At 35.7% G+C, this 130,801-nt stretch overlaps 2 protein-coding genes across 3 annotated transcripts in view; both read right to left on the bottom strand.

The window, feature by feature from the left end:
• Positions 1-32,932: 32,932 nt before the first annotated feature.
• Positions 32,933-71,701, bottom strand: LOC129280460 (scavenger receptor cysteine-rich domain superfamily protein-like). The gene is made up of 21 exons (XM_064112151.1): positions 71,697-71,701; positions 66,701-66,862; positions 64,685-64,869; positions 63,363-63,674; positions 61,252-61,375; positions 60,291-60,517; positions 59,524-59,832; positions 58,981-59,093; positions 58,179-58,374; positions 57,497-57,626; positions 54,528-54,697; positions 52,595-52,707; positions 52,070-52,265; positions 51,408-51,571; positions 49,751-49,898; positions 47,831-47,845; positions 42,168-42,476; positions 40,799-40,975; positions 40,070-40,120; positions 39,417-39,525; positions 32,933-35,277 (listed from the first exon to the last, which is right to left on the bottom strand). Exons 1-21 carry the CDS (start codon positions 71,699-71,701, stop codon positions 35,157-35,159), a joined length of 3,336 nt encoding a protein of 1,111 aa, XP_063968221.1. The 3' UTR covers positions 32,933-35,156.
• Positions 71,702-123,739: 52,038 nt separating this feature from the next.
• The window catches only part of LOC129279940 (uncharacterized), a 9,020-nt gene continuing 1,958 nt past the window's right edge, over positions 123,740-130,801 (bottom strand). Inside the window, exons 3-7 of one of the 2 annotated variants that reach the window (XM_064112246.1) lie at positions 130,335-130,612; positions 128,811-128,898; positions 127,013-127,123; positions 126,487-126,589; positions 123,740-125,819 (exon numbers count right to left, since the gene is read on the bottom strand). In XM_064112246.1, coding sequence (XP_063968316.1) covers positions 125,282-125,819; positions 126,487-126,589; positions 127,013-127,123; positions 128,811-128,898; positions 130,335-130,612 — 1,118 coding nt within the window. In that variant the 3' untranslated portion in view covers positions 123,740-125,281. The remainder of the gene's footprint in view (positions 125,820-126,486; positions 126,590-127,012; positions 127,124-128,810; positions 128,899-130,334; positions 130,613-130,801) is intronic. The other variant, XM_064112247.1, reaches the window with a different exon arrangement.

The following is a 130,801-nucleotide window of genomic DNA, read 5'->3' as shown; positions in this document are numbered from 1 at the left end:
TCACATACTGTTAACACACTGAGAAAACACTGTGAAAAAAACTTTGTCACACACTGTGCCACACACATTTAGCATACTGTGTCGCAGACTGTGAACACGCATTCGGAAAACACTGTGAAAATACTGTGTCACACACATTGAACATACTGTGTCACACACTGGGAAAACACTGTGAAAATACTGTGTCACACACTGTGTCACACATATTGAACATACTGTGTCACACATTGTGAACACACTGGAAAAACACTGTGAAAATACTGTGAAAATACTGTGTCATACACATTGAACATACTGTGTCACACACTGAGAAAACACTGTGAAAATACTGTGAAAATACTGTGTCACACATATTGAACATACTGTGTCAAACACTGGGAAAACACTGTGAAAATACTGTGTCACACACATTGAACATACTGTGTCACATATTGTGAACACACTGGGAAAACACTGTGAAAATACTGTGCCACACAATGTAAACACGCTGTGTCACACACATTGAACATTACATGTACTGTGTCACACACTGATTTCAAATTGCGAGATTACAGACTTCTGTAATGGAAATAGTTATAATAATAATGATAATAAATAATAATAGTGATATCTTATCGAGCGCACACACCGTCCAGAGACGCTCATGGCGCTAGCGCAGCAACAGTTCCTTTGGATACAAATATTTTATACACGTATATATTATAAACAACTGTCGAGTACTGATATGTCGAGTATGTATACATACATTAGGGATAATACAAACAATGGTGATAATAAATTTGTAGTATAACTGCAAATATAATTTTCATACCCAATGTTTGACCAATCAAAGATTTAAGCTTGCTGAAGGGCAGAATTGACACCCCCCCCCCCCCCCGTTATCAATGCACTTACATCTCTATATGCCAGGGTCCCGTCCATGACATTTTGATGTTTATATTGTCATTGTTTTGGATATTGATTTTAAAATGTATCATCTAATAATAAAAAAATCAACTGTTTGATTCATTGTATTTTTCTCCTCTATTTCTCTTTCGTCAACACTTGAATATCAATAGGGGTGACCCAATTCAATTCAATTCAAGTTTATTTTGCTCTCTGCATAAAAATGAACATAATTGTGGTAAAATACATGGGAACAAAGTTTACATAACACCAAAGACATAAAAGTAATACAAAAAAGCATTGAGAGGGAAGCAGCCAAAAAGGAAAAGAGTATCCTTATAAAACGGCCGACACAACCTACTTTAAAAACAATGACAATTATTGACAATATCAAAAGTAATAAAACGAAAACAAAAAACAATTAGAAGACAATACAAAGGCATAGATACACAAAAAGGTAAGATTTAGATTATATATAAAAAATATTTACGAACAGGTTTAATTATCAAATATGAAGTTTCTGAACTTACGTTTGAAAATATTAAATGAACAAGATGTTTTCAAATTAACCGGCAAAGAATTCCAAAGTAGTGGGCCACAAAAGAAAATAGATTTATGAGAAAGGAAAGTTCTTATTTTAGGAAAGTGGAAGTTTGCAGCATTTCTAGTAGGGTATTCATGAATATTATAATTTAATGTAAAACAGTTCAATAAAAAAGAAGGTAAAAGTCCTTTAGAACATACATAAAAGTCCCATTTCATACTTGTACATATCATAAATATTTAATATTTTTAGTGAATGAAAAATAAGATAAGAATCGGCGTAAAAAGGGGAGCTGTTGATAATTCTGACTGCACGTTTTTGAAGTTTATTTAATCTGTCTAAATAAATATTCGCAGCACTTCCCCGGCAAGAATGCCATAATTTAAAAATGGTGAAATAATGGCATAATACAGCATCTTTAAAATATTTGGTGGGAAATTATGCAATTTGTACATTATGCCTATGTTCTTAGATATCTTATTGCAGATGGCATCAATATGATTTAACCACTTTAATTTATTGTCGATTATGACACCAAGAAATTTTAAAGATGAAACTTCTTTTATTATTGAACCACACAATTTTATATCAATTTCATTAAAATTTATTTTCTTATTTGTAAATATCATAAAGTTAGTTTTAGAAACATTGAGGGATAATTTATTCAAGTATAACCAATCGGTAACCTTCTGTAATTCCTCATTAAATTATGTTTGTAACGTCTGTAATCTTTGTGGGACATGAATATACTGGTGTCATCTGCGAATAAGATATATTTAAGTTTACTGGATACATTGCACATGTCATTAATATATAAAAGGAATAAAAGAGGTCCAAGTATCGAACCCCTGCCCCCTATGGCGTCGCCCCCTTTAAGAGTCAAAGACACCCCTCCTGAATTAGTGTAGTATGTCCATATTCATTCTGAAAATAAGTGGACCTGATTATTTAAGGTTATAGTAAGCAAAAAAGTGTCATAGCAGGCAAAACAAAAAACAAAATAAAAACAAATAGGGCTACACGTTTGATACGCCATGCATTATAAACCGTAAAAACGCTGTTAAAATTATTGAGCTTGTTGTTAAAGTCCCTCACTCTAACAACTATTTTAAAAACTTTTAACCAAGTTGTCTAAACTTTAAACCATCTAAACTTTTAGTTGTTTCAAAAGTTTAAAAGTATAAGCAATTGCTTATTATGTTAAATCTTACAAAAGCGTTTTTACAGCTTGTTACTTTTGATCATCCAAACTTACTCCCCTTTAAGATCCCTTAGCGAACGGAAGTTGAGGTTTAGGGGGCAATTAGAGGGGGTGGACACATATGATTCAGTTCTCATATCCTTTCACCCATCCACTACAAGTTTGTTCATCTCCAGACGTTTCGGATCCTCTCCACTGATTCGCTTCCTCAAATCGGCCACGCTTGAAAAAAAGGTCTCGTCGAAAACGCACCAAAAATAGGCCTCATCAATTTTCAACGAGGAGATTTCGTAGAAATATACAAAAATGTTATCGGTATTATTATTTTTTCTTTCCGGGACGCTCTTTCGATATAGCTACTTATCACAACAGTCATGTAATTTGAAACAGTCTAATAAACGACTCGAAGAAGGATTGAATAAAGACTGTTTGACACCGAATGTCATGTTCGATTCTGTTTCGACGGTCCGTCGCACGAGCAATTAGAATAACAATTAAAATGTTATTATTTGCTTTATACAATGGCGTATGGGACATTTTTAACACCTTTTCAATTATTTTGTGATATATTTGGTTTGATATGCCATCCCTTTTCCTCTCCCTTTCTTTTTTCCCTTTTCTCTCTCTCTCTCTCTCTCTCTCTTTTTTTTTGGGGGGGGAACAAATGCCCCCTCAAGCCCCCATCTGTACCCCATTGGCAGTAGCTTGATGAGCTATAATGGTGTATGGGGCAACATTTACAAAAAAGCTGCGAGCGAGCAAAAATTTAGAAGTTTTTGATTAAAAAAAAAGTGATAGAATTTGACGTAATTTTTATTAAAATACTACTGTATTTCACCCACTTTCCCGTTCCTTCTCTTTCCTTTTCCTTTCCTTTTTTTTGGGTCGTGAAAATTTTTGGCGGGCTCATGACCCCCCCCCCCCCCCCATTCTGTACGCCAGCGTCTGTATGGACCTATCATATTCGGTCCAACCGCTCAAGGACAATAAAATCTTTGATATTTGATCGCTCTTTAGTGAAATGATATTTTCCTGCCATTGGACAGCTTTATAACTTCCTCGCCTCAATGAGTCGACTAAATATGATCTATATGTATATCATTTCAAGATAACCGATATCTTAAAAAGCGGTGTCACTGGTTCCGATAACGTTTAAAGGCCATTTCGTCTGCTCTGAAAGAAACATGCCATTTTCTTGCATTGACATGATTGGAGGACAGTTAAAAAATAATTAACATTTATTTCATGATTACAATTGTGGAATACAAAAGGATAATCAATTTATTGATTATAACAAGTTTCCCAAATATAGCATGTTTCAAATGTCCCCCAAAATGGTATGTTTTCGGAAATGAAAATAAACAAATTTGAATGTTGAAATGACGGAAAATTGCTACACCTCATTCACATCCAGTATTATAAAACACATTTATGACATTGTGATGTCATTATGGTCATTGTTACCATTTGGAATATGTTGGTCCATGATCTGTAACAATACGTCAAAGTTGGTCAAATCATTACCTCGAAGGCAGTCACATGATGATAAGGTCGTTTTAAAAGCCAAAGTCCTGATGTATACCCTCTCGTAAACTTTTAGGAAGGAAATTCAAGGAACAATTTCAGGGACATCCTTTTTTTATATTGTGTTTGTTAAATTAGCATGATAACGACAAAATAACATATATTGCCATACAAGAAAATTGCATGACATACAACATCTCACTCTCATCTTCGGAAACTACGGGAAAGAATAAAAAAATCATGTAAAAAATAATCGAATGCTACGACAAGACTATTTTTCACGAACCCATCAACATGAGAAAGAAACGCCCCTTTATCACACAATAAAAGAACACATTGCATTCAAAAAGTTTAATAATACAATAAATTTGTCATTTGCTCGACATCCAAGAAAGCTTGATTCAAATATATTTTAAAAAACTTAGGGGAATATTAAAGTGTTTATATCTGTCAAGAAAATCTGGAATCAAATATAATTTTTTTTTCTACTACAAGTCTAGTAATTTTTTTTTATATAGATTTATAGTCAGTATCACAATGGGTCAGGGGCGGATCCAGGATTTTCTGGGGGGGCCGGGGGGTACATTTTCCCGATGAAAATTTGACAAGCAAAACAAAACTGTTCACCTCAAATTTAAGGTAATTTCGTCCGCGAAAAATTTGACAAAAAAAAAAAACGTTCAGGCTTTCAAGGGGAGGACACTTGGTTAAATCGGTATTTTTACATTACAAATTTGATTAAGGCATTTAAAAGGGGGCACAGGCCGGCTGTGCTTTAAATCCATTCAATTGTGATAATTTTTTCGTTTACTAAAACTACGACGAATGTGTAAGAAATTAATACGATACAAAATACTGAAATACTTACAGCCCTGAAGCAGTTCATTCTAATGTCAGTGTTAATGCGATGATGCGAATTAAAAAACACCTCAAGCTGTAAATAGCGATAAAATATTAAGTTTAAAAAAAACAGGAACGTTTAAAAAGCTAACATCACTGTTTTAAACATGTAGTGAAGCGATCGCTAATTGTCGGCAGAAGGCATCACTTTTACAACGACGGAGTTTTACAAAATGAAATCGGTCAAAGACGTTCCTCTAAGTTTTATACTTCACAAAGTTCACAAAGTTGTTTTTCGCATTTGATTAAAATAGGGGAAATCATGTTTCGAAATATTGCAAACTAAATATTGACAATAGGTATTCATCACACGAAGTAGGCCTACGTTTTATTAGATGTCATTAGGTGTTGAAGATAAACATTGCAGTGGGGTTGTAAGGTGTTCACACATACCATGCTATAAAGAGTTATGACAGGCTGGGCCTATGAAATAATTTGGGTAGTTCCCATTATGAGGAAGATAAAATGACGTAATGTTAATATATTTCGCAATATGGGAATAACGTTGTCTACCACTACTACTACTACTGCTACTACTACTACTACTACTACTACTACTATACTACTACTACTACTACTACTACTACTACTACTACTACTACTACTACTACTACTACTACTACTACTACTGCTACTACTGCTACTACTGCTACTACTGCTACTACTGCTACTACTGCTACTACTGCTACTACTACTACTACTACTTCTACTACTACTACTACTACTACTTCTACTACTACTACTACTACTAGGCCTACTACTACTAATACGACACGTCTAGCGGCACTCTGCTACTGCTGGCAAACCACTCTACTGTTCAATTCAGATTACTCTTTGATTCAGCTACTTCTTATTTTTATAATTCTGTGTGTGTGTGCGTGGGCATGTGTGTGTGGTGGCGGGGGATGCTTTGTTACACAATCCACAGTAGATTAGACTAGATCATTAGTAGCATCCGTAGTACAATTATGTTCAGTGTTTGTTGGGTATGCGAGTAATATGACAGGGATTGGTAATGTGTGTTTCCTTTCTTATAACATGTCATTTATGAAGCGTTAATTACAGACAACTGCAGCAGCTACATTACCAAGTGGGACCAAATCCTGTTATACTTAGCATTTTGCTTTAATTTGCGTAGACAAAGGTTTGGGGCTGATGAAATAAAAGAACACAGATTTGCGACTTCATTCCAATTCAATTCAATTCTTTTATTTCATTTCCATTCAAAATATAATACAAAGTAATATAAAGTAATACAAATCAAGTACAATTCTACAGAAGGGCATTCTTACTTCGTAAAAAAAAACAGAAAAACAGTATTCCCTATACTGGCTCGTAACATTTCCAATTCAATATTGATAATTTGCCGAAGTATTGAATTGCAAATTGGTATTCATTCATTCTTGTTTCAAATCTATAATTTTGAAGATTTATATTGCATGCATTGGCTGGTTTTATTATTTATGTTTATGTTATTTGTGCTGATCTTGTACAGTTTTCTGTAAGAAATGAAAAAAAATAATGTTGAAATTAAAACAAAGCTTAGTGACTAGTTGAATTGTTTATTTCTGTCCATGCATTGGTCATAATGTTCAAAGCAATCAATGGAATAAATCAAGTTGACTCTACTTAATTTTCTATACAAAAAATGAAAGTTCAATACGATTCATAAAATACTGTCACTTTGTTGTTTCTAAAGAAAACAACTGTTGCTATTATTTTGAAAATTGATGAAATGAAATTATACCATTTAATTAAATTAAAAGGTTCCTCAATGCTAATGCTTGTATAAAAATTCGGTCGAATGATCTAACATATTTCCAACGTACATAAAAAATAAATAACATGATAAAGGATTGTATTTATCTATAGATCTGCGACAACCCTCAATATTTTTTTGCAGAATACATTTCTTCATTTTTGTTTTCATTCGTGGGATAAATTTTATTTGAATCTCCAATGAACCCCAACAACGCCATTAAACATGGTATCCTCAATGGTTTATTTTCAATTCGTCCAATGCCAATTCTTCCAATTACCAACTCGTCTACTATCATTTGGTCTACCATCAGTTCATCCTCTATCCACATGGTCTAATTGCCATTTCGTCCACTCACCATTTCGTCTAATAACCAGTTGGTCAAATAGCTATTATGTCCATATATCATTTGATCCAATTGGGCGAAATTAAAATAAAATGGATATTAGACCAACTGGTTATGAGACGAAATGGTCATAGACGAACTGGGGCCCGTAACACAAAGGTTAGCAATGAACATTTATTGATTTTTCTACAATTGATTGCATAGATTCCAATGTACAATCAATCGTGAAAATCAAGCGTACGATCAGGGACCTGGGAACGATTTTTTCAATGGGGGTGCTGAAATCTCTCCTCAAAGGTGGGGGGGAGGGACACAATTGAGTTTTCCATAATTACACACACACATACACCTCTAAGGGCGCCACATACACACCCACCAACCCACGCACACACACACACACCCTCTCACACACACACACACATATATATATATATATATAATATATACATATATGACAGTTACTTCTTAGCTTTCTTCTTATAAAAAAACAAAGATATACTGTATAATTAGATAACTCGATAACTGAAGCGCGAGCTATTTTTTGGGGGGAAATTTTATGTATTTTGTCCTGAAAATGAACATTTTGAGCAATGTTTGTGGTCCTGAACAAGATAAGTATGTAACAAATAATAACTGCGAACGCGATCAGATATTTTTTTTAGATACGCTCTGGTCTGATCGAAAGTGAACTGTTATAAGGACTGTTTGCAGTAACCCATTAAGACGATACACATATCAACAATCAAATAATGCGAGTGCGAAGCGCGAGCGGAAATAAAAATGAGATTCAGACCTAAAAACTGGACATCTTAAGCACTTTTCTAATCATGAACAGGATAGGTTTATATTACTATACAATTGATGCGAGCGGGAAGCGCGAGCGGAAATAAAAATGAGATTTCAGACCTAAAAACAGGACATCTTAAGCACTTTTCTAATCATGAACAGGTTAGGTATATAACTATTCAATTGATGCGAGCGCCAAGCGCGACCGGAAACAAAATTGAGATTTCATACCAAAAAACGAGACATTCTAAGCACTTTTCTAATCATGAACAGGATAGGTATAATTGTAACTATACAATTGATGCGAGCGCCAAGCGCGAGCGGAAACAAAATTATTATTTCAGACCTATAATCGGGACATTCTATTCATGTTTTGTAAATCAAGAAAATGATGGGTAATTGGATATATTCGTACATTAATAATGTGAGCGCGAAGCGCGAGCAGAAAATTTTTGATATTCTGATCTGAAACTCCACACTGAATTTAATAAGGTTTGAACAGATAAAGAAAAAATCCGACAAGGAATATCAAAGTTATTGCATTTTAAAGATTAGTATTATTCCGGTGAAACAATTTTAAGCATGTCTTCATTAATATTCAATGAGCAAACTGATGATGTCATATCCCCACTTTTTCTTTTGTATTTTATTATATAAAATTAGATTTATTCAATATTTTCCCTTCAAGAACCAAAAACAGTTGAATTGACAACTGATTTAGTCTATGAGATATTCTTTGCTGCAACTTATTTCATTATAAGGGAGACATATCTTTCACACTGGTATGAAAAATGAAAAAATTTGATTCCATGTAATAACACAAGAAACAGGATAGTGAGGATGTGACATCTTCAACCCACATGGGCGGAAATCCGAGAGGGGACAGGGGGACGTGTCCTCCCTACCAAAATAGTAGGGGGACACAATATCAAATGTCCCCCTTACTAGTTTTGGTCCTTCATGGAGAAAAATACATCACTTCACAATCGAAATAATACCTTTTGGACTAAATGACCTTACATTTTTGGTAAAAACCTTTTTTTTTTTTTTTGGGGGGGGGGGAGGGGGGGCTTGTCAAATTTTGTTAGGGTTAAAATGACCTTACATTTAGGGTGATCCCTTTTTTTTTGCTCGTCAAATTTTCCAGTCCCTGGTCCCCCTACCTTTGGGGACAGATTTCCGCCCATGTCAACCCACTTATTAAATATTCATGACGACATGCATATCACCATTTTCATTAAATATTGCTAAACTTTAGAATTAAATAACTTAACTATTTGTTATCAGATTTTCATAAAATTGAATTTGATATAAATATTTTCAGCCCGGAGTAGCCCCAAAACAAGCTGCGTATCTGAATAAACATGCGTGCGCGTGTTTATAGTAAGACCTAGTATCTGGGCATTCACATTTTTTATTATAAAAATCAATAATGCGAGCGCGAAGCGCGAGCAGAAAATATTTGATATTCCGATCTGAAAAAGGGTGAATTTAAACACTATTTTAAGTACTGTGTCGGAAAATTCTGAAGTGGGGGGGGGGGGGGGGTTACAAAACGTCGTTCATTTTCATTACATTTCTGTCATTTATCAACTTATACCACTAGATTTCCAGGAGGTGCTGTCTATGGAAAATAACACATGCAGCACCCCCAGCACCCGCGCTTCCCAGGGCCATGGGGCAGGGCGAAAAAGACTGTGAAATTTTATTTCTGTTGTCTGACTTGTAATCGTTTATACAAAACACGGCGCGCGCACACTTGATTCGACATAAAACATGGAAGTTCCAAGTCCAACCACACCCTTATCCCATATGTCCCTCCCTGCTATGCTATCAAGTAGTGTGTAAAAAACTATGATTATCACGTATCGCGCGCGACCACGTATGTATCGGAGTGCCGGAGCTTGATTGAGTCGCGTTATATGAGGGATGTTATTGGATATGTGAAAGACTACTGTATGTAAATGATTTGCGATTGTCGGATGTGATAATAATGTACATTATAACATATATACAAAATACAAACTGAAAGGGAACCTGATTTCGTGGGGGTGCTGCCTATGGAAAATAATACACGCAGCACCCCCAGCACCCCCGCTTCCCAGGTCCCTGCGTACGATCAATCGCTAACCTTTGTGATACGGGACCCTGGTGTTTAGACGGAGAGAGGATTTGACCAAATGGTTATTGGACCAAATGTTGATGGACGGAATGGCATTATACTAACTGAAGGTATAGACCATGTGATGAGTGGACGAGTTGGCAATACATGGCAATTTACATCCTCAATAACATGTTTTTGCTAGATGTCCTTGTCGTCCAGAATATCAATTTTCCTTGATAACTTATCTATCGGGGAATATTCTTTGTGAAAAGTTGGAAAGTTGAAAAGTTGAACAATTGGAATATCACAATTCGTTACTTCGAAGAAATTATATTGATTACGATCAGAAGAAGAAAACAAAACTGAATAGTTTAGAAAGTAAAGGTCCATGCTTTAGTTAATCAAGATAGTGTTCGATTGCTTTGCAAGATATATCTTGTTTAGTTGAGACTTTAAGATTGTGTTTTACGTTTATGAGTATATCATAACAAGGATGAGATGTGTTTAATCATCTTACAAAAAGTGATATTAATGACCTGGAGAGAAGAAATTTTATATAAAACCATCAAGAATATTTGGATGATAACTGACTAGCAACTTGGGGAAACACTGATTTTACCATATTAGTAGTATAGAAGAGTGATCAATATTATCAGTTCTGCATGATTTTTTTTTGTCGGGGGTAGGGGGAGTGAATAGGTATGATCTTTGTGATACTTAAGAACGGATATAAGTGGAAAAGCGAATCGACCGAGCTGATAACGAAGGAATTGTTTTAATGATATAATTTCAATGTAGCATTGAAGAAAGGATGAAAGTGACGGAAGTTATCCTCTGCATGTTGAAGTATGAGAAAAAAAAATGCAAGTAATATGTTGGTTTAAAAACTTTCGTGTCCCCCGCCATCACTGATGACGTGCTGCATAATAGGAAATTGTTAAATATATGGCTAACCCGTTGTTTATATATCCTGGCCAGGAATTATACACCATAAACTTTTATGCTGTAACCGTAAATGAAACTAATCTATTAATCACAATATCCAGTTTTATATATGAGATTGAAGAATACTGCCAACTGCTATGACATTGTTCACTCACTGCTATTCGATACCACAAATGTAAATAAAAATTATTCAATATTATTGGATGTGTATGCTGTCAATAATCATTATGAATCTATATTTTGTAATATTTTTTGTGAGTTCTACATTATAAGCTTAAGTTCAGAAATATACTAATTATATGCATTTTTTTTTGGGGGGGTCTAGTCTTCAAAATTAACAGCGAAGGGATCTCTCCAGACTTCGCTGGGGGGGGGGGTCCCATGCCCCCCCCCCCATCATCGCCCTTGATTAGGACTCCGCCTTAACCCATAGATTAGGCTTTTAATCCAGATAAACACGTCTAGGATTAAATTACACGATTACAGAAAATCAAAGCAGAAGCGTTCCACACAATATTAATTACTTGAAAGGTCTGTTCGGGATTTTCAACAAATCCGTGAACTAACACAAATAACTAAATGAAAAAGATTAATCATATAGGCTATCATATAGTAGGCCTCATGCCATTCCGTAATTATCGAAAGTGTATTTGCGTAGTTATGCAGAATTTGTCGAGTCGTTTTCTAAATATATAATAAAACAGATCTATATCGAAATGTTGATTGTATTCTTTGCATATAATCACGATAACGATTCAGCTCAATATCAGATTAGTACGGATGAGACGGAATATCCTTTGTATGTTGTGTATGTTATCGCTTAAACGGATATGAAAATTATTATCTTGTCGCTATTAATAACAAATAGACATTAGTAAAGATTTAATTTGTATCAAATTCATATGTCCATATTTTTGTGAGGTACAAGATGGAAATTCCTGAACAGCAGATGCATATTACATTAAACATTGTGATTTTAAAATCGAGTGAGAACTGAAATGCCTACCCCCCCCCCAAAAAAAAAAAAAATTGAAATAAAGGGGAGGAGTGTCATGTGATAACCTAAAGGAATATTGGTGATTTGAACTCATACCTTACCATGAATTGACTAGAAGTGGACTGGTCTCGTTGGGATCCGTTAACCTTGTTGAAAGTAGCCTAATTCGGTCTGGATACAGTGGCGGTCCTAGCCTTTTGATAAGAGGGGGAGTGGATTGACAGGCTTGAAAAAGAGCCATCACTCAAAAATGAAGGCATTTTTGTTTCTTCTGAGTACCCCCCCCCCCGTAGATCCACCTTCGTCTTGCGCGTCCCTCGTGAGGAGGGAAGGGTGTTGGAGTTTGATTCCCCTCCCTCTTTTTTTTTTGGGGGGGGGGCGGGGTAATCCCAATACCCCCCTTCCGCCCCTAGATCCACCACTGTTTCCCTTGCTAATGTCTAACAAGGGGCTTCAAGTATTGCCATGCAAAAACACTGACAGTTCGGAACACCTGACTCACTGAATAATTTGATGAATCATATCTTACTCTTCTTTTGTCAGTACCCCCCCCCCCCTTCCTCCCATGTTTCCCATCGAGCTGCGGCCAACATTGAATCCTCAATTCCAAGGATTTGAAAGCAATCATTTTCCGGTAGTGATTAGCGACCAGTTACACTCTGTATTAAGATTTAAATCATTTCTTAGTCATTGTAATCATGTTGTGCATGTTGTATTATTTCGTCATGTGAAAAACATTTTCAATTTAATATGTAAAAAAGTTTATCTCTCGACAAGGAATCCTTTACATATGCTTATGATTTAGACGCATAATTTCTTATTCGTTTTATTTTCATGTAGAAATTTACTGATAAGCAGTAATTTTAGATCGATTGGATTCTCAGTGGCTGCTGGTCAATACTTCACTTTTACTGTAAGCCTTCAGACCTCTCGGTGTTAATACAAAACAGTTCGTAAAGTTACAGTAGACCTATATGTTCTGTATGTGGCTATATAGAAACGTTACTGTACGCAAAGTAGGCTACTCAACACTTTTTATTTGGAATGGGCTAATAGTCTATATTCCATTGGAATGTGCATTCAATTCTGTTATATTCACCATACAAATCTGCCAAGTTCGTTAACACGTACAGATGGGGGGGGGGGGGGGGTATATATTATGACATTCTATACTTGTACATTAAGTTGTGTTAACTCTATATACGAACATCTTTATGAAACAGTTTTCAGCTTATATTCTAAGGGGTGACAATAAAAATAAAATGCATGAACTAATTGAATTAGTTTCTGTTAAAGTAATATGGAAGCATAAATATGGATGATGTACGACTATCTATACTTACGGCCCGTGGTATCATTATGACCATTCTTTATATGATTCGGGTCTTCTGTTACTTTGATATCCACAAATATATACTACCATTTCATTTTCTCTTTTAACGGATTATAGGTCTATGATTTATAATAATCAGTACAATCATTCCCACATTCCTTGAATCGTGCTTCAGTTAAAAATGAACTGTTATAAGGACTCCGATCATTATGGCAAGGCAAATTAATGAACCGTATATAGGAAAGGATTAAAATAAGTTTATAGAATCATTTAAAGCGTCTTACCTTGCAGAGAGTGCCGATAGTAAATACTATATCCCGTTCCGCTCCTGATGACGAACAATGGCCTGGGTATCCGATTCGAATTTTTCCAATTTTCTTAAAGAAGTGTTTACAGGATGACAGTTTACAGTATTAATAACATCCATTCAATGTAAATCTACGCAGCACAAACAAATAGCACAAATCGCAGTTTAGTGCGAATTATCCGATGACGCGAGCTCGACTCTCGGAATAGGGTGCGTGTTTAAGAGGGAATCGATCGTTGGATATAAAGTCACCGATGCATCGTTGATTCGATCTTTACCCCTTTCAAATAATGTTACGGGAGAGCCTGTAGGGTGTGGAGCTATATCCTAAATAATGATCCAACTTAACTTCCTTAGCTCTCCAGCTATGTTTCTCAAACAAAATGACCCGATGATTCCTTCGATTCCGATTAGCTTAACTAACCACGTTATTCAGTTCTTTAACCTGATAAAAACTAATCATTCAAACATGATATCGCCCTGTGGATGTGAAGAGAATTTCGGGCTCAAGTATGGTGACAATGCCCCTCCAAGAGTGAGAAAATGTTAAGAGTTAATTGCTCAAAGTAAATCACGCAACAATCCTGTAGGCTTATAGGGCCTAGGGCTCCACAGAACTGCTATCATTTTCATTGTAACTACATGGAGTTAGAGGCAAATCTATCTGTAGGCTCTACACGCCCTCTCCGTTTCCCTAGTCAGACGTTGAATTGGGGAAATTCACAACTTCCTGAGGAGCAATACTGTGACGTATGAGGTCTTAGCTCTACAACTACAAAACAGTCGTAGTTAGTTTTATATGGGTAGTCCTAAGCACAATAGTGCTTGCTAATGGGAAACGTCTATCGGTCCGCATTCTCATTTTGTAAAAATATACGTATGGGTCCTGCTACAAAAAATGCTATGCCTAGAAGATCATCATGATTATTTACTAATAATACTATTGGTTATTTGTTAAGTGCCATGTCCACTAAATAAAAAGTGCTCATGGTGTTGGAAAAAATGTAAATTTAAGTCATAGAAAAATAATTGGACATTGCAAATTCACCATTGTACTTGTTGCAAATACGTATATATGAAAAAATGTTTCATAAATCAAAAATGTATATGGCAAGGGCGGATCTAGCTTTTTTTTCCAAGGACGGGGTTTGATCAAGAAATTTGACAAGCAAAGAAAGAAAAAAAGGGCTTCACTGCCAAATGAAGTTTATTTTGGTACTGAGACATTTACAACCAAAAAAGGAGGGGGCGGGCTCAATATACGGCCATGAGACCATTTAAACTTTTTTTAAAAGATGTATATTAGCAAAAGGTTACACCAAGTTAAAGGTGGTACGTGTTCCCTACCAAGTGTGATCGTGCGATTCAAGTTTGTTGCAGAATAATTATCTTTATTCAAGATCAATCCCTATAAAACAATACAAGAAGGCTGTGGTGTAAGTTCATTTTGCCAGGGCTTTATTTTTTTAATGTATCATTTCTCTCAATCGGCGAGCGACGGAAGCAATGGATTAAGAAAATTTGATAGAATTAGCAAACATTCGATTAAATCTAAATGAAATATTGGTATTTAATGCTCTACAGTGGTGTTAAAAAGTTAGTGAACCACAACAGGATATGCAATCCTTCATTGCTGAGTGATGAATGTAGACAACAACACTACAAACTTGATCGAATGTCACATTTTATCACCTGACTATACAATCAAATGAATTAAACATGAAAGAACTTGAACACTTGAAATATGTTTATTTTCTGGTGGGGTTTACTAACCTTTTAGCACCGCTGTATATTCATATGAAACACTGTCTAGTATATAAGCAAATACCAAAGCAGAACGTAGATGTAAAAAATGCTACACATTGCAAATTAGTCTCCAAATGACTATAATCTCGGCGCCGCATCTCTTCTACATTTTTTTTAATTCTTGAATTAAAAGGGGACCCCTTTTTTACATGAAACCTTATGATTTCATTCTTCGTGTAGAACATGTAGAAAATGTAGATGAGAACGTAATATTTTGTCATCAATAACAATTTTATGAGTTTTTTTTTCTTCATCCATTAAAACGAAAATGCTTCTTGAACGTAAATACTTTCCCCCGTCTCAAAAATACATATTCCCTCTCTCTTCTTTCTCTCTCTCACACACATCTCCATTAGGCACCCAATTACTTCACATACAAAAGCACCCTCCCACGCACACCCATTCCTCACACAACTATTACACACCTTTTAATGTGTTTTTATCAAAGATTTCATCCAAAATCAATTACATAAACTCATGGTAAATGATTACAGCAAAACAACATAACAAATTTTCTCTTTAGATTAACCGCATAAGTCTACAAAAATATTAACCAACAACTAAATCAATAATAATGTCATGAAATGCTTGTACTAAGAAAACTAAACTAAGCCCGCCCCGACCCCACCCCATCCGTATAGACTTCACAATATATGATCATTAGTATTCATGAATGATTTGCCGAAAACACGCCCTCGCATACCCACCCTCACACACACACGTAAACACACCCCCTCTTTTGCTTTTATTTTTAGCGTTAAATTACTTGTACAGAACAAGGAGAATAATTAAGTATAGATGAATGATTTTAAAATGAACATCAAACAGCAAGTGCTCTTATTAATAAGTGAAAAATAGCTTTTGATTACAATCCGTGATAGCTTTATAATTAAATTTATAATTACGAATGAAGAAGCGCACATGTAGGAATGAGTTAAAGTCTATGCGCAATATCTTTTTCAAGTATACACCCACTTTGAACATGTTGAATTCGTATTTCCTCCTCTAAAAATCTCCTTATTAGTATGTCACTTAAGTAATTCACTTTCTTTTAGAGTATTTGAAATAATGCTAGTGCAAAATAAATAATGCCGGGCTTTGTCTAAAGCCATTAGTGATATTGCCATTATCATAATCATCATCATCATTATCATCAGAATCATCATCATTATCATTATAGGGCGGATCTAATAATTTAATTTAACTGTAGATCAACATTGAAACACTGCAAAAAAATGCTAATTCTTAATAACCCCCTCCCCCACTCGAACACGTTCAAATTGTCTGAGTCTTATTAAATGAAATTATACAACATATTCTATGATCAACATAATTAAGAAATATCAAGTAATTTGAATTTGTCAAAAATTAAGCAAATTTAACTGTAAAAAAATGAAGAAATTATACAAATCATACTTATCATTAAAAACATTTATATTAGAAAATTACTTATCATGCTTTTTATGCCAGATAACCTTTAAATCAAGTATGCTAACACATGAATTCCCATTATCTGGCATAAACAGGAATTTAAAGGTCAAGTCCACCCCAGTAAAATGCTGACTTGAATAAAGAAAGAAAAATCAAACTAGCATAGTGCTGAAAATTTCATCAAAATCGGATGTAAAATAAGAAAGTTATGACATTTTAAAGTTTCGCTTATTTTTCACAAAACAGTGATATGCACAACTAGGTGAGTCAGTCGATGATGTCCATCTCTCACTATTTCTTTTGTTTTTTATTGTTTGAATTATAAAATATTTCATTTTTTATAGATTTGACAATAAGGACCAACTTGAAAGAACCAGATAGTATTAAACAATGCTAATTCCACATGTTCAGGGAGGGATTAATCGTTGTATCACTTGACAATGAGGAGAAAATGAGAATATTTTACATTTCATATAACAAAATGCAAAATAAATAGTGAGTGGATGACGTCATAGTCTCCTCATTTGCATACCAGCCGGGATGTGCATATAACTGTTTGTGAAATTAAGCGAAACTTTAAAATGTCATAACTTTCTTATTTTACGTCCGATTGTGATTAAATTTTCAGTGTTATGCTTGTTGGATTTTTCTCTTTTTATTCAAATCAACTTTTTGTTGGGGTGGACTTGTCCTTTAAGTTTAAAGATTTTTGTAATATGAATGAGTAAAATAGTTCAATTTGTTAATATAAATAAGGGCAACATTGAACAACCACTAATTAAAAAACTAAATCAGTTTCAGGAAAAGTTCACTTTTAGGATGCAGCAATCAAGTTCATAAACTGTCAATATTTTTGTCTTTAAAAAGAAGTACAATTGACAAAGAGATTTCGGTTCGAACATAACTATCTAAGTTGAAATGAAGTCAATGATAACGAGAATTGGACTTTTATGCTTAAAGTGCTTAAAAGGGGAATGAAACCTTTGGAATAAGTAGGCTTGTGTCGAAACAGAAAAATCAAAGTATAAGAACAAAGAAAGTTTGAGAAAAATCGGACAAATAATGAGAAAGTTATGAGCATTTGAATATTGCAATCACTAATGCTATGGAGATCCTCCCATTGGCAATGCGACAAGGATTGGTGATGTCACATGTGAACAACTTTCCCTTTGATGGACTATAAAATACCCTCAAAATGTCTCTTTCTGCTTTTTCTTGTGGTGATACAAACTCTTTATCCACGATGTATTCTTTAAAAATCTGTATTACATGCCCTCCTATAGAGAGAACACATGATCTACTGATAGATGTGATAAAAGAGGCAATTTAAGTGAAATATATACTAAAGTAATGGGGAGAGTTGTTCACAAGGGACATCACACATCTTTGTTGCATTGCCAATTTGAGGATCTCCACAGCATTAGTGATCGCAATATTCAAATGCTCATAACTTTCTCATTATTTGTCTGATTTTTCTCAAACTTTCGTTGATCCGTTTCTTTGATTTTTCTGTTTTCACACTATCTATCTTGTTCCAAAAGTTTCATTCTCCTTTAAGAGCTACTCCCTTTATTACCCCCTCCCCAACCCCCCCCCCCCACAAAAAACACTGCAGTGATGATTGTGCACTAAAATGTATTAAATTGATTAACAGAGATGTAGAAAGAAAAAGTAGGCCCTACATTTGTTTTTATAAATGCAAAGGTTACTAATACTTGAATATAAAAAACACACAAATTTCATCAAAACATATACTAATCTTATAATTTTTACAGAGCAATATCATATAGATTTAGCAAACCATGAGTACGATTAACTACTTCTATTTATATCTTCTATATAATCATCGCGGGCAGAGTATACTCATGTTTCACTCTTTTATCCCGAGTTGTTACAGGAAATAAAATATCAATTACATCGATCGAATTGGCAACTTAATGCACTTCAAGACTGAAGATCATGAATACGGATTGATAGCTAATTGGAAATATTACTATTCTTTTTGTTGTATTAACAAAATATTTTATTTCCACTTAAATGTGCTTCATTTTATATTACTTTTCTTTAATGTCAGTCATTAAATTTGCAACTAATTTACTTTCTATTACGTTTGAATGAAAATAAGATAAAGAATTGAATTGAAGTAAAACATTAAAATTTTCAATTCAATTCTTTTTATTCTCATGTCATTCTAATTAAAAAAAAAACACAATTTTTTCGTCAGACTCCATAAAAAGCGAATGGGAAAGGAATATGTCACAGTCACAAATAATAAATAAATAAAAATAATACATACATGTAAATAAAAATATACAAACATACCCTGTTTGCATGCATGAGCACCCACAGCATATCACTAAATACACTGCATGAAAAAAAAATTGCCACTTCAGTCAGTGGAACCATGCAATCTTAAAATAGGTACTCAGTACAAACTTTCTGCCGTTCATCGGGCCTTCATCAGGCCAGTAAGGAGGCTAGCTTGGGTGCGGAGGGGGGAGGGTCTGGTCATCGGGATATTCCTTGATAAAGAACCCTTTTTAGGAACTCTTTTTCTCGGGGGTTACAAATACGAGATAATCGGGTCCCGTTTTGCACTTTTTTTTCTAAGAGTGAAGAACACAATTTCATAATAGGAGCAGACAATAATAAATATTGATGTATCTTTCTCTCTTCTGTCCCAATATTTTTCTTCAAAGTCCTGATGAAAATGACAGTACATATAATCTCCACGCACATGCCGTTTAGACAAGACTTTATGTTGCCATCAATAATTAACATAGACATGAACGATGAAAGTGAATAAATGCAGCATGGTCACAGGTACATACAAGCATGGATTAAGGATTTTCTGAAAGGGGTGCATCACCAAAAAAATGAAGGGAGTTTGATCTCCATAACAAAATGACAATCAGAGAAAAAAAAGTCATCTTTTTTAAGTGAAGGCATTTTTTAGTCTTCTTATTTCTTTCTTTTACGTTGTTGCAATTTTAAAGGGTATATACAAACACATTTCGGTCCACATTTATTTATCTATTTTAATGTGTTCCAAGTGTGTTGGTATCAATTAACAAATTTTTTGTGTGACGGTCCTACTGTGAGTTTGGGGCTGCAGCCATCACATACCCCTATTTGTTCACACTACAAATGATATTTTTCTTTCATCATAATTATTGCCATAAAGACAGCGGTGGCGTGTTTTCAAAAAAGCATGTTGATTATGCGCGAAATAAAAGTGGAATGCGTCTAGATTTTTCTCTTTCTAATTGTGCCAAAAATTATTATTTTAATATTAAAAAAAAGGTACCGAAAAAAAAAATCATCCCAATTGCGACAATTAGTATGCGATCCCGGCAAGAGATAATTTGGATGATTTTTCAATCATAGCTATTTTGAAAGTTTCTGCACGAGTTTGATTTTATTTTTAAGGTTTCTTCCAGAATGTTTTTTGTTGTCGTGGACTATTCTCCTCATTCACCTTCCTCTGTTCCCATTCATTGTTTTATTAATCTTGTCATTATTCATCGCATTCATCCTGACCATTTGAAAAATATCATTCAATTTCATTTTATTTTCTGACAATCTCGACCCCGCATCATTTTGAATTAGACTATATAGTTTTACCGGGAAATCTAGTACAGACTCTGGGAGCGACTGGAATTCCAAGCTTGCTCTCTTTCTATCTTCGGTCAACCCAAATCAGATGGAACTGGAATGAGCTTTGGGATGATATGTACTAAGCTCCCATCAAAATGAGCTTTCTCACATTCTTCAATTATTGGAATGACGTAGGCCATACATAACCCACCAGAAGAGTCCATCGCAGACACGTGGGTTGATTTTGATGCAAGGACTGTTGGAAAAAAGAAGGTAAAGACAAACATGACCTAAACGCACCCCGGATCATCACTGTCATACATAACCACCACCACCACCACCACCACCACCATAACTACCAAATATCATCACCATCACCACTAACACTACCACCGCCACCATCACTACCATACATTACCACCAACCACCACCATAACTACGCACCACCATCACCACAACACTACCATACATCACCACCACCATAACTACCATAAATCACCACCACCGCCACCACCATAATAACCATATATCATCCCCATCACCACCAAAACCACCACTACCACCACCACCAACAACAACAACATCACCACCACCACCACCATCATCACTATCACCACTGCCACCACCATAAATCACCACCACCATAATCATAGGCGGATCCAGGGGGGCCGAGGGGCCCGGCCCTCCCCCCTATTAGCGGAGCAAAAAAATGAAAGGGGGGGGGGGGAGAAAAAAAGAAAGGGAAAGAAAGTAGAAAAAAAGAAGAGGAAAATAAGAGGAGGGAGACTAAATTAAGGTCAGGGAAAGACTTGGACTATATATTTCACGTCACTATATTAAATTTTCGCTCGCGCTTAGCCTGTTCGATGAGATACATATCTTGCTCAATAGGCTGATATGTAGCTTAAAATATATCAATATACAAAGTCAATATACAAAGCATATTTCAGCTCGGACATCGAGCTTTCATTATTTTGTTTGATTTACAAATTTATTTTTAAGTGCTCTTTTAATGTCCGTTTCATCGTGTGAATATCATTTGCAGCTTTTTACGCTGTGCGCTCGCATTATTTGATTTGCCAAGTAGGCCTACATACTGTCTTTTTTATTCCATAAGATTCTTTATATTTTAATTCTTTAGCAAACTACTTAAAATCCCCCTTTTATGACAGTTAATCAAAAATTTCGTCTCGCGATTTGCTCTCGCATTATTGTTAAAATATATCACTCATAAATCCTATTCATGATTAAAAAAGTGCTTTAAATATCGAGTTTTAGGCCTCAATGTCAACAATTTTCACTCACTCATTAGGCTTATACATTAATAAATATGATAATAAAATTTTTATGAATTCCTAATAACTAAATTGTCCCTTTTTCAGAAAGGAATATCGACAAGTTTTATATCGCGCTTAGGAAGATGAATTGGAAGATAGTCATCATTTTCATATGACAAAATGTCCTTAGACCTAAAATGTCCAGGTCCTGGGTCAAAATAACAATAAAAATATCAGCTCGCGCTTCGCATCATTTATTAAGTGCTATCCACATCTGCTTCACAAATTTTCTACACAGTGCTTTAGATAGTGCTTAAATTCACCCTTTTCATACCGGAATATCAAATATTTTCCGCTCGCGCTTCGCGCTCGCATTATTGATTTTCATGACAAAAAATGCAATGTATTTAGAATGCCCAGATTCTGTCTAACTCTAAAACACGCGCACACATGTTTATTGAAATACACAGCTTGATCTTTATTCAAAACGTGCTAAAGTTATCCAATTCCAGATCAGAATATCAAAAATTTTCTGCTCGCGCTTTGCGCTAGCTAATGTCGAAGAAACCAAATTACCCATCCTTTTTCATGATTTACAAAACATGAATAGAGTATCCAATTTTTAAGTCTGAAATCTCACTTTTTCCCCCGCTCGCATCAATTGTTTGGTTTTATACCTATACCGTTAATGTTTACAAAAAGTGCTTAGAAAGTCAATTTTTCAGGGCGGAATAGCAAAACATTTTCAGCTTCGCGCTCGCATTATTTATTAGTTGAAATATGTATCTTCTTATTAATAATGGCTAACTGCAAAACATCCTTAACAGGTTCGTTTCCGATCAAGCCAGAACCCATATCAAAAATTTCTGCAATTATCTAGTTACACACGGATCTTGTTCAAGTTCACAAACATTGCCCAGATAAATATTCAATTTTCAGGACAAAACAGGGTTGTAATAAAATAAGTTTTTTATTTAAAAAAACAAATAAAACGTTTTTTATTGTTTTAAAACGTTTTAAATCGTTTTAAAACGTTTTTTCCCCCAACGAACGATGAAATTTTCTGTAAATAAATTAAACTATACATTTAATACTGTATTATTTAAGCTCTTGATGTTTTAAATACATTTTTGGAGTAAGTAAGAGATAACTACAATTTTTCTCACTGAATTTCCAAAAGAAAGGTTCATATTTTCCCAAAAATTACTAAATCATTGAAATTGAATGCAAAAAAGTACATTGACATTTTATAAGTTTATTCCTCATACATGTACCTACATTTGAGTCTTGTCAATCTAGGGGGGTGAGAAGAATTTGCACAATGTAAGAAAATGACATAATCTAAAGACTATGGGCTTTCAAAGCTTGATTTCATTTAATCAATATTCTTCATTTCATTTTAATAAATTAAACCAATTTTAGTGCATGAAATACAAGTTTGGGTTTAAATCTATAAATAAAGCCCTTATTTCTTTAATTGAAGATTTCTAATCAAAATGTTTTTTAGTGTTTGTTTTAACTTTTTTTTAATATTTCTTATGAACAGTTTTTTTGGTTAGGTTTTTTTTTAATGGAAATTATTGGCGATAATTTTCCAATCATGTACAAATATTGGTACAGGTACGAATGTTGGCAAAAAATTCACATTGGCTTTATACATGAAATCACGTTATTGAGCAATTCGGGGTCTGATATGCACTTGTGTAATATCATAATCACATACCCATGCATGCATCCCCAAAATAGTCCTGAACAATATGGCGTGGCCCTGTCGTGCTCATGGATTCATCATAGAAAATTTTTAGGGGGCCATTACGGTCCCCTGGGATTGTTAGGGTTAAAGGTCAAGTCCACCCCAGAAAAATGTTGATTTCAATCAGTAGAGAAAATTCAAACAAGCATAATGCTGAAAATTTCATCAAAATCAAATGTGAAATAAGTTACATGTATGACACTTTAAAGTTTCGCTTATTTTTCACAAAACAGTAATACCAACCATCTCAGTGATATGCAAATGAAAGAGTCGATGATGTTCCTCACTATTTATTTTGTTTTTTATTGTTTGAACAATACAATTTCAATTTTTACAGATTTGATAATAATGACCTACTTGACTGACCCAAAAATTGTTTAAAACAATGGTAGTTCCACATGTTCAGGAGGAATAAAACTTTATTTCACATGACAATGAGAAAATAACGAAATACAAAATAAATAGTGAGTGAGTGATGTCATTAGTCCCCTCATTTGCATACCGACCAAGATATCTAATTGTTTTGCATAATTAAGCAAAACTTTAAAATGTCATAACTTCATAATTTTACATCCGATTTTGAAGAAATTTTCAGCATATACATGTATTTTTCTTGGGGTGGATTTGTCCTTTAAGGTTTGCTAGCTGACAATCTTATACTGAATTAAACTACTTTTCTTCATCTTTACGAAGCACAAAGTTTCACCTGCTTTCGTATGTACCTCAAGAATACAATGTCAATTTTTTCAGTCTATTTGTAAAGTATTTTATGCTTTTGCAACTCCTCCATTCATTCAAGTACTACTATTACACATTTGAGCTTATTTTAAATAGTGTTTCTTTCCCTGTCTAAAAAGTGAGCACAACACTCAGATGTTTGTTATAATGAGAATATTCTATAGATTGATGTGCACAATTGAACAAGAGGATTTCAAGGAACATGACAAAGTGATGGAGAAAGGGGGATTAAGAAGGAAAGAGTGGTGTTGAAAAAGAGATTTAGTTAGAAGAAAATAATATACCACTTAAGAAATAAAAGAATTAAAAAAAATATTCATCTAAAATCACATCCATGACCATGCATATTTATAACACACAAGTCTATGAGGCATTTTAAAACACGTTTTTTTTGGTTAAAAAAACGGGTGTTTTAAAACGCGTTTTAAAACATGTTTTAAAACACACCGTTTAAAACGTGCCAACCCTGGGACAAAATACATGCAATTCCAAAATTTTCAGCTCGCGCTTCGCGCTCGCACTATGTAAATCGGGCTTATGAGATTATTACACTTTTTTGCGTTGTGTTTTAAGAATAAAGCGAAGAAATGACTGATATAGGACATCGGCGTTTTGCTCCCCCCAAATTTTTTTTCACGACCAAGAAAAAAAAAAGAAAAGGATAAGGGTGAAATATAGGCCTATTATTTTCCAAATGTCAAAATCTATCACAAACTTTGATTTTTGTAATAAAAATGTCCAAAATTTTTGCTCGATCGCTTCGCTCGCAACTTCTTATTAATTTATAGCGATACGCCGTATCGAGTTCCCTCAAGAACTTTTGACTCATTACGCCACTGGGACAACAACCCCTTCAAAGAAACAAACAAAAATCAACTTTCAGCGGCCGATCGGGGAAAATATGGGTGAAAAAAAATTTGGGCCCCCCTATTGGCGGGAGCTGGATCCGCCCCTGACCATAATAACCATATATCACCCCCATCACCACCACTACCACCATCACAACCATATATCACCACCATCACCACCACCACTACCACCAACACCACCACAATAACTACCATATATCACCACAAAAACCATCACCATCACTACCATATATCAACACCACCACCACCATAACTACCATTAATCACCACCACCACCATCACTTCCACATCACCACCACCACCTTTAGGCTACTACCATATATCACCACTACCACCACAACTACCTTATATCACCCCTACCACCACCACCACCATAACTACCATATATCACCACCACTACCACCACCACCACCTACCATATATCACCACCATAAAAATCACCACCACCACGAATATGCATCAACTAACACCGCCGTAACATTCAATTACATCCTGATCATCATATCATCACCACCAATAACATCATCCGATAATTAAAGGGAAAAAAAAAAAGGTTTGGGTTTTATGTAATTCTAAATTATAGATAAAATAATATCACATTTAGATCTTCTTGTCAACTTATTACTGAAGTAGCAGCCCCTAAGCAGAGATCATTTCATATTTTATGGAGAGCGACGTCTTCACAAGTTGAAAGGGGTGCGATATCTCTTCCATCTTGTTTTTGGAATAGAGGAGGCGTTAAGAAAATAAAATAAATTAATTAAATAAATAAATGAAAAGTAGCTTTTAGATCATATACATGTACATACCAATCAGCACACGGACAAATATGTGGGCTGCAATATGATCCAAGTTAACATTAGTTTTTTGCTTACAGATTCAGTGACATTTAGTTGAATATCATTGGAACAAAACATTGATAGGGTAACGAGAAGCTTTGGACGAGAATTTTCAAACCAGTCAGTTATTTCTCTTATCAACGTTTCCCTTCTAATGCCTTCTGAGTAGCAAACCATCGGCAGTACTGTCGTTATGGAATGTAACAAGGACTTTCAATACAACATGGTTTTCTCGACGAAATACAATAAATAATAATTATCAACATATTTGCATAGCGCAGCTTTTATTTTAAAATATTCAGCTGCGCTTGTTCAGAGCTCTTTTTAATATTATACAAAGAGATGTTTTTCAATTTTATTTTGAAGATAATAGGTGATGGAGAGCTTCTGTCAATTATACAAATTTAAAAAGAAATAACAGAAATTGTATTTATTGTCAATGTATGCACTAATTTGTAAAGAGATTTAATTGGCTATTTCATTTTCTTAAATGTCAAAGGGTTGAAGTTATTAACATATAACAAACACTAAATACAAAATGAAAAGTTCTACATACAGTACGGTTGTGCTCAAAAGTTAGTGAACCCCACCACAAAATGCACTCCTTCATGCTGAGAGTTGAATGTAAACAACAACACTACAATATTCAGCATGCGAGCCAAGAGAAACAAACTATATTGAATGCAATATTTCATCCTCTGGCTCCACAATTAAATATCTAAAACATGGCAGAACTTGAACACTTTAAATAATTATGGTCTTTTTCTGTTGGGGTTCACTAACTTTTGAGCATCACTGTAGGTGTCTATTGAACATATTTTCAATCATTTCAACTCTTATTCAACTAAAGTTGAATAGATATATCTTTTTACATTGAGATTTATGTTCTGAACAAGTATCTCAATGCATATATATATATATATAACTTTACACATTTATATATAAATATATGTGTGTGAAATTATACATGTACAACAGCTTTGGCAACTCTTTTATTTTAACCTTGATTTAAGCTACGCCTACCATTGTTCTCTTCATCCATTTCTTTCACTATATATATATATATATATATATATATATATTTGTCAAAATGCTGTTACGGTTATAGGAAATTCAGTTTTCCACTTATGCAAACCACCAAGGAAATTAAAGTAGAAGTTCATCCTGACAAAAAATTTACTGTAAAAATAGCAGAATAAAATATTGAAGGTTAGAGGAAAATCCATCAATGATATAAAAGTTTATTATATTATTTGATTTTTTAAAATTTGATTTGTGACATCATATGCGTGCAGCCTCCCCATATATGGTGTAGTAGAAAAAATTACAATGAAATGTCATTAACTCAAAAATGAGAAAAATCGTTTTTACTGTACCTATAGTGTATCAACAGACAAATCATTAACCCCCCCCTGAAAGAGCAAAAACCCTCCCAAAACTAGTCACCATGAACCATTAAGAAATTTATGCACTTAATGGGGCAGCTGCTCGTTTGTGACGTCACAAATGAAAAAAAATAAAATTCTAAAGACTTTCTTAATCTTTGATCAATTTTCCTCAAAGCTTCGCCAATATTTTTCATTATTTTGTCTGGTATTTTTACAACAAATATTTTTGTCAGAGTGAACTTCCCCTTTAATGACCTCGTAATTTGTCAACTCATAGGTAACTTCATGTTTGGTGGAACAGTCCCGTAGATCGTTAAATACACGGATTCAATGCAATTTTGGTCCCAATTCACATTTTCAAAAGAAAAAGAGGTCTTTCATTACCATTCCCCCTCCCTTTGATTACTCATTTTAACTAATAATCACTTTTTGTTTAATGGCGCATAATTTTTGTCAACACTTTTATTTATTTTGAGGGGACAAAACATGTCGTATACGAGGCAAATAATCTAAAAATTCAAGCATTTGATCACACTGTACAGTAAAAATATGACTTTATTATCTCCTTTAAAAATACATCAACGATTTTGGAAAAGTAACAAACTTGATGTTTTATTAACACACCCATCATGTGAGCATCGTTATGGTTTGATTTACCTAGCTAAAGCATGTACTTAAAACTAAGTGATGTATGCATAATAGACCATAAGCATACATGTTTTCCCTTCCTATAAATAATCTTAAGGCCTCTAAAAATAATTGTTTAAAAGTCACTGACTCTTTGGTAGCATAGGTTGATCGTAGTATTTCACAATTCACACTTAAACTAGTCATGATATTGGTTAATGACATCAATTTGGAATAATAATGACCACTGCTATGGATTCGAATTTAAATTTCATATATTTTAAACAAATAAATTACTACCACTACTATGCTAAATGAAAATAACAAAGTTACAGGCATACAGGTGATGATCATGCAATTATTTAATTGATTCATCATTTCATTGGTAGTCAAATATTGCATTCTTTGAAAAATGTGTGACAAAAATAGCTCCCTAAAAATTGAATTTTTAATTGAAATGAAAATGTATACAATCCTATATTCACAAAAAAAACATGATCTTAGCTTGATTTATAAAAGCAAATATTTTGTACAAATCCATAGAACACAATCAAAATTTTGAGGCATCACAATAAACTCATAGGAAAGGACCTGCACATGCTCAAAATGTAGTGAAAAAAAACCATTGACTTTGTATCACTTCCGAGTGTATTTATATACAAAAATAATACTGAAAAGAACGATAAACATAATTATGGCGATGCCAATTGTAGTTACACACATGAATTATAGAAGAAATACACCTACCATTTTTTATCAAACATAAAACAAGACTAGGTATATGTATATCAATTATTAGTGTAGGCACTGTTATTGGAAAGAAGTGAGAGGAGATAGACAGACAAATGAAATTAATATCTTAAAATACATATGAACAATAATATAACAGAAAGAAATCAAATAACATTTTGAAAATGATATTCACCAGTCAGTCTAGAATATGACAATTTTGGAAAAAAAAATGGGAAAAATATACACATAAATGCAATTTGAAAAGAAATAAATATGGGTTGAAATGAAATTTATCCACAAATTAAACATTGAAATCTTTCATTAAACTCCGGCTTTATAAGCTGAAAGACGTAGACAACAATGAAAGGCATGATATACAATAATCAATAAGTCACCTTTGCTTTTAAAAACAACAGTTTGAAAATTCCTTCTGAACATTAGAGTTAAGAATGTTCCTCTAGGAATAGAATCTTGACAATCATTCAGCAAAGACCTGTGTGACATTCATTTCTAAGTATTTATGCAATATAATCTGTGTTAACCAACCTTCAATATATTGAATAAATGCCTAAGTAGGAGCAATTCTTCAGACCGTTTTATGCAAAAAAAATTAAAACCTCTTCTTGGGCAATATTCTCCGAGGTTGTCTAATTTATTTGGTTCAAATAAGCGATTCAAGTTAGGTAGTTGCTGAAGGAAAACACACCACCGTTGGAAATTAAACCAATGTCCCTCAGATTGAAAGACAGGAGTCGTAACCACTAGACCCAGAAATGCCCCCATATTACATGTACATGTATATTAAGGCGCGATAGCTCAGTCGGTAGAGCGGGGGACTCGTATTCCGGTGACCCGGGTTCGATTCCCACTTGGTGCGCTAGTGCCCTTTGGTAAGGCATTAATCCTCAGTACCAGGTCCTTCGGAGAGGACCTTAAGCCGTCGGTCCTCTGGTTGCTTGCTTACAAGCATTCATGCTTTCTTAGCAATCAGGTAAAAAATCACCACATTCAATATTGGGTTTACAGCCTCTGTTTATTCTTTAAATGAGTTCTCTTAATAATCTAAATGGATGAGCTACAACTAACATGTCCTAATCGCTACTGATTTCAGGTAGATTGAAATAGTTGAATTTAACAATAAAAAAGGCAGTTATTATTCATTTAACATGTGATGCAACAATTTATAGGCAGACTTTTTTTAAGTGTAGGAATACTTGGTTAAGTGACCAGCGACCCCCCCAAACCAACAATATGTTGCCAAAAAGAAATTTTGAGAATTTTATCAACCTGGGAAAAGCGAATTTAAAAAAACTTTGAAATTGATATACAACTTGTGAAAACTGATCAACAATAACCCAAACAAGTACTTGATTGAATGCAAAAGAAATTCAGAGGGAGCATTATAGAATAGGAGAAAACTAGGCTTGAAGTATGGAGTTCTCTCAAGCATGAGATGTGCACACTGTAGAATCTAAGGAAAACTTCCAAGTAGACCGATTAATATGGTGTTAAAGAAAGTCTTGTATCTTTTCACTTATTTCACTTTAAATTTTGACTGTAAGATAAAGAACTTCTCTTTCACATGGGCTAATTTTCCATTTTTGTTTGAGACCAAATTACTATTTAGGCTTTTTACAGATAACTTTCTCTGGCATTATTGTTGGTTTCAAGGTAGCTGGTCACATATGATTTCTTTGTGCTCTGAGCAGTGATTACATATTACCCTGCAAATTCTTTCATGGTGACTTAAACAAAAATATTCCTCAACCTGACCCTGATCCCGCCTCCCCAACAAAAACAGAAAATGTTGCGTTCTCGTTCCGGCAGGACAGCAAGCCATATTTGAGCTACTTTTCAGAAACTGGATCTCGGGAATACTTCCAAACTTGAATGACTGATCAGAAACTAATGGACATATTCATCATAGTGTCACTCAACCTAACATCAATTCAAAAGTGTATATTTCTCTCACAAAATTTGACATGGATCGAGCAACAATACAAGCAAAACTATTGTTTTTAAGTACACATAAATCATCAACTCAAACAACAAGCTTGTGTAGTAAATATAACTGGATATACCCTGGAATATTAAGGATTTTCATCATTGATGGAAATATTATCTTCTTAGTATTAACGGAACTCTTTGTTTTGTTTTTTATTGCACTTTGGTCAGTTGATGTATGATGTGATTTTGTTTTCCTTCACTAATCTCATGTTTACAACTACATTTATTTATTTATCATTATCTTTTCAACATCCTTTGAACTGTCATACTTACACATGTACTAAATTGTTATAAAGCTGGAGGATGTGTCTCATTATGTAACAATTACATTCCACATACAAAGCCATGCTGTCCAGGGGCCTGTTTCATGAAAGCTGTCAGCACTGACAAATTGTCGTTCTCCGACAATTACCGTAACAGTCAGAGGCCCGAGCTTCTGAGCCAATCAAAACCTAGGATTTCATTGACATTGTCAATTTAGACAGTGCTGACGCCTTACATGAAACACCCCCAGCAAGTAATAGGTGAATCACACAGCGAAGATTCACCTGTCAAAACAACCTGTGACGTGTTCCGTTTCACTGACCTCTCATCTTTTAAATCTTATAGGTACAACTCGTGAAAAATGTAAGGGATTATGGGTGAAATAAATTATGTTGCACTGCGTATTATCTTTGGTATAAAGTGCGCTGCATTGTGTATCATCTGCAGTAAAAATTGATTGCATGGTTTACTGTACTACTCACAAGTGCACTATAATAAGCTAAAATAAGAATCAATAAGGGATGCACACTGTACATGCATATAATCCATGATGCCCGATTTACGCATGTGAGTACTAAAACACATTTTATTTCAAGTGAATTTGCTCACTCAGGAGGGATTGGAAAGATAATCTTTCGAGAATTTCGCCATACAATTAAGATCAAAAGTGTGCATGCACCCAGGTAATAATTCTACACAACAATCATTTTCCAAAATTACAATCTACACATCTTCAGAAATAGAAGTCCTATCACAATAAGTGCTAGAAAATACAATATTTAATTTGAATTTATCTTTGATTTAGATTTGAAAAATCCCCCTAAAGGGAATTTCAGTATTTGAATTCATTCCTACATTATATGACTATGCGTGCCCTGAGATAGGCAGGGTGTTAGGAGTATGAAAAAAGACAGGTCTGTTAATGGATAATTTTGGCAATTTGACATGAAAATTTATTTTGATCGGGTGTCAGATTGAAATAAAATATTCATCTCTTCTATTTGATACCAGCCCATTCCTTAACCCTCTTGTCATTCCCGGGGGGGGGGGGGGGGGGGGGGCATTATAGCCCCCCCTTAACCCTAAACTGACCGGGGGGGGGGGGGGGTTGATTCAACCCCCCCCTCAACATTTTCTGCGATCATTTCGCCGCACGAATTTTTTTTACCGCGCCACTCACAGAGTATATACTATCAAGTCTCGCGCATCTTTTGAGACCAAATTTGCGACGCCCGGGTACGAGGATCCGAAATTACGCAACATTTCGTAAGTGCATGTCAGACCAAAAATTGTTCCAAAACGTGATTTTGTGTACAAAGTCAATGCAAATTAAGTTTTCTCATCTTATTCATAAAGATATGATTATTTTTGCTTTAAACAGCTGAAATCAATTGATTTTAGCATAATTATGCTTCAAAAAGGTTGTGCAATAAATCTGGTTAAAAAAACAAAGAAAAAAAAAAGGTTGAAAAACAAAGAAATACATTGTAAGAAATTCATAAAACAATAAAATACATAAGAAATTGATTTTCAAACTGAAGTTTTTTTCAATTGTGATTGTTAAAAATGCTACAAAGAATATTTTTACCAAAAATTAGCATTCTAGGAGCTTTATTTAGTGAATTAGAGCAAAAAGTATGATTTATGCATAAATTAGCATAATTAATTCATATAAAATAAAATCTCATTATTTTGGAAAATTTTACCATACAGCCTTGTAGATTACATCGCACTCTACCAGCGTACAAATTTTTGCGGCGCTAGCGCGATCGGCGGCCGAGATCTCAGGGGGGGGGGGTTGAATCAACCCCCCCCCCCCGGCCACAGAACAGCCAAAAAAGCCCGGTTTAGTTAGGGTTAAGATCTCAGCCGTGGATTGCGCGATCACAACGAAAATTTGCATGATGGTAGAGAATGACGTAATCTACGCAGTTGCATTGGTAAATTTCACTGAATTCATATATTTTTATTTTATATGAATTAATTATGCTAATTTATTCATGAAATCATACTTTTTGCTCTGATTCACTAAATAAAGCTCTTTGAATGCTATTTTTTGGTGAAAATATTCTTTATAGCATTCCTAACAATTGTGAATGAAAAAAATTCTGGTACCAAGACCGATTTCTTATGTATTTTATTGTTTTTTACATTTCTTATGTATTTCTCTGTTTTTTTACTTTTTGTTTTTATTGTTTTTTCAATGGAAATCGTTCCAGACTTAATTCTAATCATAAACAAGGCAAAATTAATTAAGTTTGATCATTAAAAGTAGAAATAATGATACATTTATGAATTTTGGCCAAATACACAATTTGCATTGGATTTGTACATGAAATCACGTTTATGAGCAATTTTGGGTCTGACATGCACTTACATAATGTTGCGTAATGTCGTAACCGCGTACCCGGGCGTCACAAATTTGGTCTCAAAATTTGCGCGAGACTTGAAAGTAAAAAGTTAGTGAGCGGCGAGGTCAAAAAATTTTGCGCAGCAGATATATCCCAAAAATTGTCGAGGGGGTGGGGGGCCATAATGGCCCCCCCCCCCCCCCCCCGGGAGAATTAGGGTTAAGCATGGAACAATCTAACATTAACAATTTTAGGATAATAATAATATTCCGCATTTATATAGCACTTAATACATCGGAACGACGTCTAAAAGCACTTTACAGATATATTACCCCTCGGTCATTGGATCCTTGCATGCCCGCATACAATGTTTGCACCTTCTCAACTCCCTGGGGAGCATTCCAACAAGAGTTCCAAGACTCAATGGTAGCCAATTCGTACGATTGCTATGTCTCTATGCTTTGTCTCAAGCTTTCTGATATCAAATCAAACATTTGTAGGATAAATATATATAAGTGCATAAAGGGCCATTTTTAAAGAAAATACAGAAATAATTACAAAGAGAGGGCATTAGATATATCATACCAAATCAATCAAAATTGAAATAAAAAACATAAGTTGGAAAAAGATCACTGCACAATTGTTAAATTGGAATGTTAGATGAATATAACTCACATCATAACGCCAACGCAGACATTACGGCTGGTCTGCAACCCGATTTTGGAATAAAACGACATAGAATTTGGTGCTAACATTGAGACATGGAATATCTTACTGTGTAATGTTCTATATCTTCGTACCAAAATCTATGTTCAAATCTGTGACTATGCTATCATCCTTATTGGAATAAAGGCAAATTTAATATCTAGTCGTAATGAAGTCATAGCAATCGTACGATTGGCTACGATTTGAAACTTATTTGGCCTTTACTCCAAAATAAAAGCTTGTAATCATCCAAAATCTGATCATAGACCAATGATGTGCAATGCCTTTAGACCGTTTACCAAAAGCTTGAGACAGGCTTTAGAGCAAACTAAGTACTTGCTACATTTAGAAAATATGCATATATGAAAATTCAAAATAATTGTCTCACATTTCTCCTTGAATTACAGAAATAATAGGAATCCTCAGGATATTGTTTCAAGACATCACCAAATATTTTGACTATTTAATTTGTCTTTGGTAGAGTGACTGTGACTAACCACTTATGTCTAGTCACTCTCATGACTGGACACTCGACTCAATGACTGCCTTTGGCCATGTGTCACTGACTAACCAATGAGTCACTCATATGAGTAACCATGTTTGACTGTGACTCACTTCTGTCTAGTCATTCTCATGACTAGACATTGGTGACTAAGTGATTGTCTTTGGTTAATTGGGTGAGACCAACTTTTTTCTGGTCATTCTCATTGCATGGTATATTTTGCAGAGTTACAGAGACAAACCACTAGTTACTCTCTGTAGTCATTATGTGGATTGACCGAGGTTGAGTGACTACATGTGACCACTTTCAGGTAGTCATGCCATGTTCTACATATACTATCAATATAATACCTCCTTTAGGAATATTAGTCACCAAACCATTTTCAAAATTCAAAAAATGTACAAAAGCAAAATCAAATTTGCAAAATGCAGCTCTCCTATAGTGCAACCCTGTCTCTTCACCTATCACCTTTTTCTTCTGAGAAAGAAAAATCATGAAGAAAAATCCATTGCTGCGTAAACGGTGCATAATAATCTGTGAGGTCCAATCGTTCTGAGAGTCAATATTCCAGTCAATAGTCTATTCTTTGACTCTGTCTTTTCATGATAACTACATGTATGTAACCATGACTATGTGGTATCAGATAGCATCCCCGTTTTCTTCATTATCCATATTCATTGCCTGGAAGCTTAGAACCGGCTCCTCCATCTCATCAAGCTGTTTGCGAGGTCTGAATATATTTCCTGCTCTGCTTGGAGATCTGCCACAGATATGGGAGAACATGAACAAATATATCACATACTCAATTCTAATATCAATACATTTCAATGCAAAGAAACATGTTTACTGAATGAAACATGGGTCACAGCCAAAAGCTGAATGATAACTGGCTAAATGGAAAATGAAATTTCACAATTGGATATTTAAAAATATAGTTACCCATCATAAGTGGGGAAAAAATACTTCATAAATGATGCTGGTACATGTATATGATTTCTAGTAATCTTAATAATTCATAAATTTACATTAAAAAAAATAATCCAATAAAACAAAGATTAAAAAAACCCAATGCAGGGTGGAAGTTTATAAATAGATTCGACAAGTTTCGAGCCCACGAGTGCATTTTCCGAATGGTGACACTAAAGGTCTGTCCAAAAAATATTTCTAAAAATTAGAGAAATTAATGACTTAATAGTATCCCGTAATTAGTAACCAACTGGAATAAAATTATTGGAAATGATTTTTTGACTGTTTTGAGTAGGTATGGGTCTCAACATTTACCAAAAAAAAGTTAGGAGGAATACGGGTTGGGGAAAGTGCTTTTTGTCAAGGTCAAAGTTCAATGACCTTTTTAAATATACTGTATCATGGTATCTCCCAAATAAAATATTACAGGTTGGTGATCATGGTATAAAAATGCACAGATTCTTACAAGAAGATCAAATAAATTTAAATCAAGTCCCTACAATGCTTATTCACCCACGAAATTCAAGGTCAAAGCCTTTCAAAGGTCAATGATCTTTTTTACATTATATACCATATATGGTATAATGGTATCTCTGAGATGAAAAGGTGCAGGTTGGTGATCTTGGTGTCAAAATGCAGAGTTTCTTACAGGAAGATCAAATAAAATAGAATTAAGTACCCAGAATGCACATTAAACAATTACATTCAAGGTAAAAGCCTTTCAAAGGTCAATGGCCTTTTTTACATTATGTATCATACTGTATAATAGTATTTCTGAGATGAAACGGCACAGGTTGGTGATCGTTGTATCAAAATGCACAGATTCTTACAGGAAGGTCTAACAAGATAAAGTTAATCACCTAGAATGCATATTAATCCATAAAGTTCAAGTTCAAAGGTCAATGACCTTTTTACATAGGCTATACATCGTATAAAGGTATCTCTGAGATAAAACGCTGGTTGATTTCGATGTCAGAAAGCAATTTTTGCAAGAAGATAAAAAGGCTCAAAATAATCATACAGAATAATCCAATATCCAAAGTCAAGGTCAAAAGTTGATAAATATTTATATATCTATGCATGATTCCCCCCCCCCCCCAAAAAAAAAAAAAATTAATCCATTATATTAACATTTTATTTGTGAATAATAGAAAGAAAGACAACTATTTGTAATGAAAACTTGGAAGTTTAATAATTTCACTCTGAAATAAGGATAAAAATGGCCATGAAAAATATATTTAGGAATTAAAGGTCAATCAACTATGTCAATAACGTCAGGGAATTTAAGTAAATAGGTCGATATAACGTGATTGTGGCATATATATAGGTATAGTGATTATGATGGGAAAAAGACTGACCTGCGTGGAAAATGATCACAAATTTAATATTTGAATCCTTGACCAATGATGATGTCAAAATACAAGTTCGAGGTGAAATTGGATCAAATAGCACTTTTTCTTATGATATATTGTAATGCATTGACAAAAGTGTAAAAAAAATCATGTGTAATATAATTTGAAATGGTGACAATGGTGAAGTTACCTAAAGTAGCAGCATTTAGATCTGCATTTTATAGATCTAAATCAAGGTACTAATTTCTCTGTAGCAATAGGTCACTAACCTCAAATGCTACAATCAATACTATAAAACTATAACTTAATCTGTAAATGGAAAGGATAGGCCTAACTCTTATGGCAAGCATCATCCTAGAACATTTTTCATATAGCCAGGGACAATGATGAAGAATTAAAATAAGACAATCATTAGAGCTGCAGCTTTTGTCATAGTAAATGAATTTAAGTGTCTCAACTTCAGCAAAGAGTAATTGAACTTTTGAAAACCTTCTGACATTTTTAAGACTTTCATATTGCCCATTCAATAAAAACCTTACGTTCTGTCAAGGGATATCAGACCAGGATCTATATTATTACTGATATGTTGCACAGCTTGATTCTCAAGAACTGGAAGTGGTGCTGTAGGAGTTTTGTTAGGCCGATGTATGTGTACTTGTAAGCTATTATCTCCTTTTGAATTTTATTGTTATATGCCTTATTTGTGCATGATAACAATCAGTTGTTCTGGACCAAATACATGATCCTTGTACAAACTAATACCTAGTAGAAATAGCATCATGGGTGACGTACGGCAGACAGCAGATATGAAGTTTTGTCCTGCAGCATAAGCATCTCAAGAGATTCTGGCAGCTCGCAATGAACTGATGAAAGGTAATTAATAATAATACGGGAATTCATCTTTGATGAAGTTGATATATATGCCATTTACTACATGTATGACAGAAGCTGCAGCTCCAATGATGGCCTTCATTTCATCTTCATCATCATCCCTCTGCTGTTTGGAAATGCTCTCAGATGATGCTAGCTGTGACATGAGAGTTACACCTATCCTATTCATTTTCAGAAGATTAAGCTAATAGTTTATAGTATTTATTATAGCATTGAGGTGAGTGGCCTATCGCTGGAGAGAAAAGACACGACAACCTTGATTTAGATATAATGATGCATTAAATGCTGCTACTTAAGATAAAAATCATTTCAAATTATATACTTGATTTCATTTATTTTTTTTATTGGTTTTGGCAATGCATCGCAGTATATGAAAAAGTGTTATTTGGTTATCAACTTTTTTTTACTTAACTTCCACTGATATTTTGGAAAGGGCTCATTGACCTCTGACCCCCAAATACATTCTCCATGGCCTTCATTATTTCAGACTGAAATTATGAAACCTCCATGTTTTCATTACAAATTAGCCATCGTTATTTACATTATTCAGAAATAAAATATGAACACAAAGGATAATTGTTTTTGTTATTTTTATGTCATACAGGTTATATATTTCCTCTGATCTTGGATTTCAAGGGTGAAAGTTTATTCTTTATACTTATTTTAGTGTTATTTAATCTTCTTGTTTGCATTTTGGCACCTAGATCACCCGACCTGCAGTGTTTTATCTCAGTGATACCATTATTATAATATAATGTTAAAAAGGACATTGACCTTTGTCCTTGAATCTTATGGGTGAATGTGCATTCTCGATGCTTAATTTTATTTTATTTTATCTTCCTGTAAGAATCTGCGTGTTTTGACACCAAGAACACCAACCTGCGCCGTTTTATATTAGAGATACAATTATATAATATGGTATATATAGTATAGAAGGTCATTGACCTTTGGCCTTAAATTTTATGCGTGAATTTGCATTCTAGGTACTTAATTTTATTTCATTTGATCTTCTGGTAAGAATCTGTGCATTTTTACACCATGATCACCAACCTGTGCTTTTTCATCTCAGAGATACCATTATACAGTATGGTATATAATGTAAAAAGGTCATTGACCTTTGAAAAACTTTGACCTTGAATTTTATTGGTGAATGTCCATTCTAGGTACTTAAATATATTTTATTTGATCTTCTTGTAAGAATCTGAACATTTTGACACCATGATCGCCAGCCTGTACCTTATCATCTCAGAAATACCATTATACGGTATGGTATATAATGTAAAAAAGGTCATTGACATTTGAAAGGCTTTGACCTTGAATTTTTTCGGTGAATGTGCATTCTAGGGAATTAATTTTATTCTATTTGATATTCTGGTAAGAATTTGTGCATTTTGACACCATTATCACCAACCTGCGCCTTTCCATCTCAGAGATACCATTATACAGTATATATGAAAAGGTCATTGACCTTTGACCTTGAAAAAAAACACTTTCCCCAACCCGTATTCCTCCTAACTTTTTTTTGGTAAATGTTGACACCCATACCTACTCAAATCAGTCAAAAAACCATTTCCAATAATTTTATTCCAGATTGGCTCTTTTGGGGTCTAATTTAGGGATACTAATGAATAAGAAAAAAAACTACATAACATAGTGTATGTTCAGTGCAACATCATTTCCAAATACTCACGCGGGTCTTGTTGGCCGTTGCCTTATATACCAAATAAATCCAAATGCAATGGCAATAACAATAACTCCTACTAAAAGACCAATGAAAAAAACACCAGCTGGGTGGATACCTGTAATAAAAAGCAGAAAAAAGCGTTACAGTAAATAATTTTAAGAAAATTTTGAAGAAATATCAATCATAATACAATAATCCCACTTGCGAGACTTATCTGAAATGATTTGTTTCTTCTCTCTGGCTCAAATGAAGAGTTGTAATTTTCTCAAATTAGCATGTAAGAATGCCCCCCAAAAAATTTGTATCAGCACTGGTAATAACAGCTATTAACTGCATTTTGAACTTGTAAGCTATGAAAAAAAAATGGTTTGAATCTCAAGTCGCAGCTAAATTGATTAAATTAATAAAGACGGAGTGGCAAGTTATTTTCACTTTCTGAATATAAAATGTACACCCACAACCTGTTCATAATAACCTCTTGCTCATAGAGATCATTTCTCTTGTCTCCCTTGCGTAGTCTTTGGTAGGCCTACATGCTTTACTTACGAGTTATACATAAATCTATATTGATATTTTGTATTAAGATTTCTGCAAATTTATAGAATCCTTTCAAAGAACAGAAAAAGATAAGTAAGGTAGAGATAAAGATTTATACTTACCACTAGCTTGTTGTGGGGGTTGGGGAATAGATGTCCCTCCAGTTTTTGAAGCTGTTTAAAAAAATGCAACAATTGAGTAAATAAACTTTCTGTCTGATGTTTATAACACTGTTCCTGTAAGAAGATTTTCCTTTATGGATTTACAAATGTACAATCATTGTAATTATTATTTGCTATATGGTGGAGATTGTCTTTATCACTAATGTTATGATTAATAGGGGGAGGGGGAGGGCATTATGGTACACTCCTTGACCATTCTTACAGTAATTCCATTTTTTTTAAGGTCTTGCACAATTTTTCATACAAAATTTGAACAATATTCTGAAGTTACACAAACATTTGAAGTGCATGTCAGACCCCTAATTGTCTGAAATGTGATTTTATTTACAAAATTCAATGGATATACTTTGAAGCAAAATGTATAAATGCATAAATTTATAAATGTTAATGTATGGATTTACTGAGTAAAACAAGTTACATGTAAGTTCATGTTATTAATGATCGGCATATAGATGTTGATGATTTCATAAAAAAGACAAGAAAAACACAAAAAATACATGCAGACATAAAAATAAAATAAAAAATATACAATAGTGTATGAACAAAATGGTACAATCTTTTTTTTTTTTTTTTTTTTTTTTGGGGGGGGGGGGGGAATGTACATTTCATCAGGAAAAGTTGTTAGGGCTTGAAATCAGGCAAAAACCTCCATATGTGAACTTCACTTACGTTTACATGTTGGTATACCAGCACTCCATTCACATACACCCAAACATTCCATGAACGAAACCCCATCTAACTCATAGCCATCGTCACACGTGAATGATATTTTACTGTGAAGGCCATACTGCTGTCTTCTCGGTGACCATGTACCGTATTGGAGGTAGTGGGGTGGGTCACACCAATCTGGAAAAGAACACACATGACAAGAGATAGTAGAATGATTGTATTGTAAATCAAAATAATTTTAATGGTTGTGATAGTTTCTTAAACCATTCATAAAAAAATTAACACATTTTCATTTTTAAGTGATTGTAGCAGTATTGTACAGTATTACCTTCCCATATACTAAAATTAACAACCCTATTTGTAATGCATTATACTTGGTTTAGTTTTCTAAACAGATAGAGGCCATGGAATTTTTCACAGGCTCTGCTGGTTGTATTGTATTCACAGATTAATGCCCATAATGGAGGTGTTGTGGATCAGTAGATAAGTCTCCGGACTTTGAACCACAAGGTCCGGGGCTCAATTCCCACTGCAGTACTCGCATCCTTTGGCAAGGCATTTATCTACATTTGCCACTCTTGACCCAGGTGTAGGAAATGGGTACCTGGTAGGAAGGAATTCCTTGAATGCTCGATGCGTCCGATCAGGGTAGCCGTGCTAAAGCCGGGATGATAGTATGCAGCGCTTAGAAACATTGTATAAAGCACTAAATGTTGCATATTATTATAATTATTTTAATACCAAAGGGAGGGAAGGGGTGGGGTAGGGGGACACAGGTGGCATGTACCCTTACCTTCTGGCCAAATAAAAACATCCAATGAGTTGTACCCTCTTTTGTTCCTTGGCTCCTTTTTTAGTAAGCATTTCCCCCTTCTCTTTGGCTTAAATTTTTTTTTTGAAGAGATATGTTAACTTTTAAGGGAGTGATAACCATCTCAATTTTTCTGCTTGGATATAAAAAAAAACCCAAATTATTGATTCCCTTTTGGCAGTGAGAAACCTTTTTATATTTTCAAAAGAATTTTGCCCCAAAAAAAGGATCTATTTTCTATGCCCCCAAAAGATGAATTCTTGGATCTGCCATTGACAAGATGTTATTAATATCAATATCGATTCCAGCTCTAATTAGTACTTGGTCTCCATGAGACTTAAGTTTCATACAATTAAGAGATTGCTTGTATCTTTTATGTCAAAATGCACACATTTTTTGTTTGCACAAGGCAGTAGAAAGTTGAAATTAATTCAAAATTGATTTTCATATAATTTCAATTCAATTTATCTTCCAATATTAAATCAATCAAATACAAAACTTATTAAACTCAACTTATTCATAGCATTAAAAAAAAGGTTTGGATTTGAAAATACCCACTTTTGCATGTGACTGCTGCTTCAAAGTTGTACGAAGCACATGGAAAAGAACCATGAGACTTTGGGCAATCTCGTAGTCTCTCCTCTTTCCCTGTGCAATTCATAGAATGCCAGTGCATCGTTGTCCTTTCCTCGATCTTAGGTTCCCAGCCTCGACGTGTGGAAATGAGGCCGCAGTAGCCCAGCTGACGGCAGGTGACCTGCCCTTCCTCCTTGCCCCAGTCATAGCCACAGATCAACCCCCAATCACCGTCTACAAGAACTTCAACAGCCCCCTCTGATGGCACAGATCCGCCAATCAGTCGGATATCTGTAATGTATCAAAAGATAAAAGAAAACACATGTATGATTCCCTCCACTACAACTGGATGATCCAGATTCAGTATGTAACAGGACCGGGGAGTCAATTTCATGGGGGCTCAGGGTGATTTCGCCTCCGAAATGCTCAAGGGAGCCCTGAAAAATTCACTATAATGCCCAAGCTTATCCAGTGCTGCAGATTTACACAGTAAGTTGTGAAATCAGCCCCCCCCCCAATAAATAAAATAAAAATATATATTTTTTTCCTGAATAGGACTATAACAAAGTCAAAGAGGTTGATGTTTCAACAAGCCATTCATAAATTCATGCACATCTTTGTGTAAAGCTGAAATATGAAAATGAAAAGCCTATGAAATGTGATGTCTGTAAATATTCCTATCTATTACTTTCAATGGTAATCTATTCAGCTTCTACTGGGGTTGATGATAATCTGCAATCTACATGTACAAGTACTTCAGATTATTGCTTTAAAGATATTGAACATCCCATTTGGCTTTCCATTATTCTAGTTCATTTATATAAAGTCATCCATAATTTTTTTAGACAGTTTTGTAAAACATGCCCAAACAAAACTATTCATGGTCAAAGAAACATTAAGGACCATGGCCAGGGGTCAGTTACACAATCACTTATGATCAAATGAAAATCCCAAATCTTTGCTTCTGATTGGTGGAAAATCAAATCAAATCAAACTTTCTAGCAAGTAGACACAAAGGCATTTGACTAAAATGAAACATGGACCCAAAGTCCTAGCGAGTTTTGCCCAATGGAAGATAAACTCATCTGATAAGTAGACTATAATAAGTGGTTATAACCCAACCTTGAATACAATCCCAGCAAATTCTAAGCATAATGTCCCAAGTATTTTTATGTCTAAAATAAGGATTCTTTTTCCTTTGGTAACATGTACATTGTACAAACCACGATGAAATAAAATGTTAATAGTAAAAAATCTTTATAAGAGCACAAAGTTTCATTATGTCCTGTACATGCATTTTATCATTATGTTGACAAAGACTGCAAACAGGTTTAATCAGCAAATTTAACTATGAATACTCCATTAAAAAAATACTTTGATTTCCACTATATTTCTTTTTCTGTAATTTACTACCTTTTTTTTTGGGGGGGGGGAGAGGGGGCCTAAGTTCTAGGAAATTCTTTGTTCTGACTTCAGTGTAGTGAAAACCTGAAGACTGTTGCTAAGCATAAGCAAGATGCACTAAAAATGATATTAGAAGTCATATCCATTGACTAAACTACAGATAGAGAAAAAAATCACTATTCAATGATGCACATGAGAAAGCATTACAAACAACATACACATAACAGGAGAAGTACATGTATTGGTCTTTCTGAAATCATAAACAAAATGTGAAAGAAGATTTTGACGAATAATTTGTACAACAATGTAATTCAGAAGAAAGATGCATGTACATGTAGCTACCAGACATCGATAGGGGGGGGGGGGTGGCTGAATATGTGGGTGCATCTGTTAAACTTGAAAATCTAATGGTGCAGCAAGTAGAATGCATTAAAATCTGCTTCCCGATAAATGAATAAACTTTTTTTTTGCTTTTCAAACTTTATAAGAACATTATTTCGCACTCCGTCAAAGTCAGACTCTGGAAGGCTTTCAAGCAATGATTAACGGAATACATGTAGGTAATGTTGCTTGTAGAGAAAATTATGAATATATACCGGTACGTGTGAAAAACAAGGTGTTTGAGAGAGAGAGAGAGGTATGAGGGGCATTAGAGCAAATGTGGTTTCATGAACAAACTGAATACACAGAGAACATCAGTGGGCTGATAAATTTCTAAAAATTTAAAAGGTTTTGAAGACAGGTCAGAAAAAGCTGTATTTCATAACTATTATTGTCTCCAATATCTGCAGAGAAATATACATAAAACAAGAGAATGTTGCCAATTATGTATTAAAAAATAAGTTTCTGAGCTGTCTTTATTTTCTTTTTAAATTTTGAGATACCTGTGCCCCTGTCTTACAAAGAGTTACGATTGATCAGATCAACAACTATGAAAAGTCAGCAACATCATCATCTAAAATGCATGTTTTTTCAACAAAAAATTCTACATGTAGATATGATGTATAATCATACATGTACATTCATTTCTTGAAAATTCAGTGTCTTTGCTCTATGTTTACAAAGGACATTGTGCAAATTTCCTGGAGGAAAAATTTTGACATTGTTGGATTTCCATATAGTTGACGTTGATTTGATCAATCACAACTCTTTGTAAAAGGGGACCCAGTTTTAACAGCCTATCCGTGACATGTATTTTACGAACTACTTTTAGGAAAGCAGAGGCACTGACACTGGCTAAACTGAAAGTAACAAATCCCAGTGGATAAAAAAAAACGTATTTAGTCCACCCCAACAAAAAATTGATTTGAATAAAAAGAGAAAAATCCAACAAACATAACACTGAAAATTTCATCAAAATCGGATGTAAAATAAGAAAGTTATGACATTTTAAAGTTTTGCTTAATCTCATAAAACAGTTATACATGTATGCACATCCTGATCGGTATGCAAATGAGTCATCGACTCACTATTTCTTTTGTATTTTATTGTATGAAATATTCTAATTTTCTCCTGATTGTCAAGTGAAACAACGATTTATTCCCCATGAACATGTGGTACAAGCATTGTTCAATACTATATGGTTCAGTCAAGTCGGTCCTTATTGTCCAATCTGTAAAAAATGAAATCTTGTATAATTCAAACAATAAAAAACAAAAGAAATAGTGAGTGAGGGACATCATCGACTGTCTCATTACCATGTCACCGAGTTGTGCATATCAATGTTTTGTGAAAAATAAATGAAACTTTAAAATGTCATCATTTTCTTATTTTACATCCGATTTTGATGAAATTTTCAGTGTTATGCTCATTTGATTTTTCTCTATTTATTCAAATGAACATTTTTCTGGGGTGGACTTGACCTTTAAAGTGTGCAAACAAGTTTCACTGCATATTAAAGGCTGTTTTTATACATGATACAAAAGAAACTGATGAGACAAAACACTGAACAGGAGTGGACAGTGACTTAGCTATAAAGTGTAGATGATATTATTCAAGAAAAATAATGTATTGCAATATGATATCTCAATCTGTTAACAGTCAAATCTATATGGAATACGGGAATTAATATATTCAGGGGCAGATCCAGGATTTTCCAAAGGGGGGAGGGCACATTTTCCCGAGGAAAAATTTGATAAGCAAAAAAAATAATAAAAAAAATAAAAATTTCCAACCAAAAATAATAACATGTCGTCCACGAATAAATTTGACAAGCAAAAAAAAAAAAAAAATTCACTGTCAAAAGGGGGGGGGGGGGCACACTTCTGTTTTAACGGCATTTTTACATAACAAATTTTAATTCAGCCCCCCCCCCAACCGGATCTGCCAGTGAATATAGACAAATATATCATATACCATTATATCACATTATAATACTTTGCAATGTCTAGAGAAAGTTTAAGAAAACTGAAACTGTTAGATAATAAACATATTTTTAGTATTATAGCTTCTACAACTTTGCAGTCATTAGCAAAATGTGGAAGCATCTATGCTTCTTTTCTTTTAACATGGTTGGGAGGTCTTGGCAATTAGTTATTACATGTACTTGTACTTCAGAATTGGATAAAGGAACATATTTTATTTAATTGAGGAACAGAAACAGATGGAGACATACTAGGAATGCAAAAGGGAACAATAGTCAATTTCAACAAAGACTAATTATATAAAATACACCAGAGACAATAAATAAAAAAAAACTAAAGGGAAAAACAGAGAGAAAAAGAAAAATACACTCAGCAAAGAAATACATGTACTGTGCAGCAAAGAAAAGAAAGAGGCATTTTTATGCCCCTAGTTCACAAATGTACATGTATTGTTTGGAGGAAAAATGTATGATGTTGCACATAATTTGGTCCACCTTTTGAGAGGAGAAAAGGCAGACACCACATCAGAAATTTTATATTTTTGGGAGTTTACTTTTAAAGGATACATGCATCACTAACATAAATTAATAATTCACATACTGCATTCAGTAAATTTGTTAAGTAAAAAAAACACCACGAACAATAAGAGGGAAGGGAATAGTACAAATGTCTTTCTCATGTACATCAAGGAATAACTAATTAAAAATTAGCTATCAAAGTTCCATTAAATTTGCATGTTGCTTACTTGCTTTACTTGAGTATCATGATGCACATTATAATTTAATAAAAATAAAATGCAATTTCTTTCTCTGTGACAGATGTTACATGTATTTTCAAATCACTAAATATTTTTGGTTCTTGAAATAAGTATCATGTCATATCTTGCGAAGGTCTTTTATCCCTGAAAGAAAAGAACAATGGGATACATAAGGCAGGATGTTAATAGGAAAAGAATAAAAGAAAAAATAAACGAGACATATTAAAGAATATCATCACATGTAGGACTGTTTCACAAAACTTGTTATCGATGACATGTTAGAAGCAAATTTGTCATTTAATACTGATAGTGAGTTTTATGAAACAGAGTCCTTCCGTGTAAGTGCAAAAATCACCGCAAGCAGTACCACTTTTCGAAAAGAAGGTGTTACAGAAATAATCAGACACTTGCCCCCCACCTCTATCATTAAATTAAAAAAGTCTACACAAAATAAATCTTTATGGATTAGAAAACAAAAATAAACCTTATTGGAAGAACTTCCTAAATCAAATGATGTGTATTTATTAATAATCCATTCCCCTCCCCCATATAAAATAGTAAATTGAATCTTTTGTGTCCTCAAATTTACAAGTGTCCTCAATATTTTCCACGACATACTAATATAAACCTCCTTGTAGAGCATCAGAATAATAGTGTTTTCATTGTCCTTTGGATGGGATGATTTTTCTTGCAGTACATGAATAAATAATTCATTTCCATAACTTTGAAGGAAGGTGAAAATACTTGATTTCCGAAACTGGAAGGGGGCAAGTGATCTAATACCAACACTTCTGTAACACCCTAGAGGAAACAAGGGGAGTTAGTACTGGATACATATACACTTCAAGGATAGTGGTGTCAACACTACACCATCAGTGTTTTACAGAGGACCACATTAAGCATTTTTCACCGATGTTGAATTTATAGTGTTCATCAACACTGTGACCAATTGGTGTTATCATAGCACATTCTGTTTGTTACATGCTTTGTAACACCATTTGGTGTCATGGCTAAACCCATGGTGTATTTGTAACACCTGGAGTGTGGTCCTCTGACTAAACACTGACTGGTGCAATTTCTTAACACCGTTTCAGCTAGCTTCATTCAGACAGATAGGTTACCTTTATCTCTATGATCTGTAAGAGAAATGATCGTGAAACACAAAGAAACAATTTCATATCAAAAGGCAGACAAGATGGCGCATATAAAAAGAACAGCCAATAACACATTTTTTACAATAAAACGAATCAGAATCAGAATTAAAACATCTCTTCTGTACTGCAATGTACAGAAATGACAAGTGACAGAAACGGACCAAATTGCTGCCATGCATTTGGGAAATATGTATGCAAGGATTTTTTTTTTATTGACACTTAAGATGAAACAGAAATTACCAATCATACCTTTGATAGTAGTTTTGTCATATTTCCCTTGATAAGAATGTACAGTGTGCACATAATTGAAGTTGAAAGATTAATAAATTTCTATTTACTTTTGAATAGTAGAATGTGCAAAATAAAGGTATTGTGGTACTTGTAAGTACATAACAAACAGAATATGAATAAACATGCATCCATGCATTGTTAGTTTCTCATATCGATAAGGAAATTCAACTGTGGTAATGAGACTTGTGAGAAAGGACAAAAAAATATTCAGAAAACACTCCTCAAGCCTTTAATATTATCCCTGAAAATTAATCCAGCATGCAAAGATTTGAAGGTTGACCCATTGATCATGTATTTTATTCAGTGCCATGTTAAGAATCACCCTGCCTTGCGAAATCAGAAGGAAGTACAAGTATCTGTGTACATGTAAATATCGTACATCACAGGAGAGGATTTATGAGATTGCTTTTTGCCTCAAGAAAGAAATTCCAAAAAGAAATATAACATGAAATGTTCTTCCATTGAAATAAATGATGATTTCATTATTCTACTCAATAAATATGGAAAAAATGCAATTCACCAGCATTCAAAATGCTAATGTTACTATACACACACGCACACAAAAACAAGCCAACAGAGGTTGAATGTAAGACCAAAGTATTCTCATTTCATTTTATCCAACATACGCCTAAATTTCTCAATTAAAATTTTCCATACCACTAGAGTTGTTAAGCGGAAAATCATGTCAAAAGTATAAAGATAGATGAAAGCACTTTCACGCGCACATTTTTCAAAAGGTGGATTCAACCCTTTTCTCTTTCAGGACCATGCAAAGCCAAAGTGAATATCTATCAGGATTGAATAGTATGTTTTATGCTGCTGAAATATGGTATACACAATGTGCTTGAAACAGGCATGAATGACCAATGTTTTATCATTTTTAAGACAAGGTTCAGGAATTGTGAAGAAAAGAGCAGCAGGAAAAGGAAAGAAGAGATATTGATTGATTGCATAAATAAAAAATTCAATTTAAAAGGTAATACATTTGGAAAGATTTTCCCCATATTTGCTGTTAATCTATTTATATGTATGCACTCAAAATGCAGGTTGATCTGCAATCAATTCCAAGAATTTCATTTTTTTTTCATTACTTTCTTATAACTTAAGTTGACTTACAGTTGATTCCAATTTCTTACAATCATTTATTGGATTAAAGGTAAATGCTAGTTTTGGTAACGATATCAAAATGAGTTCATACAGAATCCAATGAAATGACCACCAAAGTGTATGTTTGTATAAATAAAACGCATGTGCCAAAGGATTCTGGAAGAAATTGTGTAATTGCTGATAAATCAGCAAATAAGCACAGGATTCGGGTAGAGCGTCGGGCCCGACGCTCAAAGCAATAATTATACACTGTCCCACGTGCGCTTATCTGTGTTGGGGAAGTTCAGTCTGAACATTTTTCAGCGTAGATTTCAAGATTTCACAAAGTTCAGTTTATGTAACTGTACCAGATCTAGATCCTCGATGATATACTGACAATTAAGCCTGGTTTTACAGACTTTCTCATGAAATCAGTGTTTACTGCAACTACTGGAATTTCTCTTTAACGTGTTAGATTTGAAATATATATTGTGAGAAAAAGAAGCTTACTTTTGCACTGGACAGCGGCTCTGCTAGTGTAAGGACAGACGACATTTGATATTTGAGATGGGCAGTCTGTAAACATCTTCTCCGTCCCGAGGCATCGTAAGTTTGTCATTCCAGTGTCTTGGTTTGGTTTAGCTGGTACCAGTGTAGCCTGTGCGAATTAAATCATTTCAATAAAGAATATGGGAGTCAGGAGTCTGTGTCATACCATTTGCTCTCATATAGCAATAAAGGACTGAAGTGTGACGTCAGTTGCCATGTTTCTAAACAGAGTCGCAGCTGACGATCGTCTGTACACATCAGTATGACTGGCTTGTCTGAAAAATAGGTTGCAAGCGATCAAATTCTGATAGCAGCCATTTTTTCCTATGAGAAACACACACTTTCATTCGGCGGGTACATTTGTTTAGAACCAGGCCACCATGAAACCATGGCAACTGACGTCATTACTTCGGTTCTCTATATCTTGGCTGATCAATTAAAGCATTATAAGGAATCCTGTCAGAGCAGCATCTCTCCTGCAGTAATCCCACCAGTAGCTTATTAAAGGACAAGTCCACCCCAACAAAAAGTTGATTTGAATAAAAAGAGAAAAATCCAACAAGCATAACACTAAAATTTTTATCAAAATCGGATGTAAAATAAGAAAGTTATGACATTTTGAAGTTTCGCTTAATTTCACAAAACAGTTATATGCACGTCCTGGCTGGTATGCAAATGAGGAGACTATGATGTCATCCACTCACTATTTCTTTTGTATTTTATTATATGAAATATGAAATATTCTAAATTTCTCCTCATTGTCAAGTGATACAATGATTAATTCCTCCCTGAACATGTGGAGTTAGCATTGATTAATACTATATGGTTCAGTCAAGTTGGTCCTTATTGTCAAATCTATAAAAAATGAAGTATCGTATAATTCAAACAATAAAAACAAAAGAAATAGTGAGTGATGGACATCATCGACTGACACACCTAGTTGTGCATGTCACTGTTTTGTGAAAAATAAACGATACTTTAAAATGTCATAACTTTCTTATTTTACATCCGATTTTGATGAAATTTTCATCACTATGCTAGTTTGATTTTTCTCTATTTATTCAAGTCAGCATTTTCCTGGGGTGGACTTGACCTTTAATAATAATAGTAATAATACTGACTAGTGAGGAGAGCTTCATGATAGAAACTAGTTTTTCTTTTAGTCTTCCTCAGGCACTAGCCGGTGGTAATTTCTTCCTCTTGTACATTAATACTTGTTGTCTTTTGCCTGGAAATAAAATAAATAAATACATGAGATTTGTATAGCGAACTTTCCAACTTGATTAGATGCTCAAGGCGCTTCAGAGCAGAACAACAAAAACTATTTACATATAATACATATCTGAACATTAAATCAATTGCGATATATTTAGTATTTTTCTTCAGACGGTACAAAGTGCAACCATTATTAACCCTCCTGAGCTGCTACTTCTTCAGTGCTCAGTGCTACTTCCTGCTTTCAATCAATTAGTCCTACCAGGTACCTATGCACCTCAGTTGAATAGTATGCAGCACATCATGGATAGACTTCTTGCCTAAGGGAAAATGCCATGGCTTGGATCCAAATCAAACCCCTTCGCTTGTTAAGATCAGTAAAGTTACACCAAGAGGCACTTACATTTTTGGCATCAGTATCATATAGTTGGCTGCAAACAACCTGAGCTGCATTCATATCCCACCCTTTAGGGCAGATAGCTTTCCATTGACCATCCAGGAGGACCTCTACACGGCCTTCAAGGGTGTTTGTTGATTCTGTTCCATTCGGGGATGTCAGTCTGATGTCTGAAACAACCAAATATATGGTTTTTCAAATAAATTAAAAATTAGAAAAAAATATATAAGTTGAAGGATAAGGGTGAAATGGGAAAATATGACAATGATTCACCTCTTTTTTTTTTGCTGTATTCTTCCCATGTATAAGGCTGCGGAATGATGCCAAGATATTCACAAGATCTCACTAAGAATTGCATATCAGGGGCCTGTTTTTTAATAAGGCTTTTGCCATAAAAAAAAAAAACCTCTGGCAAATAAACAAAAACTCTGACAAACAAAATTATGCCACTGACATTTAAAACATAAAAAAAAACTCAGGGGAAAAAAATTAACATTTTTTTTCTTGTAGGCAAGGGGACCATAAAACCAGCATCTTCTGATACATGCATGCTTCATTCGATCGTTTGTTCGTTTGTCCGTCCGTCTATCCATCCATTTACCACTGGGATGGAACACACTACCAGTACATGCCATTTTTCGTAGGGGTCCATACATTATTATTCTCACCTGAGCAAATGGCCGAAGAATCCTCATAATGTTGACAATTATGCGACTGCCATCCTTCATGTGGGCAGCTTTCAAGGTTAGGTTCAGTTCCTTCGCAGCTGACTCCATCCATTAAGATCTGTCCTGTTCCGGGTCCGAAAGCTTGGCAACATTTAGCAGCGATGGTGGCATAGCCTCCAAGTTGTCTACACACCACCTGCAATGTACAAAAACACAGCATTTGAATGATTAATTCTCATTAACTTAGTAGATTTAGGCATGAATCTCTTTGCAGTATATTGCATAATATTAGAATATCCATCCATCCCTTTATCCATTCTTATTTTGATCCATCCTTCCATCCATCCATCTTTCCACCCACCCACCCACCCATCCATCCTTCTTACCCTTGCATCATTGATATCCCATCCATCATCACAGATAGTTCCCCATTGTCCGTCATAGAATATCTCCACTCTAACTATCTATCCATCCATCCATCCATCCATCAATCCATCCACCCACCCACCCATCCATCCATCTTACCTTTGCATCATTGATATCCCATCCATCATCACAGATAGTTCCCCATTGTCCGTCATAGAATATCTCCACCCTTCCTTCCAAAGGACTCTTTCCACCGACAAGACGTAAACCACCTTCAGGTAAAAAAAATAATGATCCCAGTCATCAACTAAATTTCTCCCCCTTCACTAAAACAATGTAACAGTGCTCTGTAAAAAAAAAAGAAGGTTTGCAATCAATTATATACCAATAATAATAATAATAATAGGCATTTATATAGCGCCATCTATCTAGAAATATTCTATTCTGAGGCGCGTTGTTATTATTATTATTATTACCCCGGCTTTAGCTCGAGCTGCCTTTCAGCGCTCATGCATTCAAGGAATTAATCCTGCCGGGTACCCATTCACCTCACCTGGGTTGAGTGCAGCACAATGTGGATAAATTTCTTGCTGAAGGAAATTACGCCATGGCTGGGATGGCTAATCAAGATCCTTGTTGCATGTACATTTTGCACAAAGCACTTGACAAGGAGCCAATTGGGATTGATTAGTTTAACTTTTTGCCCGTTACGTGCAGAAGCACTCGTGTACCACATTGATTTCAATGTGCAACCGTTAACACAGGGTTTAGCATGGACTATGCTAATTCAGCTCACAATAGATTTAGATTGGTTTATTGCAAAGAAAAGCTTTGTGTGTACACAGTACAATGCGATGCACACGTTACTATTGTGTACAGTGTATGTGTGTATAAACAATATACTTTAATGCACTCTGTATTGTGAATAAAATGTGACTTGAGTCGAACTTGGCAGCCTGCTGTATGTGACTCTAGTCAAACAAAGCGGGCAAAGAATTAAGTTCAAGTTTACTCAAACCTATCAATGAAGTGATATATTACAAAGTTTTGACAAAAGAAACATGACATGATAGTTATGGGAACCTAGAGAAACAGAGCTTGTGAAAAACCAAGGAAAATTGAGTTATGGTGACCAGGGTCCCAATTGGTTGTACGCTTCATTTTCACGATTAATTGTACATTGTAGCCAATGCAATCAATCGTAGACAAATGTTCTACGATCATTGCTAAGCTTTGTGTTACGGGCCCCAGGACATTGTTTCATGACGCTTGTTGCTACTGCATGTGAAAACATGATTTCCCTCAACAATTTCCATTTCATTTATTAGCATTTAATTTTTCACCATAGCAAAGAAGGAAATGCAGTAACTTTATTTCAGGTAGAGTATTCTTCCAACCATGTACTTCCTATTGCACTGTACTCCATTCTGATACATGCGGTTCCCTCCAATAGTAAACATTTGGCAAGAACTATTCTAGAGGAAAAAATGTTGTCTTTAGGAATAGACCAATGCGGTTTGGATGCTGTTATTATGGAAATTTCTCACTGGGGACTTCAAGTATACCTAATAATAATAACAATAATATGTAGTTCTTGTATAGCGCATACCACATTAGAAATAATGTCTCTATGCGCTTCCAAAGGACTTGGATATTATTACCCTGGCTGTAGCTTGACAGCCGTAATTACTCAGATTACAGCGCACACGCATTTCAAGGAATAAATTCCTGCCAGGTACCCATTCACCTCACCTGGGTTGAGTGCAGCACAATGTGGATGAATTACTTTTTGAAGGAAACTACGCAATGACTGGGATTTGAATCCATGACCCTCTGTTTCAAAGTCCGCAGACTAATCCACTGGGCCACAACGCTCCACTAACAAAAGATAATGCATGCATCGACATAGAAACACACTTGGCTCATTGCATAACCCATTGAAAGTATTTTTGTTCTTCTTTGGAGGAACCCATTATGGCCGACATACATTGCAGAGATCTAAAGTCGCATTCATCTACAGACAGGCAACCCTTCCCAAGTGGTTTCATTAATCAGTGTTGACTGTATTCTTTTTATTACAGGGTTTATTCACCTTTGCATATGACAGTAGCATCCGTCTGGCAATCGTTGATCTCTCTTTCTTCATGAGCACACTGGGTCAGACTAGTCTCATTGCCTCTGCATTGGAAGTTTGTCATAAACGCCACACCGGTCCCAGGCGCAAAACTTCCAACTCCATCAGCAGTGCTGTTGTACAACTGCCTGATAATGAAGAGAGAGGAAAGAAAAAAAAAAGAGTTGACCTTCTCATGACCATTCCGATAGAGACGGACTGCAAGCTTGCCCCACCTACCAATGTCACATTACTGCCATTAAAACTGTCCCCCTGAACACGGACCTCTATGATCCTATGCGTTGGTATTGCTAGTATCGGTCAAATTTGCTCGGTCAAATTTGCTCGCACTGCATTTGTCCAAACATCCCATAGGCAATAGGAAATCATTTTGGGATACATGCAATGATTTTACAGAGTTTATAATTAATATACAATAACTCCTATTGACTGAAAACCCCCTGGTAGGCCAGGGTGACACTGAAGAGCAGAATAAGGTCATGATAGGGGTCAAACATTGACAAACAGAGAAGTCAGTTGGTAGAGGTTGGTTGGAGGTTTCAGCTACAACGCTGAGGGACTTAAAGCTAAATGACGGTAGTTGCAGTAAAACACTAATTTCGTGAGAAAGTCTGTAAAACCAAGGTTAAGTATGACTATATCAGAGCTGCCAACCACACTTGACCAAAAATCCTATTATTTCACCCCAAAAATCCTATTTTTAGGCAAAAAATCCTATTCATACCCGTCGTGTACTTTCCTACTATACATCTCATTATTTTGTTGTGCTCACTGTAATTTTTACATCCGACAGGCAAGGTTCCACATTAACTTTTTTGGTGGTGGCCCGTTCGGGCCACCAAAACCTTCAAATTATTTTTGTTGGTGGCCCAATATTAAAGTTTGGTGGCCCCACCAAAACAGAACAGGAAAACAAGTAAAAAAGTAAAAAAGAAAAATTAAAGAAAAAAAAGAAACAAAAGAAAATTAATAAAAAATTAATAAAACAAATTAATAAAAATGGTGAAGGGGGAAAAAATGAGAAGCCATTACAAATATTTTTTAACAGCTGTACGTTAGCAACAGTTTAAGCCAATTGAGCAAATAATTTTCACTCACCTTTTGGGGATGACGCATTTCTATTTTTATAACCTTTATTTCGTTTGTATTATTATTTTTTTAGTAGAAACATATTCTTTAATCAGGCATATTCAATGGGAAGGGGTATATGGTTTAACCACTGTCAAAAAAAAAAAAAAATAAGAAAACTGTAAAAGTTATATCTGGAAAAAAGGTGTGAGAAAAGTCCTTTACTTTGTTTGCCAAAATGTTTGAAAAATTCACATTTCATATCAATGAAATGCCTTCCCAAAGTATTTTCTTTATGAAGAGTGATTTAAGAAGTCATTTATAAACAAAAAAGAATAGAAAAGACGCAGCTTCGAAAGAAACCAAGTATCAACATACATACAAATGCACATGTGGGACTGTGATGTACTCACCTGTGTTTTTATGTGTATTAACACATTTGGAAATCGGTCTTTTTGAGTCAAAAGAGAGGTCATAATTCCTGTTTTTAATGCTTGCAGATAATCAGTTTACACCAGATTTGAGTAATCTGGACTGTAGAAGGGCATTTCATTGGTGTAAAATGTGACTTTGACATAGATTTTCAAAGTTCTGTGGAAGATTTCTTAGCAGCAACATTTCGTATCGTAGCTCCCCGAATCTGAATAGGCTGCTAGCGCACAGATAGCTACATGTAGCTGCTGTGGTTTCATGCAAAGCTCACGCCAGCCGGCCGGCAGGATAATAGCTACTGTATGCTATAGCGGTAAGGCTATGTACTGTCATGTGTGTGTGTATTTGTGTGTAGATCAACAAAAAGGGCGCATGATGAATTGGTTGCAATTTGAACTGTATAAAGTTGATAAATGCGTGAAAAATCGGAGGAAAAATTGCGCTACTTTGAAAATTATTGGTTGCCCGATTCGGGCCACCAAAACTTAACATTTTTCATTAATGATTGCCCGAGGTGTATTTCTGTAATGTCGAGCCTTGCCATAGCTATATTTTCAAAAAATCGTATTTTATCTATAAAAATCCTAGTGTCGTATTTCAAGTGAAAAATCGTACGGAATACGACAAAATCGTACTATTTGGCAGCTCTGCTATATCATCGTGGATCTAGATCTGGTACAGTTACATAAACTGAACTTTGTGAAATCATTTAATCTAAGCTGAAATACGATCACACTGAAGATTGCCAACACAGATAGGCACACGTGGGACAGTGTATTATTATTGCTGGAATAAAGACCCAACAGAAGTGACCGAATCTGCGCTTATTTTGCTTATTTCTCTGCAATTACACACTTTCTTCCAGAATCATTTGGCACATATTGTTTATTCATACAAACAGACACTTGGGTGGTCATTATATTATATTCTGTAAAAAGTAATTTTGAGATCGTTACCAGAACTGGAATTTACCTTTAATATGGTACATGTAATGGAAACGTCCATGGACTTCACATGGAATGTTGAAACAGATATGTAGTTACAAGAATAAGACTACGCAAGAAAGGAAAAATGAGATACATTACCAAGTCAGCACCATGTCTTTTAAAAGGGGTTTTCCCTCGCATCTCTCATTATTTTTTTTCTATGATGATGTGTAAGAATAAGTGATACATTTGGTAAGAAGCCAAAGAAAACAATACTGGGTGACTGAAAAGGCTTTACATGGAATGCAGAAAAAGAGGAGAAGAGCAAAAAGGAGAAGGTGAAATAATAAAAGAAGCAGAAGCAGAAGGAAGGGAGGAATGGGAGGACGAGAGGGAGAAGAAAAAAAGGAACAGAAATATTCAATACAGAGATGTAGAAGAAAGGGGATACAGGGATGATGAAGGAACAAACAAAAAAGACATAGGAGATATTGGACGTACCTGCAGAGAACATTTGCATCTGCACTATCCCAGTTGTCTCCACACACACGTCCCCATCGACCATTGTGAACGACCTCTACACGACCTTTGGGTACGCTTGAGTTGTGATTGTCTGATATCAACCGTAAATCTAGATAGAGGAAATCCATGTTTGGAAGGAAGCAGGTAAGTGTCTAAGGTGTCTTGATAGAAAAAACAACTATAAACCACAATTAATGACCTTTTCCTGTGGCATATCTAGTAAAATCCATTAAAGCCAGTATTATATACATGTATGTGAAATCGAGAACATGTAACATGTTTCTGACCTTAAAATGGCATTTTAGCTACACTGTAAGTTGTAGCCTAATATTAACTGACAGTCCAAGAATTGCAAATGCAGTCACTATAAAAAATGTCTTCATTAATCAAATTCTTATAGAAATAATCCTTTCATTAAATATGCAATCAAATTTTGTCTTCATTCAACTCTGATCATTCCACTAAATCTTGGGATCATGAAGAGGGGGAGTGGGGAGGGAAGTTTACATTTATAAAGTGGTAGCCTGGGCAAAAGCCAGCGCAATAATAGTTTCACTTTGCATCCTCTGGCAAATGGCGTATAAATTCAGCTATCATTATTTTCATTACCATTATCATTATTATTATATCAAAGTATTCAAACAATTGCCTCTATACATACTTCTGCAAGACACTCCGGCTGCCTCACTGGTGCCACAGTTATGTGTTCCCCAATCGCTATGGTAACAATCCTCCACCCTGACCTCGTTTCCTTCGCATCCGACATCATCCAAGAGATAGGAGAAACTAGGAGGGCCGTATTTACTTCCGACAGAATGAGATTCCACCTCATAGTTTCCAAGTTGACGACATACCACCTTGGGAGTTATTCACAAATGAGTAGGAAGGACTTACGAACATATTATGAAGAATTATTTGAAATGCTGCGTATCATTATCATCATCATCGCCATCTCCATTATAATGAATATTATCATCACTAAAAACAAAATATGCCTTACATGTAGTTAAAGTTCATCTAAAGTAACAACAATTTTATCTGGTAAAAAAAATATATTGAAACATATTGCAATACTCTATTTATTTTGTTTGCTTTTGATTAAAATGACCTACATTTACACATATAATGGCTGTAAATACATGTATGATTGCAACTGTTTGCACTCCAGTGCCCGGTGTGATTATTCCCTACACCCTTTTCACATTAGAAGTGAGAATGGTCAATATACATGTAACATGACCTATACTGCTAGGAGCTTTGTCAAGACATACGTGTACAGTACATAACACCTGACGCAACTTGACTTCCACCAATGAAATGCTTGCGTCTGGAACTGCACTTATTTTCTTTGGTTTCATTTAAACGCATCTCATTCTGCAATCAGCCACTGATCAATTTGAAGATCATTAAACCAATGACCTTTGACCTGGGTCAGATTCATGCACTGACTCAAGGAATCTTACCTTTGCCTCCTCTATGCCCCAATTGTCGTCACATATATTACCCCATTGTCCTCCTCTGGAGATCTCAACGCTCCCCTCTAGGTTGTGTCCACCTCCAGAAAGACGAACGGTAACTGAAAAAAAAAAACAGATTAGAGTGTGACCCCTCCACATCAAAACCAACAATAAATCTATAAAAAAAAACTTTATGTAATCAGCCAATCAAAATCCATGAAGTTCATCAGATCTGACAACCTGACGGACGAAAATGTTGATGAATTGCTCCCCTGGTCTTGAAAATTTAGAACAAGCTACACCAAAAAAGGGATATTGCCCTTTCTTTAGCCAAAGTTGTAATTTGGGGGCAATTTGTCCTTTCTTTACTATCAAATTTCTGCAAAAAATACAGTAATTTGAGAGATTCTGAAGACGTCAACAAAAAGGGAAATAGGACAAAGAAACATGAAAAACAATATTTCTCTATAATAATATCGGCAATATTGCTCTCTTACATGTACTTGCCAAACAACAATTTGTAAACTGTCATGACTGCGAGAATCTCACCTTGACATTTAGCAGTAGCTGCTTTACAAGAGGTAGGAGCAGACGAGCCAGCAGCAATAGGACAATCCTGAAGCCGTTCCTCATTACCAGTGCACATTAGATTATACAAGGATGGGTTCTGAACAGAGTCTTGGGAAGGCTCACAGCAGGAGTCATTGGATAGAGGATACTGCCCGAGCTGACGGCAAACGACCTTGGCATCTTGGGGACCCCACTGGTCAGCGCAGACTCCACCCCACTGACCATCCATGAAGACCTCCACCTTTCCGTGTAAGAATGAGAAGTCATTGCTTACGAGACGCACAGCAGCTATGGGGAAAATATAAAGATTCATTGATTACTAACATGGTAAGGTAGCCTATAAACAAGGCAGAGGCAGTGTTGGTCTTTGCCCTTGCAAGTCTGATGCTGTTGCGCAAAACGTTAGCAGTATGGCTGATGTGACAACGAATCTTGGCTTTTTCGCAACGCCTATACACTCCTGTCCTGCATTGGGTGATGTTTTCTTTTTAATCAGTGGATGTCCGGTGACAGTTTTTCTACCTGATCGGTATCCCAGCCGATGAAGAGAAAACAAACTGTACTTCCTTCCCTCACTGGTAAAACCACTAACATCATTTGTTGCCATTTAACCTTAATTGAGGATATCACACCTAGACTGGCCCTCCCGATACATCTAAATGAGACTGAAAAATAATTTAATATTGTCAAAAATGATAAAACTAAGCCCATAAGCTATGATTTATGCAGTATCACAATCTACTCACGAGCACATCGAACTCCAGCCAAATCGCTCGTTGCATTGAGCAACGTTGGATTTTCATCCGTCGGAGTAAACCTAAAGCAGTCTGCATCACCAGTATTAGTCGACGGACACTCGTCTAATGTTCCTTCTGTTCCAGTGCAACCAACGTTGGATGCCAGGTAGCTAGCATCTGAATTTCCAAACATCATCCCATTCACAGCTTCAACAACTGCTAAATCTCCAATCTGTCTGTAAAAGAAATATCATAGTAAAATAATTAATCTGTTGACCGAGGACATCTCGTCTGTATTTCCCATAGGTTTCTCGAGGGACCTCTTGCAGGCGGTCAGACAGTCAAAATAATGATATTCCGCTCATAATACAAAACCCCTAATCCTGTCCGTACAACGTATTCAATTTTAAAATCTTGTCGATGAAAAGCAATAAGTCAGTGAAAATCACTTGAGGGATGATACTCGAGAGAGCTCCTGAATCATTCTTGATTATTAGACACATTAATACAATGTTTGAGCCAATAATTCCAGCAGATTCTACATTTCTACAGTTTCCCCATTAATCATTCAATTACAGCAATAGTCAAAACAAAGGAGGAAAGCAGTGGCGGATCTAGCCAGCCCATGCCCCCCTTTTGAGAGCCATAATCAAAATTATTTGTAGTGTAAATATACCATTTTTACCCAAGTGTGCCCCCCCCCCTTTTGAAAGTGAGGACCTTTTTTTTTTGCTTTTCCAATTTCCCACAGATGAAATGACCTTAAATTTTAGGTGAAAACCTTTATTTTTGCTTGTCAAATTTTCATCGGGAAAATGTGCCCACCCCCCCCCTTGGAAAATCCTGGACCCGCCCCTGGAGGAAAGCTGGGCAAAGCTAGTGTGAAAGAAACTGAACATGGTTGCTGCTTAAAGATGCAGTAGAGACTTTTGTTATAGCGGCTTTACAAGTATTACCATATAATACTTACTTGCATACAACTCTGGCATCATCTATGCCCCAGTTCTTGGCGCATATCGGCCCCCATCTGTAGCCATCATACACAGAAACATAACCCTCTATTGGATTACTACCACCCATTAACTTGATGGGTTCTGAAAGAATGAGACAAAAAAAATTCAGTTGAAAAATGTGCTTGCAAAATTAAATTCCCAGTTGTATAGTAGATGTGACAAGACATGGCAAACCCCACAAAAAATCACACTGTGTAATTTTCAGTTAGACATGAAGAGTGATTTTGTTCAGAATGGTCAAATTCCAGTTTTTAATGTGAATTTCTTAACAAAATACATGTATACAGTGCCATTTTCAATGCACTATAAAACAAGTGTAATGCCTATGGCAGTTTCACCTGCATTACGTGGTTCGATGTACATGTAGCAGCAGTGCTGGCTTTGAAAACAGCTTTTGAATAATTATTCAGAAAAGAAAACATTCATATGATAATAAAATACTATGTTCATTGACCCAAAATGACATTTGACCATGATCATGTGACCTAAGACGTGTGCAGAACAATCATTCATACTTATTATTTATTTATTTTCTTTTTTTTATTTATTAAAATATCTTTATACAGGATAACAGGCTCAGATTGACTGTTTTTCAGCCTGGTCCTGTTAACATAAAATAACAATATATACATAATAGATAAAAGAGTAACTTGGGTTCTGTACAGTAATGAGTGAATTCAATAACATCAATAAATCAATACTTGATTACCTTAGTGTCAATGTTTCATGAACTAGATCCATAAACTTTTTAATTTACGATGGCAATTCAACAAATACCCCCAATATGGCAAAAGTTTGTTGACCCTAAGTGACCTTTGACCTTGGTCATGTGACCTGAAACTCAGGCAGGATGTTCAGTAATACTTGATTACCCTTTATGTCCAAGTTTCATGAACTAGGTCATTACTTAACCTTGGTTAAGATTTCAATGTTGACGACGCCACCGCCGTCAAAAAAGCGGCACCTATTTGGATGTACCAAACAGACCCCAAAAGGTGTTTTGACAGTGCTAATTAAACCCACAATTTATCATTTTAGAATATATTGCAAGTTGTTCCTCTTCTTGAAAACCAAATTATTTCCCCTATTTTGAACCCTAATACATTGAAAACTGGATAATAAAGCTCTTGTATTCATGGACAGGATGTGCCAAATTAGTGTGACAACTTTGGACCTAATTTGATTACCCCTTCTATGAAAATTTGAATGAACTCTAATCCTCTTTTTGTCTTCTTTACACAATAGCATGAGGGTTGATAATTGTGACTCAAAAGTTGTTATCTTTAACCCCCCTTTTCTCAAAAGCAAAGTTTTGTAGTACTGGAAATTCTCCTCTTTGAAATGATGGTTAGGATGATCCAATGGTGGTGAGTTATGTATCTTTTTTAAAGCTGAGAATCCTCTTCATAAAGGGATATTTTAATTGAAAATTCATTTCTGGCAACTGTTGTGGGTTTTGCCATGCCTGGTCACAAATAAAATGTGTATTCATGGTCTTAATGAAACTGGGAAGGTCTGTTTTGTATAAAGTAGAGAGGGGGGAAGGAATAATGGGGTAAAAAAGAGTGACATGCACCATGTTTATATGTACACCTATATTATGTTAACAAGCCTGGGCTTGTGCATGACAATACCATAGCAACAGGAGCTAATCAAAATCAAGAATGGGGGGGGGGGTGTTGTGGTCTAGTGGTTATGACTCATGTCTCTAAATCAGAGGGATGTGGGTCCGAATCCTAGCCATGGCATGTTTACCTCAGCAAGAAATTTACCCACATTGTGCTGCACTCAACCCAGGTGAGGTAAATGGGTACCCAGAAGGATAATTCCTTGTATGCCCTGAGTGCTGGAAGGCTGCTTGAGCTAAAGCTAGGGTAATAATAACAATGTGCCTATTGATTATTTCTACATAGATGGTGCAATATAAACGCCTATTATAACTATCATTAAGAATTCCAAGGCAATAACACGTAATGAAAAAGTTGCAGTAACTTTTATGCAATTGAGACATTATTTGACTAATATTCAATATACAACTGAACCACATTATGGATGGATGACACCTTACTTTTACAAATGACGGTAGCATCATTAGTATGATTGGCGCACTCAGGTCCAGGTGTACTGTTCATCGAGCAGTTCAGGAACATATCATCTTCGGTCGTACATCCTACCTCGCTAAACAGCACCGGTCCTGTCGCAGGAGCGAGAGGCACATTGCTCGTGGTGGCGTTAGCTCCTGGAAAGCCTAGCTGTTTGCAGACCAAGTCTCCGTCGACCAAGTCCCAGCCTGTGTTGCATACACTGCCCCAGTTGGAGTTTCTATAGACCTCCACCCGGCCTTGAATAGTACTGTTGGTACCCCGTAGGCGAATATTCCCTGTAAGGCAAGAAGTATTCTTGTGTTATGAAGACTGAGATCCTGTTTTTGAAAATTCAGAGTAAAACATGGACAATTTTTCCTTTTATGGTAATCGTTAATCGGGCAAAATATATTGGTAACTGAAAAATATGAATTCCAGCCTACCAGAAAAGGTAAAGGAGCACACAGCTTTCTTTCACAACGTCATGAAACAACCAAAAAAATACAACTGTACACCAAAATGAATAGATAGGCTAGCCTACAGGTGTATTAACATTCAGCTATTTTGGTCCATTATGAATGTTGGGCATTTGGAAAGTGATTTCAGTGCGGTGATCTTTTTCTCTGAGATAATGTCCTTAATATGGAAAGGATTTTAAGCTCCCAATAATTTATATTTCCATCTTTCCCACAAATTGACAAAATTTGTCAGCAACTTTTACTGTACCACGTTCCTAGAAATTAGCTGGCGGTGCAGCTTTCTTAAATTGTCAGTCACCAAGATTGGATTACATTTTATTCAAACAAAACTTGATGACCTTACTTTTCTAATATCCATATCACTGTATGCACTGGACTTTAGAACACTACTGTCACTGCTTGGTATGGGTATACATTTTTTTATATACCCGGTATTTTATCTCCTATGTTGACCAGGGATTGTATCTTGTGGAACATGCACTACATGTATATGAACTACAGGTATTATCAATATTATTAAAGAGTTACACGTACATGTATAACCACCTTGGTCCCGTCTTACAAAGAGTTGTGATTGATCCAATCAACCTCAACTTTATGGAAATCCATCATTGTCATAATTTTTCTGACTTGAAATTTGAACATTGTCCTTTGTAAACAAAGAGAAACACACTGAATTGTCAAGACAACTATGAATGTATAAAGAGCATACCCCATATCTTGAAAACTATTTGAACAGGCATGTTAGATATTGGCGTTGCTGACTTTCCATAGTTGATCCAATTAATCGCAAATCTTTGTAAAACAGAGCACTGGTTACAACTTACCATTGCACGTGACACTGGCATCCTCAGTATGAGCGCAGTTATGTTCAGCCCATCCTCTGTTAGGACACTCACTTATCCTACTCTCTAAACCCGAGCATGCTAAATCATCCAGAAGAATTGGACCTTCTCCATGTGTAAAATGAGCACAACAATGAGACCTGTTTGCTGATGAATACCCAAGTTGTCTGAAGAAAAAAAAAGAAAAGAAATTGTTGTCAAACAAGGAAAGAGGCTTTCTTTGGCGTGAAGAAAAAGATAATACAGTGAAATCATTCTACGAAGAGACCACCCAAGGGAAAAACATAGAGCAGGGCACCGATGCATAAAAGTTACTATTATGGTAACTTTGCCATCCAATGGTATCTATGATGGGGGCGTCGTGGTCTGTGGGGGCATCGTGGTCTAGTGGTTAAGACTCTCAACTTTCAGTTTGGGGGACATGGGTTCGACTCCCAACCTTGGCGTTTTTTCCTTCAGCAAGAAATTTATCTACATTTTGCTGCACTCAACCCAGGTGAGATGAATGGGTACCCGGTAGGAAGAATGCCAGAGAGCCTGTAGGCAGCACGGCCATAGCTGGGGTAACAATAATAATAATAACATTACTGTAATGTGCAGTTGAGTATATACATATAGAAATTGCGCAATACAAACGTACAATTATTATTATTAATGTTTTCATGGAATCCTTGATTCTGATTGGCTGATGAGCATCGTTACCATAGTAGTTACCACTGGATGGCAAAGTTACCATAATAGTAACATTTAAGCACCGGGGCACAGATCGTCTTTATGGGCAGGTTCCTGTAATGTTAGTCAAGATCTATGTTTCAATTCCGGTTTCATTCCACACTATGTTGGGTGGGCTGCATGGATTCACCCATGCTCAGAGATCATCCTCACCCCTTCCCTCCACTTTACTCTATTCAGTGCATCCTCCTCCCTCAACCCAACCCTCCTACTCTCCTCCACCATTTGCTTAAAATTTTGAATGGGGAACCACAAATTACAGTTGTTATGTACAGGTGACAGTGATGAAGCAGGTTTGGGTGAAGATTACTCATACAGCAAATGTAGTTTGAGGAGTGCACAATTGTGAACATCTGTACTTTAGAGCAGACCTGCCAACCTCTGGGAATGAAAAATTGTATTCTGTGAGTAAAACAAGTGGAATGCCTCTGGCAGTCTCGCCTGCATTACGCTATTCGATATACATACATAGCAGCAGTGCTGCCTTTGAAAACAGCTAATGAATAATTATTCACAGAAGAAAACACATACATGTATGATATTAAATGTTATGTCCATTGACCCAAAATGACCTTTGACCATGATCATGTGACCTAAGACATGTGCAAAACAATCATTCATACTTGATTACCCTTATGTCGATGTTTCATGAGCTAGATCCATACATTTTCTAAGTTACATGGTATGATGCCAAACTCCCAATACGGCTAGAGTTCATTGATCTTTAAATGACCTTTGATCTTGGCCATATTCCTGAAAAGCGCACAGGGTATTCAGGGATACATGTACATTTACATGATGACAAGTCCACAAATACCCCCTTGGTCCTTGGTCATGTGACTTGAAACTCAGGCAGGACCCTTAAGGCCAAGTTTCAAGAACTAGGTACATATATTTTTTAAGTTATGGTAAATTTCAAAAACTTAAGATTAGGTTAAGATTTTGATGTTGATTCCCCCAACATGGTGTTCATTGACCCTAAATGACCTTTGACCTTGGTCATGTGACCTGAACTCAGGCAGGATGTTCAGTAATACAATGTACTTGATTAACCTTATGTCCAAGTTTAATGAACTAGCTCCACATACTTTCTAAGTTATGCTGTCATTTAAAAAACTTAACCTTTGGTTAAGATTTGGTGTTGATGCCGGCTTCGGAAAAGCGGAGCCTATAGTCTCACACTGCTATGCAGGTGTGACGAAAACGATGGAAATAATATCAAATTTTATACCAAATTTAAAATTCACAAACGTCAAAGAAACTTACCTGCAGATGACATTTGCATCAGCTAAATCGAACCCATCATCACATAGAGTACCCCATTCTCCTTGATAAAATACCTCTACCCGGCCCTCCCCTGGCTTGTGACCATCACGTAACCTCACATCACCATCTTCTGTAGAGGGAGAAACAAAGTTCATAATGCTTCTTAATTAACTCTGGACGTAAATTTAGAATTAAAAATGCACATGGTAAATTACAACAATGTAAACAAGAACAATCGACCACAATCATAACTTAGAAATATCACTGAAGGCGTGAAACATCCCGCCTCGTCACAACAGCATTTTGTACATGTACGTTGTTACGAGTGGGTTGGGAGTCATTGTCTACACGTTTAATAAATGCATTTTGCATGTCATCTTTACTCAAAGATATGCTTTAGCTCTAATGAGCATTGGGCAAACACTGAGGCAGAAACTTGCTCCACCCAATTTTTCCGATCATTGCCACAATCTGCTGTTACCATGACAATGTACACGTGGATTGTGACACATTTGAAAAAAAATGTCTTGCATACTTTACTCCAAGTGTAAGGTGGGAACAAAGTACATCATGAGAAACTGATGAAAACCAGGGCAGAATTTTGCGTGCTCTGCATGACTTTTCTGTCACACTGAGATGTTACCATGGTAAATCAGTTTATGACACTTTTAAAACAAAGATGTCTTGAATGTCTTCTGTCCAAAATCAATGGGCGATTTCAAGTTTGTTGATCCACTGGCGCTGGTGTTGGGTACATTTTACACCATTCATCATAGTACCAGACCTAAAATGAAGCTGGGGTCCATTTCATAAAACTTAATAAATTTACAATAACAGTTAAAAGATACTGAAATCCTTCAATCTGATTGGCTGATAGCAAATTTGTTGTAGAAATTGGGCATTTGTTATTATAATGAGTCTTTCTGAAACGAGACCTAGACCTTCTTTAAATCTCACTAGGAATTGAGCTACATGTACATGCATAGTGTCAATAAAGTAATTTGGATAATTTTTGAAAACTCAGATTAGGTTTTGGAGCTACATACATGTAGCAAAGCCAATCAGAATTGTGCATCCTTGACAAGCACCGACACCGAACTTCAAACCGCCCAATGTGGGAGCGTTGGACAAAAATAATCATAAAGGAGTATGAACACCTCTATTTGTAAAGGACACACGGTCCAACCCTATGCTGACTACAATATTCCCTCTGCAAATTTTGTCTGGTCGAGGTAAAATTAAGGTTTGTGTTCGAATTCTACATGATAAATCAGATGATTAACATTTCTGTAAACCTTCCAGCATGGACTAAATATCTAAAATCCTGACCATTTGGAGTAAAAACAAAAGGATGAACATCAATGAAATAACTGAAACAAGTGGAATGCCTCTTGGAGTCCTGCCTGCAGCAGAGCTGATCTTGCAAACTAAGATCATAGGGTCATTCCATGCCAATTCACCCAATGAATGTGCAATTTTGCACCCGACCCTCTCGGAATTTGTTGTAAATTGGTGCACATAAAATTCACCATGGCCCACGCACAAAACAAAAAAAATAAGTCCAATTGGTCCGTCGGTTCTCGCGCTATGGCCCGCCCTTTTCTCCTTGTTTTGACAAAAATGGGCGTGACCTTCAACTTTCAATGGCCACTGCGTCGTAACGTGTTGACCAATTTTCATGAAACTGGTACCATTTATTAGGAAATTCAGAGAGGAATCAAAAACATGCATCAAATAATGTATTGGAGTGATTTATAAGGTCGTGACCCTTGACCTTTACTTTGACCTTGACTTTGACCCCCGGACAAATAATTTTTAAACTTGATTTTCATGTATGTTAATTATTAGTATGATATTGACAAAATATGTTGAAATCAATGATGATATTTTATTTCTTCACCTTTTAAAACTCTTCCAAAGATACCATGAAATTTCACTCTAGTCCTACATACTGATATTCATGTTAGTAAAGTGTTTACCAGTTACATGATTTCTTCCAATCTGAAGTTACAGTATGCATGCACATGAAAAGAAATTAAGCTCATCAGTTCACAAATGAAACATTAAACATTTATGCTCATGAATAGGTATCTGTTTAGGCATTTTGATGTTCAGCAATATATATCATATATATATATATATATATATATATATATCTTCTTGTTAGTAAATAGGCATATACTCAACAATTTGATGATAAAAGTAAACACTTTACTAACAAGAATATATATATATATATATATATTGCTGAACATCAAAATGCCTAAACAGATACCTTTTCATGAGCATAAATGTTTAATGTTTCATTTGTGAACTGATGAGCTTAATTTCTTTTCATGTGTTTGCATACGTAACTTAAGATTGGAAGAAATCATGTAACTGGTCAACACTTTTACTAACATGAATATTAGTATGTGGGACTAGAGTGAAATTTCATGGTATCTTTGGAAGAGTTTTTAAAGGTGAAGAAATAAAATATCATCATTGGTTTTAACATATTTTGTCAATATCATACTAATAATTAACATACACGAAAATCAAGTCAAAAAATTATTTGTCCGGGGGTCAAATTCAAGGTCAAAGTAAAGGTCAAAGGTCACAACCTTATAAATCGCTCCAATACATTTTTTTTATGCATGTTTTGGATTCCTCTCTGAATTTCCTAATAAATGGTACCAGTTTCATGAAAATTGGTCAACACATTACAACGCAGTGGCCATTGAAAGTTGAAGGTCATGCCCATTTTTGTCAAAACAAGGAGAAAAGGGCGGGCCGTAGTGCGAGAACCGACGGACCAATTGGACTTATTTTTTTTGTTTTGTGCGTGGGCCATGGTGAATTTTATGTGTACCAAATTACAACGAATTCTGAGACGGTCGGGTGCAACCACTGGGTGAATCCAGATGGAATGACCCCATACCCCTAAAAATCATTTAAAAATAAAAATATACTAATTAGTATGTTGACCTCAAACAAACCCTGACCTTCACCTAAAATTTTATTCACTTATTTGCTAATACTTGATATATTTTATGCAATAGGAAGTTAGGAACTTATACTCTCAATCATCTTGACAATTCAAAATCATATCCTTTGTAAAGATTTTGATTTTGATACCACAAAATGGTCAAAGTTCATTGACCCTAAATGACTTTTCACCTTGACCATGTGACTTAAAACTCGGGCCAAAACAAATGATCAGTGATATTTGATTGCCTTTATGTCCAAATTTCGTGGAATTGGTCCTTACAATTTCAATGTTATGACAGTTAAAAACAAAGTGGTTTACGAACCACCACAAGTCTTGACTGATTTCGGATCAATAAAAGATGCAATATTATCTTTTGACCCCTAGATGACCTTTGGGCTTACCATCCTCAAGAACAGTATGGTATTAGCCAGAGATCATGTGTACCAAGTATGAACACAACTGATGCAGATATAAAGAAACGAGAGCAAGTTGATCTCATATTTGTAACCCCTAGATGACCTTTGACCCATCGTCCTCATGAACACACATGTAATATTACTCAAGGATCATTTCAAATAAGGGTAAATGTAACCATGGACCTATGATGTAATTGATGCAGAAATAACGAAATGAGAGCAATTTGAACAAAAATTTGACCTTTTGACCCTTAGATGACCTTTGCCCCTATCATCCTCGACAACACACATGTGGCATCACCGAATGATCATTTGAACCAAGTGTGACCAAAATTGATAAAGAATTCAGGAAATGAGAACAAGATGCACAAAAACTTAAAATTCGGACATACATGACCTAATATTTGACCTTTTGACCCCTAGATGACCTTTGTCCTCATTATCCTCATGGACACACTGGAGGTCGTGCCCAAGGATCATAAATGTACAAAGTGTGAACATAATTGATGCTGAAATAAAGAAATGAAACGAAGTTGAACAAAAACACAACCTTTTGACCCCATGATGACCTTTGACCCCACCTTCAACACACAACGTTAACATTTTCGAAGACCAACCGACTACATGTAGGTCTCTGCCCAACTTTGTTCAGGCGAGACAATAATTAAACTTGGTTTAGATTTCAATGGTGATACACCACACAATCATGGTCAGTCAAGTTCAATCCTGTGAAACCTGACACTCATGCAACTTGTGCAACATGATCAGTGATGCTTGAGTACCTTATATATGTCCAAGTATCATGAAGTTATGACACTTCAAACATTAAACCTTGGTTAAGATTTCAATGTTGACACCGCCGCCGTCAGGAAAGCGGTAACGACGCGATGCCTCGCTTCTGCTATCAAGTCGAGAGATAAAGGGATAACTTTATAAAGGGAAAAGGACATGCCTTTGCTATCGATTTGCCGTAAATTTTAATGAAAGATGGAGAAAACGGCCTCCGGTTTCAATAACTAAGAATCACCATAATGTAGGAACAGATGCTAGTATTGGAACAAGTAAATGAGAATAAATCCATTTTATATACAGATATAACGGACAGATGTTGGGTTTCTCGAGGGTCCATGATGGACTTCCTACAAGTAACCGCACATCCGGGCCGCACATACTGCAATTGACCATTCCTTGCGCCAACCTTCCAAATTGGGGTTTTCAGAACTATACGACCTACAGTGACGGGCGTACACTGCAACAATACTGATAATAATTTTATTTAACACCAGCTCGATATCTATATAAGACAACACCAGAGAGGTGTTGCAGCAGCATCACTTCAGCTTTAGGCTAACACCAGTTTAAAACAAAACTTATCAGTGTTAAACCGATTTTCCGATAAAGATACCGGGCTAGTGTTAAATCAACACCGGTGTATAAAAGTGTACGAAACGCACCGCATCTATATCTATATCTTTGACCGATTTCGTTGACACAACCGCGCTGCTTCTGTGAGCACAACGTCGTGATGATCGTATCATGGAAGTACATCCAACACTGATCTCAATTATAGGGTATCAAAGGGTTTCATTTATTTTTCGCCAAGGCTAACGCCATGTTTCCTATAATTCTCGAGTCATTTGCGCCTTTTATGAAAAGAGCGGAACTACAATAAATATACATAGTTCAGTGCGAATATTATTTCTTTCAGGAATTCAGAAATGTAGCATGGTCTTTGATATAGGGGCGGCGGAACGTATTTTCGTATGGGGGGGGGGGGGCAAAGCCAACAAGGGCACATGTCTAAATAGGCAATTTGGTGCAAACGGATGTTTTCACCATGAAATTATCATCTGCGTGAATTGTGTGTTTTTTAGTATATTAGTTAAGTTGAGCAAAGCCTTTTTGGAGTGATTTCTGATTGAAGATATATATACATGTATTAAGGCTTTATTCTTTCTGCGAGAAAGCGTAGCGAGCGAGCAATCTGGATAATATTCACATCGGAAGTTGGTCAATTATGGCGCTATTTACTGTTAAAAGGGCACCCTTGCGAGATATTGCGGGCGCGAATGGCGAGCTCACACTTTTGGACATTAAATGAGACATGAAAATTAAACATTCAGCGCAGCTTTTTAATCATAAAAAAGACGTGTACCTATAAACTAAAGAATTAACTCGTGCGCAAAGCGCGAGCTGATTTTTTTTTTAATATACTGAGTTACTGACCAGAAAAGGAACCTGTTAACATGGTTAAGGACTGCTTTAATGACTCATGACGAGGTTAAAGGAGAATGAAACCTTTGGAACAAATAGGCTTGTGTCGAAACAGAAAAATCAAGGAATAAGAACAAAGAAAGTTTGAGAAAAATCGGACAAATAATGAGAAAGTTATGAGCATATAGTAAAGAAATGGGGAGAGTTGTTCACAAGTGACATCACACATTTTTGTCGCATTGCCAATGTGATGATCTCCATAGCATTAGTGATCGCAATATTCAAATGCTCATAACTTTCTCATTATTTGTCCGATTTTTCTCAAACTTTCGTTGATCTGTTTCTTTGATTTTTCTGTTTTCACACAAGCTATCTTGTTCCAAAGGTTTCATTCTCCTTTAAGATTATATAGGCCTACATGTTACCAATCGAATAATGCGAGATCGAAGCACGAGTTGAACATTTGTGAAATTCCAACCTGAAAACTGGAAATTCTAAGCAATTTTTTTTTTTTTGGGGGGGGGGGGAATCAGGAACAGAATTAGCACCCTAATAAACAATAATTGATGTGAGCACGAAACGCGGGCCAAAAATGTATATTCCAACCTGAAAACTGGACATTCTAAGCACTTTTGTAACCATAAATAGGATGAGCAACTTTAATACTTAACAATAATGATGCGAGCGCTAGGCGCGCACCACAAATTCTGTGACTTTCTATTAAAAACCTGAAATGAATTAGTATGCAGTCGGGTCTAAACGATAATTTATTTTAAAATTATTAAAAATGTCTAATAAATCGGTGGTTTGGAGATAAACAATGACCGCAACACACAAAATCATAGATCTCCAAGCTAATTTAAAACAAACGACGGTTGCTCCCGATGCCAGAATCGATCGAAATATGTTGATAGTATTTCCATAGGCAGATCAAGGTGGGTCGAAGCGCCCTGTATTGTCGGCGTTAAAAGAAAATGAGGGAAAAGAAAAAAAGACCCCCCCCCCAAAAAAAAAAGGGGGGGGGGGAAGCAGATCGGAGGAAAAAAGAGTGAAGAAATAGAAGAGGAATGGGTTTCCCTTTCAAGACAGTATAAAATATTATGCCCGCGCTGCGCGCTCGCATTAATACTGGGTTACTCGGTGTGTTCTTTATTTAAAAAAGTGCTTAAAGGAGAATGAAACTCTTGGAGCAAGTTAGCTTTTGTGAAAGCAGAAAAATCAAAGAATAAGATCAACAAAAGTTTGAGTAAAATAGGACTAGCAATAGAAGAGTTATGAGCATTTGAATGTCAAGATCACTAATGCTATGGAGATCCTCCCATTGGCAATGCGACCAAGATCTATGATGTCACAGATGAACAACTCTCCCCTTTTGGACACTGAAACTATACCCCAAAACATCTCTTTTTGCTCATTCTAATCATATGACAAACGATTCATCAATGATATAATGTTGTGAAACCTCTGTACTTGTCCCTCATAAATACCTTGTGATAGACTCTATAAAAGTGAGAATATAAGTGAAATAAGTACTAAAGTAATGAGGGAGTTGTACGTGTGTGACATCACAGATCTTGGTCGCATTGCCAATGGGAGGATCTACATGGCATTAGTGATCTCAATATTCAAATGCTCATAACTTTCTTATTATTCGTTCAATCTTCCTCAAACTTTCAACAATATGTTTCTTTGATTTTTCTCTTTGATATGGATTCAGCTGGTTTCAAGGGTTTCATTCTCCTTTAAAATGTCAGTTCCTCAGATTCAAAACCAATCAACCAAAATAAAAAAAAATCGGCTCACGTTTCGTGATAGAAACAATTAATTAGGAAGATACTTAATATTGAATGTCTAAATTTCAAAATAATTTTGCTCGAGCTTCGCACTCGCAAAAAAAAGATAGATATCAAATCTGTTCATCGTTGCATAATTATAGTGCTCAGAAGAACTTCATTCTTTAGTTAGGAATACAGTAACCCCCTCAGAAATACCAACAAAAATCAGCTATTTGCGGCTAATCGGGGAAAATGAGGTTGGCAATATTTTTCACCCCCCCCCCTTATTGGCTAAAGCTGGATCCGCTCATTTCCTTTGACGAACGTAATATGGCAACACCTACTATACATGAAAGTCGTGATTTTAGCAAATCCAGTTTATTTCAGTCGTAAATTTGATAGTAGAATTACAATACAATCCAGTGTTTTTAATACTGAGCTCAAATTGAGCTCAATTGTTAACAGGTTTCTTAATTTGTATAATACCAAACATTCCATTGAAATCTTCATCTCGGAACTACAAAAAAACTCCGAGATCTCCCTGGATCACTATGTCTCTTCTTCGTTGTATTAACCGGAAAATCGTCTCTTTTATAAGTACAAAAAAGTTAAATCAGATCAAAGTAAACGTCGATACTCTTCATATCGTAATACCCTTACTACTTTACTTCGGACCGCTAAAAAGAATTATTTTTCTAGACAATTTGAAGAAAACAAATATGATGTCTCAAGTACGTGGAAGGTTATAAACAATGTTCTAAATAAAAAACCAAAATCACTATCTATTTCTACAATTATGATTAACAGCTCCGAAAATAGAAATCCAATGTTGATTGCTGAAACATTTAATGATTATTTCATAAATATTGGCCCAAATCTTGCCCGCGACATTCCCAATTCCGATGTTGATTTTCGATCGTTTTTAAAAGAACCGAACGGTCAATCTATATTTTTTACTCCTATTACTTCTCGTGAAATTATGATCATTGTTAAAGATTTGAAAACTAAAAAAAGCTCTGGGTATGATAACATCACAAATTTTCTATTGAAGAAGACTATAAATGAAATAGTACAACCGCTAACTTATTTATTCAATTTATCTTTAATAACAGGGGTAGTACCAGAAAAAATGAAAATATCAAAGGTCATACCGATACATAAGAAAGGTAATAAACATGATATTGGAAATTATCGTCCATTTCGCTCTTAAGCTCTTTTTCCAAAATTCTCGAAAAATTAATATACTCCCGCACTGTTAATTTTCTAAATAAATATAATATTTTATCGAAGGTTCAATTTGGTTTTAGAAAGAAACATTCAACAACCCATGCATTATTAATGTTTATAGATAAAATAGCTACATCTATAGACGCTTTTTCTCATACTGTTGGTTTATTTCTGGACTTCTCCAAGGCCTTTGATACAATTAATCATGATATTCTTATTTTCAAATTATCACATTATGGAATACGTGGAAAGGCCTTGGAGTGGTTCAGAAGTTATCTATCTAATCGTCAGCAGTTCGTATGTATTAAAAATCAAGAATCTCATAAAAAACTTATTACATGTGGAGTGCCACAGGGGTCTTTACTAGGCCCTTTATTATTTCTCATTTACATTAATGACTTTCAAAATTGTTCTAATATTCTTTCATTCCTTCTGTTTGCAGATGACTCCAACATATTTATCTCTCACAAAAATCCCCAATCTCTCTTACAAACACTAAATCATGAACTGATTTTTGTTCTTAACTGGATACATTCCAATAAATTGTCACTAAATATCAATAAATCAAATTATATCTTATTCAGTAATACGATCGCTAACTTACCCGGACCTGTATTTTTAAACAACACACCTCTTGTAAAGGTTGACACAACAAAATTTCTTGGCGTATATATCGACAGTAAATTAACTTGGAAAGCCCACATTAATCACATTAGTAAAATTATATCCAGAAATACTGGTGTCATCTGCAAACTTAAGTCATCTTTTCCAACCCGTGTCTTGTTATGTTTATACTCCACCCTAATTTTGCCGTATTTAAATTACGGTATCCTTTCTTGGGGGAACAGTTCAAAACTTCATATCAATAAAATTTTACTTATCCAAAAAAGACTAATAAGAATTATTAATAACGCAAGTTACCGGGCTCATTCTATGCCACTCTTTTATTCATGTAATGTTCTACAAATTTATGATCTTTATGCATTTAACCTTGGAATATTTATGTTTCAACTCTCAAGAAAAGAATTACCTATTACCGTATCTTCTCTATTTAGAAGAAATGACGAGATTCACAGTTATCCTACTCGTCAAAGTCATTATTATCATCTTCCACGTACTCGTACAGCTTTTTCACACAAAACAATTATTGTCACAGGTCCATTATGTTGGAATGAACTACTAACAGACTTCAAAGATTGCAATTCTATATATACTTTTAAACGTAAATTGAAAATTTATATTTTAAACAAATATCTAAATGACAATTCATCGGCTCCCTAGACAAATGTTCCTCTTAATTTAGTCCACCTCCCTTTGTATTTTTTTTCTTTTTGTCTCCTTCTTTTTCTCGTTTTTTATTATTTTTTTCTTCACATATTGATATTAAAACAAGTTGACAATTACTTATATTTAATTATTAGGGAAACTATAAATTACAAGCTCTGCTTTTTAAATTGTTTGCCCTTCATATTCTCATCTTCCTCCCTTTGTATTTTTTTTCTTTTTGTCTCCTTCTTTTTCTCGTTTTTTATTATTTTTTTCTTCACATATTGATATTAAAACAAGTTGACAATTACTTATATTTAATTATTAGGGAAACTATAAATTACAAGCTCTGCTTTTTAAATTGTTTGCCCTTCATATTCTCATCTTATTGATATATCTGTCTCCAATCCAAACGTTCAATTGTATAACATTTGTCTGATTTATTATGAATTATGGTGATGTATTGTATTATGTTATTATCAATGATTTACTGTCTTTCGATGGACGTTACATTGTACAATGTATTTGATATTTTATGAGATATGAAAATAAACCAAACTGAACTGAACTGAAACATGAGGACTGCATTTTTCAGTATGACACAAATAGCATGCATATAGCCTAAATACCTTGAAAATAACTCCGCTATTACTTACTCTGATCGAAACAATATGACCGATACAATAGACCGGGATTGCATCACAATTTATCCTATACATTAAAATATCGTATTGATTGCATAACCCGTTTTCCGTTGTAAAAACGAAACAAGCCAGATCGATAAAAGTGAATTGCTACAATACAAACTGTATACATTTATTTTGATTGCCCTTGTTACAATACACGCCACGTGACCTGTAAAAAGCGCGGGAAATTGTAGGTCGTCTCGTGACTCCGGAAATGGTCTCCTGACCTTTCATACCGGTGCTCTCTCCGTGTGACTTTATACTGACTTCCGAAAACGAACTTACAAGACACCGTGTAAATAAATATAAGGTATTTAAACCATATTTTTAACTTTCATGTCACAAGATTCATAGTTATAAATATAACATACGGAACACTTTGACAATGCAGCCAACATGAAACCGCCAATAAATTGTCGAGAAGGAAGCTTAATAACGAAACTGCCGTGGAAGAAATGAAGTGGAGCGCCTCTGGCTATCTCGCCTGCATTACGCAATTCAATATAGCAGGCTGCTAGCAGCAGTGCTGACTTTGAAAACTATTATTTTTTACAAAAACACAATTCGTATAAAAATATACTACGTTCATTGATCCTTAACGACTTTTGACCTCGATCATGTGACCTAAGACTTGTGCAAGATGATCAGTGATATGTCCAAATTTCATGAACTATATCCATAAACTTTCAAAGTTTTGATGGCAATTCAACAATTACCCCAAACATGGCGAAAGTTCACTGAACTTACATGACCTTTGACCTTGGTCATGTGACCTGAAACTCGCACGGGATGTTCAGTGATACTTCATTTTATTAGCTGGATCCCTAAACTTTCAAAGTTACGATGATAATTCAATACATACCCCCAAAATATCTAAAGTTCATTGACCATTTAAATGACATTTGACCTTGGTCACGAGACCTGACACTCGGGCAGGATGTTTAGTAATTCTTCAGTACCCTTATGTCCAAGTTTCATGAACTACTGTAGGTCTATACACTACGTTATGATGACATTTCAAACACTTGACCTTAGGTTAAGATTTTAATGTTGGTTTCCCCAGCATGGTCTACATGTAAGTCCATTGACCCTAAATGACCTTTGACCTTGGTCATGTGACCTGATAATCAGACAGGGTGTTCAGAAATACTTGATTACTCTTATGTCTAAGTTTCATGAACTAAGTCCATATAATTTTACGGTTTATAGTTATGATGTAATTTCAAAAACTTAACCTGAGGTTAAGATTTCGAAGTTGACGCCGCCGCCGCTGCCGTCGGGAAAGCGGCGCCTTTATAGTCTCGCTCTGCTATATGCAGGCGAGACAATATGTTGTTTAAAAGTTACCTAAAATATACATTTTCAACAAGATGAATCGACTGATGAGGAAAAAAAAAATAATTCATTCAATCCTTCAATATGATTATGAATCGATGAATGACTTTAAGGCGCAACGTTTAACAGTTGAAGTAGTTTGACCCGTTTGCAATGGATGAACCGAATGATGAACGGTCGACAACCAATCGATACGCTGGTTCACACAACAGCATGGTTAAAAAGCCTTTACTTCTAATGAAGCGAAGAAAACGATGAATAATAAAACGCTTTAGACAAAATTAAAACAGAGATTTTGAGGTACAGTACATGTATATCTCACTGGGGCGCGAACTGTTTTTATAATATAATGGTAACATGGATCCTAATCATATGATTGGCTGAAATCTATCACGTGACTAGTCACGTGATATCATTAATTCTATCGACCGGTCAAGTTTTATATATAGGGGCGGTTGGTTTATGAAACAATGATTCACGTCAATATCTTACAAAACATAATAATTACGCATAATTTTGATTGGACTTAAAGGGGGGTGCTCCAGGCTGAAGATATTTATATTTCAATATTAGAGTGAAATTTACAGAACAAAATGCTGAAAATTTGATCAAAATCAGATAGCAAATAACGAAGTTATTGAATTTAAAGATTTGCATTATTCCGGTGAAACAGTTTTAGGCATCATCCCGCATGTCTTCATGAATATTTTTTTAGGTGAGCTGATGATGTCATATCCCCACTTGATCTTTTTTATTTTACTATACGAAATCATAATTATTCAAAAATTTTCTACCAAGAACTAAAAACAATTATGGATTGACAACAAAAAGTGCATTATTATTTATTAAAGGTCAAGTCCACCCCAGAAAAATGTTGGTCTGAATAAATAGAGAAAAATCAAACTAGCATAACACTGACAATTTCATAAAAATCGGATGTAAATTAAGAAAGTTATGACATTTTAAAGTTTTGCTATTTTTCATAAAACAGTGATTTGCACAACTCAGTGACATGTAAATGAAACAGATGATGATGTCCCTCACTCACTATTTCTTTTGTTTTTTATTGTTTGAATTATACAATATTTCATTTTTTACAGATATGACCATAAGGACCAACGTGACTGAACCATGTAGTATTAAACAATGCTAATTCCACATTTACAGGGAGGAATTGATCGTTGTTTCACTTGGTAATGAGGAGAAAATTAGAATATTTCATTTTTCATATAATAAAATACAAAAGAAATAGTGAGTGGATGACATCATCAGTCTCCTCATTTGCATACCGAGCAGGATGTGCATATAACTGTTTTGTGAAAATGAAGCGAAACTTTAAGACGTCATAACTTTCTTATTTTACATCCGATTTTTATGATATTTTCAGTGTCGTGCTTGTTGGATTTTTCTCTTATTATTCAAATCAACTTTTTGTTGGGGTGGATTTGTCCTTTAATGCAACTTATTTCATCATAATGGAAACACATCATTTACAAAAGTATGAAAAATGAAACAATTATGATTTCATGTAATAGCATAAGAAAAAGGAATGTGGGAATAAGACATCATCAGCCCACCTAATGAATATTCATGAAGATGTACATTGTTTTCACAAAATATTGCTAAACTTCAATTATTCAATTAAACTTCATTATTAAACTTCATTAGTTATCCGATTTTGATGAAATTTTCAGCATTTTGCCCGGTGAATTTTACTCTATTTTATTTCGATATTAATATTCTCAACCCGGAGCATCCCTTTGAAGAATAATTACACCTATCTGTTCCATATTTGAGAGTTGAGACAGTACAAACGCCGAATGGAACTGGTTTGTGGAACTGTCCCAGGGTACCTCGTGCGTAGTCTGCTGGGCAAACCCTTCACTCGAGTTAAGGGTCTGAATGTGCAGCCTACTCATGCCTTGTGTACTGAAGGCTCGAACAGCAAGTTTTGTATGTGCTAGTCTTTGCGTGGAGGCACACTTATTGATCAAAGTTCCAATCAGGGTCTGTGCCTGCAGACTACCTCGTGCGTGCAATTCTTAAGAGTTCATGCTCTTGATTATATTCATTAATGACAACGCTGCCCTTCAAACCCATTCGCTAGCTTCCAATGAACCCTTTATTTTCATTGGCTGTAGCACAAACAACATGAACGGTAAAGATATCATAATAGTAACCTTTATACAAAGGGGCCAAGGAGAAAAAAAGTGTTAGAACAAACAAATGATATACACGTAGGTGTTGTTCACACACTGGTTCAGATTTTCGCTAACAACTATACCAGGCCTACAAATACCAAAAGTTGACACATACATTTTCATTAAAATATTCAGGTAACGTAGGTACTTTAATAAGGAAGCTAAAGCAGCCATTATAATAACCTACTATTAAAAAAAATTAAGTGATACATAATTACTACTGAACGGTATGGAAGCAATCAGGCAATGTGTCAAGCACTGTAAATCAAATTAATCATGAAATGAGAGTGGATAGAATGACCCGATTCATGCACCCATTATTTTAATAGACCCCCATATCAAAAGCCAATTATACATGTATATCATACTGTGTAATTCTCGTCACTTTGTATGGCCATGGTATGGCCAATATTGGTCTTTTGTAGTGTCCAATATTCGTTATGTTTTACAAAACGCGATGAAAATTCGGAGCAAATGTAAATATTTCCGCAAATAATTATGATAGTCCTGATAACACCGCAATATTAATGTTTATCTGAATCCTTACGTGTAGATACATATACCTACATATCAAACTATTTGTTATTTCTGGAAAATATTTGATTTTCAGCGGAGATTGCATTTTCAAGGTAGTATTGCTTGATTTAACAGAAGCTGAGAAAATAATTAACGCTGACAATTCAAAACAGAAATAAAACCCCAGACATTCACCACAAAATGAATTTCATTGATATAAAAGTATCATAAAATACACATAAGTGGAGGAGAAAAACTACCAGGGATTCAAGGTTTTGAGGTAAGCACATCATGATGGCTTGGCAGAAAAAAAATATAATAACAAAGACAATGTACATGTAGGCCTATATAACAAATTTATAAATTTTTACATTCTGATATTCGTGGTACCACATGCCTGCAGGAAGCAGCTCAGGGATACAGGTACATGTATTTCAAGTAACACGAGTTCCATAATTGCTCTTTTTGTGTCGTAAGTCGAATGACATATTGAATGCAATGGTAACATAATTTCACATTTCTGAAAAGGGTGGGGGAGGGGACTTTATAAAATTCAAATCATTTTATATGCATTTTAATCATAGAGGGTCTAATGATCAAAATATATATATCATCATCAATGGAAATAACGGACACTCTTCTTTTATCATTCTGAAAAAGTTCAACAACACAACTTAATACAAGTTTTTAGACAGCTTATAATACAAATCTAACTTTCAACTTCAGGGTGGACCTCTCCTTTAAATTCAATGCAAACATCAAATTCTTACCATTTACTGCCAAAGCTACGTGTATGATTGAAAGAAATGCAGTCAAAACTGCAATGCAACAATATCGTAGTTCCATCACTGTCTCGTCTTAATGCTAAGCTCTGCTATCTCCTCCTTCCGAAAGTCATCTGTGTTCACACTCCTGCTCCAACCGCGTTCACACGAATTCCACGTTAAATGTTTTAAAATACTCGAGTAATGACCAGTTTTGCTCGGATCGAAGTTGAATATTTTTTTTGAAGAGGAACGCTGCCCACTAATAGGGGCAAATAAGCGTTTCCTGTTGTTAATCCCGTATACTAATCCACTAATTAGTAGGATTGGTTAGCATGGATTAAGTTGGTGGAGCAATTAACAATCCTAGCGAAGAAAGCGGCATCTGAAATGACAAACCAAAGTTATGATCGTTTAAAAATTAACCGATATAATAATCATGATAATAAATAAACTTTATTCTATATGCCCTCTTCCATTTTCGGTGTTCCCGTTTTGTTTCCTGTCACGGCATTGATACAGTCCTTGATTTGTTTGGTGTTATTTTCAATAACTCTCTGATTGTCATTTTGGTTGTTTTGGGGATAATGGTTGTATTCGAAGAGACCAAAACATATTACTACGTAAGTACTTCCTTCTACCTTCCAAGGGTTATGTATGAAGTACAGCTGATTAATATAAATTTGTATAAAGTAACCGAATTCACAGATCTGGAATGCAAGATTGCGATTGAATATACAACAAAAAGTAAAGACAAGACGGTCAGAACCATGTTATTTTTTTGTCCCGACGAAGTCAAATAAAAATAATCAATGGTCTTGTTCTCTCATTGATACAGTATGAGAAGACGAGAAGACGAGATTATGATGAAAAGACAAGCAAACGAATTGGAGACTACCCGCGAAATTACACATCCATATAACTTACCATGTCATGTAGTCCACTCATTGACTGTATATTTTATCGGGAGAAAATAGTCTACTATATAGCATTTAAATGAAAAGCATGGCTTGAAATTGTAACCCCTATAGATGTATTATTTTACACATTTTGGGGGCTTTCTAACGATAAACAAGTGGAACGCCTCTGGCAGTCTCGCCTGCATTACGCAATTTAATATAGCAGCAGTGCTAACTTTGAAAACTACTATAAAATAATCATTCACAAAACCATCATTCATATAATGACATAATACCACATTCATTGACCATAAATGACATTTGAACGGAGACTTAAGACTGTCAACTACACCCATGTCCACATTTCATTCACTCTATCCATAAACTTTCAAAGTTATGATGGCACTTCAACAATTACCCCAACATGGCCTAAGTTTATTGACCTTAACTGACCTTTGACTTGGTTTTGTGACCTGAAACTCACAGGGGATGTTCAGTGATGCTTGATTACTCTTATATCCCAAGATTTATGAACTAGATACATAAACTTTCACAGTTAGGATGGTAACTCAACAAATACCCCCAACACGGCCAAAGTTCATTGACCTTTAATGACCTTTGACCATGGTCATGTGACCTGAAACTCGTACAGGATGTTCAGTGATACTTGATTACTCTTATGTCCAAGTTTTATGAACTAGATCCATAAACTTTCAGAGCTAGGATGGTAATTTAACATATACCCCCAACACGGCCAAAGTTCATTGACCTTAAATGACCATTGACCATGGTCATGTGACCTGAAACTCAGGCAGGATGTTCACTAATACTTGATTAACCTTATGTCCAAGTTTCATGGACTAGATCCATAAATTTTCAAAGTTATGATAGTAATTAAACAAATACCCCCAACTTGACCAAAGTTCATTGACCCTAAATGACCTTTGACCTTGGTCACGTGACCTGAAACTCGACCAGGATGTTCACTAATACTTGATTAACCTTATGCCCAAGTTTCATGAACTAAGTCCATATACTTTCTAAGTTATGATGTCATTTCAAAAACTTAACCCTAACTCTCCCGGGGTATTTTTATTCTTGTCCTTCCCGGGGGGGGGGGGGGGCCATTATGGCCCCCCCTTAAGATCTCGGCTGCCGATCGCGCGAGCGACGCAAAAATTTGCACGCTGGTAGTGTGCGATGTAATCTACAAGGCTGTATGGTAAAATTTTCCAAAATAATGAGATTTTATTTTATATGAATTAATTATGCTAATTTATGCATAAATCATACTTTTTGCTCTAATTCACTAAATAAAGCTCCTAGAGTGCTAATTTTTGGTAAAAATATTCTTTGTAGCATTCTTAACAATCGCATTAAAAAAAACTTCAGTTTGGAAATCAATTTCTTATGTATTTTATTGTTTTATGAATTTCTTATGTATTTCTTTGTTTTTTACTTTTTGTTTTTTATTGTTTCTTCAATGGAAATTGTTCCAGACTTAATTCTGATCATAAACAAGGCAAAATTAATTAAGTTTAATCAGTAAAAGTAGAAATAATGATACATTTATGAATTTTGGCTAAATACACCATTTGCATTGGATTTGTACATGAAATCACGTTTATGAGCAATTTTGGGTCTGACATGCACTTACATAATGTTGCGTAATGTCGTAACCGTGTACCCGGGCGTCACAAATTTGGGCTCAAAATTTGCGCGAGACTTGAAAGTAAAAAGTCAGTGAGCGGCGAGGTCAAAAAATTTTGAGCAGCAGATATATCGCGAAAATTGTCGAGGGGGGGGCCATAATGGCCCCCCCCCCCGGGAGAATTAGGGTTAACCTTCGGTTAAGATTTTGTAAATAATTTTTCCAACATGGTCTAAGTTCATTGACCCTAAATGACCTTTGACCTTGGTCATGTGACCTGAAACTCAGGCAGGATGTTTAGTAATACTTGATTAACCTTATATCCAAGTTTCATGAACTAGGTCCATATACTTTCTAAGTTATGATGTCATTTCAAAAACTTAACCTTAGGTTAAGATTTGATGTTGACGCCGCCGCCGCCGCCGTCGGAAAAGCGGCGCCTATAGTCTCGCTCTGCTATGCAGGCGAGACAAAAAAGTGTCAGCAATAAAATATGACGGATAATTGGTATCTATAATGTCTCGGCTTTATCATGTTTAAAAGAATGACGATGAATATGATGATGAGGAGGATAAATGATGATAGTGACTATGATGATGCTATTAATGAGCATTATGATCATGATGACAAAAATTCAAATAATGATAATAAAAAAAATGAAAATAGAGAAGCGTTAAAAAACTAAAAGAACCATATAGCTATACAATACAGGGATACAGTGACACGAAATTTGGCTTGCCATATATAATCACATCTTTTGTTACGTCATTCATTTATAACACCTATGAAATTAATCGCCAAAAAATCAAGGGGGTGGTCGATGTTACGTGCATAGACATAAGGCAGGTTTCGCCACAAACATCGCTGAATGTATGTCTTAAAATCGCGATAGGTGCCGAATTTTCTATTGAGCATACACTGAAATAACATGATCAACACGCTTTCGATGAATATTGTGGAAATATTCATCGCAATATTTGGGAAATCACCAAGGTTATATTAAACACAACCAAGCCTCAAAACAAAAATAAAGTTTGCAAATATAGCCTTCGTATCGCAATGATAACTATTACACTTGGCAAGCTTTTAGAGAGGCTTAAAGTGGCGACGCTGACATGCTTAACATGCACTTCAATCATGTCAATCACCTAGATTAAAGCGCTGCCAAGTGTACATGTAGGACCCCCTGCATGGGGTATACAATAATTATATTCCTTTAAAAAATATATAATTTTTTCAATATTCCAATTGTATCATTTTATAAACTACCTGTGTTTTTCGTAGCCCTTTTCAATACTTCACATTCAACTTTTAATATCGAAATGAAGTATTTCAAATTTCACTTCGTGCGATGGCTTTATTTGAAGCTATATACTTTTTTTCTGATTTGGATTGTGTTCTCGCAATTATGCTAGGCTTGAGCCCTTTGTTCGTATAATCGTGAGAATATTTTACAAATTACAGCATTTTATTGGCTTGTGTAATGTGTTTTCTGTAACTGATAACACGGTTTTGAAACAGATCTCATTCACGTGGTCTGTTATAAGAGGTTGATGTTGTTTTATACCCAATCGATAGTCCAGATAGTAGTTCAATATCCGTTTTACTAGACTGACATAACGAATGAAAAGTCGCCACAAACATCGCTATATAACTCCGGCATGTATACGATATACAGGACTTCTCTTTATAATTGATATGAAATTTAAAGCCTGTTTAAGATGATGCCATTCGTATTCCCATCTAGAACTATGCACGCGAGGTTTTAAATAAATCCATGTTTAATATGGAGTAAGCTTCACTTCAAATCACATGGAATCTCTCTCTTTGGCACGGGATTATTTAGTTTATCAATAATATCTACACTCATTATTGGAACACGAGAAGCAATGAGGCACGCGCCAAGGTATACCTCCAGGGGCGTAAAAACGCATAAGTACGAAGAAAAAATGCAACGAAGACAGGAGGTAGAAGGAGCGCAACTTCCCCCCCCCCCCCCCCCAGGAGTTATTATCACTCTAAATAAACTCAAAAAACATTTGATCCCAATCCATGGATTTTATTTGAAATCTTAAATGACTGAGATTCAAATCTTTAAACTTTCGGGCTATAAAATCTAACATGAGTACTCGGCGTGTCCCTAACCACAGCCGATCCGGATTTACTTTAAAAAACACGAAATTTCATAAACTGCTCGATCCTCTATGCAATAATAATGACACAGCGAGTCGATAAATAATTATAAGAGTCAACCACAGACAATAAACTCACCGATCAAATCCGTTGACCATCAAGAATGATGGCGTAATATAATTAACAAAGTTCAGGAAAGAAATGGGGAAAACTCGCAACTGAGCTGAATGTATCCGTTTACACCCGATAATAGACACGATCGATACAAGAAAATAGATGAAGTGATATTCTTCACTGAATTTTAGCGTGTGTGATCGCGTTAATACGGAAACGCTTTCCGAGTGGATATAGCCCTCTCTCTAAAAAAAAAAGCAAATCGGGGGAGAAATCACAAGTTCACAGCGATTTCATAAGTTGCTACGCGGCAAGGTAACGGAAGCTGGATAGTCCCCTGGTTTCAGTACTATTCTTTAAAATCCAGGAAATGCTGAGGAAATAAAGGCCAATTTGATACCCTGTGATAAAATCTGGATGCCATTGATAGTGGAAATGTAAAGTGTAAAATAACGTTTGGTATATATTATCTCATTGAGAAAAACCTTACAAGTCAGTGACGTCTGCAGTTGGACTATTGAGAAAGAAGGGTGTGTAAAAATCCATGCACCTCGTAAAAAATATCAATCTCTTTCGAATTAGTGTTCAGGTCAATTAAGAGTGATACCATTAAGCCTCAACAAGGAAAACGAAATTTATTTTGGAAAAGAAGTGGGGAAGAACGCCACCCCCCCCCCCCCCCCACTCATTGACAAAACCGGGTGAGCGTTTCATCAACAATGTCATCTGACAAGTTGCCAGATCTGACAACTTTCCTTGATTTTGATTGGCTGAGATGCACTGTTACTATGGTAACTGTCGGATAAAACAGCAGTCAGGACTTGTCGGATAAAAAAAAAAACTCCCCGATTACATTTTACTATCACTCCCTTGAACATGTTCCTCTTTCTTTCCTTATTTAAAGAAGGGGGAGGGGGCTGAACAACACCGTGCTGTCTCTCAGCATTGGCGGTGTGTTAAAAATGGCTCGTCTTAAAATATACATTTTGAGATAAATATTCCTTATACAAATGATAAATTCAACCTACATTTTTTTATGATGTAGAGAGAGGGAAAAGGTATACATCGTACAAGTTTCTGTTTTGCTATTCACATATAGCGATATTGAGTATTTAATTTTTGTTGTTATAATTCAAGTGGGCCTATATTACACTATACTGAGAATGATGCGTTATGGGTCATGAACCTAGCCAGATATGAGTAGTTGAGGATATGACAGAGGTGGGGCTATTACGGCCGCGTATTTGTATGCCCTTTAAAGAGAAAACTTCTCGTGATTTTTTTATCCAAGATGTGATACATATATGCACATGGCTTTAAATTCTGGTTGACGGAAAGTCCTTGCCCTTGAAAACGACGTTTTGACCGGAATTGGAAATGAGTATGAAGATGGGAAAGGAAAAAAAAAATTAAGGAAAAGTAAATTCCCCAAAGACTAACATATAAATGCCGACATTTTTTTCTTTTGTTTCTTGCTTAATTGTCAAATGTGAAATGTCGATTCTTTATACCCAATAAACTTTTTTTTCTTGGCCAAAGTGAACCCCTCTGAAAGTTAATTTGTTTATTGCCTACATTACTTTTGGCAAACAATGTTATCCCAATGGTAACCCACACGATCGTGCGTTACATCACGTAGTAAATGTTAGGAAGTTTAAGTTCCTTTATTTGACCTCTTGAATCAAATTTACAATCTCTGAACGGTATAAAAACAACCTAATACTTCCTTGCTTTCCTGTACAATATTGTTCTAGTTGTGCCATAAAAAAAGCCAAGCAGTGTACATGTGTATTCACACCGTATTGAAGCAATATCGGGATGTTGGCAGCCCAATTTTTTATGTCAGAGCATACAGTAGCTTGAGAAATGTAACAGTGAAATAGCCATTCATACCATAATGATTATCTAAGAAAAAACCCATAAACTTTAATGATCGAAACAAGAAAATAAGTGTGTATACTGTAAGAAGGCTTGTCTGTTTGTTGAGTTCTTAAAAGCAACAAAGAAGTAAAAAATTAAAATTGAATAAAAAAGGAGAAAAAATAACTCTCCATCAAGTATGTTAAAGGACGATTTTATGGTCAGTCGCATTTCACTTTTACGTGTCTTTTCTAATACTTGGTGCTGTCAGTTTTACAGGAGTTAGTCTTTCTGTCAAGTTTATACTGTCAATTTCTTGACATCCGATGCTTTTTAAACAATACATACAGGAAGGTTATATGAGGTATAGGCCCATTGTATTGTGGACACCATGGCGTCCCCCAAATCGGCCAATCGCATTAATACACAAATAGAACATGTAAACAAAGTGACTGATTACTGTTTAATAGTTCTTTAAAATAAAAACATACCAATTTCAATACCTGCAAAACATTACTTACATAAAGAAGTCTCAAATAAGAGATTTTGATTTGGGAACAACTTAGAGTTTTTTTGTAGATACAAAAACTCCGGTCAGTCGCCTAACGGTCAATCGCATTACACTTTGTCCGGCATCAAAATTTTAAATAAACTCTTTCCGCAACTTTTATTTGAAAATTTTCTTCAGATTATCCAACTGAAAATTTTACAAAACAAACAATTCTGCTAAATTGAAATTAAGTATATATATAATTGTATCAATAGTCCCATTTATTATATTGCATGGTTCGGATTGAAAGAAGATACGGAGAAGAAGAAAAAACAGGCTAATTATGATCACCCTTTGTATTTATGAACTTCCATACGAGTTTCAATAGTAATCAAGTATGAAATTTCCCTGACAACTTCAAAGATATTTTAATAAAGTTATACTATATTTTCAATCATCGTCTGTTCTTTTGTTGGCTAAAGAAGATTTGTAATCAGTAGATTTAATTTACGTCTTCTTTGTTTTAAAAATAGTACAAGAACAGAGGGAAATACACTGAGATAAATTACATGCCATCCCTAGTGGTCATCGGATATCAAACTATTCGAATCACTACACGGCCATCGGATATCATCCATGTTTAAAACAGGGAATGATTACCAGATATATGAAAATGATAATTTACATGAAGAAATGAAAAGTTGTTATCTGATAATCCAACCCAGCCGCTGATGTTCTCATCATGATCATCAAGAGCCTCGACCTCCAAATGGACCTTCATTTGAGGATGTTGTTTCAACAAAAATAATAATATACAAATTCAATTTCTATCTCCCATTTCCTTCACGGAAACGCAGCCAGCCCAATTTCCTTCCTATGATATTAAGAGTACACGATGGAATAATGGCTTTGCGCGGGAAACTGTTTTTAATTTCATATAGGTTTGATAATTTCATAAATTTGATAAGATCATAAAGTGGCCTTCTCTTTTAATTTGTATTTAAATCAATTTTCTATGGCCCCGATAAAGTTGGAGGTCACAACCTTTAATGCACGCGAGTGAAAAATATGCATACTAATAGTGCTGAGCTATATCTAGATATTAACGAAATTATGCGTAATTGATAAAATATATTGGATATTCGATAAAAATCATGTTTATAATCATGTTGATAACATCGCACTAACAATATGAACAAAAAAAATGTAAAATCACTTGAAATGTTAATCTATTTATTGACCGAAAATGCTGCTCGGTATTGCTTTAAACTTAATACTCAGAACTTCACACACACAAAAAAAAAAAAAAAAAAAAACGCTTTTCATGGACATCACGCACCGATAAAGGGGCCATTCCACAGTGAGCAAGACCGCTGAAAGACCTTTCAAAGACCATCAATTTTGGTCGATCTTACAGAGGTCTCTCAATGAACCTACAATGGTCTTTGAGGTCTTACACGAGTCCTGACCAATCTGTCAGCGGTCTTCGTGGTCTTCATGTGCTCCAAAACTTTTTGAAACGGTTCAAAACAGTCTTACAACGGTCTTACAAGAAAATGGTCTTTCAGTGGTCTTTCAGCGGTCTTTCAGCAGTCTTTCGATGAACTTTCAAAGGTCTTAATAGTCTTTCAATGATCTTTCGGCAGTCTCTCAAGATTTTTGCGGAGATCACTGTAAGACTCCTGAGAGATCATTTAAAGATGAAAGACCAGGCAAAGTCCATGGAAAGAATTCTGAAAGATCACTTGTTACATAAAAGATCTCTGAAAGACCGTTGAAAGATCTCTGTAAGACTACTATAAGACCAGTAAGACAAGAAATATCTATCAGTCTTTCAGAGTTCTTTGAGGGGTCTTTCTGAGCCATTCCACAGAGATGACAAATTTCAGTGATCTTGAAGACCGCTGTAAGACCTTGTCAATTCTAAGTCTTTCAGTGGTATTTCAACGGTCTCCGTTCTGATACCTCCCCTCCCCTTGCCCGTTCTCACGGAAAATGCAGCTCATAATGAACTTATGAAATGAATTTTCAGACTCGGCGATATTTTGCTAGCGATAATCGACCAACATTCCATTCAAATATCGACCAGCACTACCATCATGACCATGTATTGTAATAATATTATTTGAGACAGATTGGTTGCTCGCTTTGTTCACTTGCGAATAAATATACATGTATATACATTATATAATTTATATGAATCAGGAAACATATCAGAAGGACTTTTGTTGATCAATTATACAAGATACTAAAACAAAAACAACCTTTGACCTTCGCGAACAGAGACAAAAAAAATTCACAAGTGACCGACATTCAACTCCCCTGACGGATGCCGCTTTCCCGACAAATTTCCTGACGTTTTCTCTTTCACTTTCTGTCTGCATCCTTCCACTCATGATAAACTTTATAAAAGAAGTCCACTCCAAACAATGAAGAAAAATTGATTTAGGGAGGGTCAATATTAGCTCTAATCTCAGAAACGATTGAATTATGCTTCAGACTTGAACAAAGGCCCAGACAGGGGTATTTATTGAATCAATAAAGATCACTAAAAGTGGCATAACTGTGATGTATGGTGAAATTATATGGGCAAAGGGCAAAACAGAGGTTAAGCGGATCACTTTCACTGTTTGATATAATTTCAAAACTTTTGACCCAAGACAAACATTTACAACCAAAACATCTCTGTAGACTTTAATAGCGCTTTATCAGGAAAGCCCTGGATCCCGGGGGGGCCACTTCCATTCACGAGTGGATACCATGCGCGACCATGGGGTCTCGAAAAGCACCCTAAACACGTAATTTCCATATTCTGAAAATGCGCCCCTTAACAAGTATTGGCGTGTGAAACCCTACCCTTAACAAGTATTGGTAACAAAACGATACTCTTGGCAAATGTTCCCTGAAATGAACCCCTAAACAAGTACAGGAATGTTTTATTGTTACGGGTCCTTCGGTCGTCGGCTTTACCTTATTTGGTTTATATAGTACGACCACACCTTCTACACCTCGCGCAAATCGGACTCTAAACACGAAGTGTTGGAGCAAAAAGGACATCCTTTATAAAACATTTTAATTTTGTTTTATCATCCCCGCAAATTCGACCCTAAACACGTAATTTTCCTAGCGAAATAGATACCCTTTTTTCATTATTTTTGTGTTTTTGACACCCTTATCACGTTACGTACGTAACGTGCCCTATCGTGAAAAAGACATCCTTTTTACGTGTTTTTTTGGTCGCGCATGGTATCCACTCGTCAATGTAAGTGGCCCCCCCGGGCCTGGATCATACCTGAGACAAACAAAATGAGCACATACTTTTTTTTAAATTTGCATTATAAAAGTACAAGTGCTTTTTTTTTTTTGGGGGGGGGGTTCTCTCTCTTTAAATCTGAAAAGTTGAAATAATCGGTGCTATGGGAGGCAGGGAGAACTTTCTTTCCACTCACTCAACACCCAACTTCTCCGCCCTTAAGCGTTCTCACTGCTGTGGCAAACCATCGTGCAATCAGGTTCAACAATACAAAAGCATATGTATGTAGCCTAGGTATCGAGTTTGGGGTCCACGAACATGACAGCCCTTCTTTTAACAAGGCATATTAAAAGAGATGTGTCTCGCCCTCTTGCGAAAATGACCAGAAATATCGCGATTTGCGACGGCACGCAACAGAATTGTACCAAAAGTTCATTGTGAAATAACTGGAATGGAATAACATTTGTCATAAGACAGTCTGGCATGTAAACTTTAGAGTTGACCTTTGACCTTACCGTGTGACCTTCGACTGCACAATAACATGCAGGTCTCCTAAGTACATGTACATCTACAACCCAAGTTTGGGTGAAAAGTGACATACGGTTGCGGAGTTATGTGTCTTGCACGTAATCTTTAAGGTTGACCTGAACGTAAGCTTTGACCTCGAAATGACCTTTTACCTTCCAAGGTGACCTGCGACTGCACCATAATATGCAGGTCCCCAAGTATATATACAATCCAAGTTATGTTGAAAAGTGTTATGAGTCATAATAATTTGATGGACAGACGGACGACATTTCATCTCTGGTGGGCGAGACAAAAATAATTAAAGGGATGGTCCGGGCTGAAAATATTTATATCTAATACATAGAGTAGAATTCACTGAGCAAAATGCCGAAAATTTCATCAAAATCAGATAACAAATAATAAAGTTATTGAAGTTCAAGTTTAGCAATATTTTGTGAAAGCAGTCGTCGTGAATATTCATTAGGTGGGCTAATGATGTCACATCTCCACTTTCCGTTTTCTTATGTTATTACATAATTTTTTCATTATTTCATACTTGTGTGAATATGTCTCCCTTATAATGAAATCAGTTGCAGCAATAAATATCTAATGCACTAAATCAGTTGTCAATCCAATTTTTCTAGTTCTTCGAGGAAAAAATTTGAATAAACCTAATTTCATATAATAAGATACAAAAAACAAGTGGGGATATGACATCATCAGCCCACCTAATAAATATTCATGATGACTGTTTTCACAAAATATTGCTAAACTTTAAAATTCAATAACTTTGTTATTTGTTATCCGATTTTGATGAAATTTTCGGCATTTTGCTCAGTGAATTCTACTCTATTAATAAAAGCTATAAATACTTTCAGCCCGGACCATCCCTTTAAAATGCTACTATTCTTAGCGTGGGAATAGTTGTTCTTGCCCCATATTCATACCATGGCCCTGGGAACGATTTTTTAATAGGGGATGCTGGTTTGAAGAACATGATTTTCACTCCCAAATGAAGGTTCCTTTGGTTAGGAAAAATTTGACAAGCGCCCCCTCCCAAAAAAAAAAAAACCACACACACACACACAATATCACTAAAAAATGAAGGTGATTTTGGTTAGCATACATGCGCCAACCTGATTTCCAGGGGGTGCTGCCTATGTAGATCACACGCTGCATCCCCAGCACCCCTGCTTCACAAGGCCAAGCTTAACTGCAATAGTTGTGTGCTAGCATTGGCTATATTTCTTATTAAAAATAATTGGTTCAGTGAATTAGAGCCGTGTACCAGAAACGTATCATTCTTGCTGATAATAGCGTGAAAGAGGGGGGGGGGGATTCCTTTATTCCTACTTCCACTTGCAAGCACCACACACTAATTCACACACTTGTACATTCCCTACCTCATTGTGAATACTACACAAGTGACATATAGTTTATTGACATAATTTACATGACTATTTGTAATTCAGGATTTGCCATTCAAAAAGATTTGATTAAAATATCTGTATTCAAGAAAATTGAGAGGTCAGCTCACTCAGGAATAACTAAAAAATATAATTGAATGTGATCCTGTTACCATGGCAACATACTTTCCAATAAATGCAAAAGCGTGCCTTGCCCATCTTTATCTAAAGACTGATGTGTGTGACAAAATTCATGAGAACGGGTTAAATAATGAGAAAGGATTCAATATGCAATAATCGTATACATTGCTCTAATATGCCATTACCATGGCAATGTAGTTTGCAACATATGGGAGAAATGTTTTCCTGAAGTAAAAATTCTGAGCTACATGTATTCTTGAAAATTTATCGAGTACACTGCATAAGACTATTAAAATTGTTTGTGAGAGTAGTGAAGTCTTTCTGTTCGAGAAATATTGAAATGATGAATTATCGCCATGGCTACCAAATCAAAACACAACTCCACCCCTTCCTTTTCATTCCATGCCATATTTATCAAGTGCAAAGGATGATGTCAAAAAAAAGAAATGATCAATACATTTAATAAAAAAATGCATTGTAGATCGGCATGTGCATACCCATAGGAGGGGGATAAATGCCCCCATCACTTAACACAACATTTTTGTGATGCAATGTACACCACTTCATTACTTTGTGTCTTTCGCTTAAAAATGCAAAAGCAGATAAACAAACAGGGCGTATTCTAAATCGTTGTTTGAAATAAGAAATAATTTGGAAACAGGCAGGTTGAAAAAAACAAGTACTAGTAGTTCCTTTGCAAAAAGCTTGATCTGGACCCAAGGGTGCATAGGCCACAGGGGACATGTGAGCCCTTCAGGGGTAGAGCCAGGCTCATGGGGCGGGGCAAGGCCTAGAAGTGACAATTTTATTTTCAATTGAATATGTTGTAATACCAGTATATATTTTCAGACTCTTCTACCTTCTTTCTTCCTTTTTATCCCCCTTTCTTCCCTTTTTTCATTACTTTAAAAGGGGTGGTCCCTCCTCTAGTCCCCTCTGTGGCACCACCATCAGTCCCCTTCCCAAAACTTTAGGCGAATGAAAGTACAATGTACGTATTGTTTAACCCTGTAAATATGCTGGTGTCATTGCAAATTCAGGCCCTTTTTTTCTCTCTTTCTTGTTTGTTTGTTTGCTTGCTGGTCAGATTTTGAACCAGGCCCTCTTCATTTGCAGGGTAAATTGTCCTTGGACACAACTTTAATACATGTAAAACCTCTGCTGTTATGCGAGTGCAAACACTGTTTATCTCAAGATGGTTGTCAGAAAAATTCTGCAACAAAAATTCAATAAAGTCTCTTGTGTCCCAGATCCTCCCCCTCATTCATGAATGTTGATCAACGGTCAGACACAAATGTTGAATAATATTTTACCACAATATTTGTTCTTTGTGTCAAACAATTATAAATGTAAAACTCGAGGCTCTAATGTTGGCAATTCACATTGCAGATAAGGTCATGCATAACTTTGTAAACAGTGTAATGAATCGCAGTATAACATGATTCACTGAACAAGGAGAATTGTAAATATGTGTTGGATATACATGTAGCAGGAAGGTTGCAAGTGTAGTACAGTGTAACATGGAGAAGTGCTAATCTGTGTTAATAGTATTGGTAATCAAAAGAAGTGTGTCACTCACAGCCAACATTAAATAAGGGACACTTTAGAAAATCATGCGTTTTCTGTTTGTCCTTTTAAAAGGAACCTCAATAGATTTCAGATTTGTTCTTAATTTCAAGAAGTGGACCCATTCATCATTTCCAATTCCAACAAACTTTTACATACTGACAGAAATGAGGTACATAAAGGCCTGTAGTAAAATCCAAAATTTAACTCTATTACCTCCACCTACTTACTTTGTTATATGGGTTCAAATGCAAAACAATATTGGAATCTAGTATCTACAGTAGGATGGGGAGTCGGGTGTCCGGACAGTTTATATTCTTGAGGCCTTCTTTTTTGTCTTTGGATTGCACTAAAAATATGAATTTGATAGTTGTAATCATCTTATATTTTGTTCTCTATAATATTTCCTAACATTTTGTAATAAAAATTGATGAAACTTCATTTCTAAATTTTTCAAAATGACGTTCTAAATTGATCGTCCGGACACACAACCTGTCCGGACACACAACAACTGGGTATACTATATTTTATTCAAAGAGAGAAATACAGTTCTGTTCTGTGAAACTCTTCATCAAAGATTAAAATTAAGTTTGTTTCATTATTTTTTTTCCAGATTTTGATGAAGTTCTTGTGTTTTAGAATCACCATTTAAATCACATCAATTACAACCTTGACTACCTCTTTGCCCCTTCATAATCGCCCAAACCTTCCCAAAAGAAGGAAGGGCAAGAAGAATTTTCAAATGACTGTACATACGCTTGTTAATAAAGGGGGAAGGGACATGCACAAGATGGCCTACAATACATGTAATTATGTAAACTCAAAATAACTAATTTGAATAGTTAAATGTACCGGTACTGTTAACGAATATCGTGAAAATTGAGAAGTCATTAGTTACCATCCAACATGTAGAACTTCCGAGAGCAATGACGAGAATTGGTTTCAGTTGATCTGTAGTGAAAAGAGAGAGAGGGGGTGGGGAATCAAAAAAATAAGTTCTTACATGTACAACAAATGGAAACTCTTTCTTTTTATAACAAAATGAACATTCTACATTTTCCCCAACACTAACTAAATAGGATCCAAATTGATTCGAGTCTGTATTACTTTTTTGTGCCAGTTACATGCATTTGTATCAATTCAGCAAGGCAAATCTACATCTAAGGGTCACAAGTCAGAATCGCATAGTGTTCAACATAATAACTAGAAACTTTTTTAGCTATATACACAGATCCATGTACAGTATAGAGCTAAATTAATGATCCCCTCATAGTGGTGTGATAAATTGATACTGTACATGTATGTTTGAATTGGAAGATGGCAAAGGTTCAATTGTAATTGAAAACAGATGTTGGAGACACAAGTGCTGAGCTACATGTAGTCTGGTTACTCTCATCGGAACAGGTGACACCAGCTTTTCAGTGAACTTGACCTCAACAGAGGTCATCTGGGCTCCGTAAATTGCAATGAATTGCAAATATGAAAGAACCGCACTGATTGGTTCCCGGTCAGTATTTAAAGCAGAGCGCGCATGCAACGATGATCTTGATTGGTCATTGGTATTTAGCGATTGATTGCAAACATTTGTTATGAAGCCCTGGTCTGATAGAGGTCTGGAACATCATGTGCTACTCACAGATGGGATTTCTCACTTTTTCAGATTTCTCAATAAAATTGATGACTTATTTAAACTTGAAAGTGATATAAGCGTACATGCAGACAGGGTACCAGTACGTATTGTACAACGCCTACTTAGCTTGTTGTACGCGAGCAAATGAGAGGCTGAATGTCAAACATTCGTACCGTTGCACACAAGACATACCATCCAAAATGTACCGTCCAAAAGTACCGTTGCACGGCTTTAGGAGGTGATGTCACAATACGATTTAATTCATTGCGCTCAGTAAAATGAAGGCGCGATACCCGTATAAGCCTGCTGGCTCAATGCGCATTGCTGCCCAAGGTCATGTGCGCTTGTGGGATTTTGCTTTTCGCTTTCAATTTTTTTGCTCCCTTTTCATAGATTACTGCAGGGAAAAACTCTTGTTTTTTCATAATTATTTTCGCTAACTTCCGAGGCGTTGTACAACACAAATAGCGCCTATTCGCTATTTGTATACCATTGCACACTAAAAAAAAAAAGAATCTGTACATTATCTGTACATTTTCTTTTTGAGCCAAAAGACACATTCTACGCTCATGGTAGAGGTTCCTTGATTGAAATGAATGGTGGAGATGGGTTTTCTTCAGTTTTGAGAACAATTTTGTAAAGGGCAAAAGCACTGGAATCTATGTATTGAGGAAACTTCTGTGTAGAAATGTATTGTGTACAATAAATACTGTACAAATTAAATACTGTAGTATGAATCATAATCACTTCACTGTTTTCCTTTGCTGATTATGTTCAAAGTTCACAAAAACATTTCTGTGCATACAGAAGCCTGAACATTACAGTGATTGTACGTCTGTGCAACTGAGTGTGTTTAATATTAACCCTCACTGTGACCTCACAGTACAATGGAAGGTTCATTTCCCATTCGTCTAATGCCAATTCGTCCAATTGCCAAGTCGTTTACTATCATTTGGTCTACTCAGTTCGTCCACTATCCACATGGTCTAATAGCCAATTCGTCCACTCACCATTTCTTCTAATAACCATTTGGTCCAATAGCCAGCCTGCAATAGCTATTGACATGCCATTTTGTCTAATTGGACCGAGTGTTAATTGTGCAAAATAAATGAAATTGAAATGGATATTCTCAACTGGTCATGATATGAAATGGTCATAGCTAACTGGTGATTATCATTAGACAAAGTGAAGATTGGACCAAATGGTTATGAGAGTGAGACCAAATGGTTGTTAGATGAAATGTTGATGAATGGAATGGCATTAGACTATTAATGAAAGTAGACCATGTGGTGAGTGGACGAGTTGGCAGTAAACGAATTGGCTGCACTGTTCGAGAATACTAGTAGTCAAAATGCCTACATTGGGCCGTATGCATAAAAAGTAGCAATTGCTTGTGCTAGCCTTTTACTTGAATCCGTATGCATAAACATAAGCAATTGCTTGCAAGCAAATGCTTTTGCTAGCAAGCACAAGCAATTGCTTGATGTCCGCAAGCAATTGCTTAAAGATCAAGCAATTGCTTAAAACCGTATGCATAAAACAAACCTTTTACTTGTCTTGATAAGCAATTGCTTGCGTTTTTTCAAGCACCTCCAGACCAGCTTGAGCTCTTGCTTACTCATGGCATTCTCGTTTAAGGATTAAATTTTCATACCGTTTCAAGCTCCATATTCCAGAGGTTATGTTGTGATTTCATATCTAATCAAATTCCTGTTATTTTAGACTTTTTACGGCAATTTTTTTCCATCGATCTACACAGAAACCCCCCTGATGCTCTGCGCTGTTTTCCCCCTATTTGCGTAATAAAAAATACTTCTGCCAGGTCGGGAACGAAGCGTCGTTGTCCTACTGTGCGATGTTCGCACACAGTGGCGTAACAGGCGGGGGGGCAGGGGGGGCAAGCTGCCCCCCCTGGCGGAGCTCACCGGGAAAAAAAAAAAAAAACGGGAAAAAGAAAAAAAAGGGGGGAAGAAAGGGAAAGGGAAAGGAAAGAAAAAAGGGGGGAAGGGAAAGGAAAAGGGAAAAGAAAACTAAGAAAAAACATGAAAAAGGGAAAACGGAAAGATAACAGGAAAAGGAAGGAAAAAGAACAAGTGACAAAGAACAATTCGCCCCGATATACAAATACATTAGCATGATTAGTAAGACAGGGAAATAAATTAAAGATGACAACAAGGCAAACAAAAGCGGGAAATAAAGGCAAAATGGAATTAGCCAAAATCTAAATTGGAAAATAAAGAATAGGGACAAGATAACGTACACTACCGGGCTGCCGAGGATTGAGATAACGAGCGGGAAGAAAAAAGGATGGTATATAGCATAATGTCGTCTGAAAGTCTATCATAAACTTGCTAAATCTCCAAAGGCTCTGTCCAAGAGTCAAGACCCCGTGCAGTGGGGGCTCTTCATCTGTAATCTTCAATGAGTTATATAACGGGCCCCTATATGGACCCTTCCTGCATTAAGCTTTACGGTGAAGCACTGGCGTACCATGGGGTGGTTCCACAGCCAAGGGGAAATAAAAGAAAATAAAGGAGGCAGCGAAATGAGATGAATGAAAAAAAATACATGACATGATATTTTCTATAATGATGTAAAAATCTATCACATAATTAGAATTTCATTTTAACAGGCCTTTTTTTTCTGGCTCGCTTCGCTCGCTGGCGACTTTTTACAAATTTTCCCACATTTGCTATGGTGTGCCCCTCACAATATTTGGATGATTACGATACACAAATGCATTGAATTTATGTGTTGTGTTAAAGCTATATAAATATACACGCAATTTGATAAAGTAAGTGGCCATCTGTAAGGTTTAAAATGGCTTTGATATCAAGAGGTTCCGGGGCTCTGCCCTGGACCCCACCCATAAAGCACTGTTATATGGATGAGTTTGGACCATGGCCCCCAAAAGTTCTACAACCAAACAAACAAAATGAGGAAAGAAAGGAAAGTGTATTATATTTTTCTGAATATCACGTTAAAATCTATCTTCATGTTAGATTCTCATGAAAAGGTGATTTTTTATCTCGCTCGCTTCGCTCGCTCGGGACCTATATTAAGCCACTTCTTGCCAAAAGCGCCATACTCGGCCCCCTCAAGCATATAGAGCTTCGCCCTGATGCTCACAATCATAAGTTCACAACAAAAATCCTGTTCACCGTGGCGTATAAAAAAAGAGAGAAAAAGAGGAAAGAGAGGAGGGTGAATATGATATCATCTTTTTAACTTTATGTTAAAATCTATCACAAAATTGGATTTTTTGCAATAAAGATGTCAAAAAATTTTGCTCGCTCACTTCGCTCGCTCGCTTATATATATATATATATACATTTGCCCGATACGCCATATCGCCCCCTCAAAATTTTTGCCTTATGACGCCATTGCCTGTTCATTGATATGACCGGGAAATTTTTGGCTCTTGCCCCCCCTGGCCACCGACCCCTGTTACGCCGCTGTTCGCACAACCGTAACGATCCTTTGTCCAACACATAAGCAATTGCTTAGGCAGTGCAAGCAAAAGGTTTCAGCACAAGCAAAAGCTTGTGCATACGAATTTAAGCAATTGCTTGAACTTGCCCTTTTGCTTGACCAGCTCTTGCTTTTGCTTAAAGCATTTGCTTTAAGCAATTGCTTGTCTTTATGCATACGGCCCAGTGTATAGCAATGCCCTGGAAGGACCAGGTCCCCGTCTTACAAAAATTTGCGATTGATCCGATCAATCACAACTATGGACGGCCAGCAACAACATCTATTTATGCAAGTTTGTTCACAATATTTTCTAACTATGATACATATTCATGCATTCATAGTTTTCTTAAAATTTGCTGTGCTTCTCTTTGTTTACAAAGGACATTGTGCAAATTTCCTGCAGAAAATATTATGACATGGTTGGATTTCCATAGAGTTACGATTGACTGAATTAAATGCAACTCTTTGTAAGACGGGGCCCAGGTAAACATGTAAGCAAGGTCTAGACCAGAGTCGTCATATTCCTGCAAAAAAAACCTCGCACGATTGGCGTGGGTGCGTGCAGAACCTAGTTTTGCCTATCATCATTGACATTCCCATTAGCCTGACGCAAAGATCTACTTGTAAATGTTTAAAGGTATTGTTTAACTTTGTGAGCAGCCGATTTAAAAAATTCTCAAACCAAGATGAAACATGTGTACAAGTGCATGTATTAGAACTAATAAACCCTGAAAAGAACCATTATTGAGAAAGAAAAGCTAAAACTACAAGGCAAACCCCGATTTTGTAAATAGGCGTCTTAAAGACGCCTAAATAGTACACATAAGTGTATGGGATGAAATTAAGATGGTGTTTTCGGTCACTTTATATTTCAATTTTTGAAGCACTAAATAATTATTTTTGAACGCAATTTTTTCTGGGCTTCATTTTTGTAACATATCACAGACACAGGTGACAAGTGTGACCTTCTAGCTCAGATTTTTTAAAAGTCAAACCAATGTTAACCAATCACTTTAAACTGATAATTGGCATTTTTTGGACTGATTTTTTAAAGTGGCCTCACACAAGAAGCCTTTCTGCTGATCTGAGTTTATACTGAAAGCAAACGTCACTGTTTTGGTGCAGATTAATGTAGCTCGGACCTGAGGCTCCTCTGTTTCTTCATGCAGAGTAGAGACTGAAAAGTCAGTCCACCAGTGTACCACAAATAAGACTTTGGGATTTTACTACTCGCTGAAGACCAAATCTGCTTCAAATATTGTAGAAATTCAATATCATCTCTCTCAAAATTCAATGATATTATGCTACACATGTCTATGCCTCCTTTTCAAATACATGTACCACTTGTAAGCTGAATTTTAATTTTATTTTATTTGCACTTCCCAGGAAATTTCTAAAGAATATTGTTTTTTCTTCTCCCATCAGGAAACAAGACACCACAATCAATACTTCATAAACAGGCACTCATGTTCATGATCCTTATTCCAACAGGTTTTTTTTTAATATTATTATTTATATCCCCTCCGAATACACAATACTCATCATGTATTCCAGATCCTGAAGATGATCAATATCCTTGAAAGTATCTTATTTCAAACAACAGTTCAGCTAAAATTTGACAGAAGAAATAAGCGATTACACTCATGTAAAATTTGTAATATGCTTGCATGAAATTTATATGAATAAAAAGACAAGAGACATTTCAATCATATTCATGCATTTTTTTTCTTTGTAAACCCAACTACAGGACGTAACAAATCTTAAAATGTGTAGGTTTATCAGTGACCCCGTTCTCATTATGCTTTCTAAAACTAGTTTACTGAAAACAAGTTCAGGAAACCAGTTTTGATGATCACTTTGCTAGCGTTCCCATTTGATCACCCAAAAGTGGTTTTCAAAATCACTTCACGTGAAACAATCTTGTTGCTATGGGAATGCTCTCATTGGGGTGACACGCTTCGCGTGAAATTTGAAACCGCAGCGTTTGCATTCTCCACACAGTGTGTGGAGTAGCGCGCTCAAAATGTGCGAAGATCGCTTCCCGAAAAAGGTTGTGTCCTCACTTAAGCTAAAAGCAGTTTAATGATGCAAAACTATCTTGAAAACTACATCGCAAGGAGGTTTTATGAACCGGTTTGGAAGATTGCTTCCAAGATTGCTTCGACTGTTCGTTAAACTAGTTTCCGCTAAACTAGTTTTAGTAAGGTAGTGAGAATGGTGTCAGTGTAATACTTTTTTCTAATTACCAACCCCTCATTCAACATAAATCGTTTTCTTTGTTTTCTCTTTAATATGTTAAGTTATTATCTTTAATGCTATTTTTTCTATAGCCATGTACATGTATTTATATCTTCATCATTTTTTTTTACTTGTATGTATTTATGAAGAATGAAATAAAATCAATTCAATTCAACAGTAAATAGTAAATTAAAATGATGAACATGTACTGTACCATGTACAAATTACCAATCCGAAAGTAAAATGGAAGTCAATTTAAGTATTTTCAAAGAATTTATAATATTTTTTCCCATGATCTACCACCCTTTTTTTGGAAAGAACTAAGAACAAATCCGCCCTTACGAAAAGGTGACTTGAATGAAACCAGATAAATTGGACAAACATAAATTGTAATGCCAAAAAGTTCATCAAAATCAAATTTTTGTGTAATTGGAGGGAATTTAGGCTGCAATATATTCAGACCATTTAAACAGCAAACTACAAGGTGTCTGCAAACTACATGTATGTACAAAATAGTGAGTCATGAGTCAATTCACTACCAATAACTTTAATTCTGACTCATTCCTAAATCACTTCTAACTCCCAGGCCAGTCTCCTTTAAAGGCAAAAGCTAGTGTGTAAACTTGCATAACACTCAGAATACAGTACTATCACACAATAGCCTAGAGCTGTCACAATTAAAAAAACAGGGACGTCAAAATCAATTCAAGAGTAAAACACATGAAAATTTGCTGTTTAATAAGACAACCATTTGAGACAAGACTCAAAAGGCAGGGAAAGTAGGCAATTAAGCCTTAGTAAAAATGAAATTTGAAAGATTTATAATACACTACTCAAAAAAAGTTAAGGACCACTTTTTAAAACGTACATAAAGATTTTATACAAGGTGTTTTATTTCTGGAAATACCTCAGTACAACTGTCCTAAATGTCCTTAAACACGCTGTAATCAATTTCACGCATGGGTGGTTTCAGTTGTTGCACAATGTCTCTCGCATCACTGCACATCCTGAAAAGTGGGCCCCGAGGGGTATCAGCTACCGACATGAAGTGGTAAAAACGAATGTCTGAGTGTCTTTCAGGCAGTTCAGTAACGAGTGTGACCACCTCCTGCAGCAATAACGGCTTCACAGCGCTGTCTCATGGAGCTGATGAGGCGATTGATGTCTCTGACGTCCAGTGCATCCCATGCAGCCTCCAGAGCCACACCCAGCTGCTGCAGTCCAAGTGGATGGGCTTCGAGCTGCTCGAGACTACTCCCCATCATGTCCCAGACGTGCTCTATCGGGTTTAAGTCCGGGGACCTCGCTGGCCACTCCATACGCTCAATCCCCTGGCCCTCAAAGGAACTCGGTCACCACCCTAGCTCGGTGGGCACGGGCATTGTCATCCATGAAAATGATGTTTTGTCCCACATTTTCTGCAAATGGCACCACTATAGGTTCAAGGGTCTCATCCCTGTACCTCACTCCTGTCATTGCTCCCCCTGGGACCACGTAGAGACGAGTACGGTTGGCGTAGGTGATGCCTCCCCACACCATGACGCTGCCTCCCCCATAACGGTCATGTTCTGCAATACAGGGGTCTGCAAATCTCTCTCCTGGTCGCCTCCAGACTCTCGAACGTCCATTGTGGTCAAGGGAAAATCTGCTCTCATCTGTGAACAGAACTCTACGCCATTGCTGTCTGGTCCATCTGACATGCTCCCGGGCCCAGTTGAGACAAATTCTTCTGTGAGCAGGGGTGAGTGGGACACACTGAGCTGGCCGTCTGGCATGCATATTGGCTCTGTGAAGTCGGTTACGGATTGTTTGAGTGGAAACAATCACTCCAGTTGCTGCAGCGAAGTCATTGTTGAGGCGGCGTGCACTGTGAAAGCGGTTGCGGAGGCTGAGATTCGTCAAGTAGCGATCATCTCTAGGGGTTGTCGAAACTGGTCGGCCACTGCGGGGTCTCTCGGAGTATAGCCCTGTCTCTCGGTGTCTTTGATTTGCTCTGCTAATGACACTGTGTGACACGCCCATCATTCTGGCTACTCTTCGCTGACTGAGGCCAGCTTCCAGCATCCCTAGGGCTCTGGCTACATCTGTTTCACTTAGGTGGTGTCTTGGCATTGCTGTTGTAGGCAAGTTGTTGATTGTACAGACTAAAGACGGAAAATGCTTTGGAAGACACTTGTCTTATGGCCCACTGCAATGATGCCAGAGACATCATGAAAGAACTGCATGTGTGAAATTGATGTCATTGTGTTTGATGGCATTCTGGACAGCTGTATCTTGGCATTGCTATTGTCAGCAAGTTGTTGATTGTAGAGACTAAAGACAGAAAATGCTTTGGAAGCCACTTTTGTACGGGCACATTGCAATGATGCAAGAGACATGAAAGAACTGCATGTGTGAAATTGATTTCATTGTGTTTGATGGCATCCTGGACAGCTGTATCTTGGCATTGCTGTTGTCAGCAATTTGTTGATTGTAGAGACTAAAGACAGAAAATGCATTTGAATCCACATTTGTACCACTTCACAATGGGCCCACTTTTCAGGATATGCAATAATGCGAGAGACATCATGCAACAACTGAAACCACCCATGTGTGAAATTGTTACAGGGTGTTTGAGGAGATTCAAGACAGCCATATTCGGGTATTTCTAGAAATACAACACCCGGTTTGAAAATTGTATACACACATTAAAAAGTGGTCCTTAACTTTTTTTGAGTAGTGTATTTAGAATCACTGTGATTTAGAATTATATTTAAAAAAATAAAAGCTTTTTAATTGAAAAAAAAGAGTTCAGATCGTGACATTTTGCCATCCAAGCCATCATGCATACAACTAAGTAGGCCTATGTATTTTTTGTAGCAAACATTAAAATTTGCCCCTCCCTCCCAAATTAAGAATGTATAGTGTAAAGCAATAAAGCAGCAGTGCTGAATTTGGCTCTAAAAAAAAAGCAATTTTATAACACATTCATTTGAATAAAATCTGAAGTTTGTAATCTCACATTGGTAAAATCCAAACTCTTGTAAGTGATACTTTTATATTTAATCACAAAATATCAATTCATGAAATACATACATGTATGATGTAGGGATTCTGAAATGACCATTGTAACCAAATAAATGAAATTAGACTCCTCTAGAGCTCGAGTGATGTTCATGTACGCTCCACTCCACTTCACTACTGCTACACTACGCTACACCTACCCGAACATCAAGGTACAAAACTCGCGCTGCTAGTCCGAATGACAAAGGTGTCACTGTATGAGGGATATAATAACTCATGTGCCAACAAAATGACCTTACATGTGTATAACAACACATCTTACATGTACATTTCACAATTTTGAGACTGGTTGACAGATAAAATTAGAAGCGTGGATAGGCTAGGCAATGGCACAAGATTTGTGCTGTAGACATGCGTCCAAAAAGTCAATAGGTGAGTTGGCCTCAAATTTTCTTAAGTATATTTTGAGTGAACAATGTACAGGTTGTAGTTAAACTTGGCAACAAAATGCAAAATTGCAAAAATTGCATGGCCCTCCCGCGAATTTAAAAAGAGGTTTTATAAAATCAAGTCCTTCTACGAAACTTACCAAACAATGTGAAGTCAAATCCCCCTAATAATATGAATATCCCACAAATAGCATCATTTAAGCGCTGATATTTCTGCTCCTTGACAAAATACGGAGCTTTCTTCTATTTCCAAAATTTTACGTCTAATTAGCTAAAGTCAAGAGGGCGCACGATTTATCTTCATATCAAAGACACTACAAGGGAAAGAATAGGCACAAAAGCTATTTTACACGTAAATCGATGTAAAGCGTTACGCAAAGTCTGCAAAGTGTCCAATCTTTTTACTGTAAAGACTTTAGTGGAACGTTTGACAAACGAACGGTAGCACTGCAAGATTCGTTCCAGTTACGTAGAATTTTCTATTTTTTGTTTAATTTGTCATCGCTTTGAATGTTTTCCAAAAAAAATTACTGTCAGCAAAAATAATATAAAAGTATGTTTTTTAAGTTGTTGCATTTTTTGGTGTCTACATGTAGATCTATATTTTATCAAACAATCATGGGAATTGCGCAAACAATGAATCTAGTTAAAAAATACAGACAAACTGAATTTAAGGTTGTGAATTGTATTAGCGCCACCAACGACCTTCTCGACTTTTATTTCCGTGGAAGAGACATGCGAAGCCACTTTCCAGGCCAAGGTAAGCGATTTTGCTCTTTTTTATGTGCTTTTTACATATAAAAAATATGTAAAAAATTAAAAATTGAACGCTTTTTACCAGAAAAACCCTGGTGAGTACTTGGCGGAATGAGTTTTGGCTGACATTATTCCCTTTATGAAGCGATGTTGACTGACAACTCTAAAATCCATTGCGTAAACACGTTCGTAGTGCGAGGTAGTATAGCATACTAACCTCGCAATACGTGTGAGTGGGTCAAGACAAGTGCTGTTAGTGTTGGGACTAAAATGAATTTGTTGCATGAGTTTTCTATTTTCCCCCGTAAATTGACACCTTTGTCACTCGGACTAGTAGCAGAGCGAGTTTTGTACTGTTCGGGTACATGTAGGTGTAGCGTAGCGTAGTGTAGCAGTACTAGTAGTGAAGTGGAGTGGAGCTAGTACAGTACACGAACATCACTTGATGAGTCGAGGAAGGACCGGGTGGGCCTGGCGCCGCGTATTGTGCTACTCCGACTTCGACTCAGAGACATGGCTACCCTCGAGCTCCGGACCCAACTATGCAAGTTTTCTATTTTCCCCCATAAAGCCCTCAACTTAGGCTCTCCTACGATACAGCTCTTGCAGGAGATAGCAAAGAAGTACGATCTTCCTGATCTTCACAGCCTTCTTTCGAATCCTCCCGTATACTCATCTTGGAAGAGATTGGTCAGTTACAAAGTTACCATGCTGACCAAACACAACACACGTGAAGGAATCCTTTCCAAGCCATCTCTTAAATGGCCCAGCAACTGACAAATCATGGGGAAATTGAATCAATACAAAATTTGCATAAGGCCAATTGACTTGCATAGATAATCCATCTGTCATGAGTGCCCGTCGGACTAACGTGATAAAAGTTTGGACAGCACGAATTTGACCGAACTCGTGATGGTAATTCACTTCGTTCGGATCATCGCAGTTCCAGTTTCCAACAAATTCAATTCCTAGTCTCATAGCAGGTCTCTTGATTACTAAAACCAAAACAAGGCAAAAGCGATTTTGTGTCTCGCCCACTTATGAAAATAACCAGAAATATCATGATTTGTGAGGGCATGCAACAGAATAAGCCTGTTCACGGTTGTAAACTGCGCACGAGCAGAAAAGGGTCATTGGAGACAACCATGAAAGTGGCTTTCAAATTCACTGACATAGGCATTTGTGATTTGATGATTATTCATGTATTCCTTTCAAAATATTTATCACATCCAAGCTGAAGAGTAATAAATAGCTAGCCTTCATAATCACTGGTATTTGACAGTAGCCTAAACAATAGTCAAATGTGCCAAAGGCAGACAATAAAACAGATTTCCAAACTTTATCCCTGATGTACTTTTCTAGTCACCTGGTCTATACAATGCCTTTTGTTCTTAGAATTTGAATACTCTACTGGTAAAGATTACACAACATCTACATTTGAAAATGATAGTGCTTATCCTAATGAAAAATCACAAAGGTCATTTGAGAAAAGTTGATCATGAGCTAACCGTGAACTGGCTTATTGTATCAAAACTTCATTGTGAAATAACTGGGATGGAGGACTGGAGGTCGCATTTCATACATTGTAAGTTGGGTATGCAAAAAGGATGGCGTATGAACAAATTTCCACGCAGTGCTGTGGATAAATTGTAGCTAGATCACAGCCCCATGGCCAAATTTGTTGTGTAAGGTCTCATTTTGAAGCTAGAACTATAGGCTAAATATATTACTATAAATTAGATCAATACAATATCAGCAACAAAAACTACAGCACATTTAGTTTAAAGTTTCAGGGGTGGCGGAGCCGGTGGATGCGGCGAATGATATGTTGAAATGTGATGCTTAACTCATGATTTTTGTTCATTTAAAGCATTTGTTGAGTTAAATGTCACTACTTAAGTCTTAAACAAAATTCAAATTTACATTGACGTCAATGTATTAATTAGATATAAATTAGTCATTTTAAGAAGAAATAAAAGTATTTTAGGATAAAATCCTCCTTCCTTATTTGAAGAATGGTAATACCTATAACATATATATATTTTTTTGACAATTTTTACCGTTCACAAAATTGGACCACCTTATGACATGCGACCACTTGTCATAAGAACCTTGCACATAAACTTTAATGTTGACCTGAAAATGACCTTTGACCTTACCATGTGACCTCCGACTGCAGCATAACATGCAGGTCGCCTAAGTACATCTACCATCAGAGTTGTGTTGAAAAGTGACTTACGGTTGCGGAGTAAGGTGTCATAAGAATCTTGCATGAAAACTTTAACGTTGACCTAAAAATGACCTTTGACCTTACCATGTGACCTCCTACTGAAGTATAACATGCAGGTCCCTTAAGTCTATCTACTATCCACGTTTGGTTGAAAAGTGATTAATGGTTGCGGAGTTAGGTGTCGTAAGAGTCTTGCATGTAAACTTTAACGTTGACCTGAAAATGACCTTTGACCTTACCATGTAACCTCCAACTGCAGCCTAACATGCAGGTCCCCCAAGTCCATCCACCATCCAAGTTTGGTTGAAAGTGACTTACGGTTGCGGAGTTAGGTGTCATACATGTAAGAGAGTCTTGCATGTAAACTTTAACGTTGACCTGAAAATGACCTTTGACCTTACCGTGTCACATCCGACAGCAGCATAACATGCAGGTCCCCCAAGTCCATCTACCAACCAAGTTTGGTTGAAAAGCGACTTACGGTTGCGGAGTTAGGTGTCATAAGAGTCTTGCATGTAAACTTGAATGTTGACCTGAAAATGACCTTTGACCTTACCATGTGACCTCCGACTGCAGCATAACATGCAGGTCCCCCAAGTCCATCTACCATCCAAGTTTGGTTGAAAAGTGACTTACGGTTGCGGAGTTAGGTGTCATAAGAGAGTCTTGCATGTAAACTTTAACGTTGACCTGCATGTAAACTTTAACTTTGACCTGAAAATGACCTTTGACCTTACCATGTGACCTCCGACTGCAGCATAACATGAAGGTCCCCCAAGTCCATCTACCATCCAAGTTTGGTTGAAAAGAGACTTATGGTTGTGGAGTTACAATGTATGTGTCATTAGGTTTGTGACGGATGGACGGACGACATTTGGATCCTTAAGTCTCGCCTTCACCTCTGGTGGGCGAGACAATAAATAACCTCTGAGAAGTTATATGTTTCAAAGTGAAAACACGCAGTTTACTTCTGGTTGATTAGTCTGTTGACTACTGCTCTCCTTCAGACCTCCCAGACATGCCGGCGTCTATTATATAACACCCCATGCATGCAGCCGAGTGAAAGACTTGAATCCCTTCTCTGTTCTTACATATAAAGCCTTGATTTCCCCATGATTTGTCAATGAAAGGTCGCTTTGAGTACTGACAAGATTGTATACCTCCTGCTAAATTCCTGTATCTGAAAAGTGTACCTTCTCCTGTCATACGAAGAGCATCTGTGGTGAGAGCTCAACTCCTCACAGCCACCTACTTAACACAGTGTTGTCTTTTCACGCTGAAGAAATCATCCAGTCGCACTTGCCCTCTATGCAAATCTGCCGACGAGACTGTGGAACATTTTACTGGTCAGTGTCCCAACCTAGACCATCTCTGTCAAGTGTTTATTGGCAAAGTCAAGGAGTGCCTTGTGGACTTCCCAACATGTGTTAATCTATATGTCAATTCCAACCCACAGGATTTTACTCAGGCTACCCTTTTACTCACTTCGCAGGAGCCCAGGACTCGTCCGTGCAATATGAGACAGAGAATGCTATCCAAAATGGGGTAGAATGGGGTCGCAATAGCACCCCAAACATGCCAAATAAAAGGGGAAAAAATAATATATAAATAATAATAAGAGTACCTATGTCTGCCTAATATTACACGGACGAGTCCTGGGCTAAGACCCGCTTCGCGGGCTGGAGCTCCCTGGGTTATCCCATATCACTCTTGTCTGCCTAAGGAGATACACAATTTTAGTCTAGTTCTATTATCTCTTTTTTCTCCACAAAATTGGCGTATTCCGTTCTGATATGGTTCAAACCTCTAGCCAGAATGACATGTGCATATGGAACAAATCTGTTTTCCTTGGACCCTATTAGGAGAGGGAAAAGTTCTGTCACGTTCGTTCTCCTTTCAAAATTGAAAACAAAATGGCCGAACGATACCGAGAACGAATGCGACCTAGAGGTCTAACTTTTCCTTTTTTGAGGGTCCAGTTTGAGCCTCCATGTCAGGATTCTGTGTCACAATAGACCTTCATCCATATAAAAGCACATAATTTATTTTCCCCCAATTTATTTGGAGTGATATTGCAAACCCATTCTACCCCATTTTGGAGAAGGCATGTCTGCCTAGTATTACACGGATGAGTCCTGGGCTCCGGCCCCCTTCGCAGGCCCTGGCCCTGGGTTAGTGCAACGCTACCCCGAGCGAAGTTCGTTCAGGCTCCACTCCACTTTACTACCGCTACAGTACACTAAGCTCCACCTAGGTGGAGCGAAGTGTACCGATAGTGAAGTGAAGCCTGCACTAACTTCGCTCGAGGTACCGGGTGGTAGTGCAACCCAAATAAAAAGGGGAAAATATAAATTATGCACTTATTATAATATCATGAATATGGATGAGGTCTATCGTGAGACAAAGAATCCTGACATCGAGGCACACACTGGACCATCAAAAAAGGAAGTTATGTCTCGTTCGTTCTCCTTCTGTCAAAATTGAGAACAAAATGGCGGATTGATCATGTCGATACCTAGAAAGAACCTAGCCTTGAGGACGCAATGATGATGACTTTTAAAATAATGATATATACTTCTTCATCATTGACGTCTTGACACTCTCGGCATAGTCTCATAAGAGAAGGTCCAAAACAAAGATGGATTTCCCTAGGAAATCCATCTTTTAAAACATAAATGAATTTAAATTAATGAATTTTATTGATTTTTACACCTTCCTATGCCTAATGCGTAGGAAGGTTTTAAAACTTTACCAGACTGATGTCGCGTAGACCCCTCGATCCACATGTAAACGGTATGGGTAAACAACGCAAATACAATGGCGACGACCCTTGAACCGCTTATGTATTACGTACCATTACGTACTTCCGATACGCAATGCCGTTTTGAATAACAATTTATAGATAAAAAATATTATTTTACAAACATTAAAAAATTGTACGTAATTATAAAAAATGGACATAATACTGCTAATTATTTATAATCACGTAAAATTTTTTAATATTTGTAAAATAATATTTTTTATCTATAAATTGTTATTCAAAACGGCATTGCGTATCGGAAGTACGTAATACATAAGCGGTTCAAGGGTCGTCGCCATTGTATTTGCGTTGTTTACATGTGGATCAAGGGGTCTACGCGACATCAGTCTGGTAAAAAACCTTAATTTTTTATACTTTTCTAGTGAAATTTTTTTAAACCTTCCTACGCATTAGGCGTAGGTTGATTGATTGATAAAAATTTAACGACACTATCAACACATGCGTGTCATATAAGTGTCGGACGGTTAATCTAGAAAGGCATTAGGCGTAGGAAGGTGTAAAAATCAATAAAATTCATTAATTTAAATTCATTTATGTTTTAAAAGATGGATTTCCTAGGGAAATCCATCTTTGTTTTGGACCTTCTCTTATGAGACTATGCCGAGAGTGTCAAGACGTCAATGATGAAGAAGTATAGGGCCTATATCATTATTTTAAAAGTCATAATCATTGCGTCCTCAAGACTAGAAGTAGAAAGAACCTGACACTGTCAGTCAGAGTCAGAATTTCCTTTTGTTGATGGTCCACTTTGTGCCTCGATGTCAGGACTCTGTCTGTGTCTCACAATAGACCTTCATCAATATATAAACAAGGTAGGCCTAAGTGCATAATTTATATTTTCCCCTTTTGTTTGGAGTGCTATTTAGTATTGGCAAATGAAATACTATTGGCTATTAGTATTATATTGCGACCCCATATCATGCATATGTCCGAGTAGTACACGGACGAGTCCAGGGGCCGATTGCACGAAAGGGTCTTTCCAAGGACCGTCTTTCGTGTCGCCCATCTTTTATGATGCGCTATAAGCGGGGTGTTTCTGAAATTTATGATAAACAAATAAAATTCGTAAGCTTGCTTTTAGTTTTAAATCAAATTTTATACAATAACAATTTTATGAGAATATCATATCATTTTATAAACAAATATTTTGTTTATTTTAACGGACAAATAAAATATATTTGCAGATAATTTATTTGAAATGCGTTTCACATGGCGTATCATAAAAGATGGGCGACACGAAAGACGGTCCTTGGAAAGACCCTTTCGTGCAATCGGCCCCTGGGCTCCGGCCCGCGAAGCGTGCCGGAGCTCCCAGCCATGGTTAGTCATTTATTGCAACGCCAACGTTTCAACCATTTCCATTAAAAAATGACGTTATTTTAATTGATCGACCACAGGAATATTATGAACCTTACCTCAAAAAAAAGTCCTGTAAAGTCTTCCTGACGTGACAAAGCAGTCAACTCGAGGCAAACAGTGGTTTAAAAGACTCAAGTCTCGTTTGGTGTAGACCCCTAAATTACGAAAGCAAATAATTGACAAATGACAGGAATAAAATGGTTAAAATATAAGCAACGAACGTAGAGGGCAGCATCACACTTGACTTCAGTCAGAGTTATCAGAGTCAGAGAATTGGTTTTCGTGTTTATAATGCAGAGTTGGAAATCGAGAGTAAGCGATTACATGCACTCATGTTATGTGGCTTTTTGTATCTTGCCTAATTAAAGTCAAACATAGGTTTGGGGTCAAGTCTTTGTCCTTGGCATTTTATTACGTTTTTGTCTTGTTAAAATTGAATCTGTGATTGAAGACTAATTTTTACGCGTGCCAACTGTACGGTGGCTTCAAATAAAAGTCTCATAACGAAAAAGGCCTGCTTGCAAAAAATAATAATAATAGTAATGATACAATAAAATAGGGGAAAAGAGAAGAAGGAGAGGGGAAAAGGTATTAAAAAAAATAAGAATAGTAAATGAAACGAGGCGCTTATAATTACATGCACAAATCATTCTGCTGGCGATTTTAGTTACGAGTACCTAATTTTATATCAGTGAGATATGCACTGTTTCGCGGCCCTGTTCATGATTACAAAAGTGCTGAATATAAGAAATGAAGCCTATGTATCCCATTCCTAAAGAGTCTTTGAAATATCCACTTTTCAGGTCGGTAAAAGCCATCAATGATTTTCAACGCTTTGCATTCGCATTATATTGTTTAGTAAAATACTCATCCTATTCGTGAATAGGTACTTAGAATAACCAGATTTAGAATAATTAGATCTAAATGGGCCCTCACCAATTTTTAGCTCACGCTTCGCCCTTGCATCAGTTTATAAGCCACTAAAAATGTAATGGTCTTACATGTTAAATAATGTCTAACTTGATGAACCCGATCTTCACCCTCGCATTAATTTGTTTATTGAGATACGAAGCTCGTTCTTCATGTAAAAGCGTAGTTAAAAAGTCCGAAAAGTTGCAGATTGCAATACCAAAAATTTTCAAGACGAACATTTTTGTTCATCATGTTCATGATCCCGTTTTCATGTTTAAACCTTAAAACAGCTTGCGTTTCACATTATTGGATATACCTACCCCCCTTTTTTTAAACGTAGGCTAAGTGTCATTTTTTTCCAGATCGAAACTGATCAAGAATTTCAGCTCGCGCATCACGCATGCATCAATAATCCATTTAGATATAGGCATACCCATCCTGATCATGACAAAAAAAAATGAATATCGATCGCATCAGTTATTGTTGTTTCAGATAACATCCTGATCATTGGTACAACAAATTCTTATAGATTGTAAAGTTTTTAACTCAGATTATCAAACATATTCATTATTTTTGCCACATTTGGATGGTGAGACATGTATCTTCTCCATGATCACTATACAAGGTCCTAAACAAGTCCCATTTCCTGTTTCCAGGAAAGGCCTACTACATTATCAGCGTCGACTTCGCGCTCAACATTTAGATGCCCATCTTGATCACCATTACCAAAATTGCTCTGAGCATTCCTTTTTCGAAATACATAAAATATTTTACAAATGAAAGAAAGAAAGAATTAAAGAAATAGAGAAAGAAAGGGAAAGGAAAAAGAGGAGGAGAGAGGGAAAGGGATAGGGACAGGCGCGTAGCCAGGGGGGCGGTCGCCCCCCCAAAAAAAAACGCTCCCAAAAAGAAAAAAAAAGAAGGGGGAAAGGAAAAAAAAAAAAGCGAAAGGAGAAAAGGGAAGAAAGGTAAAGCTTCGTTGTTTTTCCCTCTTTTTTTTCAAGAGAATACAATTTTGAACGAGACGTTCTTTTCTCTTTATACAAAATTTTCTTCCGCGCTCCGCGCGGAAAAAATATAAAGATTGCTATTCCCTTTTGTTTCCCACACCTTTTTTTCTACTCCGTTTTCCCCTTCCCGGCTGGGGGAATTGTATATTCTTGCCAGAAATTATAAAGTATACATGGGCGGGTGTAAAGAGTATGCAAAGTATTTTAATTTTTTTTTGCATTGACACAAAATTTCGGCTCTTCTGTTCGGAGCGGGGAGACTTTTCCGTCACTACCCGAATCCCCAAATGCTATTTCTACGCTTTTCAGCAAGTAATATTTTGCAAAGTATCTGCTCAAAGGGGGAGGCATTAAATTCATGCCGTGGTATATGCAAAAATAATTATGTACGATATTACATTTTATTCTGTATCGCTGTACATCCATTTCCTGTCTTGTTTTGCGCCATTGATTTGGAATTTTGAATATCACTGAAGTTTATTGATCAAACAAAAGGAAGCGCTTAATATGAGCGAAATTACACAATGTTTTTTTCTTCCAAAATAAATCACAGAGGTTTCCGTGATTCGCGAGCATGGAAAAGAAAAAGTCCCTCTTCTAGCTTGCATCATCCCTTTCAAATTTTTAGCTCGTTTTTCTTCTTAATCGAGTATTATAATCTAAGAAATATCAAAATTAGAACAGGTTAAAGTGTCAGAGAAAGTTCTACAATTCAGAGCTTCAACGCCATTCGCGGAAGGAATAGGGACTATTTCCTTGGCCTGCATATACCCATTTTCTGTTTTGACTTGAGTTAACAAAATTTGATGTGGATAAAGATTTCACAATCAAATCTGATGTGACCAAGGTAGGCATAATTGTAACATTTCTGTTCTCTATTTTTATAAAACGTTTTAAGCTTCCGCGCTTCGCGCGGTAAGAGGAATTATTTCAGATTTTTCAATCTTTTCCCATTTTTGGGCGCTCATAATTTCTCTTTGAAAAACAATTTTTTTAAATCACAGCAGGTCAATTGAATTCGAGTTGATAGGGTACGAGAGACGCAAGAGACGCCTTCTTTTGATTAGAATTAGATGAGATATCAAAAACTCCCCCCCCCCCCTCCCTGCACCCTCCCCCTAGGGAGCGCGCTTCGCGCGCTCTGTAAGTGTTGGCACGCTTCGCGTGCACTTACCGCCCCCTCCAAATTTAAATCCTGGCTACGCGGTTGGATAGAGAAGGGAAAAAGTGAAAAGAAAACGAAGGAAAATCATGAAAGGGAAAACGGAAGGAAAATGAGAGAATGAAGGAAAGACGAAGATGTGAGAAAGAAACAAAATTACCCCGAAATACTATAACTGTAACATTAGCATGGTTATTAAGAAAGGGAAATAAAATTGAAAGATGACAATAAAAATTCAAACAAAAGCAGGAAATGAATCTAGATTGGAATGAGCCAAAAGCTATATTGGAAAAGGAAGAAAGGGTCAGAATTGCATGACCGGGCTGCCGATTTAAAATCAAGAACGGGAAGAAAGATGAAAGGCATATAACATGTATAAAGTTTATCATTAGCTTGCTAAATCTCCAAGGCTACCGGGGGCTCGACCTGCCCAAGACCCCGTGCAGTGGGGCCTCTTTATGTACCCTTCAAAGGGCTATCATAATTATATAACGGACTCCTGTATGGACCCTTCCTGCATTTAGCTTTACGTTGAATCGTTGGCGTACAGGGGGGGGGGGGTGGTTCCAAAGCCAATAAAAGAAAATAAAGGAGGTAACGAAATGAGATGAATAGAAAACAATGAAATATTAAAGGTTATTTGCTATGATGCAATAATCTATCACATAATTAGAATTTAATTTTAAAAGACCATTTTCTTTCTAGCTCGCTTCGCTAACTGGCGACTATTTTTTTTACAAATTTTTCCACATTTCCTATGGTGTGCCCCCTGAAAATATCTGAATTATTACGCAACTACATTGAATTAATGTGTTGTGTGAAAGCGATATTCAAATACGCATAAAATTTTGATTAAAAATAGCTGTAATCTGTAAGCTTTAAAATTGCTATAATATCTAGAGGTTCCGGGGGCTTTGCCCCGGACCCCACCCGCATGGCACTGTCGTATGGAAGGGTTTGGACCACAGCCCCCAAAAGTCATCTTTTGCTATCCACTTTAATTCTAATACTTATTTTGTTGTTGTTGAAAAATTACATGCCTGTTAATTTGTGTTCTGTTTTCCCATTCTACTCTATCAATAATGATGATTTTCTTAACTGTGTAAATCAAACTAACAATCAACTTATAACATATGATGATTTAAATAATATGAGTGAAGATATAAGACTAAATGATTCTGCTCCTATTCTCGATCTTGAATTTGATCAACAATATGTAAATGATTGCAAATACTATTCCGACGATGACTTCAAAGAATCTATTGACCCTAATTTGGTACAGTTCAGTGCTATCCACTTTAATTCGAGGAGCATGGTAAAAAATTTCGATCAAATTTCTGCGTACCTGAGCAGCCTTTCTTTCAATTTTACTGTTATAGGTATAACCGAGACTTGGTTAAACTCAGAAAACGAAAATCGGTTCATATTGGATGGTTATAACTTTATCAATAATAATAGAAAAGACGGTAGAGGAGGAGGCGTTGGAGTATATTTAGATGAACGACTACTCTATCAATTACGCAATGATCTAAATCCGACATGTTCTTCGTGTGAATCTATTTTCATTGAAATCAATATACCTAATGTTAAAAGTATTATAGTTGGAATAATCTATAGGCCCCCGAAATCTAATCTTCGTCAATACGCTGAATATTTTTCCGATTTATTGCAAAAACTTTAAAAAGAAAACAAACAAATATATCTACTTGGAGATTATAATATCAATTTATTGAATATGACTTCAAATAGTACTATCAACTTAATGAATACAATTGCACAATATGGCTTTTATATCAAAATTAACTTGCCAATTCGTGTAACTAATACATCTCAATCTATTATAGACAATGTATTAACAAATGAAAGTGATATTATCTCGGGTGTGCTTTATTCTCCAATAACTGATCACATGCCAATTTTTTGTTACAAGAAAGGAATTCTTAAGAATGATTCAGCCCAATATTACACTTCAAGGAAAATCAATGAATCAACGATCAATAGTTTTTTTGTTGAACTGTATAATGTTGACTGGAGTGAAGTACTAGCATGTATCGATGCTGACAAATCCTATAATTTATTCATGAAAATGTTCATCAAACTTTATGATAAACATTTTCCTCGTCAACAACAAAAAAGGAGAAGAAGAAATAGAAAACCGTGGGTTACCAACAAAATTTTAAGATTAATTAAAAAAAAGAATAAATGTTTCAAAATATTTTGCCAAACTAGACTTGCCAGTAACGAGAGAAAATTAAAAAAAAATTAGAAATAAACTTATTAATATCATTCGTATATCTCGTCAAGAATATTACAAAAAAATATTATATATGAATCAGAGTAGTATAAAAAAAAGACATGGAAAACTATTAATGAGTTATTAGGTAAGAAGAAAAATCTAATCCCCAAAGTGTTTAAATGTAATCAGAAAATATATTCTCAACCATCTGAAATATCTGATGCATTCAATGAGTATTTTGTAAATATTGGAAAAAATATTAGTGATATGGTCCCACAATCTATTCATTCTTCTCACTTTTATTGTCGAACAAATGTGGTTGGTTCCTTCTTTTTATCACCTGTACATATAAATGAATTGATTAATATTTGTAAATGCCTTAAAAGTAGTGCAAGTTGTGGAATTGATAACGTAAATTGTAAAGTTGTTAAGCGTGTCATATATGCCATTGCATTGCCTTTAGCTCACGTATTTAATCTGTCTTTTGCAACTGGGAAAGTACCTTCAAAACTCAAAGAATCTAAAGTAATTCCCGTTTTTAAGAAAGATGACCCCGATAAATTTGTAAATTATAGACCAATATCCCTCTTACCATGTTTCTCCAAATTGCTTGAACGACTAGTATATAATCGATTACATAAGTTTTTAAACAGTAATGATATCTTAAGTGATTCTCAATACGGATTTCGACCCACTTATTCCTGTGAGCATGTTCTTTTAAAAGTTAAACAAAAAATAATGGATTCATTTATTGCTGACGAACATATAATTGGGGTCTTCTTAGATCTATCTAAAGCTTTCGATTCTATGGACCATTCATTACTTTTATTTAAACTTAATCAATATGGAGTTCGAGGGATCGCGTTAGACTGGTTTAGGGATTATCTTTTAAATGGGGTTCAACATACATTTGTCCACGGTGTCTTATCTTCTTCATTAAATGTTTCCGTTGGGGTACCGCAAGGATCAATTTTAGGCCCCTTGTTATTTCTTTTATATATAAACGACCTTTGTAAATCTTCTAAATTGTTAACCTTTTATCAATTTGCTGATGACACAAGTATTTTTTATTCTTCTAAAGATTTAAATAATACCATCCACATCCTGAACAATGAACTCCAAAATGTTTCCGACTGGTTGAAAGCAAATAAGTTGTCCCTGAATATCAATAAAACTAGATGCATCTATTTTAATAAAAATAAATCTTTAACACGAACCCATACTGACAAATCTAATAATTATAATCCAATTGACAACGCTCATATTCACATTTATATCGACAATAAACGTATCGAATTAAGTAATTCCATTAACTTTTTAGGTGTCACATTGGATAATTTTTTGAGTTTTAAGTACCATATGATAAATGTATTACATAAGATAAGTAGGAATACTGGTTTAATTTACAAACTTAAGCATAGTTTACTTCATAAAAATCTGATAACTCTATACCATTCCATAATTTTCCCTTATTTAAAATATTGCAATATTGTCTGGGCTACCAATGTAACCTCATATGAATTGGACTCAATATTCAAAATTCAAAAGAAATGTTTAAGAATAATTACCCGAATTCCCATTACCTAGCACCATCCGCACCTTTATTTAAGAAATTGTCTTTACTTAATATATATGATATTAATAAGCAAGAACTCGCAATATTTATGTATAAGTACAAGAAGAGGTTGTTACCCACTCCTTTTTCAGATCTTTTTCAATACAATAATCAAGTTCATAATCATAATACCCGTTCTTCCAATAAATTTCATTTATGGTCTATCAAGTCTAGTCACGAAGCTAAATCATTGAGTTATGTAGGTCCCAAACAGTGGAACGAGATTCCCCAAATAATAACTAATTCACAATTTATATCATCCTTTAGAAAACAGTACAAAAATTTTCTAGTAAATGATTATTAATTTTCGCAGTTGATATCAATGCATTACTTGTACCATATCTACCCCCCTCCTTCGATTCGTGTCTTTTTGTATTCTTTGTTGTTTTTTTCCTCCTTTTTCCTACATTGTATTTACTATAATGATATGACATTCTGTTTTCCTTTTATTCAATATTGTTGTCGTTTTACTATGTTTTGGCGATCCAGCCTTACAGGTTTCTTATAACCTTCATGGAAAGCCACGCAATTTATTTTATTATCTAATCACATTATTTGATGTTTCTTTGTATTTTTATCTTATTTTGCGAAATAAAGATTGAAAAAGTTCTAGAACCAATCAAAACAGAAAGACAAGAAAGAAAGAAAAGCAAGGGAAAAGTGTAAAATACTTTTATGAATATCACCTTCAAATTCTCATGAAAAAGCAAAAATTTTTCTCGCTCGCTTCGCTCGCTCGGGACTTATATAAAGCAACTTTTTGCCACATGCGCCACACTGTGCTCCGACTTTTTTTTTTTTTTTTTTTACTTCGCCCTAATGCTCGCGCATAATCATGAAAATACATCATACCTAGAAAGAATTTTACTTTTACAGAAAAAGGCGTTGCGTGTTATTTCTGATATGTCTTGGAGATCCCATATACATACCAATTGTTTATCGACAATAAGATTTAAAAGCAAAAACATTATATCAATATAATTTGGGTCAATTCATGCATCAATAATTAAAAATAATATATGCTAACATGAATCTTTGATTCTTCATTAATCAGGAACAAAGCTATCCATAAATACCACACACGTCAATCTGATGAATTTCATTACCTCTACTCCGGAAAATTCTTGCTAAATCAATATTTACTTTCGAAGGCCCAAGACTTTGGGGGACTTTGGGGCACTCTTACTATCAAATATTTCCTAAGCCTAAATTCTTTTAAACTTAAATTTAGAAAGTGTTTCCAAGATACTCGTTATTTATTTTACTCTTCATCTCTCATACATTATATTTTTTCAATTTGTTTTAATCAGCATTACGAACCGCGACTTGTGAATTTCGTTTTCCTGTTGATCCGTAATATTCGCTGTGAGTGCCGGGGAAATAATCTGGAGACTATATATATTGATCTCTTTTTTTTTTCATTTTCTCTTTCTTTTTTGTTTTACCATACATTCAACTGGATTTATGCTCATATTTCTACCATGTTGTATTTGTGTTTTGTTTACACTGTTTATACGAATATTTAATGGGAGGCTGCAGTCTACAAGATTAGAATTTTAGCAGCTTTCTCCGTTTCCGACCTGCTAGTATGGTAATACACATTATAAAGTTTCCTTGTTTTATTGATTATGTATCAAGATGTATGTAACAAAACTTCTTGTAAATGATTGTTGAAAATGGAAAATGAAATAAATGAAATGAATAAAATCCTGTTCACAGTGGTGTACAGACCACGAAAAAAAGAGAGAAAGGGAAAAGGGAAGGATGAAATATGATATCATTGTCTGAATATTGTGTAAAAATCTTTCACAAATGTGGAATTTAGGAATAAAAATGTCGACATTTTTGCTCGCTCGCTTTTTTCTTTTTAATATTTTTCCCGATACGCCATATCGATATATCTGACCCCCTCAAAATATTTGCCTCACAACATGAGGGTATTAAGAGACTACAAAAAGGCATAGTCTTTTTTATTGCGAGAAAGTGAAAATGCTGAGCATTTTAAATAAGCTCTATTCAGTCGTTTGATATAACGTACTTAGCTCTATCTATTGAGGAAAATATTACGTTGGAAACTTCTCAAAAAGGATTTAACGTCATGTCGAGATGCAATCTTACAGAGATTACATGCCTCTCATTATGATGAATTATTTTAAACTGTCCGACTGTGTGTATTCATGTGTGAGAACAACAAAGGAACACACTCATCGGATTGTATGGCCTATACTGCCATTTAGAAAGTTGAATAAAAAGATCAAACACATATCTGACAATTTTAGTGAAATATTCAACATGAGAGGGCACCAAACACTAAAATGATTCAACTGATGAGGAGGTGCCATGGCCTAGTGGTCTAAGGCGCATGGCTATATATATACATTGAAAGTTCGGGGTTCGATCCCAGGCCGCGGCACCTATGCCCGTGAGCAAGGCATTTAATCTACAATGCTCTTTTATCCTGCTTTCAAATAAATGGAAATGCTATATGCATTATTGGTAACTCGGTGTGCACTTATTTTAAAAAAAAAAAATAACGTGTCTACTAGTTTATAATAGTTTGAAATATCGGCCCTAACGGTTCTGCTTTACAGTGGTTGCCTGGGAAATGTGTCACCGTGCCATATTTATGCATATTTCTTGATTAATACATCTGAAAGAATTAAACTGATGAAAGAAATATATCCTTCAAATATCAAATGTTCGCAGCAGTTCACTCTCGATATAGCCGACAAATAGAAAAGTCAAACACAAATTTTGAAAATTCAATCGAAATTAATTGCAACGTAAGTTTGGTTTGGTTTTATTCACGATCAAAAATAGATAATATATTAACAAAATAAACATTGTATGATCAAACGATATTATGCAACAGCATCTAAACATAACAATGAATGCAATACAAGATATCGAATATTTATACACATAATAAGAAAGTTATGGTATTCCAAAGTTTCGTATATTTAAAGGACAAATCTATCCCAACAAAAAGTTGTTTTGAATAAAAAGAGAACATCAAACAAGTATAACACTAAAAATTTCATCAAAATAAGGTGTAAAATAAAAAAGTAATGACATCTTAATGTTAAGCCTAATTTCACAAAACAGATATGCACATCCTGGTCATGCTGGTCGGTATGCAAATGAGGGGACTGATGACGCCACCCACTCACTATTTCTTTTGTATTTTATGATATGAAATATTCTTATTTGCTCCTCATTGTGTGAAACAAAGTTTTCTCCTCACTGAACATGTGGAATGACCCTTGTTTGAACATTTTATGGTTGAGTAAAGTTGGTTCTTATTGTCCTCTGTAAAAATGAATTAATGTATAATTCAAACAATAACAAACATAAGAAATAGTGAGTGAGTGAGTGACATCATCAACTCTCTTATTTGCATATCAATGAGTTGTGCATAACTGTTTTGCAAAAAATAAGCAAAATTTAAAATGTCATAATAACTTCTTGTTTTACATCCGATTTTGATGAATTTTTCTGCATTATGCTTGTTTGATTTTTCTATATTGATTCAAATCAACATTTTTCTTCAGCACAACACGGATGCTATTAATTAGAATATACATATACACTGATTATCTCGAGCCGAAATAAGGAAATCCTGATATCCCTGAAAATGAAGGTATTTTTATGATACTGAAATAAAATGCATGTCCAACGTACACTATTTCCCTCATGAAAGGAATTGATCTTGAAATTGAATTTATTATCCAAAAAGTACAAATACAGCATAAAAACCGTACATCATCAAAGAAGTAGAATGAAATATAATAGTTTACAGGAAACCAGAACCAGAAAATAGCATGAATGCTAGTCGGGTCTGGTACCTTTAAATGCTCAAGTACAAAATATTTGTCTTGTTGAAAAAAAATATTATTAATGAAATACATACTCACATAATTAAAGTTGAATATACTATTGACATAACCTGCGATACAAATGAAATTTATATTATAGTAGTAAAAACAATACATGTTCACAATAATCTTAAGTTGCTCGAAGTGATGTATATTAAAAAAATAATGCTAGAATTGCATTTATAGTTTTTTTTTCAAGTTAAGAGTCAGTTCAAGAAATATGTCAAAATGATGTTAAGAAACACATTTACATGCAGAAGAAGAATCTATTAAAATAAAATAAATCTAAAAATATGTGTAAGTGAAAGGCAAATAAATTGTTGAAAGTCCAAGAAAAGCAAAATCTTATATTTTTTTAATATCTATTGTCCCCAAACACAATCTCCCTAGAAATACCAGATCCGGATACAAAATGGCAGTTCCCTACTGAAAATCGCCATATACTTCTTCGCTATATAGAGGTTCAAAGTCCTCAATCCGGCCGTTTTCAGTGGCAGAATTTTGCCCTTGTCCACTATTACCGCCCTCGTAGCTGTAATACATAGGTGCCCCTTTCGCCTCATATGTGGTCTCCGATGCTGTATAGTTCTCGTAAAACGGTGATTCTGTAACCCGTTCAAGATCATCAGAGCTTTGTTCGTTTTCCTCATCAGCGGCGATGCCGACATCCAATCGCCCTTCTTGACTAGAGTGATCGCGTTTATTTGAATATCTGCTAAGATCAATGTCTGAAGAAGGACAACGGTGCAGAGGAGAACCTTGCCCGACATATCCTTCGTATTCCACGCATTCCTCTGTATCTTCTTGAGCTTTGTTCGTTTCTTGAGGATGGGTACCTACAGGAGGCCGAGTCAGGAGGTCATGTTTGAAGTGAGTAGTATCCTGGGATGAGTATATTGGGTTGATGTACAGGTCATCATTGTTACCTGGTTCTTTATCATCGGTCTTGTTTGTTCCGCGTCTGTTGTGCAAAATATCATTAATGTAAGAGAGAGAGGGAGAGAGAGAGAGAGGGGGGGGGGGGGAGAGAAACATGTCTTGATTATTCGATAAATCCCTTTTCACCCTCTCACTGATTGTATTTCGGATCACCCCAGGTATAGTAAGTGGTGAGGGGCAGTGGCGTTGGCCTATGAAAAAAAAAGGTCAGGAGGGGCAAATAAGTGTGACAAGCCCCCCCCCTCCCTCCCCAAACACACCCACACCAACGCAAAGACATGATAGAAGGACATTCTTTAAGGGCCGGGGTGTTTTTGCCTTTTGGGATGACGAACTATAGTTCGTTTTCAGATTGACGAACCCTTTGGAATAATGCGACAAATATCAACGAATCCCTTTTTTAGTCTTGTTTAGTAACGCTTATGTTGGTATACGGAATGTTACTATTCGGGAATAAAAATCCTTAGGGATCCCGAACATTCGGAATAAGATATAGGCCTAAGCCTAAACCAAATCAAGGAACGTCTGCTTAGGCATGTTTGGGGACCAATGAATACGCTTATAAATGATGAATTATGACGAATCATATGACATTCGATATCAATGTAATACTTTTCTTTACTATATATTTGGAATGAAATAAACTGTGATATCTAGGAACACGAAAATTGATGACGAAAGTATGATACCTCTTTCTCCAGAAGACGTAGCATGTCACCACCAAGCAAATACCAATAACACAAAGGACTGATGATACTGCAGGTGCCACTGCGCCGTTCGATCCTCCGCTACCTAAATAATATAACATTTCAGAACCATTTTCAAGAGATTAGACGCAATGATTATTGATATTAATCAAGTTAATTATTTTTATGTCATGAACACTTGAGAACGATTGATTAAATATTTGATTTGGAGAAAAAAAAATCATACAAATTGCGCCAAACTGCAAATAGGCCTACAAATAAGATACCACAATGACCAACTTATTCTCAATAGATGTCCAAACCTAATTTTACCTTCCATATCTCCTGCCTAAAAAAACTGTTCACAAGTTAAATTTACCGAAACCCAAAATATATTTGAATAAAAGGAGGAACAGTATATAAACGCTAATCAATCTGCAACAAAATCGGAGGTAAATGGTCAAAAATTTTGCTCAATTTCATTATGAGGAGCGATATGCAAATAAGAGTGTGTTTTCCACGGCCATACTTGTAAAACCACGTTGAGCACGTTGGGTATTCAAAACAAGAGTCGACATAGTCGGTGAACTACTTCTTGCGAAAGCGGTTGTTGCTTGCAAAGTTTTGGTTGTCACCAATTCTGGAGGGGGGGGGGAGACAGAACATTAGTACACTTTATCTATGGTCGAAAAAAATATAAGAAACAAATTAATTGCTTATTATTGCATAGTACCTAGGCACTAGCGTACCTACGGGGGGGCAGGGGGGGCACTCTGCCCCCCCTGACGAGTCACAACCCATGCAAAAACGTATCTTTGCCCCCCCTGACGGGCTTGAGAAACCTTTTTTGCCCCCCCTGACGAGCTTTAAGACCTTTAATGCCCCCCTGGTACGAAATACTTTATCGAAGACCTTTTTTTTTTTTTTTTTTTTTTTTTTTTTTGCTTGTCAAATTTTTTGGTGGACGGTTTTGCCCCCCCCCCCCTGTGGAAAATCCTAGGTACGCCACTGTACCTAGGTTTTTTCATTTTGTCAGTAATACAATTGAAGTAAGCACTCCACTGTTTGTCTGGTGTCAGTGAGTCTATGCACAGAAAGTACAATTCTTAAAGGACAAAGTCCACCCCAACAAAAAGTGGATTTGAATCCGGGGGGCCACTTCCATTGACAAGTGGATACCATGCGCGACCATGGGGTCTCGAAAAGCACCCTAAACACGTATTTTCTATATTCTGAAAATGCACCCCTTAGCAAGTATTGGCGTGTGAAACCCTACCCCCTAAACAAGTAATTGTTATGTCACGGACGATGGTCGTCGGTTTTACCTTTACATCATTGGGTTTAGTAGGCTAATAGTACGGCCCCACCTCCCACACCTCGCGCAAATCGTACTCTAAACACGTAGTGTTGACTGTTGGGGCAAAAAGTACATCCTTTATAAAACATTTTAGTCTTAATTTTTTTATACCCTCGCAAATCTGACCCTAAACACGTAGCTTTCCTAGCGAAATAGATACCCTTTTTTCATTATTTTAGTTTTTTTGTCACCCTTATTACGTTACGTACGTAACGTGCCCTATCTTGAAAAAGACATCCTTTTTACGTGTTTTTTGGGTCGCGCATGGTATCCACTCCTCAATGTAAGTGCCCACCCCCCCGGATTTGAATAAAAAAAGAAAAATCCGTCAAGCACAACACAGAAAATTTCATCAAAATCGGATGTGTAATAAGAAGTTATGAAATTTTTAAGTTTCGCTTAATTTCATAAAATAGTTATATTCTCATCTTGGTCAAAGTGCAAATGAGGGAACTGATGGCATCACTCACTCCCTGTTTCTTTTGTATTATATCATATGAAATATGATATGTTCTATTTTTCTCCTCATCAGCTCATTGCCTTGTGAAACAAAGTTTTATTTCACGCTGAACATGTGGAATTACAACTGTTTAACATTTTATGTTTTAGTCAAGTTGGTTGGTAAAATCGGTAAAAATTGAAATATTGTATAATTCAAACAATAAAAACAAAATAGTAATAGAGGGACATCGTCGATTCTATTATTTGCATGTGACTAAATTGTGCATATAACCATTTTGTGAAAAATAAGCGAAACTTTAAAATGTCATAACTTTCTTATTTTACATCCGATTTTGATGAAATTTTCAGCATTATACTTGTCTGATTTTTCTCTATTGATTCAAATCACTATTTTTTTTTTAGGTGGACTTGAGTTTTAAGGTATTTCACTGATAAAGATAATGGGGCAATATTTTACAACATAATCATTCAAAAGGCATGCACTGACTTTGGATTTAAGGGGACTTACCAGTTGTAGTATGTCGTATTTCTGTCAAGCTAATATCGTCAACTCCTATGGTCGTTGGGTTGGACCCTCGGATAGCGGTGAAAGATATCTGTAGAATAAAAAGGTTATCAGTTCCAATATCCTCAGAACTTATACACTATTCAACATTGACAGATAAAAAAAGAAACCATCTTAAGTCCAGTCTGCCAATCTGTATTGTAAAATGATTGATTAAACATCCAATTGGCTGGTGAATGCAGAGTAAATGCAATTTCTCGGAAATTATCATTTTCCACAATAAACATTTCCACGATTTTTGCACACGTTATTTAGGGCCATATGAAAATATGAAAGTAAATTGTATCCTTGCATTCTGTTCTTTTATATACTGAATATATAAAAGAACAGAATGCAAGGACACAATTTACTTTCATATTTTCATATTGAAGAGTGGCAATATACTCCCAGTCAAGGCCATGATCCGACTTTTCAATATCGGTAAACTTTCTCTAAATTTTATCTTACCCATGAATATTTGATTTCAGTTTATACTTTCGACACAACATGTCTCGTGCTTGCACATTCTCTTTAATCATGCTACGATTTCAAAAATTGAAAAAGAAAGTCTTTATTCAAAATTACAAATTGATTATCAGTTTTATCCAACGCCCCAGCAATGGGGGAGGGGTGGGGTCCATATTAAATCTTAAGTTAACGTTATATTCTTTTTGGCCAATTGAATGTTCATTCAAAGTTACTTTCTAGTTCGATATTTTTTATTATCATTATTATTATTATTATTATTATTTATCATTATTAATATTATCATTATTATTATTATTATTATCATTTATTTATTTATTTATTTATTTATTCATTTTTTTTTTGGGGGGGGGCGTAATCTTAAAGGTCAGGTCCACCCCATAAAAATGTTAACAGGTAATTTGAATAAATAGAGAAAAATCAAACTAGCTCAACACTGAAAATTTCATCAAAATCGGATGTAAAATAAGAAAGTTATGACATTTTAAAGTTTCGATTATTTTTCACAAAACAGTAATATGCACAACTGAGTGACATGCAAATGAGATAGTCGATGATTTTCCCCACTAGATCTCATGTTTTTTATTGTTTGATTTGTACAATATTTTATTTTTTACGAATTTGACAATAAGGACCAACTTGACTGAACCACATCGTATTAAACAATGCTAATGCCACATGTTCAGGGAGGATTTAATCATCGTTTCACTTGAAAATGAGGAGAAAATTAGAATAATTCCTATTTCAGATAATAAAATACGAAAGAAATAGTGAGTTGATGACGTCATCAGTCTCCTCATTTGCATACCGACCAGGGTGTGCATATAACTGTTTTATTTTTAAATTAAGCAAAACTTTAAAATGTCATAACTTTCTTATTTTACAACCGATTTTGATGAAATTTTCAGTGTTATGTTTGTTGGATTTATCTCTTTTTATTCAAATCAACTTTTTATTGGAGTGGACTTTTCCTTTAAAGACTTCAATCACGTGGGGATATACCTTAACAGATGATGCACAGGTGAAAGGTACTTGTCTAAAGTACCACTGCCTTGGAAGATCACCCTCACTAAAGATGGGATCCTCACCCTCACAAGCTGTGACTCTTAAAGATCCATACAGCGGGCTCGGGTCATTGGTGTAGTAAAAGAAACGAAATGACAAGATACCACTTCTAGAACTCGGATACGATACAGATGGTAGATTGAATGTTGCATACGTTCCAGAACGATCGGAGATTTTATTAATGATTGCTCTGTAGTACTTGCTTCCACTTGTAGCTACGAGAAATGTAATGCATTGGATATTATTTAGTTTACATTATCCTACAAACCATTTCAACAGATGACACGCAATGGTCATTGAATTCAATCGCTAATCAAAGCATAAAGTGCGCCAACTCGACAGTATAATTGCGAGGCGCCATTTCACAACCAAGGCGGAACAAAATAATCTAAATAATAGTTACA

Source organism: Lytechinus pictus, chromosome 17 (genome assembly GCF_037042905.1).
Source record: "Lytechinus pictus isolate F3 Inbred chromosome 17, Lp3.0, whole genome shotgun sequence".
NCBI classification, from domain to species: domain Eukaryota; kingdom Metazoa; phylum Echinodermata; class Echinoidea; order Temnopleuroida; family Toxopneustidae; genus Lytechinus; species Lytechinus pictus.
Note: the sequence above shows the minus strand (reverse complement) of the source record. Positions and strands in the feature narration are given on the sequence as shown.

Excerpts from the sequence above, each read along its gene's own strand:
- LOC129280460 (XM_064112151.1), bottom strand. Across the intron at positions 54,698-57,496 it reads GATGCAAATGTTCTCTGCAG|GCAGTTGTACAACAGCACTG; the intron begins GTACGTCCAATA and ends CTTCATTATCAG. Across the intron at positions 51,572-52,069 it reads TTCTTCGGCCATTTGCTCAG|ACATCAGACTGACATCCCCG; the intron begins GTGAGAATAATA and ends TGGTTGTTTCAG.